A 141,885-nucleotide genomic window follows, 5' to 3' on the forward strand; every position below is an offset into this window, starting at 1 on the left:
ACTAATGGAACGTTCGTTATGGCGATGGAATTTTTAGCGGGACGGCGGGAACCGCGTTGTGACAGTTCGTGAAAGAAGACTACGGGGACAACGAGGACCAAGAAAAAGAGAAGAGAAAGAAGAGGATGGAACAGCCGCGATGCAAACTCGGGGAAACTAAACGAGTGCAGATGGAACAGCGAAGTTGCTGCTGTCCTCTGAACTCTCCAAGTACATACATATATGTAGACATATATTATGTACGTTGCGAATGAATTTTGAGCTAACGAAAAGCCGTTCGTTCGTTCGTTCGTTCGAATGATCCAGTCGTAACGTTTTAGTTTTGAACATGCACGTAAAAAAAGAAACAACGCAAAGGAAAAACAAAACAAGAACAAACAAAAAACAATCTAATACTTCCAAGTGGCCTGCTGCTGCAAAAATACTCCGGCTGATCGAGCGGAATCGTTGGAAAGCTGATTGAGTATGCGCATCGTTTTTGCGCCACCGCCGACTGTCACTTCACTTTCGCGATAGAGAGGTATACACACAGCCATACTAACCATAGTACAAAGAAAATACGTCACTGATATTAGTATATATATATCAGTGAAATACACGGTACATCATATAACACATACTGTAAACCTGTGTAAGTGTGGTGTAAAAATAATGTCAACAACTTATAAAAACGAGAAAAGCATCACAAGCTTCGCGACAACGTAACGCGGTGCCTCACGTATTATAACCTACCTATTTTTTTTTTTCTTCCATCTATTATATTATACGCGTAAATGCCGGGCGTAGGCCTGCTTTCGGAGCTTTCTAAAAGAGAAAGAAAGAAGACATTGTTTTAAACGGGAAGTAATTCTACCGAGATTAATCATTGTCACGTGTTTTTTTTTTTTTTTCATTCTCAACCAACTTGTTCGTGATGAAGAGTATAACGCAGTCACGTATTTCCGACATACACACGTATAAGGCACTCGGTTTATCAAATATTTTCGAGATTATACTTCTTGCAAGCTGAAGACATCAAAAATCTTCGCACATGTTGCACGTGACCGCAGGAACTATGTAATTATTATGTATCCAAATAACCGGCACTCCGAAATTTAGATCTTGTAGTTGCGTTGATAGTTTGTTTCTATGCTCGTTGACTCGGACACGAATCATCCATAAGCTGACATCATTTATTTGTATACTTTTCCTTTTTGCATTCATTTCCCAATTATATCCCTCGAATGATAGGTATATAACCTGTGAGCTGCTCAATTTCCGGACTTGCGAAATGCTGATTTGGCCGTATACACAGACATAGGTTGTGACAAACGATGCGCAGTTACTAATATATGAAATACTCTCTCTAAGGGTGCGTTCCGAAACTAGCTGACAGAGCTAAAATTCCCTAAGACAGAGCGCAAAGGAGATAAAAAAAAAGATTGTCGAAAGTAATTTTGACAAAATCTAATCGAAATCAATTGTTCTTCGATACGTAAAACTTTGGAACCGTATCACGAGCTCTAAACAACTATGATACTGAAGTTAGTAACGATAGCGTAACCAAACATTGGGGGGAAAAATGACTATTTTGCAATTTTCTAGTAACTGTGAAGTGACTAAGTTTTAAAATTAAGAATTATTATTACATACTGCATTTCAGACATTCGTAAAATTACAAAGTAACGAGTTTTCCGATACGTGAATCATTACAATAACGTTACCAACTTTAGCCTCACAAACAGCTGACATCCTCCGCACTGTTTTCCTTCGAGCAATTCAACTCACGGGTTATTGCACACCTGCCCAGAAATATGCAATGGCATGCATAGGTAAAGCGAGTTGGTATCAGTTATTGTAAAATTTAGTGCCGCATGCGCGTTATTTCATTTTCTTAGAATCATTTCGCTTCTCGAAGGCCGCTCGAGATTCAAACGTCACGTCGTTGTTAAATAAAACCGCGTGCTTGCACTAAAAGCCTGTCTGGTTGGCGCTTGTTTTTCCCCGATATCGCTGCACCATGCAACCTGCAACACCGCACCACGCGGCTCTAAGATAGCGAGATGTAATGATGTTTTCGTAACAGTTGATAGGTTTCTTCGTTTACAGGTGCAATGCATTTGTCGTCCACCTCCCCCTTCTCCTCCTGACTTCTTGACGAACCGTGGATGAAAACAATTAGTAACTTCCGTGAATTGCATTAATAATTAACCATAAGATTCACCGCCTTTGCTGCGATTAGCCTGCACGACGTGAATTTCAGCAAAGACGGCTTGTTTTTTTTTCAATAATATTCAGGATCTAGTAACTTCATGCTTTTCTTTATTCCATTAAACGCGACATAATTATAGTCATCAATTGTGAGGAGTAGGATAAATATAAAAGAATTTAAAAAAAGAAATATATATATATAAAAAACAACGCACTGCTGCCTTTTACTGTGCGTATATAAATATTGAACACTATTTACTACCTCGACACTGTACCTATAGTATTATTTTTTAAGTGTGTAACGCACTGCTACAGTGTACGATAATGCTATAAATATTTATCTTTATTGGCAACGTCATTGGCGATACGTATATATGCATACTCATTACACACATTTATAATAGGCATAATATAATCTATATTGAAAGATTCTTCTTCTTTTTATTACTCTTTATTATTTTCTCGCATATAATATGCAGTACGAATACCTTTTCTTCTCAATCTCACAAAACTGAAAAAATAATATGATAGTTACGGTCCGTTTGATTCATAGACATATCAAAAATTCAATACAGTTTTTCACGGGTTATATATTAGGGCATAGTGCACTGGCAAATTCGGTATTAGAATAAAATATCGATAAAAATAATCTCCGGGGCACAGGTAAAAAAACCGTGATACGATTTGTGATTGTAAATCACATGTGCGTTACGTATCTATAAATGTTGTAAAACCGTTGCATATTACGAGTACATATAAAATGACTGCGCTAAGTGAGTTACAAAGAAACACTTCGCGCTTTGTATAATAGATAATAACAATAATTATTCTTCTTCCACCGATGACCTGCTCTGGACTTTGCTAATTATCATGTCGTTTGTTGCTACCAAGTCGTTAAATTTTTTTCCCAGCGACGACGTTGCAGCGAAAGCCAGCTAGATATATCTATCCGCAATTACGCACGCGTATTTACGTATACCTATATTGTGCACGTGCCCTGCACGCACTAAATGCAGGTGTGAAACCGTCCACCGTATGCTTAACCCGCCTCGTCAAAAACATAGGAGACCTGCTTGCAGAGTTCTGACGACATCGCTTCAGCACCAGCTGCAGCCTCGCGTTTGAACGAACTCTGGCTTTAAGGGTGGTGGCGCGGAAAGTGCTTATCGGGTAAACTGTGGAAAAAAGGGAGGATGAAATAATTCAATAAATTTATGGGAGAATGTCGCAGCTCGCTGCGAGAGGACTCCGTTAGTTCAAAGTATTATTGATTTTTATTTTTTATACTGTGGTTTTATTTGTCACTTAAACGTTTCGTGCGTCACGTTGTAACGGTACGTCCTTATATACAGATTGTGTATATATATATATGTATGTGTGTGTGTGTGTATGTACTTATACATATTTGGGAGAAAAAATACTATTCGTTGATGTAAAAATTATATACACATATACATGTATATATATGTATTTAAATTTACATTTTTCTCTTGTGAATATTTTTAGTTCAAGATAACTGTGTGGCTTGTTGAATATTATTAAGAAAGTTTCGCGGTAACCGCGACAATTGAAGCGGAATTTTATTTATCTCTACTTGTATATATAACATATCGGAATTGTACTTTATAAAGTTTTCATGCAGTGTACGATATCCTTCTTCCGTCAAAAGTATGGTAGATGTAAACCTAACCTGCGTACAGTGTTTAATCTAAGACCTACAAAAAAACCTGCTGATTACTTATATTTTCATATTTCGTGAATTATGAACTATTATTAGGATCTTAACCTTCCGTCAAGGCAAACCATTCAACCGAGTTACATCTCAGAACTTTTGGTCGTAACTTTTTTGTTTATCTAAATGCCGAATATTTGTACTAAATTGCCAGGATCGAATAATTGCAAATTCTCATCCACTAACAGAAGAAGTTTATAGAGAGGGAAACTGCATTTTGGTACGTTTAACTGGAAACTTAACGACCGCCTCTGTCTTCCCGATTGGGGTTAAAATACATATCGTGGTTAAAATCTGTATACTTTGTACATAGATCGTTCGGCGACGACTCTCTTCGTCTTGCTCGAAAAATAATTTAGTAATTTGTGAAATAACAGTTCGATCGTCTAACCTACATGCTTCACCTAAAGTTCTGTACAAATGTAGGTCTCCCTTTTCGCTGTTTGTTCAATTTTTATCCATTCTTTCAAGCCATGGAGTAGCCTAATTTATAAATTGCAAATTTTCATGCTTATATATTTATGGAAAAACCTCATATTCCAGTCACGAATTTGTTCGCCCTCAAAAAAATAAGTTGGAAAATTACTCTTAATCGGTTTAAAATGTGCGCGTACGTATGGTGAGCAAATTTGCAAAAAACCCCGAAGCTACACACAGCGTGCGCAATGATTACAGCAGAAGCACAGCAGCAGCGGGATTGATTGTTGCTATTAGTAATAGGATTATTTTTACATTCTTAACTCGTGACAAACTTGCGTTGTCCTTATCATAAAACGATTACTCTTCTCTTCTCAGCGTGCATGAAAACATATAGTATATCTAACATATACTCATTACATATGTACGGATAAAGAATTGCCCATTTATTTATTTTATTTTTTTTCTATTTTTATTTATTTATTTTTATTTTTGTTTGCAGTCATCGGGTAGATGACATGGAGAGAAAAAGTAGCAAAACAACATTTTGCCTGCATCGTGTAATCTTGCTGAAATTCATAGTGAACGGGTTTTTTTTTTTTTTTTTTACACGTATTCGTGTACGTTTGTATATCTACATTCTGTAAACAAATTGAAGAGTTTTTGCGGAAAATGATTTTAACGAAATTCCGTTATATTTTCACAGTTTTTTTTTAAAATCCACTATAGTCGTCATATCCTGTGGTCTTCTTGAAACGGTGGTGAGAAATTTCTGTACACCTGACCAAAAAGAATCCGTGCGGTATCCGTTACAAAGACATAAGAAACCACCAAAGTTTGTGTAAGGCTCTACGCATGCGTATATATATATATATATATAGCATATATGTGTATGTATATATATAAACACGAGTGCAGGAAGATGGGCACGAAAACCGCAGCAGTTATTAGCTATATGAGATGAAGATTCTTGGGTCAAATTACAAACTAAAGCTCATAACGCCTCAGCGATTCCGGGTTTCGTTTTTAATTTCTTTCCAAATCAGTGTCGCCTTTTTTTTTTCAAAAGTAGGTACGCAGGTATATTAACTCAGCGCGCACCCATGCATCTTCGTGAAAAATGAGTAGAATGAGGACAAATCATGAACAGTCTTGAAATCGATTGGAAGAAAAGCAAAATTTTATCGAGAACTTGTTCGAATGAATCACAGAATGCAGGTAAACGTGTCACAGGTTTCGCAGAAATGCCAAATTGTTGCAAACTTTGTCGAGGATTTGCATTTTTTTTTTCTCTAATCTATTCATTCAACCAAGTATAAGACGAAGAACAAACACAACGTTGAGCGAGTACAGTTGGTACTACCACATATGCGTTCTCAACTGTTGCCAGATTCTTCAGATTTTTGCTATGAAAAACATAATCTATAAATCAGCGACATTGGAAATGCCGAGGAAGAGAAAATATGCAGGCTTACGCCAATTGTGAAAAATCGATCGAAGCTTATTTCTTCTTATCGTTTAGCTAGAGATTAGCGCCACCTAAATCCAGCTTAACAAATGTGGAGGAAGGAATTAAGATTCTCGCTCGCGAATGCTGTATATAGTGAATCGGGTGAGTGGATATATGAAGTTCGGTCGTAGGCCAAAGACTTGTAGCAGAATCGCTTGTACAGTTCTCTCTTCGCGAGCTTCGAGCCCCGGGCCCGGGATGTTATACAACAGTTTCCGACTATCGTTGTGTCGGTGAAATACGGTGTACTTGACAAATCTCTGCTGAATTGTGCATGCCGATTTTTTTGATTTGACTTTTTTTTGCCCCCTTTTTTCGAACAGGTTCAACTTCAGAAATCTTTTTGTTCGTTTAAGAAACTATGCTAAATATATTAGAAATCGTGAGAAATGATCTAAAATCGATGTAAAATTTATTTGTCAAGTAATATTACGTAATCACTTTATAAAATTTATAAGTAATCATGATATATTATAATTATGCAGAAACTTTTTCACTCGGTGAAACAGCCCTTACAGGATTCTTATATTTTTGTTTCGTTGGAAATAATCGAAGATATTTCTACGAATTATCGTGAAATTTACTAATACAAAAACTTATAACTGGTAGTGTGGAGTGGAAAGAAAAGGAAATTCGATACATAATGTTTCCATGATATTTATTTTTCGACTTGTGTCATTATGTGTATCGATTTGTCATCACAAAATACGTCGGATTCGAGACAAATCGTCTTTCTCAACTTTCAAATATATTATTAGTGTATTAGACGTAGTTTTGTCATTCAAATAATCATTTTCAACGGCTCGTATCGCTTCGTATACATCATATATGCCGGGTAATCACATCACATATTTGTCTTACAAACTTCGTAAACACATATATACAGGAGGTAGAAATTTGACCGTTCTTTCTTGGTACATAATTTTTAAGCAGACTTCTATACCATTGTATCATTAGTGAATGTCGTTAGTGATATTATGTACATGTATATAAAACGAATCAGTTGACGTATTTCTTACTTTCAAATAAATATCACTGAAATCATGGCAATGAAAACGAAACAATAAATTCAATAAAAAAAATCGTAACTTTTTAAGGACGTTTCCTAGACGATTTTGACGTGTATATCTCCATATATCGAAGTACGTGTATTTCAAGCGTAAAAAAGACTTGACAGCCCCATTCTATACACAATTCTGAACAAAAACACTGCAATATATTTTCATTTGACCCAGAAATAAAGAAATGGCATAAATTCTACAATTTTATTATCGCGAATTCGCAAAGTCCGTATCAATTTTTTATTTCTGCCTCAAATGAAAATGTGTTGGAGTGTTTTTCTTGAGAAATATGTATAGAATGGGTGTGTCGAGGCCTTTTTCGCGTTTGAGATACGTGGACTTCGATATTTTGAGATCCATAAGTCAACGTCGAAATCGACCAGGGCATCGCCTTAACAGAATACCTACGACAAAGAGTTTACGTTTAGAAAAGATGATACAAATAATCAGAATAAAATGTGTTCATATTTGATTTCTCCACCAGACAGATTTTCATTTCGTATTAATACAGGTTTAAGTACAATCTTCAAGATCTTTCCCGACTTGTGCAGACCGTAAATAATAACGTCTTGTTACTTTTATTTTTGTCCAGAGGCACCCCGGGACGGGCAGCCAAGGCAGGAGGAAAGAAGAGGAACCGACGCGGAGAGACGAGGATAATTATCGAAGCGGCGAAGTCGATATTTTTTTTCATCAAACTACAAGGACTCGACAGAAAAACTACATGAAGAACAAAACAACGAGGAACGAAGAAACAGAGAAAACGTTAATTAGAGTATATATATATATATAACAAACAAGTGAACGCATGAAAACTGAAATTAAAGATAAAAGGAAAGACAATTTGAAACTCGTGTGCTGATTGAAATTTAAGTAAAAAAAAAATATATATATATATATATTTTGCCAAACTTGTGTCGCAGGTATAAAAAAGCCCGACGAACGGTGTCGTCGTTTTCGCGTCGCGATAATACAAAACTCGCGAAACTACGGTAGTGCGTGTGTCGCCGGCGGTCGGGCATCCACCAAAACGTCGTAATCGTAGTGATCGTCTCGTCTGAGATAGGAGGACGTCGAAGAGTTCGACATGAGCCTGGAGACGCTCCTTGAGGCGGCGCGGTACGTCGAGTTGCAGGAGAAGAAGAGAGAACGCGTCGCAAGCTCGTCCTCGGACCACGCCAGTCCCCACTTTCACCATCTTGCATCGAGCGAGTCACGTGGTGAGTAGAACACGTTTCGTATCATATCCATCCTACCTCTGCACGAGCAACTCTGCAACAGCACCACCAACAGCACCACCACCACAACACCATCACCGACTCCCTCGTTGAACCGCTTCGAAACCCCCAACACCGTGCCGCGCCGCCGCCACTCGAGTACCTACCTACCTACCTACATACGTGCATACGTGCATACGTGCATACGTGCATACCTAGACGTAGTGCCTATAGATCTGTGCTACATACCTTATATTACGTTATAGAAAACGCCGGTCGACCCTATTTTACTAGTTTATTCACGATCTTTCGTCTCTGGACTCTCCTGTTCGCACTATAGGTGGCAAATATTTATTTATATACGAATTGTGAACAAGTATATATCGTCGTTACAGTTGCTTTCAAAAGCTTTCAAAAGCTTTAAAAACTATACTAACGTTAAGCTCGTTGTATAACTTTTCTATCTTCGTTTACCGGTTGTGTGTGTACATATTCACAATGTACCTATACGTAATGACAGTCTCGAAGTATCGGGAAGGACTTCTTTGATACTGCAGTTTGGGAACAATTTTTTTTTCACTTATGAAACAAGTGAAGTGAACGACGAAATATGAAGCTTGACGATGCCAGCAGCCAATCATCAAATTAATCCAACCCCCTATTGAGACAACTTCAACGTCAAGTTCGACTTCACCTTTTTCTATTCCTGTTTACCGAAATTCATGAATTATTTTTGTATTCGAATATTACACGTTTGGAACGTAAACATAGCTAAGCCTTGTAAATGCTGGTGAAATTATATCTATATATGTACTAGCGATAGTTTCCAATTTTTTGAATTTGTTTGTATTGAGGCTGGTGAGTGTTGAATTTTTTCATCTAAAATCTCACGGCCGCCATTAATCTGAATTATCATATAAAAAGGGCGACTACCGTGGGTTGTATCTAATCTAAAGAGAGAATTGTGTAAATCAAACGAAATTATCGTTGTATTATGTCGATTGTTTATTGATACACACGATCGTCGTCGCCACGCGGGCGTTTACGTTTTAAATGATTAGCTGTCTTGCGCACTTTTTTTTTATTTTCGTTATAGTTACACTCTTTTTTTTCCATCACCACGTGCTCAACAACGTCTGCACTCTCAGATCGTCGCGGCGTGTGAGAAAAAACGCGGCAACACCGCGACGACGTAGCGACACGATGTCAGCGAACGTCCTTATATGGTCGAGGTTCTCAGTCGTACAGGATGTTTCAGGTTAATAACAGGTCTGGTCGTGTTTTAGGGAAATAACTTTTCCTCGCTTGTCCGTGTAGTCTGACTTGTACAGCTAGTAATTAAAAAGTAAATTACCTTTTTGTACACGTACTATCATATTTTTGTAAATTACAAAATGGAAAGTTACAGTTGTTCAGGGGGTTCAGGTAGGGGAATGCTTGAAGCTGGCGGTCTTAGGTCTGGTAAACGTAGGCGTCTTCACACAGACGATGGTAATGTAACGTCAAAGAGACCGCGTATGGATTTAAGTATTGTCAATGACGAAGAGATTAACAAATTTGCCAAAAGTGTGGTTGGCAGAGAAGGAACACCTGCGTTTAATCAATTCTTAGATTTTTTAATCGAAGAAGGAAGATTGAAAGTATTGAAAAGAGAGGGAATAAAGTTAACCATTGTGTCAAGTATTTTGGATAGAGCTAGGAATAATGCTACAAAAGCCTTTGGAGATCTTTTCGATCTATGGTTCGACGAGAAAGGAAACAAAAAGCAATATTTAAAATGCCTGGAAAAAGAAGGAATAAATCTATCGAGTATGTCTAGTATGTTAAGCGGAGCAGGAATCAATGCTGCCACAGCTTTCAAAGATTTGTATGATCTTTGGTTCGACGAAGAAGGGAATAAACGAGATTATTTGAAAACTTTAGAAAAAGAAAAAGTAAATTTATCCAACATGTCGAGTGTTTTAAGCAGAGCAGGAATTAATGCTGCAAAGGCTTTCAAAGATTTATATGATCTTTGGTTTGATAAAGAAGGAAATAAAACGCAATATTTAAAAACTTTGGAAAAAGAAGGAATAAATCTATCCAATATGTCCAGTGTATTAAGCAGAGCGGGAGCTAATTCTCCAAAGGCTTTTAAAGATTTGTACGATCTTTGGTTTGATGAGAAAGGGAATAAAACACAGTATTTAAAAGCTTTGGAGAATGAAGGAGTGAATCTGTCTAGTATGTCCAGTGTCTTGAACGGGGCGAGAATTAATGCTGCAAAAGCCTTCGGAGATTTATATTATCTTTGGTTTGATGCAAAAGGGAATAAAACAAAGTATCTAAAAATTCTGGAGGAAAAGGAAATAAGTTTAACTAAAATATCCGGTATTTTAAGTAAAGCAGGAGCTAATGCCGCAAAGGCCTTCAAAGATTTGTATGATCTTTGGTTTGATGCGGAAGGGAATAAAACGCGTTATTTAGAAGCTCTGGAAAACGAGGGAATTAATTTAACCAATATGTCAAGCATTTTAAATGGCGCTGGAAGCAACGCTGCAAAAGCTTTCCAAGACTTGTATGATCTTTGGTTTGATGTAGAAGGGAATAAAACGCAATATTTAAAAAATTTAGAGAAAGAAGAAATAGATCTGGCTAGTGTGTCCAGTATTTTGAACGGAGCCGGAACTAACGCTGCAAAAGCTTTTAAAGACTTATATGATGTTTGGTTCGATACAGAAGGGAACAAAAGACAATATTTAAAAACTTTAGAGGAAAACGATATAAATTTAACTAAAATGTCGGGTATTATAAGCAAAGCAGGAGCTAACGCTGCGAAAGCTTTTAAAGATTTATATAATCTTTGGTTTGATGCGGAAGGAAATAAATCGCAATATTTGAAAAATCTAGAAAAAGAGGAAATAAACTTAACTAATATGTCGAGTATTTTGCACGGGGTAGGAGCTAATGCAGCAAAAGCTTTCAAAGATTTGTATAATCTTTGGTTTGATGTAGATGAGAATAAAACACAATATCTGAAAAATCTAAAGAGGAAACAAGTTAATCTCACCAACATGTCCAACATTTTGAGTGGAGCAGGAGGTAGTGCTGCTAAAGCATTTAAAGACTTGTATGATCTTTGGTTCGATGTTGAAGGAAATAAGACACAATATTTAAAAAATCTAGAAAAGGAGGAAATAAATCTAATCAATGTGTCCAGTATTTTGCATGGAGTAGGAGCTAATGCTGCAAAAGCTTTCAAAGATTTATATAATCTTTGGTTTGACGTAGAAGGGAATACGACACAATATTTGAAGAATCTAGAACAAGAAGAAGTAAAGCCGTCTAACGTGTCGAGTATTTTGAACGGTGCAGGAACTAATGCTGCAAAGGCTTTCAAAGATTTATACGACCTTTGGTTCGATGCGAAAGGGAATAAAACACAATATTTAAAAACTTTGAAAGAAAAAAAGATCAATCTGATTAACATGTCCAGCATGTTGAGTGGAGCAGGAGCTAATGCAGCAAAAGCATTCAAAGACTTGTATCATCTTTGGTTTGATGTAGCAGGAAATAAAACACAATATTTGATAAATCTGGCAGAAGAAGGTATAAAGTTGAAAAAAATATCTAATTTTTTGAACGGAGCAGGAGCCAATGCTGCAAAAGCATTCAAAGACTTGTACAATCTATGGTTCGATGTAGAAGGAAATAGAACGGAATATTTGAAAAATCTAGAAAAAGAGGGTATAAAACTGACCAACATGTCCAGCATATTAGGCGGAGCAGGAGCTAATGTTGTCAAAGCTTTTAAAGACTTATATGATGTTTGGTTTGATACAAAAGGTAAGAAAAAACGGCATTTAAAGAATTTTATTGGGAGGAAAGATGGGGAGAAAAGTTTCAGTATTCATAGCTTATCCGGTATGTTGAGTGGGGCAGGTGCTAATGCTAAAGATGCTTTTGAAAAATTACACGCCGTTTGTTTTTATGGTAAAGGAAAAATAACACGACTTTTAGATGATTTTTATAACGCAGGTTTCGAGCCAAGTAACTTATCATCCGCACTGTGTGGAGCAGGAGTTCGTGCTTCCTTTATTTTAAAGAAATTACACGTTCTTTGTTTCGATGAAGAAGGACGAATAACACAACTTTTAGATGATTTTTTTCAAATAGGTTTCGCGCCGGGTGATTTATGTAGTATGTTGAGTGGAGCGGTAAATAGTTTGGAGAAATTTCATGATTTTTGCTTTATTGGAGATACAAAAAAATATTTACATCATTTCGTAGATCAGAAAGAAGGTTTCAATCTTAATAACCTGGCAGAGATATTACACGGAGCAAAAGCTAATATTTGTTCCGCTTTGAAAAATTTTTACTATGTTTGCTTTGATGAGACAGGAAACAAGACAGACTTTTTAAATGATTTTCATAAGGTTGGTTTTCAGCCAGGTGATTTGTCCAAAATATTATGCATGGCAGGAAGAAATGCCTCTTCCATTTTGACAAATTTTCATAAATCTTGTTTCAGCAAAGAGAATTATTTAAATCACTTCTTAGCTGAGAAAAAACTATTCGGGCCAAAAAATTTATCCCAGATATTGGATAGGATAGGACTTAAAGTTTGTACTGCTTTTGAGAAATTGCATAATATTTGTTTTGACGAAGCAGGAAAGAAGACAAAGTATTTGAAAAGTCTTGCAAAAGATAACCCTCCCAATAAGATAATTGATATATTATATAAAAAAGTTAGAAAAGCTCCCTCTAAATTTTTTGATGACTCATCAAAATAACAGAATAGTAGTGACGTAAAAGAGAATAGAATAAGAAAACATAAGTGACCTTGTATAGTATACAGATCGATCGATTCCAAAACAAAAAGTTACTACGATCGCTGTTTTTACTGTCAGAAATAATTATGTCATTCAAATTATTGGTAGTATACATTACTCGATTAGTGATAATTTATTTGAAGATCGAGGAGACTAAGGCAAATGCAAATCAAAGAGCTCTGACTGCAGAATTTGTAGACACCCTTAATGTATCATTGGTAACACTCTGGATCCATTTGCCTTACAGTGCAAAGCCACTGTGATAACCGGAAGGTTTTTCTCATAAAAACGTAACACTATGCGAACAAAATCACTGGCATTAAAAATATTCGTTTCTAAAAAAATACATGAACAAAACTGCGAATTCTGATGTAGATAGAAGAGCTAAAGCTTATATTGAAATAGTTGAGGATCCAAAGAGACTCGTTATTAATGCTGATAAAAAAACATTCTAAAGTAGTGCGAATCGACTCAATTGCTGTATCTGCTGTCTCCGATTTAATTCAAATGAGTTTTCATTATTTCATATAGTCTGTTATTATATAGATAGGACCAGCAGTAAGCCTTTTATTCATAATAAAATTGATGTGTACTTCGATGTGTGTGGAATAAAGATTTTGTTAAAAGTGATGGAAATTTATCCAAACGTGAGAAAGAAAAATCTATTTCAATTTCATTGAAAGGTGGTTAACTTTGAAAAATGGAGCTACGTATCAATCGTAGTTAATACTCTGAAACAAATTGATATAAAAATCTAAATTTAGAAACTTGAATGAGAATTAATACTCCAATTGTAGTGTGGGAATATAGAGTAAAGGTAAGTTATACAGTAGAGTATAAAAGTAATGATACTTACTCTACAAAGTTGGCCAATGGTCAAGGACAGTTTTAGTACGTCTAAAAGTACGCCCATTTTTACGATACAAATAAAACACTTTGTCGCATTTCGAGATGGCACGAGTTTTAATGGTACTATTAAGTAAATTGTAGAACAGATTGAAACAAAAATAAATGAACCTGTTACTCTGGCTCACTTCCATGCCAATACTGATAACGTAAAGGACAAAATTAATACAGCATTAAATTGATAGAATTTCAAATGCAAACAGTTGAAAGCGATAACGCTAGAAGTATTTAGTATTAAATAGCAACAGCAACACAGTTTGGTTGTAGGTTAATTATTAAATTCATGTTTTCTCTTAAATGTGAAGAACAAAAGGAAGTTGTATCAAAGCTAGGTAGATGATATTAACTGCGAGCTTTTATTTCAAATAAATTGTCAATTCATCTGGAGAAAAAAAAGGTATCAAGTTGAGATATGCGTTTTAGGTATAGTCACAGTCCAATTTTGCTCTACCTTGTTTTGCACAGCACAATACACCTGTTTATACAAGCAGGGTGAAAATGATTATTTACAATTAGTATCAGTGAATTTTCTGTAATTTGGTAGTATACATATATCGTATACATTATCCTCTACTCGAGCAATATTTTCCTATCGTATAAGTTGATTAATAGAAATTCTTTTTTCCTATAACTTTGGATCCTTCGGACGTACAAACCATCTACCTCGTAGGTTGGATATGTTCGCGAAATCTGTCGTATGCCTCGAATTCATTCTACTCTGACGCTATTAGTTACCGATCATTTTAATAGGCTTCGTCTGACTTTTTATACTTTCGTTATTGTCTGCGTGTGCTTGTTTCTTCACTTTTATCATTCGGGATTTAATAAAATTTTTCGAATCTTCCGGGAAACTTCAACTGTCGTGAGATAGAATATGATGATGCGGTGGCGACGAGACTAGTTCCTTTACGAACGGTTCGTTCGTTCGCTTGAGAAAGCAAAAGAGAGAAGGAGAGGAATAGAAAGAAAGAGAGACGCGATGAGAGACCGGTTCAATCCGCTCGTCGTGGTGGTAGAACTGCTTCGCGGTTGCGGACGTCGCGTTCTCAACTTTTGCGTCCGTCCGTCGTCCGTTTGTGGGCTGACTGGATGGCGACTCCTGCCTTAGGTGTTACAGGTAACTCACCTTAGGTATACCTTATTGCGTGCGGTCTGCAGTCGTCCTACGCAAAAAGGTGGTGGAAAAATGTGTATAAAATATCAGGGAAATTCAGGTCAAAGGATTAAAAATATCACGGAATATCATTTTCTTTGAGGGAAGGGAATGGAAGGAGAAAAATGCTGTACTACGTGATGCATAATTGCTCGCGTGTTTGGCATCTCTTCTATTTTTTTCTCTCATATTAGTTTCGAAAAAGAAGGAAACTCCTTGATTTGAATTATCAATAATCTCGAGATAAAGTCCCAGTAACTTTGTAAAAAGAATTTTGTTCACAAGTGTTGAGAAAAAAGAATTAATTACTGTCAAATTATACATCCAAATAAGAATTCGGAATTTTACTTGCGACTCGACTGTTGCCATCTCGCTCTATTCACTCACTCATTTTACAGTAATCATCCTTCTCACCGCCAAGCAAAGGCCAAGGGTGCGTGCAGGATATAATATCAAGACGGGGAAAGCCGTCGCCGCTGGGTTATGGAATTGCAGGAGTGTCTATTGCGTGTCGCACGAACCAACCGGGGTTCCTCCGGGATCGATTCGAACTGACTGCACCAAGCAGAGGCAGCAGCAACAGCTGAACGGCTCCGACCCGGGCCACGCCGGGTTTTGCCCTAGCCTAGCCTAGTCTAGTCTAGTCTAGTCTAGTCTAGTCTAGTCTAGGCTGTCGCTTAGAGACCCCTCGCTTGGCGGGAGTTTGGATATCTTGATTCTTCATTGTCCAGGCCGCAGTCACCGTGACGGAACCGACGCACGTCTCTCGCTTCTTCTTTGACGATGCCCTGCAGGCGGTCAACGATCAACGGATATAGAAAAATTTACGAGGCTGAAGTTAGTAACGTCAACGTATCGGAAGGTTGAAAAAAAAAATAACTATTTTCAATCTTCCAAATAACTGAAGAAGTTGAATTTAGAAAATTTTTGATATTTTCATGCTTTGTTAACAATAAAGGTAATCGCAAACGTTACACAAACTTCAGCTTGATAAAAAATTTATTGGACTGGTAAAATAACTATATTCTTTTCCGTCTTTGTTTATGATATATCGCGTCGAGTAACTCTGGGTCAGTTTTCCGTTTGAAAACCGTTCCGTTTAAACTTCAATACCGACCAATTTATTGATCGTTTCGATCGATCGGTTGGACAATTGTCGATCATCGAATCTGTGCATATTCGATGCATCGCGGTTACCGCATGCCGTGTTGGAGTGTCGGGAAAGCTTGGACGATTCATGTTCACCAGGAAGAGACAGTACGATAATGTTTATCGAATTGCCCTTCAAGCTTTCGTGTTTATACTCACCCATCTCGTGCTTGAGTGTATTCTCCGAGGAGATTTGCAATTGCGGTTAGATAGTACCGTTAAAGCGGATAGCGCTGCCCACGCTTGCTCTGCATCTCTCACCGATCATCTTCTCTGTAACGGCTCGTCGAGACTCTCTATTGTGAAAGTAAGAAAATCATGTTGTAGAAAGGAGTGTTTTTCATTTCTTTTCTATACGGATATTGCGATCCATTCGTTGGCGTGTAGTAAATTTTTTATTTCAATCTTATCGAGCAGCTTGAGATCCTTGATACATACTCAAGTATAATGTTGCAAAACGTGCGGTTGAAAATATCGGTTATACCGATTGATGCATCAACGAAGAATAACTAAACTATAAAGAAAAATTGTAGGACGCCAATGTGTTTGCGGAGGCCAATTGTGGTAAACATTTTCATGTTTATACTCAAAATTGGTCCCAAAGTTGAGGGAGGACAACAGTCAAATACTGGGATCGGGGTCCTTGTGCAAACAGACTGGCTGACTCTCTTACCTATATGTACTTTGAAACTCAACGAAGCCTTGGATGTATATATCTATGTATGTACAATTTTAACAAGTTACCCAACGAGGGAAGTAAACTATTAAACAATACAACGTTATTATCATTTTATCAACGGACAGAGGTTAAACTATTCTCGATACTCTTGTATGATCGTTAATTCTTATTTATTCCTTTAGGTGAAAACTGTAATATCGTCAGTCCTTCTGACCTGACGGTGTAATAAGTCTGCATTTCAACATCTAGGTTATACTTTGCCAGTCGACGACTCGTCACGTTAGCTGTAGGTATAGATTATTAATTATATCTGCATTAAAAGTATCAAAGTAGTATCAAAGTTTGTTTGCGCTGTGATATTCCCGTTGACGAATTTCCGTGGAAACAATTGGATAGTAGAATTTTAGCGACGGAAATTACGTATAAAATTTTCTTGTAAATTGAACGATATAATATTGTCTACATCTTGCCTCTTCTCAATTGATACAGTCCATAATTGAATTAAACGAATTTCAAATTCATCCATTTTTGTATGTCATAAAAGGAACTAGAAGCCAATTATTTAGAATTTGAGGAATTAATTGTACATTTCGCCCACTGCAACCTACGGTTGACCCTGATGATGTCATTGATTTATATACCCAATAGACGAATGAATTTCTGTAAATTTGGTATACGTGATTCACGTATACCGCATGCATGATTATACGAATGCCCGAAATAATTTTTACGAAAAATTTCTTACAACGACGAGTAAAATAAATCGTTCACATTTCAAGCATGAAACCTCGCCAATCGAAATGTCAGTCTTTCATCGTACAATTCCAAGCTATGTTACCTGCTGCACCGGCACATGTACTGTGTGTAATGACGTCAAATTCATCCAGAGAAGCAACTTATCGTTCAGCGACGTGTCGGCGGAACGCGATATGCGATAGTATCGGGTTATCTGCTTATCTCGAACAGCTTGCATCAGCTGTCACCGTTAAACGTGTATCCTTATGATATACGTGCGGGTAGTTATATATACACGGTTTCATATCTAGTTCCACAACACCAGGCTTAAAGGACCCCAACTGTTCAAAAACTATATAAGAGCTGCCGTTCGACGCTATTATACTCGCCTCTTAACTTACAGCACCAGGATTAAATAAGCAGGCGTTTACCGTTTTTCGTCCCCTTCGTTATAGAAATTTGACTGATTCAGTACAACTTTTGCTCTACATATTTCGTTGTATCTGCTTTTTTTATATCCCGTAGACACTTCAATTCACGATCAGCTTACCGTTATACTTTTGCTCTGCGATTTAGCTGTGCGACAGCTCACCGACCAATTATCGTGTCTAGTACATTTCGTACCCCAGCAGTTGTACGGTAGTCGCGTTTATAGTCTAGGTACAGGGACTACTGTGCCACGTATATGTATAGACTTTGCAATCTACATACAACCTGACATTCTCTCGACGATTCCGTCGTCGTGTAGGTACGAACTGCGGCTACTCACCGGAGACGGCGGTCGTAGGCATACGCACATGTGTGTACGGAACATATGAGAGAGGGTGAGAAGTAAAGGAGGGGAAAAGTTTTACCCACAATAACCTGTGTATTATACATACACGTATATACGAGCATTTGAAAATTTTCAACAGCTGCTCCTGTTCACTGTTGTTATACGAGGCTGTTTGCTGCTGTCTGACTTTGAACGGAAATTCTTGTACGTATTTACGGCCGTTTTTTTACCCACGTCTTCGCGGTGATTCCAACGTGTACCTACTCTGGTATCGTGAATTTATATTTGCTAGTCCGGTTTTCCATGACTTCCGTCACCAGCAGCGGAATTTTTTCAACCTAAAATTCAAGGTCCAGGGTTTCTTGCCTCGAATCTCATCGCGTTACAGTCGTCTATAGTCTTTTCAACAAGCATGAAACACAGCGTGACGATGCACGACGGTAAAGCCACGTCGTTTTGCTAACAGGGTCACACATTTTCGCGAGATGATCGATTTTCGAAATTCAAGTCTCTACGAACATTCGTCAAAGTCAAAGGTCTGGAATATCATCGATCACATTTTTTTCTCATCACATATTGTTGAGTTACAAAGGATTGACGTGCGGACGTAGGTACAGTGTAACATTCAGTATGAGAAACAACTATAATCAAGAAAAGCGTCAAAAGAGAGAGCAAGAACGGGAGAAAAAAAAAAGTAAAAAGGAAAGGAAAAAGGAATGGAACTTGTACGGACGGGCAATGTCCTGGTTACTGCTATCCTTAAATAGCTGCTCGATGACCCGAGATCCACGTGTACCAGTCGTACCTACAGGTAATTTAAGAAATTGCTTACGCGGAGTTCAGGTCAGGTTAGGCTCGCCAACCCAACCCAGACCTGGTGGAGCGCGTGTTCGCGTGTCACGAGTTGCGGAAGGCGCGGAAGGTACACTAACAAGAGCTGATTTTGGAAAGAGGTTATAGAATGGCAGGGAAAGGAAGCACTCGATGAACGAGTTTACTTCGACGCGCATGCTCAATGGGCACCAACCTGTCGTATCTTCTACCCTCCTTTAGGTCGAAAAACGTCGACCTCTTTCGAAGGGATTTGAAACTTATAGTTTTTAAAACAACTTAGCTACGTCATTCTTTATTCTGGTATCACCTCAACGTTGTTCATAGCTAACTTTGAGGTTGTAAATCCCTGCGGTACAACTTGGATCGAAAGATCATGATTCGTTATTTTAGATTTTTGATTGAGGTTTTTGAATCTTACAGTTAAACTGAAGTTTGATCTTTCGGTAAAATTCATCGCGGAATATGTTACAATCGATATATTATATGTAGTACGATGCACGCTAACACCGTCTCATTAATAATACCCGACGAATGAACGTCACTTTTGTCCCGGTTTGTAGAGGAGGTTGATGACGTGTGTCGAAGTCGTTCGATATCGTTTCAACGTAACAATTTAACGCGGCAATTTCTTTCCTTCGACGGAACTAACTTGAAACCTTCTTTCCTTTTTCTACGACAAGGAAGAAGCAAATCAATCTGGAACTGAACCAGCCTCAATCGCGGTTACATTACTGACAACAGCTTCAAACAACTCGACACCCGTTTTAGCACCTACAGACTTTATTCGCTTCGCCACGACCTGAAATTGGTGAATTTGATTCATTCCCCGCACGACGTATGAATTCTGTCGGTGCGTTTCTCTTCTTTGAGTGCCAACGTACAATCCACGTAAAAATTGACACAAAAGGGGCGGGTAAAGGGTGAACCACGCTGACAATCTCGTAGACTCGACGTCCTTGGTTGCCCTTTGAATCTCATCGACGCGAATCGAAGGTTTACGAACAAGACTGTGGGCGGAAGGAGCGAGACAGAAAACGGGAGGGAAGGGATGCGACCCTGCCCGATACATTCGATGAGAAACATGTGACGACATAGTCGAGACGTCAGACCCCATCGTCCATTATCTTACCCGGTTTCAAAGTCATCCAGAAGCCGCATCGCGGCGGATTCACCGGAAGGATAATCACCGCTGAGAAAAGGAGTGTAAGAAAAAGAAAAAGAAGAAGAGAGACGATCGAAATGAGGGGTGGTGGGGGTGGGGTCGTAATCGCGTGCGACACGTTTCTTCTTGCCCTACATATAACACATGACATACACGTATACACGTACACACCTTATACAGTCATGGGACGTCGCGTATATTAGAAGAGTGGCATCGACTTGCCCGCCAATAATCTTTTTAGGAATCGGCCAATCCGCGTTTTGGAATCGCGGCTCGGTTGGTGAAACGCGCGCGAGATATATCCCCACCCCATTCCCATGGATCTGTACGCTAGTTCGAGCTTGGTTCCAGTCTCTCTGTATAGTAGAGATACCTTCAACGTAGGCAACCACCGGTGTGGGTGGAGCTCCGGAGTCAGGCGGGACTGATTCCATACCTGCGTAACGGTGTGTGTGTGTAACTTATACCTGGACGCGGATATCAATTTCCTATCCACCGACCGACACCTTCTTCGATTCAGTTTTCAGCAAAAGCGAGAGAGAGAGAGAGGGAGATGAGAGGAAACACCTCTATTTCCATCCATTCTATAACACACACACACACACGAAACACTATGAAATATCACCGCTGACAATCAGTTCTTCTTTTGCTGAAAACTAATAGGGTTGCTGCACGCTGTCGATATCTAATTATTCCATACCGTTATATCCTGCACCCACACTTTTTCTTTTCTTTTTCTTTTTTGTTACTACCAACCCACATGGGCAGCGTATAATCGCCTTGCTTGCAGTCAGGTGCGGTCGATGTCAAACTTGATCGTTGTGCTTCGGCTCTGCAGTTACATGCGGTTTAATTTACGACTCGACGCCCTACAACCTCATCGGAACTTCTATCCTCGGCTCGTGAATCAGCCTAATTTCAAAGTTGACGCGCGTTAAATCTTTGCTTCTAATCTTTCAGGGAGTGTCTGAATGGTTTGTCATTGAATGATTTCGTGATATTTCGTTTGGGTGGGAAGATATCAGCTGTTTTATTATTCCAATTATCTTGAGGTTTTCCGTCGTTGAAATCTGTCCGTGAAAAAGGATGTTCATTTCTGAGATGATCGTAATTCGTCGTGTGAACGTACTTGTGATACAGAACTTGTGGATTTTTTTTCCAACGCATCGGGTTCGATTCTTGATTACCGTTTTCTTTTAACAAAGATGTTAACGTGGTAATAGATCTGATCGATAATCTCGTCGTCTTTCCTTTTTCCAATTTATACAGCAATCTGATACGAAGTCGGAAGTTTTTTACCTTTTTCTTTTTACCTGACTTTTAAATGATATCCAAGTTTCTAGTCTGACAGTGAGCTCGTGGAATTTGACAATTCAAGTCGTCTTACTTTTGTCTATACTTACTTGCGTAAAGCTAATCCCACAGGTGTCCGTGGCACGTGCTATCTACTCGTATTTATACGTGTGTGGCGAAAGCGGATATCTGTGTCTGTATGCCTGATGCCAAATATAGAGGGTGAGGAAAAAGTATGGAAACCCTTAGAAATCTTGCGGGGTTCGGTGAAACGAAAATATAAATAAAAATAAAAAATTAACAAGGTTAAAATCTTAGGTAATTTTTAACAAGAGATTCAATTGTGACCTTTGATTTGACCATGAACAAAATAACCTTGAAGGTACGGTTCAGGGTCAAATCAAAGGCCACCATTGAATCCGTTGTTAAAAATTACTTAAGACTTGATATATTTGTTATCATTTTTTATTTTTATCAAATCACGAAATCCGTGGATCTGAATGATGTTTCTGATTTTGTGAATAACTGAAAACTGATCGGTTGCTTTTTGCTTTTTTTTTTCTTCTATAATATCTCTAACGAACTGGTTCGTGCAGAATTCATTCAACAATAATTCTGTTCTCTCGGTCCGCAGTCAACGGTAAACACTGTTTGTCGGTTCGATGAGTTTCCATTTTGACACCAGCGGGTAGATTGGTTATACTATCACAATTAGTCCATGTGTTGTTCGAAGCGAGGAACGAACTTTCGCTGTGTTACCGAAACGTTGGAAAATCTTTCCATTTACCAATTCTTCGTGGAATAACTCGCGCGCTGTTTCGTCCACGGTTTTTTGCTCATCATTATTTCTCCGAATAATAGTTACACTAAAATCTTCCGTAATTAGTTCGATTCATACTCACAAAAATTCTTGGTGATTTTCAAAAATCGAGGTTGAAAAGTCAGCAGCTTTTAGTGTCTTTCATTTCTCTGTCGTGCAGTGTAACAGATCACCTTAAATTTCTCATGCTCTTCTTATGTCTCTACGTATATAATTTTGACGCAATTCAGAAGCGAGGAATGAACAAATAAATAATAAAGGGGTCGAGAGAATTCTGTACACTTTTATGTATATTGTTGCATTATGACGCCGTCTAATTACCCTAATTACAATCCGAAGAGACTCGCTGTAACAAAGCTTGCCAGTCTTGTTTAATGACTGTGGAGGAGGGTGGACGACCGGGTCGTTTCTACTTTACTCTGCACTTCGCTTACTCTGCTTATTCCTCTCCTCTTTCGTCTCTTTATTCCGTTTTATCCGCTTTACCTTGAATTGAACAAGCGTCGGGGATGACTCGTGTCCCCGTTCTCGTCTCGGGTTATATTTCTGCAGGCTTGGTGCGCTGCCTGTCCTGGTTACGAGGGCAATTTGTGGGGGACGAGCAAACGTCAGTCCGATCGTCAGAAACGCCACGGTCCATTGCCGCGGGTGAAAGTTCGCTGCGACGTTCAGATACCGCGGCAATCGCTCCCCCGAGGAACCTGCACCAGGAAGTTGCCATCAGCCAGCTTCCTCGCCCTGAGCTCATATCGTACCTACACTACCTTGGAGAAAAACGAGCGATGAAGTCTTGGAGAAGGATTACCTTTACCTATAGTACCTATTCCGCGTCTCGTGCTCAGCTACGTTTTATACGGGGTGGAAAAATTTGAAACTGATATATTTTTATTTTTTTATAACTTTATAATGATAGTTTTGTTTTTTAAATTTTGAAATGCAATATATTGGTTTTCGTGGGTTAAAAATTGGTTCGTGTTATTGTAACCTTGGTTGAAAAAATTTGTGAGAGTTACTTATATTGTGTATAAGAGGTCGATCGATGGAAATGGATTGTAACTATTATATACTTCATCGTCACTGATTGGATATCGATAATTCACGGTTATTAGTCGCCATATTTTAGATTATTAGGTGAAAGAGTTCAATGTATGAAAAATATGCACGGTATTGTCGTGTGATGATTTTTAATCAGTCACGTTCGCCGACGCAGGAAGCGTTTATCTGCAGACGAGCAAGAGAGTATTACTTTTTTTTAATATACCGGGACGAGTTTGAGAGTTATTATAACTTTTAATTTCAGTGATAAATTCGACGTCTCGACATGCGCGATAAAGAGTTTGTTTTTTTATAGTTTAAACCGTGCGAACTTTTCACCCTGTATGCTGTAAAAAAAAAAAAAAAAAAGCTTGAACTACGGAACGACGGCGGCTATTCAACATTTAACGTTCTTCGTAGAATTTCATCCTGCAACGTTGTGCCACAGCTATGTATATACGGGTGTAGGCTATGTATGTGCGTTACGAGATTAATATATATATATATATATATGTATATATTAACCATGCGAATTTGTGTCTGACGTGGTGAGTGAGAGGTGAAAATTTGCGGTGTGACTGGAAAATTGGAAACTAACAATTATTCATACGTGTTCTATGACGTAGAAATACGCAGGCAAAAGTTCAGCGCATACCAATCAATTCCTCGTACAACGTTTCCGTTTCAATTGAAATTCAAACCCCGTGTAGGTACAAATGGAGTACGAAACAATAGAAACCTAAGCGCAGCAATTAACGGGTCAAAGGGTATAGGATAGCTTGGTGCCTCTCTTGTTAGGGTGCAGTTTTTCTTTCTTTCTTTCTTTCTTTCTTATCCGAGAAAGTTATTGGCCACGTATTAACGTGTTGTAAAATTTACCACCTCTGCTGCGTTGCGAATACTCGACGTTTCCCTCGCCGATTTCGGATTACGCAGTCTAATTAATGATTATTTGTATGATCTGAGTTTCGAGAGTTCACAAATCTATAAAATGGAATCAGTGATGCAGATAGTCGCCTCTATTTGACGAAAAAAATCGTTTGACGCTAAAAACGTACGCAAATTTAAATGTACCTGTACCGTAGACACCTACAGTGTTCTGTTTGTGGTAAGTCTTTCTTCGTTTAGAAAATAGTTGCGTCATACTACCCGCTTCCGGTGAGGGGGGATGCGGGGAGCCCTACCCGCTGCTCGTCAGCTTTTCCGGTATCTTATCTGGACCGACAACCCCTCTCGACGTAGGTATATTTGGATAAAAATTCGACGATTTTACCCTCGATGTAAATTTTCGTTGTACATGCATATAACCATGTTATACGCAACGCCTGCATTGTAACGAGTTTTCATTTATATATTCGTATAGGCCAAAGCGATGTGGGTAGGTATATGACATGTATTTCATTACACAGATACATGTATCTAGATTATATGCATTATTACATACCTACCGTCTACCGATGTTAATGTCTGTGTTTCCGCGTTGCTCTTCTGCGAATAAGCAACTATATAGTTGCTGTTTCAGTTGGCTTACGATCTAGTCTTCTTGGTTCTACACGGAACATAGAAGGTACATGGAAGGTACGTAGTCAGCGTTGGGTCTCGCTGCTCGGTTCCCGCGCTTTCTTAGGTCAGTGACTCTTGGACACGATACTGCAATTTACAGAGTCAGCTACGAAACACGTGCAAGACTGACTGACTCCTCGCGGGGCACGAAATTTCACTTCTTTTGCAGCACTCGGCACGCCAAGACTTCCTCACGATTCGATCGTCTCCTCAGGTCGGGTTGTGCTAGTTCTATTTTATTTTTTTTTTACCTTACTATTTTTTTTTTTAACCCTCGCGAATGTCGCATCCGCATAAAAACAAAAAATTAAACATTACCACCATTGTTACATCGTTCCAGTCAATACCCCAGTTGGCTCGGGGAAAGGTAGAAGGAGCAATTATTAAGATGGAAAAGGTTTGTTTGATGTCTGGAGGAAGTAACGCCGTTAAGCTTTTTTTTTTTTTTTTTATAAGATATAAACTAGAGAGAAAGAAAATTCTGGAATAAACAATCGTAGTAACAAACAATTCAGCAGATTTTTACCTACTGTACCAAAATCACGTTTCATCTGCCATTTTGTTTTAAACCAACGTCCACGTGGCGGGAGACGATTGCGATACCGGCTTGTGATATTTTTGTTATTCTTCAACGTTTTACAGTACCTAACCAGCTTGAATCTCTGTCGTATAACACTATATATATATATACATATAATAACAACAGTAATTAAAACAGCCGAGATCGATTATTTGAAATTCAATAACGGTTCGCGTGGTTGCTTGTTTATAATACCGAAACTTTTATATAATCGCGGTAAATTCATTAACGCGTCGCAGAGAGAAAGAGAGAGAGAAATAGAAATAGGAATAGGAATAAAAATAAAAATAGAGAGGAAAGCTTGACGTTGGGCGAGTGGTTAGGCGTACGCACGCAGGTAGGTAGAAAGAGATGGATAGAGAGACTGATAGAGCGGATAGTGAGAGAGAAGGACGGCGGAAGGGAGGGAGGGAGAGAAAGAGAGAGAGAAAGAGAGCGCGAGATGATATCGGTAGGTGGTGCTCGGGTGGCCGTGAATGAGACGCGGGAACGCAGTGGCTGTCCTGGTGTCAGTGACCGAATCCTTATCCCCCCTTCGCCTGGCAACGCCATCTGCCCGCGTGTTACCTCTTCTAGCCTTTCCCCACCGCCATCGACACCATGCAGCAACGGACGAGGTGGATGGATAGGACCTTGTGTACACCTACAGGCGTAGAACCACCGCGGAACCACGAAGCGATCCACACTTGACTGCATCCACGTTCTTCTCCTCCTCTTCTTGTTCTTCTTCTTCTTCTTCCTCCTCCTCCTCTTCTCGTCCTTATTTTGTTTCTCTGTACTATTCGCTGCCGTGCGCCCTTGTAAACAGCTCTGTACAAGCATTGCCTTTCCATTTCAGTGTGAAAACATGCACTCCCACGTATAGGTGTATGTATAGTGTATACATAATATATGACTCGTTCACGCTGTTCGGTGTTGCCAACTATCGACGCGAGTCCTGATAATATAAAGTCTCGCTTCGAAGGACTATAATTCGTATTATACCTATTGGTATTTTATGTATTCTAGACCGTTTCACCGTTTTTTGTACATCGTCTTGATTTCTTTTGTCAATCGTTTTCTAACCTGCCAGTTTTCACGGAAATCGTTGAGCTGTGCAGCTTTATTAACTACAATGTTTCACAGAACCCCAAGGCTTGTGCAATTATTCTGTGGTTCGCGGCGTTGTTATTCGCTTTTTTTTTTTTTATTTCGTTTCTTCGACATCGCTTGCGCCAGCACGGCTGCGCAGAGAGTGAATAGGACCAGGAATTGTTCTGTAACTCTCTAAAGTTGTCCGAATACCATAAAAATACGGGTATGCGAAATAAGAAAAAAAAAAAAAAAAAAAACATAACGTGGAAAAATCGCGTCGTGATCCAATTAGAATAATTATATAGGTATGTATGTAAGCTGTTGCGGCGGGTATAAGTTACTCGGAATCGGGAGAAAAGATCCTTAGGTTTCCAATTATTCGTTACGTCGGGATAAGAGAATATAAAAGGACATCCGAAAAGCCGACCAGATTTATTATCGTTATTATTATTATTGTTACTGATTTCTTGCTTTAATCGATGTCCCGCAAGGTATAATAAAAGTATTTACATCAACATCCCGTCAGAGTACAACATGCGATTTGTTTTTATTTCCGTCGTTACCTCCCGCGAACCTTTCACCGCTTTTCGCGTCGCAGCGAATTCAGAATAATCCATTGACCAAACGAGAGCTCCTAAAGTTAATAACAAATCGTTGGATATCAAGTATCGATGGCGGTCGGTAATTGGGAGGAAAAAAAATTAATGAATAAATAAAAATAAAAATCGTTACGGGATCCTGTTCCAATGGTCAGTGTCTAGAGATAAGATTGTCCGATGAGTATGAGATGTACGAATACGAGTTACTTAGTTGTGGGTTGTTTGTTACGGACGTACTTATACTTACACTCTTAGAGCGGTTACTTTTTACTTCAAGTTCCACAAACATCGTTGTTAAAATCGCATCTCGAATCGACTGTTATTTCCCGCAATATCGAAGGCGAGAAAGCGTCCGGATTGTTGCTCGGTCGGATTACCGATCGCCGTATAAACCGTCCTAAAAATATCGTATACTGCGCTGTTGCAATGTTTAAAACGTCCTCGCGTTTGCCTCTCTGACCAACCAACCACATACACAACGGACGATGACAGTACCGTCGGTGCTGTTTGTCGCCGTTAGCTGCTGCTGCTGCTGCTGCTGCTGTTGCTCGCTGCGCTGTACACTCTCGACGTGCACCTATTTTCGTATCATTTACCTCACGACGACGATGAGAAGGAGGAGGAGGAGGAGGAGAAGGAGTAGGAGTAGGATCGTTTAACCTTTACCGTTCGCCTCTCTCTGTACCTCTGTGGTGAACAAATCACGATATTATGCCTGAAATGTCAATATCAGAGGAAAGGTTTTACTCGCACTTCTTACCTCTTCCCGTGTTTTCGAGAATTTCTCGTTTTACCGAGATGATGGCGAGACGCCGTCGCCGTGCCGGAACAGCACGCGGAGGATCAGTCCGCGTTTCTTTTCCTTCATCTTCCTCCTCTTCTTCTTTTTCTTCTTCTTCTTCGACCTCTTCGTCATCATCTTCCTCCTCCCGACGGCTATCTCCAGGTGAAGAATGCGCCTTCGAGGGCTCGTTCGCCGCTGTAAAAGCACGGGGCCGACGGGGCGTTCACGACGGAAGACGCACGCGGACCGATCGCCTCCCGCGCATGCGCCTTGTCCCCGGGTAACCCCCGCCACTTCGACCCGGCCGCGTGGCGTCTTGATCAATCCGCGGCGTTGCCAGCTCCTCCCGGCCCCGGAATCCCCGGGAAGGACGACGGGAGGTTCCGTGGGTCGCCGGAAGGAGGGGGGAGGCACCTAGACGCGCTAGTTTTAATTTTTCAAACCCTATCGACCCCCCGCGCATTCGGTTAAACGTTGCGCTGCACTTACCGTTCTACGGTACATGCCGTTTCGCACGTATCTTCGGATGCCAATGCGATCAGGGGGGGGGGGGGGGGGGATACGGATTTTAGATTGTAGATGGGTAATTTTTTTTCTTATTTTTTTATTTTTTTTTTCTACTTAAATAAGTGACTGACTCTTTGTTTGTAAGGAAAATTCATTACGACTTTAATTCTTTTTTTTTCTTGTCAGTTTTTGCTTTCTGGTTTGTTTGGATTACGCATCGATTACACCGGTTGACAAGAATATTCAGTCTGGATTGTATATGTAAAATTTTGATTTCTTCCACGTAGGTAATTAAAGGAAATATAGTTTTAGTGAATAAAGTTTGGTTTTTATTTCAACTTGTTGCTACCTGCTGCTTATACTATAAACAGAAAATTTAAAGACTTATTTAGCAGTGTAGCGACAACGCAGATACAAAATTTATAAGTAATAAATGAAGATTTTGGTTATTATTCGATGTATAGAATCAAAATTTATTCATTTAAATATGAACATAGAAGTTTTCTTTTCTTGTGTTATACGAGACTCGGGACTTTATTTTATCCTCGTAATCCGGCGAAACGAACGCGCTTCCAGGATCTGAACCAGCGAACACGTGTCTCGGTGATTACGGGACGCGTAACGCGATGATTACGTAATTCGAGGTTCCTGGTTTAACAATTTACGCTGGCCAATCAAATCAGAGGCGGCTAGATAGGCGGTTACAGCTCGTTAATAGCGGAGAGGCCTGTGTATTGCTGTTACGGCGAGCAACCCCGGAGACGTTGAGAGATGCCAATTGAAATTGTGTTATATAATACATACAATATTTTACTATACATATACTTGCTGCTATGGGGATTTCTTCACGTTCCTATGGGACGGAATGTTCCGAACTTCGGACTTTTTTCTACTACGCTTAATTACCTGTCTTCTATATCCCTTAATAATCACCTGCTGTGTCTCACTGTTTCTTATCGATTTTTTATTTCGTATTTTCGAATAGTTGTAGCATGCAAACCGAGTGTTTTGTGAAAGGGTTAAATTATCAAAACCCTAATACTTTGAAACTATTTTAAATTATGATTCATATAGGTATGTTATAGACGTTAAGGTGGTTAATTTTGTAACTTTTTTTTTAAGGTGCCACTCGAAAAATTTGTGACAAATTTGAAAAAAAAAAAAAAAAAAAACTTGCAAAACCTGGAGGAGGTAAGAAATATTTAGAGGTCGCTAATAATCATTGTAATATTTTTTATTTATTTTTATGTGTACACCTTATGGACTTATACATTTATTAGTTTATTTTTTTCGTACGGTGGTTCAATTAACATAAAAATCAGTACTGGAAACGAAATAGCGACATTAAAATGTTGCGATACTCCTCTTTCGGCAACAAAAACTGATATCCCAAATTTCTCCGATACAATTAATTTTTCGGATAAAAGACGAGAGCAGCCAACTGCGGAATTCTTGAGCTTAGTTTGCTGTTGATTGGTGACCAATTAATTGGATGACGATACAAAAAAAAAAAAAAAAAAATTAAACTAATTATAAGTCTGTAAGTTGTTCACATAAATATAAATAAAAGATATGACAATGATTGGTAGCGTCCTCTAAATTTTTTCATACTTCCTCCAGGGTCTTGTGACAAATTTTTTTTGTCAGTATTTGCCACAAATTTTTTAAATGGCACCTTGAAGATGAAAATTTAAAAATGAACCACTCTGAGATACGTATATTCTAAGGCATCGAAAGTGTGCCAAATTTTTATTCAATTTACCTCGAATGTCTCTGGTAGATTGACATTTTTTTCTTTGTTGCTCCGGATGTTTTTTCAACATTGTTAAAATAGACACCTGCAAGTACGATCGTTTTTTCCTTCGGACGAAGCAGCTGTGCACCTCTCCTTCAGTCGCCACTTATTTCCTCCCTTTATCCCGACCCCCTTTGGCCGTCGCTTCGTCTACCATTCTCTCTCTCTCTCCGCCCTCTCTTTCTCTCTCACTTATATTCTCTGACACGGCAAAGTCTACGTTAGCTGCACTACTAATGCACGAAACGTGGTGAAACGTTTGGATCCTGTATCTGCATTATAAACGTTTCGACTTGCGTGCGACAAATAGATGGTTGCCAAAAATGCATCAAGTTTACGAAGTCGGTTCTCACAAATTAGTGAAATTTTCTTCTTATTATTCTTTTTCTAATAGTTGAAGTGCCGGTGGTCCCCTATCTCTAGTTCATTGGTTACTATTCTCTCGACGCAGCTGCTCTGCTTCTTATTCCTTGGAACGGTTCTTCGTTTAGCTTTATAAATTACGGTCTTTTCGAATTTCTTTTTTTGTTGTTTTTTTTTTTTTTTTTCGTTTATACCTAGGTATAGCTATGTAATTATACCGCATCGTGTGTGTGTGTGTGCGTGAGGTGCGCTTCCTGCTCGACCAACATGTGAATAATATATAGACATCGATGGCTCACCTTTCTGTAATCCTATTAAACCTACGATCGCACGTCAGGGTTTCTAATTCACGCTGCTTCACATCTAGATAAAAGATTAAAGGTCGCGGCAGCAGCAGTAGTAGTAGTAGCATTAGCTATATTCTTGTGTAATCGAACAGTTAGTACGTTATCGCGTGTTAGTCGACTTACTTCAATCCATCGTTGATCTGGTTCACCGAACCATTCATTGAAAAACCCTAAACTTTTTTTTTTTTTTGATAATCCACCGGCGAGTCTTTTCTAATTTCGAGATCGGAACAAAAATAGTGTTCTTCGTAGAATTCGAATACTGAATTTCTCTTGTTAGGTACAAAAAAAAAAAAACAACCAACCAATAAGGAAATAGAAAAATGTGCAAGAATGACGGTATGGAATTGTCCAAGAAGACGGCTCGTCGCCGGCTGGCGGTATCGAGCGAATCGTACAACCACGTGGTCTCTGCTTGTTATTGTGTCAGCAGAGCACGTGGCTCTTGAAGTCCCCGTGGTATTGACCCGTAGCTTCAATCTACCGTCGTTAGATGGCGACACCGTGCAGCGAACGCCCGCTGCCGCACACAGAGTGAACCATTCTTACCCACATGACGTTATGCGAGATGGCATTGCTGGTGAGAAATTCGTAAGCCGATAAGGCTGGTTACATTTTGTACTGTTTTTTTTTTTTTTTTACTTTTTTTACCCATTTTATTTACCAATTTTTATTTTATATTTATAGTTTAGTAAATGTATCGATGGACGCAACCAGGTTTATTGAATATAGAGTAATAGGGAAAGGGACATGACACGGTGAAAAGAATAGGAGATATGGATTTGGAATGAAAAAAAAAATATTCGAAACTTGATGTTTATTATCTTTGGACTGTTTTTTTTTTCTTTCTTTCTTTGTTCTGTTTCTACATTAATTTCCGCGCAATTTTGCGGCGAGATCGAAATTCGTGGTGTACAATTTTCTCATCATCGGGGGATTCTCAGCTAGGAACAACGATTTTAGTAAATTCGTTTTTATACTATACTTTGTAGGTAGGTATATAATATTTTTCCGGTGACATGGTATTTAGATTTGCACGTGAGGTATGATGAGATCCAGTATTATCCTTGTCTTAAATTTTCTAAACCACGTGAAACTTTAACGAGTAATAAAACACAGTCAATTTGATTGCTTTGATTGGCAAAAGGTATATAGTGGATATCTGTATAGTCCCCGGGGCTTTGGCCGCTTTACTGAAATTGCCCGGCTGATTTGCTGCGTAGAAGCAACGCCGGATCGTCCAATATAACCAGGGATCCACCCTCGTAGAATTTATACGAGTGTGTAGGTATATCTTCTCCTGAATGTTTGCAATGTACCTGTGCTCCTGAAAAAAAAAAAAAAAAAAAAAAAAAAAAATCAATTACGTGTCGTTCATTGATTGCGGCCAATTAAGAATTCTCTATTATGCGATCGTATAGTGGCGATGCTGACTCATAGAGAAGTCGTAAATTTTAAAATCACGTCGAATAAGTCAATCACTTTATATACTTATATACTTTGTATATATAGATATATATGTGTATGTATATCAGTCTGATCGTCGTTCATACGTGGAATTACATATTCTCGCCTCCCACAACCTTCCATGCACCACGTTTCGAGATATTTATAATCTCGCATGAGCGTTTATACCGTATGCATGTATTATTCCAGTTATTATTATGTCACATAACAATGCAGTAGAAGAAACCGTTGCTACGTGCATTATATACAAGTAAAATATTTTCATTTGCAAAGAATACAACTTTATAACTCGTCTTTAAAACTGTAACTGTATATTGTTAAAATTCACGGTTCCCTTGCTTGTAAACGTATATTCGACTATTTGAAATCAACGTTCGTTTTGACTTCATACTTCTCAAGGAGAAAACCTCGTCATGGAGCCAAATTGTTGAAAATCTACTTCTTTTTTTTTTCTCTGTATAGCTTGACCCGGACATCAAGAAACTGTAATGTTTTTACATTCTAATACGGTCGGGAATCTTCGACATCAATAATTTTGCAACGCCGTGGATGAAATAAACTGGCAGTATCTTCGCTATGTGCGATAAGTCGAAAAATGGTTTGCAATATTATACATTTATTATCGATGATGACGATGACGATGAAGAGGACGATGGACGATATTCGAACGGTCGTTTTGTAAACGCGTATTACATACTGGTTTAAAAATATCGTCACCTGTTCTCGAAATGTCGAAATACCACGGAGTGAAATAGACGGTCGCGTGCATCGCACGCGGTGCAGAGGCGATGATGTCAACCGTCGTCGTTCCTCCTTCATTTTCCGCTTTCCATGTCTTTTTCATTCATTCTTTTTCAATCTTCCTTCTCCTCGTATATCCTTGAAAAAAGAAAAAAACGTTTTTTTTTTTTTTTACATCGGCTGCAAACAATGCGGTGCACAAAACATCTTAGAAAACGGACATTGACGCCTTCAGCCCTTGTTCTTGGTCGAAATTCGTTTCTGTCAACGGTCCTCGCGTCATCGTCTGAACAAACAACATTAACGCCCCATCGCCAATCTGAATACCTACTATTTGACTTGAAAGAACAATTTCTTTTTTCTTTTATTTTGCATTCACCGTTTTTTCTTTGTATTTTTGAATAACCTGCGTATATATGTGTGGACAATTTTTTGCTTTTTTTTTTTTTTTGCTGTCGTTTTTAACACAAAACTTTGACTCTACATCACTTTTGCAATTTGCTATGAAACGCATTTTTGAAAAGTGTTTTTTTTTTTTTTTTAAATTTATTATTCTACTAAAATTAGTAGTATATTTGCTTATAAGGTATACAGGTGGAAGAGCACTGTTTATACTTTGTGTTGCATGCTGGTAAAATAACCATTTCAGGCGCGGTTCGAAGTGAAGAAAAGTTTGATGCATGATTCTTTAGAATTTTGATAAAGTATTGATCTGCAAGTTGTGTCGATTCTATGGGTTATTACTCTCTGCACTAGGAGAGAATACAATTTCTTAAAATTGACAGTACGGGATGACATGTAAGCTCCTCTTTCTTCAACGTGTGATCATCGATGATCAAGAGAGAGAGGAAAATAAAAAAAAGATAGAAAAAATCGGACATCTTTTCTATTTTTCTTTTTTTTTTTTTTGCTGTCAAGTAATCGTTTCATCCGGTTTGTAACGCTCGGCGGTGGTCCAACCGATCGTTTACTGCACAGCAACTTACTGCCTGATCGTTTTGTTTGCGATATGGTCATCGGCTATTAGAGAGCGCAATGCGAAGTTCCAATATTTGTAGAAACAACGTTCCTCGCTCGTTGCGGTACGTTTCTTTCTTCTTCTTCTTCTTCTTCTTTTCTTTTTGTTTTTTTTTTTTGAAATTTTTTTTTTCACCTCTTTTCTCTTTCATGTTCTCCGTGTTTCGACAGGTGATTCGAAGCTTTTTCGCGTGCCAATAGAAATTGACCCTGCCATGCTGGCTATATAATTTTCGGTTCGTACTTTTCGATGTTCTCTGAAATCGGAAGGCGTCGGCGCCGGTACCGAATATCTGCCACGCAAGTAACGTGCAGCAGGCCGTATAATACGAGACGACGGTGTTGTTTTGGCGACGATATCTCTCCACTTCCCTCTCCCTCTCTCCCACCCTCCGCCCCTCTCTCCTTCTCTCTCTCTCTCTCTCTTGCTCTTTTACGCACTTGGTCGAAAAACCTCTGATAACCTATAGCTCGTTAGGTTAGGTCGCGTACCTTCGTCATTCTCGGAACGTTGCGTAACATCTTGCCAGCGCCTCAATTTAACTTATTTTTATCCCTGGTTATACAACCAGTAGCAACAAGGCACCAGGCACATACTCAACATTATGTTAGTTTGTAAAGATCGAGGCGGTTTTTTTTCTAACTTTTTATTCCACTCAAAGCTACTCGTGTATACATACCTGTGCAATGTTATTACTTATATCTACTGTGCATATATATATATATATATATTTGTGTGTGTGTGTGTGTGTGTGTATGCACGTATGTATGTAAACTTATCGTCAGCGCATGGAGAACGTAATGATGTAGTATTTGTGTTTATAGAGAGGAAGGAGTGTGAGAGAAAATGGACAGTTTAAAGTATGGTAGGTACATACATACATACATACATACATACATACATACATACATACATACATACATACATACATACATACATACATACACACATACATACATATTGTACGGTATTCTTCGTTTGTTTATCTATCGCTGGGCTTTTCGATTTGTTCTTTCAGCCTCAGTGATTATAAAAGATCACGCACATTATAACATGCAATTTTTCTCTTATCTTTATTTCTTTATCTTTTTTCCTTTCTTTTCTTTTTTATTATTCACTTTTATCACGGCCTGCAGTGATCTCGACGTTTAAAGAAGCCTATCGTTCATTACATGTAATATGTATGGATCTACCTATATATATATATATATATATATATATATATATATATATATATATATATATATATATATATATATATATTTATATATTTACATATTTATTTATGTATGAAAAAAATTAATTTATTTCATGCTGTCTTATGATTTATACAGTAAATATATTCGGAGGTGAACAGCTATGTCTTTGCAAACTATAGTTTCGCTTTAAAATAGAAAAACTTTGTCTTCATTTTTTTATTTATTTATTTGTTTTATTTATGTTTTTTTTATAAGATCGGCTTTTTCCTTCCTCCAACGAAATGTAACCACAAGGTTTAACGATGCAAATCATATTATTACGTATACATATAACATATAAAATATTTGGGGCAATGCATAAATGTAGGAAAAAAGATATACGGAAATCAAAAATCACCGATATAAAGTCACGCGTTGAGCCGAAGTAGCCGAAGTCTCGATACATAAATCCAGATTTTTCCTTTGAATAAAGGCCATAACGTGGGGATTTATGGGACTGCGTTCCACACGGATGATCTAAAAGTGAAAAATCATTTCAGATCCGCATACCTTTTATATCTCTACCTACGCCTATGTGTAAATAGGTATAAGTACCTACATCGGTTATGCGGTATGTATAACATTAATGCATACATATGTGCGCAGTAGCTTACGACCATGGATTGATATCTTGCATACCTACATTCGCGATTTTTAATACCTTTTAATACCTGCGTGCTAAAGCGATACATGACGCGAATTCAACGTGAACGTGTGTGTCGGGAAGGAGGGAGGTACATATAAGCTAAATAACAATTAAACGAAAGTGGGGCAGGTCTATTTAAATTTTATACCAGAGACCCACGTGTGTTGTGTTGCGCTGTTTTATTATACGTATACATATGCACATGCGTGCCTATGTTTCTTGTTTCTATGTGTTTCGGAAAAGCCGCAAACTTTGGGTGCGTAATATTGAACATATGCTTCCGATTTGGCACGACCACGTGGCCGGCATCGGGCAATCTCGTACCTACATGCTTTGTTTCAAACTACCGATTGAAGTGGCGAAGAGGAGAGGGGCGAAGGGAGAGGGGGGAGGGGGGGGGGGCAAAAGAAGCCGATGAATCTCTTTGAAGCGATTGATCCCGCGGGGTTATTTATAATAACAGATAAACTCCGGGGAACAATGATATATCGAAATATATAAGTTTTGTACATGTTTTTTAAATTATTTACGTCTCAGGATTGCCGAGGTTAAAGATTATTCGCGAGACGCGAAGGACATGTTTTTGAACATCTTTGATTATCGCGGAAGAAAATCTTAAGTATATGGATTCAGGGCGAGGTGCGAAATCTGAAGACGCCTGCCGTTGAGAGACTCTGTAGACGAATTTTTCGAGTGAACATACTGCTAAAGCACCTTGAAAGCGATAACGTGTAAAAATTGTCCGTTAGGATATCGAAAATCGTTGGACAAATTGCTTTGTAGTAAGTGGAAACACCTTGCGACCGATCGACACTTATATATCTAAAGACAAAGTGCTTCGCATTACATACCGACACGCGTCCGACGATGGCGATTTGTTACTTCCTTGTTTTAACGCCGCCTCTTTCTCTCTCTCTCTCTCTCTCTCTCTCTTCTGCGTTTTCTTTTTCTTATACTTTTTCCTTATGTCGTTGTAGCATGCGGTAGAATATTTCATCTCGTCATTAACGTTCGGTTCACCTCGCAACGTTGTGGTGTAGAGAGTTTAATGAATGGCTTCTCGTTAAATTCGTCGAATCGTTCGTCACTCGGTCATCTCTCGATTTAGGTAATACAACTCTCGCCAGAAAAGTTATTTTTTTATATTAGGAATTGAATACCGATATAAGGTCATTCATAATTAGAGTAGAATCTTATATCAGAACTGAGAAATCAACAAAAGTAGTTTAATATTGCATCTCTGCATGATGTTCGTTTAACAAGTTATACGTAGCTTTTGAAATTATAGTTTACGGAATTGATTAAAGTGTAAAAAGACTGCTTAGGTACCTCCTACGTGTGTCTACCTCGTGTGTGTGTGTGTGTGCACTTGCTGCGTGAAAAGAGAAGTTGGCCGTTGATTCTGCATATCACATCATCTCGCTCACCGTCGTGCTTTTATACATTGTAACGTTATAGGTATGCCTCCTTCCACATGTCTTTTGGCCAGGGTACAGCTGCTTTGCACACGTCACTGCACACTTTGCATATATGTCTCTCTGTCTTTGCTGTACGTGCAATACGTTGAGCTAGAGCGAGAGAGAACGAGATAACAAGACGATGTAACGAAAAAATGCGGACTAAGATATAACAAAAAAAAAAAAAAAAGTGCGCGAGACAGAGCGAGCGATAAAGAGAGAGAGAGAGAGAGGGAGAGAGAAATAAACGAGACGGCTTGCGCGGTCTCAATCCTGCTCTCCGTCGCACGCTACAAATATTCTTATGCAATATAACGATCGTGAGGAGATTTTGCAACATACGGAAAACGTCTTTACTGTTGCGGCGAAACGCCATCGTCAACTACCATTCGGCAATCGGATATGCAGATTGTAGATTCGACTGTGGGCGAAATTAGCTAAAATAAAAATGTAACGTTATACGACCGGATGAGCTAATCAAATTGCGAATGTCAGAAGTAGAGAGTGTGTAAAAATGCCTCGTTTCACGATCCTGGAGAGGACGTAGGCGCTGTGCTGCGCTGCGCTGGAGTGGATCTGTTTTAAAATATTATACCTAGTTATATATATATATTTCATTTCGTGCCATCTCGTGCCGTTTCGTTCCACAGCAACTCTAATTGGCCTGGCCGATGAAATTGATATTTTTATACGCCTCGGGCTGCCGGTGTTCGCGTTATACATCCAGCTGTTCGAGTGCGTATGCACTCTGTCACGTGGCTCGAATGCCAACCATCGTCGAAATAAAGACGCCAACTCACAGCTATATACACGTTGCATACATGTATCGTCTGCAATACTTAACTTGTTCGCACACCGTCTTATCATCGTCCTCGGTATACATATATCCTTCGTATTATACCTATGGATATGGTAACCGCCTGAGATATGTGTTGAAAAGTAGGTATATATATATATATACGTGATACGTCCAACGCCTATGTACTTGCAGCAACCAATACAAACCACGTGGCATTGGTCAGACTGCATCGTCGACACCTTTTCGTTCAAATTGATAATGAAAGCGTAATCGAGGCTGTTGCTGTTGTTTTTACCAAATACATCAGTCGTCGCCGATGGCGTCGTGCTTTTCTTTTATACTACCAATCAGGCGATAATAACTGTGTCAAGATTTTTCAACTAATGGACGTTGATTTTTTATTCAAACGGAAATCACGATCTTGACTCGTTTCTTACCTTTCTTGAGGTAAAATTTGATACGTCGATTGTTAACTGACTACCGTTTGTTTGACATAGATGAATGATCCTTATCCTATCGAGGTATCCTCAGCTATCTGTATACATATACATATACATGTACGAACATGTATACATATTATAATAGAGGTTTTAAAGTAAGGTTGTTCAATTTCGAACGTTCTCCTTGGGTTATCTTCGCACACTTGACACTTTTATCATGTCTCTTGTACGTATCGAATTCGATACTAATTGTACAAAAGCTCTTGGTCAGATTGGTTATTCACGAAATGTGCATGATTGGAATAACTTATCCATTGTTGCACGAGCAAGAGACGCACGTTTCTGCCGCTTTAGTGATTGGACTATGACAATCGTGACGTAAACCGAGGTTAGTTATTCGTTCGATCGAAATACTGGCTAGTGGCTGCTGCATAATCTCGGTAGATTTATTCAGTAGCACCAATTTAAATATGCGTGGAAGTTGGCTCTTTTATTTTTTTTTATTTTTTATACTCTATATTCTTTCTCTTTTTTTTTTTTTTTCTTTACGTTTCATTCTCTCACTCTTACCGTTTGTCTCTCTCTCTTTCTCTATCTCCCTCTTTTTACCTTTTTTTTTTTTTCATCTATCCCACTAGCACTATACAGAGCAATACTCCGTGTACATACATACACATACGTGACGTATAATAAGCTACAGTATTCTTATACTTATCGCGCGAAGCTTATTTCATATACTCCTACACAAAATTTGTCGGACAACCGATTCTAAGCTCTCTAACAGTCGTCTGTAAGCTCGTAACTTGAGTTTTATTTTTATGAAAGATTAGAAAAGAAAAAAAAAAAAAATAATAATAAAAATTGCAAATAAAACAATAAATAAATCCAGCTGTGGTAACCGACTTTGCGGCCTTGATGGCAGTCTGGATCTACGCGAAGAAAGAAAGAAAGAAAGAAAAAGTAAGAAAGAAAAACACGAACGCAGTAGTGCAGGAAACGACGACGACGGTTTTTACCTTTGTAACGTGTAGTTGATACAAATATTATACATACTCGATCGACTTGCAGAGGTTCCTTCAGTCGAGCTGTTTTACCCTCGTTACAGCTGCAGCATAATATACAATATGTAATTTGCTCGGTAAAGTGTTTTTTTGTTTCCCTCATTTCCTCCAATACGAGTTGATAAGAGAGCGAAGTTTGACTTGCTGATGATCGTTGGCAACCGGTCGACGGTGAGGACGCGTGACATTGAGGGATCGAATGGTTACAATTGGAATGGAACGCCGTCCCCATACCTCGCGAATCGATGAATTTCATTTCTAACTTGTTGACCGGTGACTTTTGTTGACCGGAAACGCTCCTCTATCGATCTTCGCTGAATTTTTTGTCTTCACGATCATTCTATGTCAGAATGTAGTAGGGAACTGGTTCAAACCGGTTCGTCAGTCGGCAGACTTTCATTGTTACGAGCTTCATTTCATACTTTTTTCCTTTCATTTTCAGGTATCAAGGTCAAAAGAGAACGATCCGAGCTCGATGACCTCTTCTGCGAAGAAAAAATGCTCATCATCGATGGTAAGTGTTTCGATTCGGAATATATACGTAACTAAGCTAAGTTGTATTAAAATCATCGCGATCGTCGTCGTGTTTAAAATGTAATTGAGCTATACGGATCGTCAACGTCAGCGGATCTGTCCAACTGTAGGATTGATGCGAAAGCTAAGCAACTGTAAATCGTTGTAGGTATACTATATATATATATATATATATATGTATAAAATGGCGAGAAATATGGTTAATTTTCTTGACACCTTTGTGCAACTGACTCCCGTCGTTGGAGATTTATGTAACGGGTAGAGACGTTGAAGAAACTGTGCAAAAGTGTCGTTATCGTCGTCGTGGAGTGAACGTCGGTTAACAAGACGTGAGGTGGAGAATCGGACAATAAGAGAATGACGAGATAACGAGGGTGGAGCAGTCGTGCAGTCTACGCGTTGCAGCGAGTAGAGAGAGAGAGAGAGAGAGAGAGAGAGAGAGTGAGAAATTCGACTCGTCGAGACGAACGTTTGACAGTTTTCCAAGAACATATAGTGTCAGTCTCTCTGTGTGTGTGTACGCTGACTTGACTCACCTTAAGTAAACTTAGAACCGCCTGTACACAGTCTCTCTTCGTCTGACGACTGACTTTCAGACCGACCCTCCTCCGAATATATATTACGTAACGATTCGCGTCCACTGTTGTGTATGAAGTCGTTATTGCCTCAGGAATCGATATCGCTAGCGTGGATGTCTCCTGAATTCGTCCTGTTCGTTTTATCATTTCCTGATTGTACAGTGAAACTGGACCATTATTCATTACTGTGATTAATAATAATTTCTTGCGAAGAAGAAATTTTGGGATAACCGTTCTTGAGACACTGTTTGTTGTTCTACCTTGAGGTTAGAAAAGTAAATAAAAACGCGAGGCGACTGCAGTATTATAAAGGAAACGAATGAAGCATTTTCTTTGCAAGTACAATGATGATGGATTTTCGGTTACATTCAATTTAAAATAGCCAATGATATGTTACACCTGATGATACGGGGAGTTTTTTTATATTTCCTTTTGAAAAATTTCAGATAAAGGAGGGATTGATTGTATCGGTATCGTACGTATAATGTAGTTTATTTTTGGAAAATTACGGACGTGTTACGAGAGCTAACGTAACGAGAGTTTCTTCTTCAATGAGACATGCAGAATGGGTTGTAGTCGAGGAAAATTTACGTAGTTATAATATGGGTTCAAGGATATTCCTTATACCTGTATTAAACGATCGCACCTCGTCGATCGGTTTGTGAGATATCGCGAACCTAGTCATCCGTGTTATAAGGTGTGCAGAATGCAAAGCTTCGCGGTAAATGCGCTGCTCTCGCGCCTCGCGCCTCGTGTAATCGAGTATATCCAGTCTTTGATCGCTCAACGCTCTTGTTTTTTGCCAGACGATATTTGTATTAGTATATAATGTACAAAAGGATATCTCGCAAATTTTTTCTTGATACAGTAAGAAGACTAGAGAAACCCCTGGAGCCGTGAACTTAGGGGTTGAAGAAGATGATTGAAAATGAAAAAATTTCATTCAATATTTATTGATTAAAATAAAATTAATTAACCTACATTTTTACGTAACTACTTTTAGTTATTATCATTTCGTCCATCAAATTTTGAAAAGTTTTGTCTATTTATATTATCTTTGTTGAATGCCTGCACATCTGCATTCACTTTCTGGATTCATTTTTTATCTCATTGGTATTATCAACATGGGTTCGTTTATGAAATTAGCCTATACGCAATATAGAAAAAAAAAAAAAAAAAAATTAAAACTTGTGTATACATATATTATATCTATACACAGTCTCGACGTCACTTTTATACGGTGGTATAATAATTAAAATACATATATGCACGTCGAAAAAAGACGGAGAACAATGATGATGACCACTCGCTAAACGCACAGGTGAAAAAGTTTACGAGATACGTGTGTATATACATATATATATATATGTACATATATATTAACGTATACGATATGAAAAAAATCCGCCATACGTGCAAATACTCGTTGTGTATAATTACAAACGGACTGCTTGACCGTGAGGCGAGATACCAACGTTTGCGCACCTATACAATACGTATATATATATATATATATATATATATATATATACCTAAAGCCGAGAGATACATACATAGATAGGGAAAGAAAGAGAGAGAGAGAAGGATGGGTTATATATAAAACCACGTGCCATGCCATGGTTGCGGGGAGGCAAATACCTGCAACCAACGCCGAAGGTGGGTAAATAAAATAATAACCAGTGGTCAGGATCAAGAATTGGCGCGGGGGCAGAAGAGACGTCCACCTCTACCTCTTATGCCATCTACATACATACATATATATATTATTTTATATATATATATATATACACATGCATACATGCAGGAGTCAGGGAAACGTGTGTTGTCCACGCGACGGCCGTGATCGACGTCGATCACGCCGTGTGAATTAACACACCCCCCCCCCCCCCCCCCCCCCCCCGCCCCCACACACACCCGGTGGGAGTGACGAGTGCTCAAAGCTGCCGCGGTATCTCCGCCGTTGAGGCTTCTCTCAGTCGGCGTCCGCGACTCGCGCGATACGAGTGTCGATCCTTCTCACGATTCGCTCTGCATTGGCTCCTTAATTTCGCCACTTCGTCGTCGCCGATCATCTTAACTTCGACGCCCGCGTCGCGTAGTCTCTGTCCTCTGTGTGGTGCAGTGGCGAGGCAGGGAGACAGAGGCGCCTGCGTAATACCGGGAGTCCTTTGGAACCTTCGCGTTTATTACATATGTATGCATACATGCGTATTTGCATAACTGAGAATAGCTGCAGACTCGCCTTCTTATTGTATTATTAATCTATAAAGTACACCGCACCAAACAGTAAAGAAGTAAAAAAAAAAAAAAAAAGAAACGTAAATAAAAAATAGGGTTTATACCAACTTTGAAGGGTTTTTCTTCGCCTATGCGTCGTATACTTGGTCAAGGGATTTTTAGCAACAGAGCCAATGGACTGATTGTTCGATCTGTCGCTGTGTTTTATTTTCTTGTTTTTAACTTTGTTGTTGTTTTTTTTTTAACAAAGACTGTCGTATAAAAACGCGAAAATTGTATGTATATCAAGGATTTTAAATAAATCGTTGAATCTGTAACAAGAAAGAATAAATTTACACGTTTGCTCTTTGGATTCTTTATTATATACGAATGTGATACACGTGCAGCTAATGTAACGAACATTTATACCTATATCTGAGGATATTTTGCCAATACGAAGAAAACATACTTGGCATCGTATGTATTTATATACGTACACATGCCTAAAGCTTTTATCTGATATAATGATTTTCTGTAAACGAATGTGATGTATAAATAATAAATTGCATAATCGAGTTGTGCTGTTATACCAAGGAAAGGTGGATTTTTCTTAATTCTTACGTTTTATTCTGATTTTATTCTGTATCTTTATCAACCTGGTAATTTTAAACGTATAATTAAATAACTCTAAAGTAAAGAAAGTATATGAAAAAATTGAGAGACTTTCTTTATTTAGCACAGTTGACGTGCAATAGTGTGAATAACAACAAGCCGTTAAACAAATCGATAATCGATCCACCGTAAATCAGAACAACTGTTTTCCACTTTGGAAACGAAAAAACAATCGAACGAATTTTCCAGTGAAAAATTGATAAAGCAACTGTAATGTCGGAAAATGTGTAATTGTGTTGATATTGAAGAAAAGTGACGATGATTTATGCACTTGGCCAGTGAATTTTTCGCACCTTTTATAAACGACGCAGGTTAACGAGGTTTCCCTAAATTGTGTGAATTCGGGGTGGCAGTTAGTGTGTTAAGACTCTCGTGATTCCTCGGCGCGAGCCTTTTTCCTTTTTCACGAATAATCCGTCCTCTATCATAAAATCGCAGCCGATTGATCCGGACGATCAATCGAGGATTTTCTCCGGTCTAGTCTTCGTCTTTCTCTTCCTTTCCCTCTTCCTCCTCCTCCTCCTCTTCCCCTTCTCACCCCCGGCCCCGAAGGTGATCGAGCCGAAATTTCTGAGAGATATGTGACGAAGAGAATCGTGTCAACCTGGAAATATCGAGGAGATTTTTAACGAAAAATGGGCGTTTTGTTGCTCGGTGAAGGGACGCCGACTGTCCAGGCTCGCACCGGCATGAATTTGGGAAAGACGTCGACATCACCTTGCGAGGCAAACAACAACCTCGGCGGCCTACGGGACGCTAATTATAATAGTACGACGTCGACGAGCGACGTCGTCGGGATAATAAGCGTCGACGACTCTGTACGCTGGATGCCACCGCCGCCAAAGAAGAAATGGATACGGCATTACCTTTTGGGTAAGCCAGCCAGACACTGACCTTGACATTTTCGCCCGATCAGCGAAGGTCGTTCCTCCACGATCAGATTTTATTCTCTTTTTTCTCTTTCTACTTTTTACTCCTGATCACTTCCCCCTTCCTCCGGCTTCTCTTCTATTTACCACCTCGATCGTTATTCATTTCGCATACGATTATACATCCATCGCCGTGTCTTGTATTAGTATATATATATACTTGTTACTTTTTGATCTGAGAAACCTGGAGATATCAGGGAATTTAAAAGGAGTCACGGAAAACCGTGAATTGTCAGGGAATTTTTATTTCGGTCATGGAAAAAACTGAAAAACTGATTTTTTGAGGTGACAAATTTTCTTTTTAAAGTGGAGAAAAAAAAAAGTTGGCTCAGACTGACTTTTTTTTTACATTATATTTTTTCTTCCAATTCGACTTGTATTTCAACCAAATATTGAGTTTATAAGCTCAACGGTTCAGGTTTTAGTTACTTACTAGAAGTGGGGAAATGTCAAAGGAAACTGAGTCCTAGGTCCTGGAAAATCTGGAAATGTGATGCAATGTATTTCTCAAAAATTTGCTGCGAACCTGTTATTATTTGATATACATAGAGAGGTACACGGAGATTAGACTGAGGCTTGTATGGATGACTATCGTATAATGTTGTTCACTTTTTGTATAGTTTTTTTTCTCCGAAAGTTTATTTTATATCAAAGAAATCTCTAGGAAAATGTTCTATGAGACCACGACCAATGATGTCTAGGAACGGATGATACATTCGTTTTACCGATTCTAACAATAAAATCACATCATCTTTCCATTTGGATTACCGGAAACACTCGTTTAACTCTTCGTATAATTTTATATGTATAATACATCAGCTTACGGATGAAAAAACTTATTAAACTAAAATTTGTTTAACATTTAAACGATCGAATGATCTCGGCTTACGTCAGGAACAACGACGTCGAGCCAATTGCAGAGAACGAGAGAAAAGACAGTGCATCTTAATTGATTGAAATCTTTTCTTTTATCGTCAAGCCGTCGCGGCAAAGTGAGAGTTGACGTACATACACGAGATTTGATATTTTTCACTCATTTCATGCTTTGTAATTTAATACAAACAAGTTGATCGGATGTTTCAAATTGACAGCGAGTATAAGAAACAGCTTGCAAGGGTCGAGAACTTATACGTATGTATATGTATACTTGCGTTGAAGGAACAGCAGCGGGTCAATAGAATCATAGAATCGTCGGGAATTCTCAGCAACTTCCTAGACGTATACTAGAAATGAAAAAGTTGTTTGCAAAATTTCTGTATAATGTGTAACACCGAAAAACGATTTTCGCCGATTTAATTTAACTAGGTTGCATTATTGACAGAGGCAAATTGATAGCTAGCTGTACAATGGGCTGGGTATCGATTGTTGTAAAGAAAAGGAAGAGAAGAGAGAAAAAATGAAGAAACTGTATGCGCCAAGAGTATTAATTTTCCTAACACGACTCCCGTCGCTTTTGCAGAAATAATTTACAATTTTCCACCGTGGCACCGCTCAAAAAAATGTTGCTTAGGTCTGAAGAGAGATTCTGTCAACGGATAAACGTTCTACGTTATGTGTGAAGATCACGCTCAGATATTTTTTCACTTTTATAAATTGTTTTTTTTTTTCCGTTTAATTTTCGAATAATCCTGAATAAAATGCTTTTTTTTTTTTGCTTACATCAATCGTAATATCAATTTACATCATTAAGAAGACCCGAACGTATGATATTAAGGCTCTAGTTGATTTGTTGATTGATTGATTTGAGAAGTGTACCTGACGATCTTTTCATTATTAATAAAATCTCATGAAACAGTTTAATATAGAATAATTCAATATGAATTTTCAATTTAAGAGAATAAGTTTCACGGTTGATATATCGTTGTGTTATGAACCGTGATCTTTCGGTTGAATATAAATGTTAGAACATAAATAAAAATTGAAGTGAAACAACGTGTTTCTCTCGCCACTAATTCAAAAATATGTTCAATAAGAGTAGAAAATTAAACTAGCACGATCTTCCACGTAACGTAGAACGCTCATCTTTTTACAAAATATTTCTTTTGATCTAAAGAAACTTCTTAGGTGCTGCCACGTTGGAAAATCGCAAATTATATTTTTCTGAAACACCCTACATCGTAGGGGAGGGTAAGACAAATTAATTTATTTTTGTTATACATTGAAAAAAATTCATCAAAATTTTACCAAAACTCTAAAAAAAAAAACTTCTTTTTTTCATCTGGGCCACGACGGTCCACCTCTAAAAAATAGTAAAAAAAAGCAAAAGAATTTTTTTTTTGCCCAAATTTTTGACGGAGGCCGTTGTACCCCACCCTCCCCCACACGCACACATATATATACATATATAATATACATATAATATATGATACATGATGCATACATTAACGCCAATCTCGATGGCTAATGAGGATAACGATCGTCGAGCACGTGACCGTCGTGTGCATCGTGTTCTCGTAGGTAGATAGCGTGCAGCTCTCTCGTGTGGAATACACACATGCTTATCAGTCAGTGTTGCGTTGAGCACACGTGGCCATCACTAGGCCGTACCTCCTCCCCTAACCGCCTGAGCTGCCGTCCTTGTTCGTGCCAAGATGCGGTAGCGCTTACGTTTCAATAAGCTAAGGCGAACTGCACGTGCATGTCGGTCGTTGCAAATCACCGTACTGTAGTTAACAAAACAATTTTCATCTCGTCGTTACATTGCTATCTATATATAGTTTGGAGGCTGTTATAAGTTTTTCTAAACTTGTACATTTAGGTATCTGTATTGAATTACCGCAGATCGATGATTGAAAACAATGTTTGAATATTGTTTGATACGTTGAATAATATGTTTAGATATTTATTATAGAAAATGATGATATTTCTGAAATACGAAACTCGGGAATGCCGCGTGTGTAGAAGTATGATGCGTCTTACGACGGTTTGTATTAATTGGACGTTAAATTTTGCTAGTCGGAGCGGAAAGCGTGATGTGAAAATTTCGAGAAGGCAAAGAGGGAATTTCGAACATCGGGTTGGCCGTTGTATGTAAACTTGATTTAGAGGGTAGTTAAACGGGGACATTGATAGTCGGGGTAAATGTGCTTATAATATTTCGGCAACACGCCACGTGTATAATTTTCTTTTTTTACTTCTTACTTATTTTTTTTTTTTTTTTTTCTTCTCCCTTCACGTTTCATTCCCACCACATTCCGAGCTTCGTATGCGATTATAGGCAGGTTCTATCTGTAATGAAGGTACGCAGGCAAAGATCGTAGTCGCTTACACGTTTTGATCAAAGTTATCGATCCCGAGAATATATGTGGATGTGTATGTATATATATATATACGTTATACATATGCCGAAGTAACCGTGCAGGATAAACGTGGGCCGAAATAACCCCTAGCATCTCGTAAATGCTTCAACCCGAAAATATCCTGGGACGGTAGCAAAACAAAACTAATTTAAGATACGGTGCGGTTCGTCGTTTGCGAACGAACGACTTTGTGAGGATAGGATAGGATAGGATAGGAGATGAAGAGAAAAGAATGCCGCGCGATTTTTTCTTCACGATTGCGTAATCGAAATTCAAAATTCCTTATATAAGCGTATTTCATTCGCACCGTATTATTTTTTCCGTCAGGGATAATACTGTTTCCCAAAATTTTTCGCCCATTCTGTTTCTGCGTAATAATTCAATCTCTTTCAGATTGAATTTTCTCTTTAGCTTGTATATCGTTTTCCTTGATAAATCTATCGCACGTTCTTTGGTAATCCGTATATTTTATTCAATAGTTGGTAAGCTCGTTCGGTTATTTCTAGTCTTTGCGCTTCTTTCCTTGTCGGTTACTTCTTAGAGTAATATTCATTCTTGTTTGTTCGAATTTGTTAATTCTTATTGTTAATCGGAGACTCCGATCATCGAGTAATGATGAGAAATACAGATATACACAGAGTAATTCAAACTGCAGTGACTTTTTGTTAAAATTGTAAGTTTACTTTAACTGTTCGGTCAATCTTTAAAATAAACCGAATTCGCAGTGAAACTGTCAGAGTTGAAATATCTGGTAAAGTTCATTATTCCCTAAGACTAGAGTACTTTTTATTTTCGAAATAGGTACAATGAGAAAGAACCGCTGGTGGCAACAGGAAAATTATAACCAATGTTGAATGAAGTAGGTAGATGAACTTTATTAACGAATAACTAACGGTATACCTATATAGAAATTTAATTAACAATAAGTGTTGATCGTTGTAACCGACCGTGAACGTCTAAACCCGGATATCAACCTGAATAAAGTTTAGTTTGAAATATAGATTCTATAATGTAATCCGTCCACGTGATTTTTATACCTATATGTATATCTACGGGTCTTGCGTCGATCTTTAGCGATTTCAACGAAACCGCACACCGAACGAAGGTCATTAACATCTCGACGGTATTATTATATCTGTATCGTTTCGTGCATAAGATAACACATTTGCGCCAGAGTTGAAACGAGATTGGTACTTTGTTGAACAACGATCATGAAAGTAAGCCTTTACGCTATATATTTTTCGCTTTCAAAATCTAATCGACATATTTTTATCATCTCGTTGATATACATATACGTGTGTAATGTGCATTTATATATGAAATTGATTAATTTCTTTTATTAGTACTCGTTGATAGATGTAAAAAAGTTGAAATTCCGTCAGCCTACGAATTTACGACAGGTTATAATTTTACCTTTATAAACAGCGCGGTTCGTCACCGCAAAGAAAGGTGGACTGCCAAATATTAGTGTATCTACACCGTATAAATACCGAGCTATTAGTATAATTAAAAAAACTCTCCTCCTCCTCCTCCTGCTCCTCCTCCAAATCACGTTATCTGAATTAAAGCATCGCGTTTTATAATCCGGTCAATGCCAGCCTGCAGCGAAGTAGAAGGAGACGGAAGAAGAGAAGGAGCAGAAAGGCGATCTTGAAAACCATCAGTTACCTGTATCTCTGCGTAACTACGTGTGTTATTACACATACACATACACATATGTATATTACCTCAAAATATTTCTAACAAAAGTTTCGCAACACCAACAACCGTAATAACAACCTGCACGCGGAGGGATCAGATTGCGAGGATTTATAAGCTCTAGGAAATCCTGCCTCGATTTATTGTGCGACGAATGTCCGGTCGAGTGACTTTTAAATTTAAATACTTCTCTCCTCACCGCCGCGCGCCGTCCATGATCGCCGGTCTCACGTATAACCGCGACACTTGAATGATTCTCAAATCCGATAACAGCTGCCTGCCGCGTTTTTCTCTCCCATTACGTATTCTTCTTCTTCATCTTCATCTTCATCTTCTTCTTTTTCTTCTACTTCTCCTCCTCCTTCTTTTTCTTGCTCCCTCCGACTCCCGATATCTGCAGTATTTACAGACACAGATAAACGTATATCTGCCTCTTGGTACTTTAGTCTCGCGTGATTTTTATTCCATCTAATTCACGTTTTCTTCTTATGCCTTATTCTTATTCTTTTTTGAATCTACTTTGCTTTTTTCGTCATCCTTTTTCCAACGTTTATTTTTTATTTATTTATTTTTGTTATTCATTAACAAGAAAACTTCTCTCGTGGCCTTGGACTTGGATGTCGCAGGATCGTAATTCGAGAGTTCAACAGCTGCAACCAATCGCGTCGTTATGTCGTGTCGTTTATAAGCTTTTGATCCTTGAGCAAGCTACGTCGTCTGTACCTACGGATGAAATTCTAGTGGTTTTAAGATCTACGAATTTCTTCGCAAAACAAAAAAAACAGGCCGCACTTTTCAATTTTCCTTCAATTTTCTACGCGTAAACTATTCGAGCTTCAAATATTGAACATTTCTATCCATCCCATTGTCGTGCTTGGTTATATTTGCGCGTATATAATTTCTCACGAATATCCATAATAACGGAAATATAGCGATTTGTAAGGAAATGGATTTTATTTATTCATAATTTTTTTTTTCAACTTCGACTCCTCATCTTTCGCGGAGTAATAAATTCGAAGGAGAATTTTTATTTTTCTCCCAAACCTCTGGGGTAAAGATTCAATTTTCATACAACAATTATCGCACCTTGTATAATTTTCAAGGTAAAACCATACATGACGGAGAACTCGGGGAGTTCAGAATCGCATTTTTCTACGATCACCCTCTGTAATAACCGCTATTGAAACCTCTGGCGGTGTCGGGTAATAAAAAGACGGGAAAGAAGAGAAGAAAGAAACGTTTAAAAAAATAAAAAATAAAAAAAAAAAAACAAGAAAAAAAAAACAGGAAAAAAAAAGGAAAGAAAAAATGTAAAAAATCATGTTCATGCCGCCACGGCATGCGGCATGCCTGCAGGTAACGCGTCATCGTCCGCTGCTCGCTTGTAGCTTTGGAGGCTGCCGAAACTTGCGGAGGTCGCTATTTTTGGGTCAGGGCTTCACCAGTGCGCCCCCCTCCTCCCACTTGAATCATTTTGCCCCCTCCGCCCCTCTTCTTACCCGACACGCGTGTCTGTCTCGCACGCGGACTTATTACGCCCCCTTCCCTCAACGCGTTGTGTGTTTTAATGAAACCTCGTTGATTGATTTTAATGGATGATATTGTATGAAATTTTCATGGTCAACTTGACGAAACATTGGCAGAAAAATTATTACTGATTTTTAGCATTGGAACGAGGTGAAAGGATTTAGTTTGCCAAATATGAGTATTTTGCTTGATCTGGGTTTAGTCAATTTTTGATTAATCGAAAAGCTCGGTAATGATTTTTTCCCTCTGATAATGCATCGTTGCAGTCTTCTAACGTTACGAACTTCAATTTCACACGAGGTTGAAGTGAAAAAGTAACGATAGCGTTACGAAACATTGGGAAGAAATTTATTACTTTGCAAATTTTGAATGCCTTTGAAGGAGTTGGCTTTACAAAAATATCGATATGTTTGGGTCGGTATGATTTATATACTTAATTACAGATAATTCTAATGGCGTGAAGTAAAATTTTTTCTCACGAGACGCATCGTGATACAGTAACGTTACTAATTTTAATCACATAACTTCACAAAGTCGAGATATTTTATACTATCACAAACTGTAGTTGAATTTCTTTTTCTTTCTTCTACTTTTTTCCCCCTTTCTTAGAATCATTGCTTGAAACATTCAACGCTCGTTATACCTAATAAAATAAGTGCGACTTGCAAACGATTAACAATTGTTATCTGTAACTCGTGATAACATGCAGGCTGAAAAAGTACTTAACATCGTAATTTTCAAGTGTGTTATACATTATATTTATATGTAAGTAACTGCGTTTCTGTTACCTATGCGCATGCGATTTAGTAGCTTTTAAATCTAGTATATGTATTATTATTTTATACAGGATTATTTTCTTAATTTTCATTATTCTCTTTCTCTATTCCGAGAAACAATTCCTACAACTTTTACCACTTGGTCGTCAAGGTGAGATTGACGCAGATTAGAAATCTGGAGAGGCTATAATAATAACACTTGCATGTTCATTGCATGTTATATATACAGATTATACGATTTTACGGTGCATTTTTCTTTTTCTAAAATGCACCCTATCGGTCTTTTCGGAAGTAAGTTTCTTTTTCTCTTGCCTTCAATTCTGGTTTTCGAATTTCAATTTCTGATCTTGCAGCTTCTTAGATTATGGAAAAATGTGTGGAATGACACTTTTTACGGTTTTGAAGTGAATGCAAAGTTTCATCACCTATCGCAAGAGCCTATAATATTATACGTGTTCACAAACTTGATCTGTATATTCAGTATAATGGTTGTGGGAGGTGTATAGTTTCTTGAAATATTGAAATTTCGTGTCACCTATAAACCTATATAAATACTAGGATGAATTTTTCTATGTATATATGTATATATTTATAAAGTATTACCTAATATCGAGAGAGAGAGAGAGGGAGAGAGCAAAAAAGAAAAAGATAAAGAAAATAGATGAGAAAAATAATGTATCGTTGGTATATTAATAAATAAGGTATTTAAATTTACGGTCCTCGACTCTCTTTTTTCGCGTCAGTTGATAGCTTTTTTTACGAGTCTTGGCCAACGTACAAAAATCTTTTACCAATACTCGTTTCATTTCGACTTATAGTGTCATACGAATTCTCGTTCTTTTCATCTCTGTTCGACACGAATTCTCACGTTGTGAAAGAAATTTAAATTACACTTCCGGACAACGGACGATGTAAAGCTGGCGAAGAAACAAATACAAAATCAATTTATTATAGATAATGTTGGGAAAAATCGTAGAAGCAGTTAGCATAAATGATCATGTTGAAAAAAGAAAAGTAACTCATGCTGTGCAGGTATCGAAAGAAAAAAATTGATTTCTTACTTTTCTGGTACAACTTACGTAATGTAATTAACTGGAGTGAAGCCTGTTGTCGAGACTGGAAATGATTAAACGTGTACAAACAGGGCTCGTAGTCTGGCAGAATGGATTATATAATTTTGGAATCTTATACGAAACGTTGAACGTTGTTTATTCGAGAGTTTGTATGTAGATATATATGTATATATTCAATATAACAGTCGACGATAAATTCGATGTCTTGTACTAAATCGAAGCAAGCCTCTTGATCACTCACTTTTCAATTTATTACAATGACGTACGATCTTTGACATCCAGATATAGAGGAGCTCGCGGATCTTGATTAACGATTAACGATTATGGATCTCGGACGACTAAAAGCCTAGTCGAGTTGTTGCGCACCCAAAACTCACCGAGCAACCATATTCATGTTACATATATAATTCGGTCCGTGTCAAACGGCATTGCCTACCTGGAAATCATCCTTGATTTCATTTGACTTATACGTCATAAGTTTCATGGCTCTTTTTCGACGACCCATAATGAATCTTGATAAGATATTGATAATCGTTGCGTACGACGTCGAAACGACGTGTATATATTATAATATCGGTAATATGTTTGAACCTCCAGCGTTAACAATAAGACTTGAATGTTAATTCTTTGTTGCGCATTTTTATTTTCTTTTTCTCCCCCCCCCCCCCCCCCCCCCCCCCCTATGGCACTACATTGAATTGCATCGAATTCCTGCTGCGGGAAAATAAATTATATTTAAAGCACTGCAAATTCTTGGGCAACGCGGCGATACACGCTGAAAGTAGGGAAAGGCTTCGTGCTACGTTCGACATAGAAGAGAAGTTTCCTTCCTTTCTCCTTGAGGTCACTAGAGTCCGTTCGACGAGCAGCTTCACTCCGACTTCCCGGGTTCGGGTCCTTTCAGAGTAGAGAATAGAATAGAGATGCATTCGAGAGATCATAATTCACGCTCCACTTGGGCGCTTGGCTGCTGTCACAGGTTTCGAATACGTTGATATATATGCCGAATGAGTTTAAACGGTCATAACGAATCCTTCAACAAAAACCCAGAAGCCTGACTTCTGTGCAGATTCTTGCCGAGGGATATACTATTGGGTAGCATTTCGATTAGAGGAAACGAATTTAAATTATCGAATGTTAATTCACGTTGATATAACGCGATTCGACATTGAGAAATTTGTTGAACAAATTATTTTAAATTGCGTAATTAAGTACAGGACGTGAGGAAACTGGATAATTTTCGTTTGGTCATGACCTGTAGCTTGGAAATATAATAAATTCGCAAGAAAGTGCAGCGTCAGGTTTACCACCATTTTGAAGTTGGTACGGAGTAGGAGGAGGTAATTGAACCACTCGTCACCAAAGCGAAGCCAACGTCCGTTGATACGACGAGGAAGAGTTACGGCATCACGAAAAGATAATTATAACACTCGATCACACTTGATTCAGTCTTATTCTGCGATATGTAGGTACACGCGTTTGCCTCCTTGATCTTTCGCTGTGATCATTTAGCAACTGACGATGAGTCTTTCAAGTGGCGTATAAACTAAACACTGTACGTCTCGTACGCATGCCATACATTCAAATATTCAAGATTTAACACTCGTCGATAAGTGAGTATTTTATCAAGAAAATAAAGACTCAAGATTTTTTGGGGGAATTCGAGATTATATCCGACTGAGGGAATTTATCTTGAAAAAACGTTTGAGAGGGAAATTCACCAAGCTTGCTTTATTTTATATGTATACCTTTTCTGGATATAATATCGTGCGAGTTCTTCTTCTATACAATACACTCCTAGTAGATTTTTTCATCCAACAAATGTCTAGACAGTTGAAGAATCCACTTACGGGTGAACCGAGTTGTGAAAGAAGCTGCTCGAAGCAGATACACACTTGACTCGTATAGCATGTACAGAATCACCATCGAATCACCATGAATTGATTAATTATATCTGTTGGGTTTCGTGTAAGCTGGGTTGGACAGCTCAGGTGAAATAAATTCGTACAAGCTGCTGAAAATCGACTGTTGAAAAAGGCTGGAAAAACGTGGACGTATAATGCGGTAATCAATTAGTATAAAATTTCGTTACTTCGGTGCGAATGATCTCGTGATCGAAGCTATTGTAGCTAGAAATCACTTTATCGGGATTCGAGTGGGTAATAAGATTATAAAAGACGATAAAATTGTATCCCTCAGACCGGTGGAAAAACGTCCTACTTTGTAAAATTCCTTGTCTCACCGCCAGCGGTCGTTAGTTTTTCAGAATCGTTTATTACCATCTCGACAAAGTTGACTCGATACCGGAAAGATATCTTTTATTGGCACAGCCGTCGACACTTACAGTGAGTCCGGTTCACCGTTCCATCAATTTCACGTAATTGCATGCGCGGGGGAAAAAGGCGAAAAAAATATTCATGTTAACCTAAAGGCCGACTATCGATGCCACGAAACGACGGGAGTTTCAAGTAATTGATGGGAATGAAAATGGGAAGAACATCGAGTTGTGATTCAGCGAGGCGATGGGCATTTTGCCATTGATGCGAGGCTATAAACCCCTCGGAGTTTCGTTGCACAATTTCTGATGCTGCAGAGAGTCGGTACATTGCGCCAAGTAAAGTGGCTCAGTGATGTCTGCACTTATACCCATGACCTTGGCACGATTTCACCGAGTAATCTGTACTATCGTGAATTCTCTTCCGCAATTCTTCAATCGTATAAGAAGAAATCGAAGTATAAGGATGGTGTAACGAAACGAGTATACGAGTACTATCCGCGGACAAAGTTCAATTTTTTATACTCATAAACTGGATCAGGCTTTAGGTTCGTTTGGTTCAATGGTTCAAAGTTGACTTTATCACGTAACGCGGACTGTCACGATGACAGCTCGAATTAATTAGCTGTAATAGTTCAATTAGTTGTGTAGAGCTGATAATTAAAGGTTAATTGACCAACTTCACACTCGGAGTCCATTCGCGAGTCCAAACGTGCGTTACACGTGGGATGTGTAACTCGAGGTCGATCCGTTCGCCGAAAAGGCAGGCAAACCTAATGAAAGAGGTGCGTGGTTGGTTTAAATGGTCCGGAGCTTTTTGTCTTTCAGTCAAAGTGCTTCAATTGGGTGGGGGGCTAATTGTCGGTGTAATTACGGTACGTCGTAATACGATCTCATGTGTAAGGTTCATTGGTATGTAGTATTATTTTCTGCTACAAAAAATTATGATAAATTATATAAACATACAAGACTCTTAAATATTAATAAAGAAATTCAGTCGTCGAATTTTTTATCCTCACGACAACTGATTTCTTGTCGGAAAAAATGATTTCTTCTTCAAGGCTGTCAATCTTTGTGTAACGTATTCGACTGTATAAGAAAATATTGGAAGGGATAATTAGTTATGCTGTATCGTGGGGGTAAAAATGAGGAGAAATAAAAAGAAGGAAACAACATCGTCTCGGGGTAGCCGTATTGAAAATTTATTTACGGATCGGACATCGTCTGCGAATGAATCATGCGAGATAATTGGAATTCATTAGTCCGTTTCCCTCACGTTGCCGAGACACGCGTATCCTTAGTCTATATATTTAGCTGTTCCTGCGGAACATTCGATTCTACGGACACGAGACACTCTCCTTTGTATTTTGGTGAATGAAATTGGGTAGATATGGCTATTGGTTGGGTAAAATTTAGGGTAGATTCCTGGTTACATAAATTCCGTTTGCTTTCTACGCTGCGACGCGTGCAGGAAGTGCGTAACGAGAAAACGATCGCGGAACCGCAGAATTTCTCTGCAGTTACGAGGACCCTACAGTACCAGCGAGACAACGAGGCTAATTTCATCGGTTAATTTTATCGATGAATGAAACAAATGACGTCAGCTTCGGGCGTTACCCGATATTACAATTAAGGCAAGACAGAGGAGTGAAATTGCCGGTTCTCGTAACGAGGGGATGAATTCATTCTCATTCTCACCGTAAAAACGCACCACTTAGCGACAAGAAATATGGACGTTATCTGTTTCGCAACATAACGCCGGTGATCGGTTCGAATAACAATGTGGAAAGATGCGGAAAACTTGAAAATGATCTTAGCTTTCCTCATCGTCGGACTTTTTCCTTAGCGTTGAAAAAACTGTACTCACACTCTCCGGGGTGTAATATACGAGACTGTGATGATAAGTAATATTTTTTCATTCAGTATCTGTTTGTTTTTGTAATTTTCTATTTTATCTCTTGTTTCTATTCGAACTCTCTCTCTCTCTCTCTCTCTCTCTTCCTCTCTCTTACACGGTTACAAATCACCGACTGTGAAGATAAGTATACGAAAAATGAATGATCTATCGGTTAAAGCGATGATAAACAGCTAGCAGATAGTCTTGTCAACGTTTCTCGCAAGATGAGACTTGTAGAAACAAACAAGCCAATCGCGTAGAAACATGCTTTTAGGGCTTCTTTTCAATTCCTCTCAGCAAGCGGAGAGTGATTTTCACTCGTTGTAAGTTAGACGACGCGACTCGGTGATCATTGATTTGAAACAATGGATTTTGCAGGTTCTAGATTCGATGAAGAATAAAGAAGAAACTACGGCTTTGTCGTTGGATATCGGTGCGTTAATTATCCAAGTCGAGAATAGATTTAGGAAGCTACCCAGAAATGCAGCCGGTCTGCCAACTCTCTTGGTACATGAATGAGTCGGCTATATACCTATACGTGCATAGACACGTGCTCCGTGATTTATAGACAAGCCGGGAAAAGCGGACGGTGCACAGGAATCGAGAAAACGACAAACGTGCGGTGCGTTTTCTGGTAGCGATGGGTTCAAACTGACTAGCTACTCAAGATCCATACAACGGAAAAGCAAACTGCTTTCCTCCCTCCAATTGATCGATACTACGATAAACACTCGAAAATTTCACATATGTCACATTTTCCGTCTTTACATGCACGCGTCAAATGTTATTCAACATTTGGTTTATGAAAGTTGTCTGATTTTTACCATGTCTATGTACATATTGTACATACGTGCAACAAGTGGGTTCGATTTCATTCCTGGCCTCGAGTTTATTGCCGCAGAGCGGCGGTGGAGCTGAAAACTGTGTTACCTACCCCTTACATTACGCTAATCTTAGACGAGTCTCTGGCCATTCACAGAAGCATTTGTGCAACGTGGTAGCAGGTCAGAATGGAGCCGAGAGTCGAGAGCAGTGAGCTGTGCAAGAGTTCGTTGTCTCGACTATCCGGGTACGGTGATATCTATCTTTGGAATCGGAAGATAATTGCTTAGAATGAAATTCTGCCCGGTGCCAAATTGTCCTCAGTCAGCCGGGAATTTATCCGTTGGTAACAGCTGAGACTCGGTCTCCCGACCGTAAAGACTTGGACCTGCTGCTGCTGTTGTTTTTATTAATATTACGATTATTATTATTAAGAAGTTGCCAAGAAAAAATTAATAGAGGAGCCCTTATTGTTCATCCCTCGCCTCGGTATTATGATTTAAAAAACTTGCAAAACACCGTTTCTATGAATTACCTCATCGGTGATTTTTTTTTTCTTTTTTTTTTTCTATATCATGTTGCAGAGGAGGAGCCGGTGGAGAACAGCAGAACAAACGGAAACCACTATGGGATACAACGAGCTAGTCCCGTCGGCTCGAGTTCCCGGGGGACACCGCCGACCTCCGGACATCTAACGACGCTCCACACCTCACAACAGCATCACAACAATCACAACAATTCCCACAATCATTACACAGATAATCACAATTCGAATCATTCGAATCACTCGTACGGCGGGGGGCCACCACTTGTTGTTGATTTGGAAGCCAGCAACGATAGCAAACGACACCGGAACGGGTACGTGCTATTCGTAATCAGATTTTGAGTTTTTTTTTTAAATTAATTTTATTTTTTTATTTTTTCATTATACTGACATTCCCAGTATTGCAGTATTGTTGTATAGGTATGTATGATGTGTACACGCGGTTATCGAGGGATTATATGTATACCTATATTTACTTGCACGTATGTAGCCGTAACTTTCTAATCTTTCTTGATTGAAATTTCCTTCACTTATCGATAGCGTGCTTTAAATCTATTTGTCATTTCTTAAATCCCACCTCACAACGCCGATCTACTCGGAGTATGCCTACGACGTGTAGTAGTGAATATATGAAATAGTATGAAATAATTGTACCCGGATAAAAGTTGGACGAAAGAAAGTTGTTTCGAGATTGGAAAAGAAAAAAAAGAAAAAAATGAAAAAAATACATCGAATTGTTACTGATTCCCGAATTGCGATTGAAATTATACCGCGAGCTATGTAACTAATGAAACGTCGAATAATTGAGAAAACAGGAGCAAAAATAATATTATTTAGGGGAATAAGGTTTGGGGGTGTGTGAACACATTTGTATTTCTATTTTTATTCTTGTTATTGGAAATTATTTGTTTATAATCTGTACGTTGATGATTCAATGTACGTGTAAGTAAGAAGAACTAATTATAATTATAGCAGTATCACGATTATGAACTTTGTTGCAAATTTATGACTAGTCTTGTAAAATATGATGGATTTTGTTTTCGTTTCCTTTTTGTCATTATTTCTCGATTAGCCAATTGCGATTTATCGCAACTTGGAGTCTTCGAGCAGGCTGCGCAGACTTTGTACTTTAATTACATTGAACGCATATCGGGCATTCTCAGTCAAATCACGGGTTAATCGGCAAGACTCCGTCGGAGTTTGAGCTCTTAATTGTGTAAAATAATTTCATCAATTTAAAAAATGTGTAAAAATTTAATCAATACTTCCAAATATTAAAATTCATATTTTGCACAAAATAAAACAAAAAAAATTCATTCATTATCAAAATCCGACGGAATCAGATCGATGACCCCGAGATTTGAGTCAGAATACCTCATATGTATCCTTGCATTGACGGCTTGGACAGTCTACTTTGCTGAGTGAACTTTCAACAGGATAAGTGCATTAAGACGTGTATTGTTAGGTACACCAGCTCGCATATGATTAAAAAAAAATCTCATTTCATATCGCATCGCATTTTTTTTTGGGTCTCGCGAGAAATGATATTATAGATTATATAACTCGACATTTTTATTAACTCGTCTTATACCTTATCGAAAGTAATTTTTCACGAGAGTTTATTGATTATATTTTTTTATCTTCTTTGTTTGATATAATATTCAAGATATCAAAATTCACGCCAGTTTGCGTTGTGCAACTCTTATTACAATATTATTATATATTTTTCATAGGATTATATATTTTTCTTATCGTTGACTGCAATTTTAGATACTCAAGATTAATGACCACTAAAAAAAGTGAAATATTGACAAGTTTTCTCAATTATTTATTACTCTCTACAGTTGTTTACAATCAATCATGAAGATTTGAATATGTCTTACAAGTTTCTTGCTGCATGTTTTCGAAAACTTGAAGAGATCGGTTGATCCGATGATAATTCTTTATCGACAATCGTGCAATAGTTAACCGTTCACTCCGATGCGTCTATGGTATAACCCTTTGGGTCGTACATTTATACTGTGCTGAGTTAACTTTTATACCAAAATAGTATTCCGTAATTTTTGGGATCGCTCATTACGAAAACAGATTTCAAAAATTCAAGATGGCAGTTCTAATATGGTGGACGAAAATTTTAAATTTCATCGAATACGGTCATAAAACTATGCATATCTACGGAATTTTGAAAATCCGATTTCAGATTCGTAATTAGCGACCACAAAAACCTTTTGGTCAGAGATTTTCCTCCAGGTTCGATCGAATTTGAAATTTCGTCCGCCATATTGGAACCACCATCTTGATTTTTTAACTCCGGTTTCGAATTAGTAATCAGCGACCTCAAAAACTTATAATTTATGTAAAACATGTATATGTGTAAAGGGGTAACTTTCTCGGGAATAAATTATTCCTTCAATTTTCACGATATTTTTCAATCAATTTCTTTCTAACAATAATAATTTACGTTATATCGCAATTATTACTCTCGAGTATTGAAAACCTATTATTATACTATCAGAAATAGCAAAAAATGGTTATAAAATAGGCGGTAAGAATACTTGCCACTATGACTCAAAGTGATATGTGTTGAAACACGAGAGACGTAAAGAAGTCTCGTAAACCTGACCTACGCCACTTGAAACTGCTGTTCGAGCTACCGGAATAAAATATTGCGTAATCCACGAATCAACCTTTGAGATATGACGCTGTTTCTCATTACCAACTTCTTAATTCGCTTGAAATGTATATTAGATTGATTAACATGCGGCAGTGGGCTTGGAACATTGAAATTCATTGCGTTAAAATTCACGATGTAGATCAGTGCAGGGTATAAAGGAGGCACCGTATTATAAATTGAAGGAAGGAAAAAACGAAGGCAACAAAAAAAAAAAAAAAAAAAAAAATCTGCAAAGCTGAAATCACCGTCGAAAAGCCTCGACCGAATAATCTCGAGGTCGGCGTGAATAATGGCTGCATGCGAAACTTTGAACGTCGCAAACACACCGCAATTATTGCGTGTGTGATCGTGCTTGAGAGCACATGTGGCGATCGCGTAGCTTGAGCTTATAGTGGTCGATACGTCGTAAAGATTAATGTGCACGCACCGATATATCTTCATGTATATATATATCTATATAACAGCATCAATTTGCAGAGCGCACGTGTTTTACACACGTGGCGATTGTAAAGTACGGTTGCTCGATCAACTTGCTAATTCTCCACGTTTCAGCGATATATTTTATTGAGGGAAGATTTTAATCTTTCTACAATTTTTAATTGTGTACATATATACATATATATGTATATATACACATTATCTTTCAACACACGGGTGATAGGAAATCGTATTTTCACTTCGATACGATGATAATTAAATTATATGTTTTAACATTTATTTTCTCTCTTTCTCTCTCTCATACATATCTAAGTTTTTCTATAACAGTAATTCAGTTTCCTTTAGTTTTTCATACTTTTAATGACATTTCTGCGATATCATCAAAAATATAAGCGAGAGTTGTTTTTTTTTTCTCTTTTTTTTTTCCTTCTTCTTTTGCTAAATCTAAATCGAAAACTTTTTCTTATCATCGGAGTAAAAAACATTTATTTATATACCTATACTATAATGGATAAAATATATTATTACATTGTCGGCGGTCGAGTTGATAAAATGTTGGATAATATAACGAGAGGTCGCGAAGTTCAGGTCATCAGTGCTCTTCGTTTTACTCTTGGCGCGTGTACAGCGTATGAAATACATACGTATACCTATATATTTGAGCACAAAGTGCTCGATCAACAGCGTAAGCTGTGCAAGTAAGACAATGACACGCTCCGCAGGCTTTTCAGCGAAGAAATTTAATTTAAAAAATTTTTAATCACCTAGTATGGAGATTCGTCGTTTCATTTTGTTAACGGAGGAGGATCCGGAGTTAAATTGTGTGTCTTATCGGTCTAACTATACATATAACATAATTATATGTCACGAGGAGCGAGGGACAATATTTCAATAGCTGCTCGGTGTCGCACAAGTCATTCGAATATCTACTTGTACAGTCATGTATAATAAACTATATTATAAATGCGTCTCAATCGTTTACCTCAAACGGTTTCCAAGTACCAGCATCGAGACCGTATCGATTTTTTTTTTTATTCTTACACGGTTTTTTTTTTCTTTTTTTCTTTTTTTTTTTAGTCGCAAATTTGTTCTTCTCTTTACAACAAGTTATTAACTTTAACCGGTACGTGAAATTACGGTGAACTTTGCCAGAACGTGTGTGACTTTGGTATCGGAGTAATTTTTTTGTTCGTTTTTTTTTCCTTCCCTCTTGATTTTTTTTCTCTTTTCAGTTTCTTCTCCCTTTTTTTTCTTCAACACGACCGAACACAGTGAGTGGTTTGTTTATTCATGTCTGCCCCCGTTTCTTTTTCTTTATACCGCAATAATGATCGACGCGATGAGAGAATTATGGTTAGAAAAAGAGAGGAAAATTGACATAAAGTATACAATATGTATATTAGTAGCTCTTGTGTATACATCGTGGTCGAAAAACGCCGATTTTATGTGTTATAAATTGTGTGTCTACTACGTTTTTCGCGCAGTCGAGTATTGTACAGTCTTATTTCAATTCGACTCTTCAATTACGGTTATTGCGTAATGTGTCACCGGCTATATACACGTACGTGCAGCATTTAATCGAGATTACAATTCATCCTGTAGCCTCTCAGCATTCTATTCCATAAAAAAAAATATATTTAACGGTTTAATAAATATTCGGCAGAGGAAACTATCGATGGTCTGTTATTTGCGGTTAGTTTAATTAAATAAACAATCGTCTCGTCCTTCTGATTCCTGGAGAGGACAGAGGTATTTGCCTCTGCCCGTACGCCGGCAAGATAACTTTATTTCCAAACCTGAACAGTTTTAGTATTTCGTACAAAAGAACTACGACTCGACGAAGGGAATTTGTAAAACGAAAAAAAAAAAGAATAAAAAGAAAATACCTTTCAAACACTTTACTCGAGGTTTTGCCTACATGCTTGGTAAATCGAGGGTGGATGGGAATTTGCGATTCCAATTTTGGTTTCCGTTTTTTCATTCTCTTTCTTCTCTCTTCCCATCTTCGCCCCAGAACTGTAATAAATTTATAAATCTGTACAGTAAGGCGATATACATATATGGAACGGTTAATAAACTCGCAATACGTCGTCTCCTCTGGTGATATCAGAAAAGCAGAGGTAATTAATACATCGGCGTTATATACAGGATGTGTAATTTTCTGTGTAGGTATACATACACATAAGTATATACAATCGTTGTATGTTACTCGTTGTGTTTGTCGCGTTGAACACCCTGCATGCGATACACGTGCCGCTGATCTTTCAAGAGCTGTGCGTGCACGCTGATACATTACACATATGTCACCCAACGATATATTATACTCTGTCTTTTCTGATTTATATGTGGATGTATGTGTTGTGATCGCGGTTGTGCGAGCGTGTAGGCGGTTATTCAATGGCTGGATGATGTTCCACGTGGCAGACGCTTATTATTCTTTCTTGTTACCACAGGCCATGTGTGATCCGGTCTGGGACGAGAGAGGTCCACAACAAGTTGGAGAAAAACCGTAGGGCGCACCTCAAGGAGTGCTTCGAACTCCTCAAGGGACAGCTGCCCGTCCAGGATGAGAAAAAGTCCTCGAATTTGTCCATCCTTCACGCAGCCATCCGACACATACAGGTCAGTTTCACATCCCCTGCGGATCGGATAATAACGCCGATTTAAACGACGACGGTGCGACCTGTAACGCAGTAAAGACCGAAGAGCTTCGGGTTTTCGACGACCTTTTACAGACTCGCGATTACATATTTAAAAAAAATTGAAATTGGAAAAACTATCGCCTTTTGGATTGGGTGTTTGAGGATACAAAGAATACGTGTTTCAACGATTTTATAACATTTTTTTTTTTTTTTTTGTTGTGTTTTTACGTCGATCGGTCATCGAATCGCGATAATGATGATAATAATACAAAGCGTGCGGTAATGATTCATCAGAATTTCGAGAATTTAATTCACCTTCACGGTATTCAAGTACACTTTGCATATTACGAGATTCCGCGAGTGGATATTTTGATGGAAAGAAAACGAACAACGAAGTGGAACAATTGATTCGATGTATTGAATCGCAGTTCGATTCGACTTTCAATGGTAACAAAGTCATCGAAATATATAATACAATTACACGCTGACGAGACAAAATTATTGAGAACTAACTATTTCTTTCTCTGAATCTCCTAGTTTATTGTATATTTCGTCGTCGTGAATATGGAGATACACTCATTTGTTCATACGAATTTTAGTTACCGTTGTCATTTTCCTTATGTGGAATTTTGTACTTGAAGATTTGGTGCAGAAATATAATATAATCACAGTATTCACAACCGTACGATAATTACCGTAGTAAAAAATTTACAAAGGAACAATTTCTTTTACTTGAAACATTTTATTTAATATAAGTCACAAACTGGTTGTGGTGCAGCATATACTTATTCTTCATCTTCTTTTCTTTACCTTTATCTTTATCTTTATCTTTATCTTTGATGAAAGTTTTGTGTAAAGAAGTTGCCGGTTGATTTTGCTTCAAAGTTGGCGTCTAGGCGCTCCTTATTCGGTTGGAAAATTCGCGGGATAAACCAATTTCTTCGCCGAGCTTTTACCGCACGTCTTTAGACGATCGCATAATTTCGTACCAACTTTCATCGCTCTGCGAAGCTGATTTGATTTTAATATATACGAGTTTCTACAGTTATTTATTATTTTGTTTACCTATTGCCAAAAAACATTTCTCAACTCATTACCTACCGACGGATATTCACATTTTCGCCGCCCTCGATTGAGGATATTAATTTCAAGTCGACTTCCGGTCACCTGTTAGCAGTACGTCGCGACGACGTCGCTACTCGGAGATCGCTGCTTCAGCTCTGCAAGCAATTACGAATGTGGGACATGCGCAAATAACTGTAGGAATAAATAACTCGAGAGATATTCTGGGAAAAATTTCCTCAAACACTTTTCATCTTTATAATTGTATGTACGTACATTAGGCTGGTCCTTATTTAGGCTGTTGACGAATTTTTTCTGCCCCACTACCCAAATCAACTTCAAATAATTCAAAAACTTAAACTCCTAAGATATTCGGCTTTGTCATCGAAGTTTCTTATACTTTTCCCCATGTTATATCCATAAGAAACTTCGATCACAAAGCAGACTATCTTAGAGTCGAGGTAAAAATTTGGAAAAATTAAGCAATTGTTTTGAATTATTCAAAGTTGATTTTTTAGGGGATTGGGACGGAAAAAATTCGTCCACGCCCTAAATAAGGACCACCCCAATGTACATATTTATTTTCAAAGGGTATTCAGAGGGGGTTGTTACATTAAGTTGTTACAGACGTTTCGAATACTTTCTTCATAACAGGCACCCAAGCGAGATAATATTATAGATAAGTATATGATAGGTTGGAATGTTTGTAACAATTGATAATTACTGCGCTATGAAGAAACGAAGAACCAGCACTAGCCGTTGTACTGAGTAAATCAGTTCTATTTTATTAAATATATAACGTACCTGTAATGTACGTATTACATTATCATCCTGTCGTAATCGTTTAACCGTTAATTGATCAACACTTTGTCCTGAGCTGGTTGAAGCGCAATTTTAGAAACTATTAATCCGCAACAGCGAAATGAATAAGAAGAGAGGAAAAAAACGGTAATATTAAAAAAAAAAAACTTAAAAAATATCCAAATTTACTGCGCAAATTATTTTCCAACATAGTCGCGTATCCTATATCGCATATATAATACGAAATCTGTGTACATTATACTCTATATATACATATATACGAAGCGATATGACGTAAAGTATTTACACATATATGCAGTAGCATGCAATCATACAACGTATAATAAGTAGACATAATAAAAGAGAAGTAACTGTACAGGACCGCGGTGTCAACGTTACGAATCGATGTGTGTACGCCCAAAGCCTGCTGTCTGTATGTACATATATATCAAATCTATGTCTCGTCGATCAATTACTGCGAATGTCAAAGCAGGATTTCAATATGGCCGCGGTCCCGCGAGGATATAGGTTGTATATCTATACTCGATAAAATCTGGGGAGGAGCGAGCTCTCCTATCTTTCTCTCTCTCTTTTCTCTCTCTGCGTGCGTACTATACATAGTACAGTATTACATATACATACATATATACATATATACATAGTATGCGTATACCTACACAGATTATTTACACACGTGTAATAGGTGTAGGTGTGCATAATAGGTACGTACATACTCATTGTCAGTGTACAGACAGCGGTGCATGAGGTACATACGTACGTGGATGGATCTATAGATAGATGGACGGACAGATGGATGGATGGATGGATGGTTGGTTGGTTGGATGGATAGATAGCTATATAGAAAACGGGTTGAGGAAGGCTTCGAGGAGGCATCGTCATTACCGCGGCCGCGACGGCCCCTCTCGAATCTTGAAAGGCAACCGTATGGCGCGTACCACCGACGCTCTCTGATGTCAGACGGGCGTAGGTCGGCGCTCCGATCGAACCTCGCGCCTAGCTGCTCTGTGTCAGACGCTAGTCCGCGTCCCCGCGAAGGTCGTTCACTCCCCCCACCCATCCCCCCTTTCCACCATTCACCTTTCCGTTATCGCGACCACGTGATCGACTCGCGGCCATCATCGCTGCACTGAGCAGCACGCAGATGACCACGTGTTCGCATCCCCCTCTCCTTCTTCATTCGAGAACGCCTCAGGTTTTTGGCCAATTGCCGCCGCGTCGTCCGTCGGCTGTTCGCTCTTTCTTACTATACTTGTATTTATAGGACTGCAGGAGATTGGGAGGGAAAATATGATGGGATTTTTTTTTTTAATCTTGTTGCTCTTTTTGCTTTTCTTTCATAATTTTCTAAAATTATTCATTTTATACTTCTTTTATAACGTAGATCTAATCGTAAGGCATAGACGTCCTTTACTGTGCTGTTTGAGTTTCCTGTTTGCCAATATTTTTGCCAGTTTGCGGGAGGGTATTTGTTTAATCGTTAATTCTTGCGGTACTATTTAGTAATGAATCTGCGAATTAACAGATTCGATTTCTTATTTTGAAGAAGTAAAATTTTACCTGCATGTAATTGTGGATAAATATTTCTTATTTTATATTGCATTTGAAAGATTGTTGTTGGATAATTGGTGGGATGGAAATGAGCTGCTGTTATATCGAATTATTGGTATATTAATCAACTGTTCGTAGAAAAATTTCAACTAACTTTGTGAATGTTGTATTTAGTGTTACGTATAATTCGTTCGAGTATTATCTAAGGGAGGCATTGAGGAATAGAGTTGGAATTTGAACAATCTGAATAAAATATCCTGACTGGTTTGATAAATTAAAAGTCTCCCAGGAACTTATTTCACAACCGAAAAATCGACTTTGCGAGCGTGACCGTCGCCTCGTTATCAGTAGTCCCCGATCTTTTCTGGCTCGTACCGTGTTTACAATACGTGAAATATTTATAAACTATACTTGGCCCTGGGAAACGTTTGTTTATTGCAATATTGCACTGCACCTCGAGTGTTTTAGTGTTGATGGAAAATGTCTTGCAACGTACTGATTTACTTGTTTCGGTTCTATTACGATCATGGTAAAATATAATTTGAATATCAGCGGGTTATTACTCAAATCCAAGTGAAACCCTAAATCGTTTTTCGTTCTGTGAACTGTAACAAAATTCTGCACAGTTTATTTCGTACAGCCTATCTCGATTTGCGCTACCGTCGGATCGCGAATTCGCATGTATTTGAGAACCTATCGCTAATCGGATAGTTGAATCACGTTCAAACCCTTTTTCATTCGAACGAGTTATTAATCCAATTCCGCGGGATCGTTTGTAACCCGCACAGTTATCCTATGAATATAGATATGATGTACATTTGGTAGAATAATTGAATCGTCTGAAAACACAGTCCCTGTAATAAAAGGCATGGCCATTCTATGGTTTATTCGTATGTATAAAAGGGTAACTGTTCATTGTTTATATATGGGCCCCATTCATTCGTAATAAATAGCTGCAATTGATTATTTTGGATATAAGTTATGGATACAAATTATAACTCATTCAGCAAAATGCTTGTGTATATTTGCTGAGACGAAAATATATATGTTTTTTCATGGAGCGGGGTAGTAGTTCCGCCGATGCGTTTACGTAGCGCTTTGGGAAACGTTTACAAATATCATCTCGGGTTGCGGGTTTATTTTCGTTTTCGTAGGAGATGAAAAATACTATTGATTCGTCCAGTCGTTACCGAATAGCAATAATTTCGGACACACGATTATTGCCTACCTCCTTCATAAAACGAGAAATAATGGTATGTATTGTACCACGGACATATATTCTCAGCTTATATTCAATTATTGTTTTTACCGCTCCGTTTTAGATTTTAAATGTTGATTGAACTGAGGACGCGATATCAACACTTATTCATTTTTCAATGTTGAACAAATGAAAGGTCAGCAACTATTACGGAACTGAACGGAAGAATATGGTGCAGAGGTTTATAAAAACGTGATGCAAATGGTTATAGAAAAAATGTTGAGTTTCAAGTATTCAGTTGAATCCTGTAATGTTTGCTTTTTTTTAATTTAAAAACAATAAAAACTGAATCTTCATACAAGGCCTTTGAGAAAAGGAAATTATGCGAAAGTCATCTTTGTGATGGCGAGTGATTACTGTAGGTAATGAAGAATGATGAGAAGATTATCTGAATGAAATATGTACTCCGATACAATAAACGCGATGCTGACCTCTCAGACCACTAATTTGAAATATTACAGTTGAACTAGTATGCTCGACTCCGTCTAGGGAGTTTCAAGGACGCGATTGTAAAACAAGCTTCCAAAACTGCAGAATAGCAAAAACGGAGTAACACGTGTTTACAAAACTTTTCGCTTGTGGCAGATCGGAGTATATCAATGTATTCTTGGACATCGATGGAAAGCTCGAAAATGTGTCGAAACTGTAGGCAAAGATATTACATATTTTTGATTTACAAAGAAAGTCATATTATCGTTAGACCGGAACTTAATTATATTAATATATAAATATATATTGCAAAATGGGCCAAACCTTGCGTCCAATCGTATAATACAATATTATTATTTTGATCTAAATTAGAGTTCATGGAACCGTAGTGCGCGTTACGCAAGAATTGACGAAAATAATGTTGACGGAGTGAAATGATTTGACAGGTGCGGTATTTACAGCCACCAGGCATAAAGGGACCCTCTTTGTTTTCTCAGAGCTTGTATTATACCGACAGCCGTAATATTCTTGTGCCAAGATTCTTCATAGTTGAGAAAAACTCTTTTAGACAGGATGATGGCATATCACCAGTGGATAGAATACCCACGTATATATAATTTGAACCTGCTGCAGCAACACAAACTCCCGATGAATCTCCTTTTATAGTACACTGAGCGTACATGGTTAATATAGATACAAACTTTATATGCAATGCAATTTTGTCCGAAGCTTGATGAATCATGTTAAGATCTCCGATCGATATTGCAGCTCAAAATTGAAAAGAAAAATTCGCTATTCAAAATGGCACCACGATTTACAGTTGGTCAAACTTTTCATTGACACATAATTTTTCTCTTGAAATTAACATGTTTAAACTCAGAGCGAATGTAAAACGAATTTTCACCCCAACGACATGAGTTATTGTCAAATTTGGGGCGGTCAGGTTTGGCAGATAATATCGTTAGGTAATCGTATCGATACGAAATACATACTTGACGTTTTATGGACTGAATATACATATTGATTGCAATTAGACTATTAACGTATAATCCCTTTGCGTCGAGAACTGTTCGTATGAATTTCTCTTTAAAAAAATTGACAGAATTAGTATATTGCGTAAGAAGAAGGCAAACTCGATGTTTTCGGGCCGAGCGTCAGACTGCAATATGAATTGTAGGTGAAACGAAGACAAATATTGCAAATACACGAGGCGAAAAGACCGTTGCCTCCTTGTTGCACGCAATTCTTTATATAACGAGAGTACGTTCCGCGTTTCTTTGCGCAGCAAGAAATTGAGGTTAGGGTCGTGTAATGTCAAATTCGTTCGCGTCAGCGCATGCGCGCAGTACAGAAGCGACCACTTTCGACACTCCTGCGACTTAAAAGTGGTCTCATCTCACTCACAAGTGGTGGACTCACTCTACCCTCATAAAACCGGGTATTTTGTGTACGGAAACCAGACACGGAAAAACGCGTAAAACATGCGCTCGCGGTATATTATAAGCTCTGTTTTCATGCAGCCCTAATATACACGTCGTTTGACCGTGGGCAAAAATGAAATTAGTTTTGAAATATGCCGCGTGGCACACGCGGATCTCGGGGAAGATTTTAACGGGGGTGTAGTGGGAGGAGCATCGCAAAACCAGCGTGTTCCTCGCTCCTCCTCGCTCCTTCTCGCTCCTCCTCGTCATCGGCAGAGTCACGGATATTATATGGGTAGACTGTAGAGGAAGGAACGTGCGCGAAATACGTTGCGCAACGCAGCCTCGGCCCCGATTAGACCGCATCCGAAATTCTACACCGAGCCAGCTATACCCAAAAGATTCCGTTTGATCTTGTTTGTTACGTACATACCGACACCGCGGAAGAATCTTCTCCCGCTTAGCCACGCGGCCAAATTTGACATTTTGGAATCTAGATTGGCCAAACGAGCGACGCCGAATCATAAACCCGGAACTATCGCAAAGCTGCAATCAGGGATCTAACTCGATTTAGATATCTATATTCCGGGATTAAATATAAACTCGGGGCTTTCATCCCCTCGTTTTCACGTTATTTTAACTCGTTTTTTTTTTTTTTTTTTTTTTTAACATTCGTGGATACGTGAAGGTGACGGAAAAAATTGAATCGTCAATGATTGCCGAACACACACTGAAATCAAGATAAATATCTTGCCGGGATAAATATAGACACCCAGATGGGCTGGGGAGGATTATTATGAAATGTTATAATATACGGCGTGTTGTTCTTGGTGAGTCAATTCTAGCCGAAATTCAAGCTGCACGTGTGCTGCGGGATAACCGAAAATACGAGGGCGCGGAACGATTCTTAGGTGGGACAACAGATTAATCAGGAGACGGTGAGACTTTCGGTCAAGTCATTGGCGGCTTATTTCTAACCAACGACTATTATTGTAGATATTCTTTCCGTCTCTACGTTTTCTTTCTTATTAAATCACTGTCGATCTTGTTTTTCCTCAGCTAAAGTGGTTCTTTTCAAACTACTGACACATATTCTATTACACGAAAATTGTATCCATGAAATATACATTTCTTCGTGCATATTCAAAAGATGAAGTATTATGAAGATTGGTTAGCTGGCAAAAAAAAAAAAACTGTAAAAAATACGTCACCCGAGTTATCTAGCCAAAGAGAAACGTTCTGACGTTTGTTGTACGCAATCGGAATTGAATTTATTTGTTTACTGTATGGAAGTTTCACCAGCTTGTTTTAGTCAGTGGAATTTATATCCCTGAGTTCTTACTTCGACCAGAAATAGTAAATCAGCAGAGGGAATGACAATTCATTTTTATTAGGGAAGATATTCAGATTTCGTTGACAAAATTACGTCGGTTCTGTTGAGTAAATCTTATTCGCTTTATCGTTGACAACTGTGCCGGAAAATTCTTGGCATCCTCTGAATTTTTAATCCTCTATCAAGCCTCTGAAATTTCGTATACGTAATACGGTTACTGAACAGACATCAATCTCAGTGACTGAAATTATTTTTTCAGAATCGGTTATTCGAAGTAGTAAAATTGAATATCTGTTACTTGCAAGTCTGAAAAGCTTCTTTGCAATGAAATATATATATATATATATATATATATATATATATATATATATATATATATATATATATATATATATGTGTGTGTGTGTGTGTGTGTATATATATATATATGTAAAATAAAAAGAAAAAAAAACAAACTACGACATGATGAGTCGAAATTATCGTTGCTAACAATGATTGTCTGAGAGTTGAATAATCAAAGAAAAACTATTTTCAAAATTACGTCAAAGTAAAGATATCGTTTGATAATTTCTTCGGCGAGGAAATCTGTCCTATTTCAGTTATTATTTCTGTCGAATTGTGTTTTGATATCCCGTCAAAAGAAAATTCCTTTTATCGTTCTTAGGCGCTGAGGATCGCCAATTATCATAAACCACGATTTTAAAGATTCAACTTTGGTTAAAAACGGCTTTGAAGTCTTGTAAGAAGTTCTATTCTACTGTTTACTTTTTTTACTTGTACCGATTGGGCAATATTTGTGATCTTTATCGCAACGGAATAAAAGAAGCTTGTCACGCTACCGACTCCCATAGAAATCGCAAAAAAAGAAACAAATGATGTTGATGATTTCGAGAAAGAAAGGCGGATATTCCAGGTGCCCCGTCAGGATCGCGAAAGCTGCACGCGTATATACTATTATAATAGTGAAACGTACACATGGACACGCGACGCCGGATTAATTAATGCCAACAATAAATCGAGCAATTCGTATGGGCGTGGATTTTTGCCATATCTTACGTACGCTACGTGACTATAATACAGTATATCATTAAGGCAACATATACGTAATAAACGACGATAGTTGAATACGCGATAAGTGCAGGAGAGGATTTTGTTTATTAGGATTATTAATCGACAAGATTTAGGCACAAACTTCGCGCTTTAATGCAAGGAAGAAAACAAAGGGGGGAAGGGGGGAGATTCGTAAAGCGTGAAAAATTGTCAACATCCGTTAAACCTGGTCCACAAATCCAAGTGTGATTTCACACCCGACGACAACTGAAGGCAGGCGCTCTTTCTCGCTTTCATCAACAGGGTTTACACGTGTATATTAATGGGTCGAATGAAATACGTTCTATTATATTACGAAGTAGAGGAGACAGGGGCAAGGTATTTTATCCATCTTCGATAAATTATTCATTTTATTTATTTGAATGGAAAGATAAGATGAAAAATAAATTCGTTGAAAAAATATTAATTTTTTTTTTTCCTTACATTGTATATTTAGTATGTCTTTGGAATAGGAAAAAGGTTTATGAAAATTTCTTTCGTTCATGATTAGAAATACTATGATTTTCTTCTACTATTGCAGGAATGACTGTTACAACTATATCTCGATCACCCCTAATTTTATTGTGATTGTGAGTGAGCAATTGACACTAGAATTCTCTCCAGAATTCTCTCCAGAATTCTCTCCTTGCCTTCTCCTTTTAATGTTTCGCAACGATGTTTCTGGCATTAAATGCACTCTCATATGGTTCCGCGAATGAAGAGTAGGTCACTTCACCATGCAAAGCGAGCGTGATGGGAGAGGGGGATATCGGATTACAAATAATTTATAAAAAGCCCAGAGCACAAAACGCGGCGAACTTCCCGCAGAATTATACGTAAAATCAAGCTGCAGTCTGCGCAGGGGGCGTTTTAATATATTTATACCCGTGGATTAGAATTACGACATTATTAAGCGACGATCTACCGGGTTATAAAGTTTTTATTCCTTTGATAATAATTTTTATTACCATATCATTATAAATATTGTATATGTGTAACGATTTCTGCTGTATGTTAGCATTATTATATGTTGTATTGTTTATGTCTGGAACGTGTGTCCTAATACTTGGTAAAATAAAATCTTGTACTATAGAGAGTTTTGACGCGCACGTGTGTGTATATTTAATGGTATAATTATTATACGGAATCGGAATTACACAGTTTTATTTACCGCGGTTGAAAATTTTTGCCAGCGAACACTTCACGAGAGCAATGTACGATATGTGATAAACTTTTTTTTATCGCCAATCTAGCATTAACAACCGACCTTTCCGAAACTTATTTATTTTTCCAACGTACACGTCGTTGTTCTGCTTGTAAGATACAAAAGGCATATTTCAGCAATTTTTTTTTTTTTTTCAACTTTCTTGTAGTTATCTCAGCCTGTACATAGATTCAAGAAAAATAATTCAATTTAGCCTAATTCATACTAGGAGAACAGAAGAGGAAGCTTGCAAAAATTTTATAACAGAATCACCGACGTGGTAGTTGAGTCGTTACTTAGCTAAATGTTAATGCCGCGGTTTGAATTCTGTACTTTTCTTTTTAATACATTCCTGAAATTTTCTTTGAATTCAAGATTTGTGGCCACCTTGAATGTTCGTACCTGCAACGTATCTGAAACAACCCGGTAATTATTGTTACATGTATACACGTTATTGCCGTCGAGTATGCGTATTGAATTGAATTTTGTAACCCCGCGGGCCTCGGCAGTATCTCGGAAATAAACCGCGATAAAAATACGACGTTAGGCTTTTGCGCGACCGAGCGAAGAGCGGCGGAGGCTGCGACCAATAAATCTCGGGTTGGTAAACTTCTGGGAGTCCGAGAGACCCACGCGTGTAACGTCGTTGGAGGAAAAATTAAGCGAATCCAGAGGACGAGATTGTTCAGGTTTTCCGTCCAGCTGCCCTAGGTTACAGGCTCCATGAAATTCCTGAAAATTTGTTGCCTCCGTTAGACGATGATTACACCAGAAGATAATGCCTGTGGTGTCTCGACTCTTGATCTCCGAATACCGGCATATTACCACACTTTCCACCCGCTGTACCTACACTGATTTACTTATATATATCACGATCAGCTAAAAATATGCGCCAGGAATCACGTGAATTTATTAATAATTAACCACGTTATTCCGATATTTCGTAACTTCTCTTAGGACAACGTATCATTCATTGACCATATTGGATGGCACTGCTTCGAGGAGATATTGCACGTAAAACGCATCCGTTCTTCAGCTCGTGTTCTTTTGGCATGTAATCATGGTTGTACGTTGTACCTATAGTTGTATATTTCTAATATCCCGCGCGCAACCGAGGAGGAGAAAATTCACGGCGTCGTTTCGTTGATTCAGGACGACAGGTTCGCGGGAATTATTCTTTACCGTAGAAATATGGACACCTAGTTTTCGGATGGAGGATAGTGGTTTTCAACCAGTGTCTATCATAGTTTTCAAAACAATTCGTAGAAGCAACAAATTTTAGCCTACTTTCAGACGCTTGGTTGACACTGCTGGAAATTCTTGAGTCTTGTACAATTTAAAGTGTGTTGACAAATTATAAAAAAATGTATAGATTTATTTCAAAACTCACACCTCTCATTCAAAAATGTTTCTTTTTACTTCAACTACGAATATATTTGCTCGAATTCTGCTGTCTCTATCAAAGTTATTATCAAAGTTCAATTCTCTACAAAAATACGTCTGTGAATTTTCTGTACGAAGTATCGTTAGCTAGTTATAAAAATCAGAACGAGCAAAAACCGTTTTTCTCGTGTGAAAATAAAAAAGTATAATGTGCAACCTCCTAATGTTAATATTAAAATAAAATAAAAATTTCTTTAAACACCCTAATATATATACGTGTCATGAGAAACTTTGTCCGTATTAGTTTTCGTTCATTGTTAGTCTTCGTGTTACAGACGCTGAGAAGAAAAGAACGGGACTATGAGCATGAAATGGAGAGGTTGGCGAGAGAGAAAATAGCAGCTCAACAGAGGCTAGTTGGCCTTAAAAAGGAATTGGCTGCCACCTGGGATCACATCGACTTCAATACAATGCTTCCAGAATCAAGTACTAACTTAGATGTCACTGCAACTAAGAATGGTATGTATAAATGTACGTAGTGAGATTATAGTGCTAGGAGCAGTTTTAATTCCTTAGATAGTACAAATCCGTTCTATGCGTCACATACCAAGAATGGATTGCACCGTTGTTATCCTGAAATACGTTGACGCTATAGCAAACGTATATTTGCAGAGCACTTTGTTGATTCACATAAGCAATGCGCTTTGAAAATATGCAACATCTGTATTATGAAAATATGCTAAAGTATAGTTACATATCACTAATAATATTGATATTGACAAAAATGGTAAATAATTTGAACATTTTTATCACTTAAGTTTCAGAAAGTATGGACGTGGATGTCATTAGTCTAGCGAGAGGTGGCACCAGGTATAGCAGCACAAGTAGTTTGAGCAGTGCAGCAACGGCAAGTTCTCCACAGAACCTTCAAAGTACTCACTCAAATGCTACTGTTCATAATCAAGTCGCAACTGCTGCTGTTGTATCGCAGACTCAGGGTCTAAATCTTGCTCAGAGCTCTAGAGATAGTCCCCCGGCTAGTTCTAGCCCTGGAGCATCTACGCCTAGCATTCCCACTCCAGCTCAGGTGATTGGAATAACTTAATACATGTGTATTGTTGGATACTAGAAAGTTAAAAGTTATTTTTTTTTTATGGTAGGATTCCGTTTGTGAAACTTGTTTCAATCAGTCAGAGTATTGTGTATATTTCTGTGATAATGTTTAGCCACGAATTTTCCAAATTTTTTTTCGCACCATATGCCAAGGACGAATTGCATAATTACAATTCTGTAATGAAATGGTGCTAAAGCAACGCATATTAACAGAGAAGTCGATAACTGTTTGAATCGTCTGTTCTGAAAATTTGCTACAATCACACTTTCCGTTGAAGGTTCCGTTTGAACATGTTATGGCATTAGAGTTTCGACAATATATATAATGACTGAAGGCAATGTGTGCAATTAAAACGGTAATTCTAATAGTTTCTTTTTAAAAATCATGTGGCATTCACTGCACCGACACTATTGTGATAATGAAAATTCTATTCTGATTTTCAGGAGAAAGTCAATTCTCCCCCTACTATTGTACAGCAGTCGCATCAGCTGCACTTACCGATAAGTGCTCAAATGTTGAACACCAGTCAAGGCCTGGCCACGATTGTTAGTCCAACCCTTCAGCATCTTGGTCCAGGTCTGCGAGTGATTCCTGGTGACACGAGACAACTTTTGGTTACTCATACAACAGGAAACAATGAAACGCGACCTTTAACTCTGGCTGTGCAAAACTCATCTGATCAGTCACGACCATTGATTGCTGTTCAGTCAAATAATGGAAGCGAACCAAGGCCTGTTGCCTTGGTTGTTCATTCTTCGGCGGCAAATGATAACAGAGTTACATTTGTGCATTCCCATCTCTCCAATAATGACAGGCCTCTGGCAGTCGCTGTTCACTCAACAGCAAACGAAGTCAGGCCAGTTACCTTTGTTCATTCTGGAAGTGAGGGCAGACCGCTAGTTCTTGCCACACACTCTCCTGCATTGAACACTACTAGTAAGTTGTTATCAATTTATTAAACCTCTCGAGATCATGCAATCCATGCAAAACTATCAGCATATAATAATAGTTGTTTAATCTATTAGTAATTAGGCAACGGCTTGTACTAGTTTAATTTTATTTGTATGAAAAACGATCAGGTCATACAGTTTTTCGTTGTTAATTTGGTCTAATTGTTACGATAAATGAGATCAACTCATAAATGAAAATAACTGGTTGCCCTCACAGCATAAGTTGCATTAGAAATCGACGAGTTCGGAAGTAGTTGATATATTATATTCAAAGTTCATCCCGCGTAATTATATAAGTACTGAAATATGTCATACTCACTGTTTTATAAATCCGGAAGTATACGAGTTCATTATTTACAGTATGATTTGATTCTCTTAAAACTTAAACAATAGCAAAATTTCATAGTTTAATATTTCTAGTATATGTAGAAATGTATGAATAAATAGTGTATCACATAAATTTTATGAGTTTTTTTTTTCTTGTACAGATTACAGTGTGTTTACTCCTATGTTATTCGTACTGTGATGTTAATAATATAGCTTAAACATTATTCGCCGTTACAGGTGGTCAAGCAAGAATAAGAACAGGCGATCCACAGACGACACAAGCTATCCACAAGATGGTGGGTGGCGTCACCCTCGTTGGGGGTCACGGTTCAGAACTGACAAGACTCCCGGGCGGAGCAGAATTGAATATTCTACCTGCGAATGGTGTGTTTCGTTCCACCAAGGCTCACCCCCTCACTATACCAGGAGGTGACTGACCATACACTAAAGCACAGTTTCATAAACTCTGGACCACATGCTCTAGTCATTTCGCAAATTGCTTGAACAACTTGGTACAGTTTGGTCTTGTGGAGAATGTTGATAGGCTGACGGAATTACTAAAATGAAAATTTTTCACCATTACTGAAAACGTTTTTCAGCCAAACTTTTTGGTATGCATTAACCACTATTGACGTCCACTCCAAGGACAGCGGAAGCATACATTGTAGTAAAATATATATTTCAAGTTGAATTAATATTGATTACTCAGAATCACGGGTAGAGTGCAGGGACCAAAGTCTGTGACTGTGCCATAAAGTAACTCCTCCTGCTTGATAGCCTTTTCAAATTGTTCTATGTATAACGGATGTTTACGACTACTCTAATTTTTAATTTTTGGAATATCGAAAGTAGAATTATCTCATGATATGGATTATTCTCAATTAATATTCTGACACATGATATTCATTAATATCTGCAATTCTACTTATTACATCATCAAACAAGTCTGTAAACAACTAGTCTAATCGATATATTAGTTGCACATAAAAAAAACGAATAACCGAAATTAGAAATTTCTTTGATGACACTGCAAAATATTGTGACTGGAATCCGGGCAACACAAATTCCCCTCAGCCTGGCCCGTTTATCTTGGCATTTCTCCTAGTTTTTACATCATACTTTCTACTTTGCTTCAATAATGTAGTCAATGAAATAAAACTAACAATTTGACATTCGTTATGTTGATCTAGGCCTGACACTGAGTCATGCAGGGGTGTCGCTCCAAACAACAACGGCAAAACCTGGAACTACCGTAATGCAGAGCACTCCGTCCACAGAGGGTATAGCTCACATGGTTACTCCCTTGGGGAACCAGCATACCCCCTTATCTGGCTTGACGCCTCTCGTGACTCCAGTGACTGTAGTGTCGCAGGGAAATCAAGTAACTGCTCATATACTGGCGCCTTCTAATCTTGCCGGTAAAATGATCACAACCCCGATACTGAAGTCAGTTGGTCAGATGCCACTCGTAAATGCGCAATACCTCAATACGGCCACTTTGGTGAAACCGGTCGTTGTTGTTAGTTCACCGTCGACCACAGCCTCGACGACTGCTTTGAATTCGCTACCTACCTCAACAACACGCTCTAATGTCTGACAGAATAAATTTAGTAATAATATCACGTGAGGCATGGTGAATATAAATGCGATTACGTACGTTTTGTCGTATGAAGTAGAAAAACGGAAATATCAACGAACGTGCACAGACATTTCGATCATGGGGAGGTTTGGCTATCCAGGGCAGAATATTGAGATCATTTCTCAAATCGTCCTTGCATGGAATCTCTACATTCTCAAGGACAGTATTTATTCAAAATTCTGTACACCTAGCAAATAAGTGGAAGATATTGGAAGTTACAAGAACAGGTGTTGATAACAACTCTGGGATTTATGAACACTATTGACATACTTGGTATTTTGGAAGACAGGCATTGGGATATTATTTCCGTGGAATAATCCAAGCCTGAAACATCTACATTCTCAAGGGCTGTATTTATTTAGAATTTATTATTATTATGTTTTCTTCTCACTTCTTCCTAAATTTTCCTAGAACCAAGGCAGCCAACACTGCAAACTTTCGTTCAACCTATTGAAATATTAAAATATGTTGACGAGTCCATCACCATCTCTTTAAATTGTTATTTATTGAATTAATAGGCGTGCTACTGCTATGTGTAGGATTTGATATAGCCAAAGATTTTATGTAGGTGGGTTTGAGGAATTGGATTGCTAATCATGCAATCTTCTAGTTCTTACGTAACCGGGGCTTTCTACTTGTGAGTATATGGAAATCAGCATAATAATTACATAATATAAATATATAGTATCATATAAATATAAAATTGAAAATTCTCACTTTGTTTAGAGCTATAGGATTGCATGAACATGTTTGAACATGTCCTTCCTGTGCATAAAAACCAAGGATTCACAATTTATTGCTATACACAGGGGTTGAAATTACTCTTGATCAGAATAGCGGAAACAAGCAAGGTTTATTAAAACTAAGACTATCATCGCAATTGCTATAATTCATTATTTCCTATGGGGTGTATAGAGCTAATATTTGAAACGTAAATTATATGGAGATGTGCAGCACAGAGTTCAAATGCTTGAATGATAATGAAGACATACCATGACGTAGCAATGTAAATATGTACATTTGAGAAAGACTATGAATATCTATATTCTAAATTATAGTCAAAGTTCAAAGCTGCTATCAAGTGAATAAATGTGTCAATGTTTTTTTCTCGTCATATTTTTGTTGATATTGTCCTTTCTTAATGTGTAGGGCTACATATTAAAATGTTAAATTATAGGTCAATTCTCCAGACCCTCAACTCTTAACGGTTGAACACTTGACTTTAGGCGAAAAAACTTTGATTTACTTGATTGTAAATAAATAAATATATAAATATATCCTTAAATCGGTATGGTCTAAAAAGTAGGCAGATTAATGAAAAGACCTCGAGGTTTCAATCTCTGTTTATACTTGGCAGATCTTTCTGTTATCAAAGTAAAGCATGCTCGGTATTTTATTAACCTACGTAAAATCTTTGTTATGGTGAGAGAGAATCTAAATGTCTGATGGCTCATTGGTTATTCTGTGACGAATCAGTGATATGGAAATATATAGTTGGAACGTTTTGTAGTTACTAAAGAAAATACTCTTAATAAGATGTATGCAATGTAAAACATTTCACACCACTTTGGTGTCAGAATTTTTATTGAATTTGAGAGCGTTGTTCGCGCGTCAGAAGTAAATGAATGAATCCTGAAATTTTGAGAAAAGAAATGCAATGGGTATCACCTAAAATTCTCCGTATTCTTACTTCAACTAGTTATTTCTTGAAAAATATGCACGCTCTCAATTGCTGATGAATTGTATGCGTTGATCTACATACATCCCACTGGGGATGGTCTTTTACTGACAATCAACCAAATGCAGGATTGCATCTGTTAATAAGTTTCTTTCCGAGGAACTGCCTTCAACTACGTAAATAAAAGAACATGTTCCGAAATTGCAGATTCCTCGTTATTTCTGTAATAGTGTTTTTTTTGCTCTTTACCGTACTGTTGCATGAACACCCAGTGTCAACAGTTGTTAACTTAATTTGCGATTGCTATCATCTCTGTACTTGGCATAATTTATTTTTTTTTAAACACAACTGTGCTCATAACATTACCTGTTTGATGTGGCTTATGGCTACATCTATCATATCGGTATTTGGAGCATGATCAGTTTTGAATATTGTATAATGTATAGAGATTTTTCAAAAACATGGTTCATTTTTAAAAAGAATATTAACAATTATTATGATATAAATATGATTGCAAAGTATCCATGAGTTTCTGTTCATTTGGAAAAGAAAATGTTGATGTGGTTTGATTGTTAGTAAAATATTACCTGTTGCTGCAATATTTTAAAATTTGTTGCCACAAACTGGCACCACTGGTTTGATCGAGAATACAATGAGCCTATACTACATATGATAAAGTACTTTGTTGATAACTGAATGCCTAGCAACGGAAAGATGGTTTATCCATTTGTCAATTTGTATAATTTAACGAAATTTAAAATTCGAACTCGTTTGCGTACGTGAGATCAGGTCACTGTATTACATCGATTGTTTGGAAAATGAGCTGGGTTAAATAACGACTTGTTCGTCAAAAGTGTTTCTAAATATTATATCATGTATAATAATACAGAATCGTATGTAATGACCTGACTGTAGAAACTAATCGAGTTAATCACTTTCATAAAGTGTTGTAAACGGACTTTGCAATATAATTTTCGAGACAATAGCTGTGCTTATCACCGTAAGCGACCTCAAGGAATAGAAATAACAAAAAGATTCTGATTTGATTTGTGACCAATCCGATTGGTTTGTTCCTTCGAACAATAAAACTATAGGAGGTTGCTCCATGTGTTGAATGCAGCTAATACATTAAACACCAGCCGCTTGATCAAGATATTTTGTCACATTTTTATGTCAATTCATGCCTTGTGCGCTATTTTTCTTATTTACTAACGAATACGAAATCCAATATACCACTTTGGTAAATCGAATGGCTTCTGTGTATACATATCTATGCTTAGTTTTCTTTCATCATTAAATTAAACTAATTTCTTATATTCTCATTTCTTGACAAATTCAATTTCACCTTATGCTTTTTATATATACCATATATGGACTGATTTTGGCACGTTTTGAACGAAAAGGTTGTCATATTCTCGGCATGTGTGATTGTTGGCAGTTCTGCCAATGTCAACTTTCGTATACTAGTATTAAACATGCGTATTGTACCTTTTTCTTTTTTTGTTTTTCCTTTTTATTAAATTATTTTTTATTATTGTAAATCTACAGTGTGATTTTATATCTTCCAGTAAAGTCAACTTACTGGCAATTGTACAGTCTTGTCATACCGGCATTTAAAATAATCGGTGCCGCAAAATGGCTATTCGTAGTCCACCTTCACGCATATCTCATATGTACAGGGTGTCTATGATAAATAAGGACGATTTAGGGTTTGTATGGTTTACCAAATTCTCACTTGCACATTTATATAGACTGTGGATAGTATATGTCATCATTGTCTTTTACAAAGTTCGTAGTGGTTTATTTTTTCTTAGTTGTCAAATCATTTCACATCCATAATATTATTCATAAATATCCGGTTTTCTTTCGAAACGAAATGCTGTTTATCAATTTAGAAGAAACAAAAATGGCAAATAGCCTATTCTCGTTTGCTATCATTTTTTATACAGCGTATATATACGTACATATGAAATCATTGTTCATTTTATGCTAACATGTATGTAAAATTAATTGCTTTTGCTGTGCTCATGTCTGCTGCAAGCGAGAATACGCACTACGTAGTTATCTAAGATCTCAGTTTTGACAGCAATCATATGTCAAAGAAAGTCGCAAACTGATAATATCAGAATTAAATCAACATCATTATAAGCTATTATTGTTACATGCAATTAATGTTAAATTGCCTAATCATTGAAATAGGTTTAAAAATAAAGTGGTACACTATAATAACAGATGAACTGTTTAAAAAAGTGGTAAAAAACAAATAAATACGGGAAAGAAAATGAATCTTCTAAATACGCGAGGCAACCGAGATTTAATAGTGGGTTGGGTACGGGTTGAACGAGAAGGAAGGGAGAGTGTACACGAACAATGTGATATAAGTAATTAATAAAATTAATTAACAAACGTAATAATTAAGGGAAATAAAAATTGTTTCCGTTGTAGGCATCCGCCGTTAATTATATTATCCAACTAACATCTCAAAAACAAAAATAAAGTGAAAACAAAACGAAAAAAAAAACATAATTACCATAATTGTACATAGTATACAAAACAAATGAATCATGAAATATAATTATATTGAATACAAGACGAACGCCCAATTTTTACTCCACTGGACGTATATATTCCAGCGCTGTATATCCTATGCAACGAAGTTCGTAAAACATACTTTGAACGGCAAGCGTATCGGAATAAATGAAACTTAATAAATAGTGAAACATAGAATTTGTCGAAGTGTGTTTTATTAACTCGGTGGTCCTATATGTGTCAATTGTACATAGTAAAAAGAAAGTTTCTGACAAAGAGGGGAAAAAAAGATGCAATCAATATTGAACAAAATGGGTTGCACATCTCTTTTTGTCTTCTTCTTTCACTTTCACCAGCTGGAAAAACTTTATCTGTATTTGCTCATACACTGGACAGTACAAGTTAACTGACGTCCAAATCTTGCAAGTTGCACTATTTTTTTTCTTTTTTTATCATGCAAAACTCGCTTGACAAAGCATAATCAAAATTATAGCCTTGATTGATCATTTATATACTGACGAGTAAGTATATTCCGACACAGTGAGAGGAATAGGGTGTTTACTATGTACGAATAAATTCAACTTCTATGTAATTAACTCAATACAAATTGAACGGTGGAAAATTACAAATTTTTCAAAGGTAATCAATGTCCTATAAATTACGCGAACGATGTTTAACTTATTACACTTACAGGTGTTCTTTGCAATGTAAAATTTCGACTGAAAATTATTTGCTTATCTGTATGTAAACGGATATGAGAACTGTAGCATATGTAATGTTTGAGAATTGTCAGTGTAAAAGGACTACCTGTAGCGAGAATCAATAAAACTAATTTAGATAATTCTAAAGTATTTCGGTATCGTCAGTACAATGAAGTGATAAATTCTAAAGTGAACAAATTGCATTTTCATCAATCAATGCAATCAAGTTTCCAGATATGTAGTCATATAAGTTTATTTCTGTCTAGAAACGACTTTCATGTAAACGATCGTTATAGGTATATATGTTATGAAATTTGTAACAAATTTTATGGTATATTAATTACAAATCTCTTGTAATTAATACTATTATACGTATGCTGTTGTCATCTGATCGTGACTAATAATCATCTCACAAACAACTTTAAATGATATGACATATTTTTTCATCAATTATTTACTTCAACAAAATAGGATTCGCCGGTTGTTATATTTACCTGTATACATAACTCTGAACAATTCCTAATTCTGTAGTGCAGAGTTGTTACGATAAGAAACAGTAGTTGGCTTGCATATGCCTGTCATCCTTTTGATCGGAAATAAATAATAATACGTGTCTTATAATATTCTAAGTGTTACTTATGATAGGAATTAGATAGTCAGAATGTAAGGTATGTATGGTTAGTGGAACAGAGACATAAGATTTAAAATTATTTCAACTAACTGTGTATCTAGGTTAGTCGTAAATTGGTCTTCTGCTGTGTTTCGTTATATTTTTGCGATACGTATAAGTGAGAGCGAAGATAAATAAATAAACAACTACATAAATACACTTGTGTATAGTATAAGCTGAAACAAATCTCTCCAAGTCTTATGTCCAGGTCCAAAGTACGTTGACATATGTAGGTAGTCGGGGTGGCGTTGCTGATATTACATGCAGCTAGCGTATCATGATTTTCAAAATGTTTATACCAAAAGAATTTCATCCGCTAGAATCATATTATATTACTGTAATTTTTAATAAGTAAGAATTATTCACAATTTCTTGTACCACGATAATATATTTTAAAGTTATTGTCAGCTACGATATAACTATCTAGTATCATATATCATCTCTGTCGCTTTTCTTGAAAAATAGCATATTTAAGGGGGTATAATGCATTGAAAGCGCATATTTTTGTACTATCTCTGTATCTGAAATGAATTTCATAGTAACGTAGTTTTACCAGAGCATTTTTCTGTCTGTCTTGAGTAGCACCAAAAAGTGAGTTTCTTTATTCCTACGTGTGTTGAAAAAAAATCTTTGCCTTTCATCGACTTTGTGTTGAATATCCTTTTTAAATTCGAAAGATTTAAATTCACGAGAACGTTTATGCCTTATGTCCACTGATTTTACTTTTAATATTTTTCTCATTCATCTTGTAAACACTTTTATACTCTTGTCATATTATTATACGTTATGAACGAATTCTTTTGAGAAACATGAGTCTTTCAAAAATATTCCCTCTTACAATGTACATGCCTTTTCTGATTAACCGCAAGTTGCTTTGAAGAATGTAAAAATTTTGTTTATTGATTATTTACACTATTTCATGATAATTAATTGCAAACTATTGACAAACCTGTCAGTTTAAATTACTGATCCAGAGTTCTAGCTTGTTGTTTTCGTTGCACAAATTCATAGTTGAGCTGTTCCTTGTTATGGATTAGGAATATACACCCTATATCCATCCAAGTAACTTGATGTACACAATAAAAAAAATCAAGAAGTTACCATATTTTTTTACATTACATGAAATTGGTCAAAAACGTAGCGAGACTAAACGGACTGAATTTTGGATATTAAATTTCATTCTATTATGAATTGAAGTTACGACTGAATGGTCTGTAGTTAGTGGATTGGGAAAACTGAGAAGATATTTGTTCTCCTGTATATTAACTCTGTAAATTTCTGTATATAAACACCTTGATAATATTGGTAAGTTTAATGAATGTCTATGTGTTATAATTAATAATGGCAAGTGAGGTTACGATTCTATGTAAATAAAATAAATCGAGTCTTACTTGCTGTAATAAAATCAATTAAAAAAAAGAAAAAATGAAATGAATAAATCATTGATGCATCAACATCACTGTTCTCCGTCATATTACCAAGTAAAAATATCGCTTCATACATTAACTTATGCAGGCATAGCATTTGTCAGTTTGCTTTCATTTTTTATTATAAATATTCATATTACTCAAGAATCATTTCTTTTCATATTTTTATTTTAAACTCTGAACTGTGAAACATAATGAAGTAATACAAATAATTTCTACGGATAAAGGTATTTCATTTAGTTTTCTGATGTAATATGTGGAGAATATGTATATTGTGTAACAGAAGATTTATAGGAAAAACGGTAATGTTAAAAATGTACGTGAGTAATTTTTTCATCTCTTAATTAGACTGCTTTGAAGTAGAAACATATTCTTTACACTGATCCTTTAGACCACGCAACAAGTAATGGAGTTGTATATTGAACGATATATGTACTATTTTCAATTGGGCTACGATGTACAGTCATAATTATGAAAGTATTTCTTGCATATCTGTATTTCAAGTACACTTTTTATTTCAATAATTTGTTTGATTAGGCTTGTATGAATATGTGTGATTAAGTCATGTTACGTTTAATCAAAAATAGAATCATCGTTATTGTGGTCATTGGATAATTGTATGATCGGTATGAACAAGTTTCACGATGAATGTTAATAATATAATGACAATATTGTTATTTCGAAGATGAGGTTTTAGGACTATGATAAGTTCATTGACCCAAAATACCCAGGGTTTCTGCTCATTGGTGTGAAACCAACAGAAGATCCAGTCCCTGTAGACCTCAAAACCTTTTTGGTGGTCGGAATTTGAAACTCTCTGTTACTGTCTGATAGTGACATAACATACTGCCCACCTGAACGAGATGACAGACTGAATTTATTCGAGTTGGTACTCAATGGGGTAGAAAAATTGACCTTTGAATCATTTGGCTGGTATCTGTAAAGAAATTTTTAACGAGTCATTTTCTGAAAAATGTTATTCTGAGCATTTCAGAACAGCATTTCACCTCTCCTGAAATGAAGCAATCATTGGATTTGGAACTGGCATTGTACTTTCAATGTCATATGAAATACCTTTTTTTATAAGGGTATTGATTCAATGTAGAAGCACCACTACTCTGACTTTGGTTACTCAGAATATTACTGTACGGGCTATTCTGCATGTTTTGAAGAATCAACTTTAATTGGGTATTTTCGTGTTCTAATCTGCGTATCTTTTTTGTTTCTTCTTTATGCTTCACAATCTTCATCTCCATACTTGCACATATTTGTTTCACACATGTATATTTTTTTTCCTGAAAATTCAACAGTATGAACTCTGGTGAAAATGGGGAACTCTGGTGAAAATGGGATGTTGAGGGAATGCCAGAAAACGTAAATAGTTTCGAAAGGCTTGATTTGAGTTCTTGCATGCCCCATTTTTATTAGGTAAATTATCACATTATCATTACATAAAAAATCACAGATGAATTTTGGACATGAGATATAATATACTGGAACAAAATAATACATACGATTTCATAGAATCTTTTTGCCACGATCCGATTTTGCTCCTCTTGGAAAGTAGCGATATTTACTATCTGCTGTAGGGTATCTCTTAGGGATGAGAAGTATGAAGCGATATGGGGTTCCAATGGTTCTTGCAGGCGTATCGTAGCCACAGCGATTGTATTGCATATGACGCATTGCTTTTCTGCTGCATTTTGACATAACGAGACGTGTTTATGAATACGGACAGCATAGTGGAAACAGAATATTGTCATTATTGAACTGCTTCATAATTATTCAGTGGTGTGTATAAAATTTTATTCGGGCTTCAACTATAAGATGAACAGATAGACTGCAAATTGATCAAATATTTTTTTTTTCGATTCAGCCTTTACAGTGATTTACACTTTACAGAGAAATTATACCTTCTAAGTGAAACGAATGTATTACGGACGTATCTTTGCTAGTGTTAAGTACTAAGTGGTAAATGAAACTGAAATCATTTACAATGATATTGTGGAATAGACATAATTATCAAAGTATTCAGATTTGAAAAATAATAACTGCGTAATTATTAGTGATTTGCTAAGAGAAGACTTTAGTCATTCTGAATATCAAACAATCGAAGTAGCTCTCTACTATTGCAACAGATAACAATTGAAATACATATATTCTTAGTTCGTTTTGCAGATGTTTGGTGTGATTAATCTTTGCAATTTGGATTTTGTTTTCTCCAAGGTTAATTATCATTGTTGATCTAATACCGTAGTACTGTATATTTTATACCTTGGCCGATACATTTTTGGCAATAGATATGTCCACACTTAGTCAGAGTGAATGGTTCCTTCGCAACTTCAGCTCTGGCATAGCAGTTGTTACAACGAATCCACCTCATGGCTTGGAATTGGATGATCTGCTATTGCATGTATGCTCTACAAGCAAGTTTCCCAAGAAAATGTTGCAATTCTAAACAATGAATCTCACTATGAGTGCAAGAAAATCTTACGAGTATTTTTTGTAAGAATATCACTGAATTCTGTTTGACAAATTTTTATAGTACGGTGTTTGGTTTCGAAGTATACTCCCTTGAAAATGGGCTGTTATGTGAGTTGTGCGTGAATTTCAGACCGATAGTCAACTTTTTTCAGATTAATGCACCCTAAAAGTGATCCTCTTTACATTTAGCATGTAAGTTGTGCGATTTCCGGTCCCGCAATACTTCACGAGCCAACTAACGGTGCGACCGTGTTTTAAGGCGGTCAGATTCGTGATGAGAATAGTTAAGAATCGGCAATTTTCATGACAAAACGGTTTCTCAACGTAGAATTCAAAATCGAACAGCCGCGAACGTAGCTCTGAATTCCTATTCGTCGGTCGTCCTGGCTATTGATTGGCTGCTTCGTGCCACGCCTCAGCAACCCCACCCCCCCTCCTGCCTGTGTTCGGATTTTCCTCGTCGTACACACATGAGTGTATCGGATGTATCTACGCAATGTGTCTATGAAGTTGTGCACGAGTGTTCCGAATACGTGCTACAAATATTTCGGGCCAAATTGGTGCTGCGAGCCAGATATCACGATAGGCGAACGAGGCGTGCTGCCCCAGATTCAACCAATCGGGGCTACGAATCCGGGGGAAATTAGCCTAGGGAAAATATTCGCGATATAATATGGAACACGAGCTTTGTAGTCGGCGGGGTTGCTCGTACACGTTACTCATATTTTTTCATCTGTCAATTTCAGGGCTTAGATAGGCTTGGGCTTGATCACCCGGGACACCCAGAGTGCGAATAATTCTACGCGCTAGGTATCAGTGAGAAAATTGGATTGAAAGGTGTAATCATAAGTTTACGATAGATAGTTTGAACTGATCTAAGTAGGAATGTCGAGCGAAAGCGTCAAAACGGTGAGTGTATTTCATTACAGCTTAACGAAGCGCTCGTTTTGTATGCATTATCTTGCCATTTTGAGAGAGCATGCAGATTATAAACAAAGGTCTACATAATATTCTACAAGCTCTAACTAGTGTTCGGATTACCGTGTTTTTCAATGTTCCATTCGTTTTTAACCAGGATTGTACTTGACTCGAGGAAACCTCTTGATGAATTGTTTTATGAGAAACCGGACGTATAGGGAGATAACACAATATTATTGCAACTACACATATGCATTCATGCTGCACCTAACCCCTAGGTCGTGCATTCTTTTCAGATTAGTCATATCATTGAATCAATAACGCTGTTTTCAAACAGGCTTCCATGCAAGTTCAATGGAAAAACAACCTTAAGTCGTGGAGACTGGTATTAGAAAATGAGAATTTCTTTCATTTGCGATAGATAGATATTACGTCGGGTATACGAAAGTTGGTGATTGTTTACAAAACATACGACGTTTTTTGTCTCATGTTCGTGCTTTGTCGGCATATTATTTATCAGCCCCAAAATTGGATCTGGTAGTTATATTCATTTATAATTTTACTGCAGTTTGCCAGCCTTGAGACGCCTGGATATGTTGGCTTTGCTAATCTACCAAATCAGGTTCATCGGAAGTCTGTTAAAAAAGGGTTCGAATTCACTTTAATGGTCGTTGGGGAGTCAGGCCTTGGAAAATCAACGCTGGTGAATAGCCTGTTTCTCACAGATTTGTACCCGGAAAGAATTATTCCTGATGCAGTTGGTTAGTAAATACAGAAATGCCTAGTCTCAGTACAACAATCACATTTTATATTCTAATAAATCAATAGATATCTATCCCAATCAATAAATGATTCCCAGTGCATTGATATTTTACTGTATTTTATGCATTTTTTTGCAGAAAAAACGAATCAGACTGTGAAACTTGATGCTTCAACTGTAGAAATTGAGGAACGAGGTGTGAAACTTAGATTGACAGTAGTAGACACTCCTGGATATGGAGATGCTATCGACAATACAGACAGTTTCAGGGCCATTATTCAGTATATTGATGACCAATTCGAAAGATTTCTTAGAGACGAAAGTGGCCTTAATCGTAGAAATATTGTGGATAACAGAATTCATTGCTGTTTCTACTTTATATCTCCTTTTGGTCACGGGTGAGCATTAATCAAAGCTTGTTTGTACCATGGAATATGAATATGACTCACGTGTAATTTTTATACAAAGTTCCGATCACATGGATAGTCTATATTTAGACTTTCCAGCTGTCTAAGGGTTAAGAAAGAGGCGTCCGAATTATGTATCGTGAAACTTTTTGCTTACTTGCAGAATAAGTTTTTTCACAATATAATTACAACGTTACAATCTCTGCCCTTCCCCATTTGTAGAAGTTAACCAATACTGATCCTTTTTAGAAAATCAAAGTCACTAACATAGTGTGTCTTTAGGTTAAAGCCTTTGGATATTGAATTTATGAAACAACTGCACAACAAGGTCAATATTGTACCAGTCATAGCAAAGGCGGATGTTCTAACGAAAAAGGAAGTTCTTCGTTTGAAGAAACGTGTTATGGAGGAAATCGAAGGTAATGGTATCAAGATATACCCACTTCCAGACTGTGATAGCGATGAAGATGAAGATTACAAGGAGCAAGTGAGACAGTTGAAGGAAGCAGTACCATTTGCAGTTTGTGGTGCAAATACCCTCTTAGAAGTAAAAGGGAGAAAAGTTAGAGGGCGATTGTATCCGTGGGGTGTTGTGGAAGTAGAAAATCCTGATCATTGTGACTTCATAAAACTGAGGACAATGCTTATGTAAGTTTCGAACATAATTTGCACAGTTCATTCTATCGTGCTATGCAAGGCTAGCATAACTACTTATGTTTCATCAGGTTTATAATTATTCTTTTGTACACTCCATTAAACTTGAGTTGAAAAATTCACATTCTCACTTCTATTGATTGTTATAACTTTTATATCTCTTTACATTTTGCAGAACACACATGCAAGATCTTCAAGAAGTTACGCAAGAGGTTCATTACGAAAATTATCGTTCTGAAAGATTAGCCAAGGGAGCTCCCGCGCCACCGAGACGTCAAACGTATGTAACCCAATGGTTTGATTCAAAAGAAGTCCTCTACGAATTTTAGGATCAATATATTTATACACTATGGGTTTATATTTTCTTTTTGTTTTTGCACGATTGTCATATGTTAGGTAACAATAATCTAATCCTGAATTATTTTATAATTGATTGATTCATTTTCCACTCACAGGATTATAGAGTCCGAAAAGACGAATAATGTGAGTGAAAAAGACCGTATTTTACAAGAAAAGGAAGCGGAATTACGACGCATGCAGGAAATGGTGGCTCAAATGCAGGCCCAAATGCAACAACAACAACCTTAGAATTCAAAAACATTTGAATATATCTTGAGGGTAAAATCTCCATCTTGCCAGGTGCCAAAAGTCGAAAGAAACTACATTTCTGTCTTAAATTTTGATTCGCAAAAAGGAGTGGTCCAATAATTGGTATTATTTTTGGAATTTACCATTCCAAAATTCCAGATCAGAATTGATTTTATTTTACCACTAATTTGTAGGACATAGTACAATTTTTTTACTTCTCATCATAGTTTATAATTTTTTAATTGTGAATGTTTATGTGCTGTGGGACGTGCATATTGAGTGATAGAAGCTAAACCAAAAAAAAAAATAACCAAGACACATAACATTTGTTACTTACATATCTGTGTGCATTGTAAAAAGAAATATGAAGAGTGCCTTGCAGTATTTTTTTTTCTACGAAATGTGTATCCTTTTAGCCAGCTTGTTCAGCACAACCCGCACTTTTACATAATTACTTGGTGAAAATTACTTTCAGAATAAACTTTCCGAGGTAGAGTAAATATGACGATATCGAGCCGTTCCTGACAAGAAGATTAGCCAATTTCTTATCCTGAATGATACCCATTAGTTTTTGCTTGCAATCGTAATGAAAAGACCACATGTCCACATGTATGTTGAAATATGTTCCATATTGTGTGTGGGATATGAAGCTAAAAAATCTCATAATTCGTACAAATTTTCCTCATATCAAAGTTATGATTAAATATACTGCCAGTTTTAGGTAATGCAAATTCCTAAATGTTAACAAGCAATTAGAATCTTATTAGGTATTGGCGAATTTTGGAAATGAGAGAAAAGTATATATTTTCTATAAACAAAATAGGTTTAATTGTTCGTTGTGACGACGCATTTAATCTGTACTGATCTACATATAATATTTTTGTCACCTCTGTTTAAGTGGAATTTTTCGGCTTTGTACAATTGCATTTTCTAAGTGAAAGCCTTTTATTATTCCTAACCTTCATTAGGAGGCATCATTATATTACCCTAATATCATTTTTATTGGCATTGAGAAAGTGAAGTTTGACCAAGGAATTGTCAACTATTTTGCAAATCTTTAATTAGGTAGGTACTATGAGCGTGTAAGAAAATGTAATGCAAAACAAATGTATATGAACTATTTTAATACAGATTAATAGATTTTGACAACTCCTTCGTCAAGCCAAGTGATTTTAATCTAAAAATTAAGTCTTATCCTGTGTAAAATTTTGATCTTCTCTATATTTTAAATCGAAAAAAATATATATTATTGACATATAAAAATGACTTATTCAACTTTTATTACACTATTGTTGCATGTTATTTACATTTAACAAGTATTACACAATAAATAATCTATTTTTGTCTAAGGAATTCAAGATTTATGCATGTAGTAATCTATCGCTGTTGAAAATGCTGCAAAACCTGCAGCACCAACAAGACCTGCCTTGAGTCCAGCTAAAAATATTAGGTAAAATAATATATCACAAGGATTTTTAATGTTCCAAGTTTGATGATGACATTTCAATTCTTTAATATATGTATGTCAAGTTTCGCCAATTCTGTACAAATGCATGACAGATTTGTTGTACATTTTGAGAGATTTGCTTTGTAACATAAGTGTAGAGAAGTAGTTTCCTAGTATATTTTTAATTTCGAATCAGTATAAAAGAAACTTCAAGTAAGGAACCAACTCGGATTTAAGTGATTGAATTTTAATATGTAAAATTTTATTGTAGTGTAGCAAAAGCCATGACACATCACATAATCTTAAAAAATTAAAAACGAATGTGTGAGTGTGCGCAATGATTAAGGGTGTAAATTTGTTTGATTTACCTCTGAGACCGATAAGTCCACCTGTCACGCCACCAGCATAAGTACCATTTCGCCAGTCAGACTTTCCCCTGTACTGAAAAGTGAGGTGTATTGTACTATTTCCAACGGATTCATGTATGATCTTTTAATTAGAACTAGAGAGTAGATAAAATTTTGGAAAGTAATCGAGATCCCAACCAGAGGATAGGTTAAAGTATTGTTAGTGCTATAATGTAATTCTTACTGATTCTATGGTACATTCAACAGCTGAGAACACACATCCTACAACAGCAAAGTTTTTGGCATATCCAAGTGTTGTCGTCTTCATTTCTCTGAATATTTCACGTGCTGTTTGCTGTTTTTCCACGCTAGCAACGTTTGGATTTACACTGGAAGAAAACAGACCGATAGCTGCGCCAAGACCGTAGCCTATCGACATAATTCATTATAAGTTGGTGATGTGGATTCAAAGCAGTTTGGAAAAATTTCATGCGAGTGGTCATTTATGAATCAGGATCAAGATACACCTCATTTTTTAATCCTAAGTAATCTTCTATACACTACCAGGTGATATGGTTAACGCAACCATTGGAAAATAAAAACTACATACCCATAACGCAACTCATAAAGCTTTTGAAGATGCAGCTCTCCATGACAGACTCCATGAGTTTCTCATCATTTGTCTTTATCTTGACGGGGCCCATTACTCTAGGTATAATGATGTTGTCTCTGAAACGTTGTTGAGTGCCGACGAAATGTATAGCTATTTTATCCATGTCAGGATCAGTCATAAATACTCTCTTATCTCCTTCGGGCGTCGGCGGCGGCTTTGGTGGGCTGAAGGAAAACATCTCTGCGATTATTGCACACTGAAAAATGTGGAATATGACACACTTCTCTTAAAAATTGATCAATCTACGTGAGGGACACGGCAATTCGCAAATACACATTTTGGAGGTTAGGGCTGGTTAGGCCTCTGACCAGTGTTGAGTGTGGTGACTGGTGATCATGCGCCATAGACGACCGTAGACCACCCGTAGGCCTTTATGAGTGGCTCTGTGTTATGCGTACATTCTGCGCTTGCGCTGATGTCAGTTAAATCGTCCAAATTTTGCGCAAAAGTCCAATGGGGTTAGCCTTGTTTTTTGCGATTGTCAGAGCTCGGAAACCTTTCCTCTCAGAATCGTTTTGCGGGATTCATTTTTCACTAATGGGACCCTCATAAATGCGAAAAAGACATGGAAACGGGCGTGGGACCAACAGTAGAGGAATTACAAAGGAAATCAATCGTTTTTTGGCTGTAACTCTTGATCCGCTGCTCGCAGTATGTTCAAACTGCGATCAATCAAGTCCTCTTACTAAATTGCGTTAAGTAAGGTATTAATAGATCGATTTCAGCATTTTTAAAAATTCGAGAAGAATGGATTGAAAAAAATACGGAGAATATTCATACATTTCGTCTCCTGCAGAGGTGCATTGCACTTGTACTTAGGCTGAAACTTACAATTAAACTGCGCTTGAACACTAAAATCAATGTAATGCAATGTATATATATCGCAGCGATTTTTTCTTGTGTAGAAGTTAGGCTCCTTGCAAATGTTCGTTTATTATATTGCATTTTTTTGTCTTGAACTCCAAAATAATTGGAAAAATTATACCAATTATAACAGTGATGTTATTTTAGTTATTATTAGTATCTTATATCATTATCAGTATGATGTACTAGTATAAGATATTAGAATTATACTATTCGAAAACTTGGTTAAGTAGTGTACACTGGCACCCAAACACTTGTACTAGAACTAAGGCACATTGAATAAACTGGAACTTAAACGTTGAAGCCATGAGTTTGTGCGTTTCTCTTTTCACCTCTTTCAAAACTCGGTGCAAATTTGATATATTTCAGCCGTGAGTTTTGATTTGTTGTTGACAACGTATTCCATAGTGCTTGTCTATAAAGCTCTATAAGGAGCTGTTCAAGATATAAGAAAATAAACTGATTCATTCTCATTACTGAAGAATATGATTCTGAGTGGACGTAACACGTAAGTAAGCGATCACAAGTCCTCTTAAGCGAGCAGGCATGCCTTTAGACATACAGCATGGATATCACAAGCAGTCAATCAATCAGTCCCTGTTTTTGATCGACCTCCTCGGTTCAGATGTTCTCCTGATACCAGGACTAATTTTCCGCAGAAATTTCTCCGATTCGCCTTATTCTAAGCGGACGTAGCATGTAAGCAAGCGATCACAAGCCTTCTCAAGCAAGCAGGCATGCCTTTGGACACACAGCATCGATATCACACGCAATCAATCAGTCAGTCCCTGTTTTTGATCGACCTCCTCGGCTGAGATGCTCTCCTGATACCAGGAGTAATTTTACGCTGAAATTTCTCCGATTCGCCTTATTCTAAGCGGACGTAGCATGTAAGCAAGCGATCACAAGCCTTCTCAAGCAAGCAGGCATGCCTTTGGACACACAGCATCGATATCACACGCAATCAATCAGTCAGTCCCTGTTTTTGATCGACCTCCTCGGCTGAGATGCTCTCCTGATACCAGGAGTAATTTTACGCTAAAATTTCTCCGATCCGCTTAATTCTATATGGCAGTAGTATGTAAGTAAGCGATCACAAGCCCTCTCAAGCAAGCAGGCATGCCTTTGGACACACAGCATCGATATCTCATGCAATCAATCAGTCAGCCCCTGTTTTTGATCGACCTCCTCGGCTGAGATGCTCTCCTGATACCAGGAGTAATTTTACGCTAAAATTTCTCCGATCCGCTTAATTCTATATGGTAGTAGCATGTAAGTAAGCGATCACAAGCCCTCTCAAGCAAGCAGGCATGCCTTTGGACACACAGCATCGATATCTCATGCAATCAATCAGTCAGCCCCTGTTTTTGATCGACCTCCTCGGCTGAGATGCTCTCCTGATACCAGGAGTAATTTTGCGCTGAAATTTCTCCGATTCATCTTATTCTAAGCGGACGTAGCATGTAAGCAAGCAATCACAAGCCTTCTCAAGCAAGCAGGCATGCCTTTAGACACACAGCATCGATATCTCATGCAATCAATCAGTCAGTCCCTGTTTTTGATCGACCTCCTCGGCTGAGATGCTCTCCTGATACCAGGAGTAATTTTACGCTGAAATTTCTCCGATTCATCTTATTCTAAGCGGAAGTAGCATGTAAGCAAGCAATCACAAGCCTTCTCAAGCAAGCAGGCATGCCTTTAGACACACAGCATCGATATCTCATGCAATCAATCAGTCAGTCCCTGTTTTTGATCGACCTCCTCGGCTGAGATGCTCTCCTGATACCAGGAGTAATTTTACGCTGAAATTTCTCCGATTCATCTTATTCTAAGCGGAAGTAGCATGTAAGCAAGCAATCACAAGCCTTCTCAAGCAAGCAGGCATGCCTTTAGACACACAGCATCGATATCTCATGCAATCAATCAGTCAGTCCCTGTTTTTGATCGACCTCCTCGGCTGAGATGCTCTCCTGATACCAGGAGTAATTTTACGCTGAAATTTCTCCGATTCGCCTTATTCTAAGCGGACGTAGCATGTAAGCAAGCGATCACAAGCCTTCTCAAGCAAGCAGGCATGCCTTTAGACACACAGCATCGATATCTCATGCAATCAATCAGTCAGTCCCTGTTTTTGATCGACCTCCTCAGCTGAGATGCTCTCCTGATACCAGGAGTAATTTTACGCTAAAATTTCTCCGATCCGCTTAATTCTATATGGTAGTAGCATGTAAGTAAGCGATCACAAGCCCTCTCAAGCAAGCAGGCATGCCTTTGGACACACAGCATCGATATCACACGCAATCAATCAGTCAGTCCCTGTTTTTGATCGACCTCCTCGGCTGAGATGCTCTCCTGATACCAGGAGTAATTTTACGCTGAAATTTCTCCGATTCGCCTTATTCTAAGCGGATGTAGCATGTAAGCAAGCGATCACAAGCCTTCTCAAGCAAGCAGGCATGCCTTTAGACACACAGCATCGATATCTCATGCAATCAATCAGTCAGTCCCTGTTTTTGATCGACCTCCTCGGCTGAGATGCTCTCCTGATACCAGGAGTAATTTTACGCTGAAATTTCTCCGATCCGCTTAATTCTATATGGCAGTAGTATGTAAGTAAGCGATCACAAGCCCTCTCAAGCAAGCAGGCATGCCTTTGGACACACAGCATCGATATCTCATGCAATCAATCAGTCAGCCCCTGTTTTTGATCGACCTCCTCGGCTGAGATGCTCTCCTGATACCAGGAGTAATTTTACGCTAAAATTTCTCCGATCCGCTTAATTCTATATGGTAGTAGCATGTAAGTAAGCGATCACAAGCCCTCTCAAGCAAGCAGGCATGCCTTTGGACACACAGCATCGATATCTCATGCAATCAATCAGTCAGCCCCTGTTTTTGATCGACCTCCTCGGCTGAGATGCCCTCCTGATACCAGGAGTAATTTTGCGCTGAAATTTCTCCGATTCATCTTATTCTAAGCGGACGTAGCATGTAAGCAAGCAATCACAAGCCTTCTCAAGCAAGCAGGCATGCCTTTAGACACACAGCATCGATATCTCATGCAATCAATCAGTCAGTCCCTGTTTTTGATCGACCTCCTCGGCTGAGATGCTCTCCTGATACCAGGAGTAATTTTACGCTGAAATTTCTCCGATTCATCTTATTCTAAGCGGAAGTAGCATGTAAGCAAGCAATCACAAGCCTTCTCAAGCAAGCAGGCATGCCTTTAGACACACAGCATCGATATCTCATGCAATCAATCAGTCAGTCCCTGTTTTTGATCGACCTCCTCGGCTGAGATGCTCTCCTGATACCAGGAGTAATTTTACGCTGAAATTTCTCCGATTCGCCTTATTCTAAGCGGACGTAGCATGTAAGCAAGCGATCACAAGCCTTCTCAAGCAAGCAGGCATGCCTTTAGACACACAGCATCGATATCTCATGCAATCAATCAGTCAGTCCCTGTTTTTGATCGACCTCCTCAGCTGAGATGCTCTCCTGATACCAGGAGTAATTTTACGCTAAAATTTCTCCGATCCGCTTAATTCTATATGGTAGTAGCATGTAAGTAAGCGATCACAAGCCCTCTCAAGCAAGCAGGCATGCCTTTGGACACACAGCATCGATATCACACGCAATCAATCAGTCAGTCCCTGTTTTTGATCGACCTCCTCGGCTGAGATGCTCTCCTGATACCAGGAGTAATTTTACGCTGAAATTTCTCCGATTCGCCTTATTCTAAGCGGACGTAGCATGTAAGCAAGCGATCGCAAGCCCTCTCAAGCAAGCAGGCATGCCTTTGGACACACAGCATCGATATCACACGCAATCAATCAGTCAGTCCCTGTTTTTGATCGACCTCCTCGGCTGAGATGCTCTCCTGATACCAGGAGTAATTTTACGCTAAAATTTCTCCGATCCGCTTAATTCTATATGCAGTAGTATGTAAGTAAGCGATCACAAGCCCTCTCAAGCAAGCAGGCATGCCTTTGGACACACAGCATCGATATCTCATGCAATCAATCAGTCAGTCCCTGTTTTTGATCGACCTCCTCAGCTGAGATGCTCTCCTGATACCAGGAGTAATTTTACGCTAAAATTTCTCCGATCCGCTTAATTCTATATGGTAGTAGCATGTAAGTAAGCGATCACAAGCCCTCTCAAGCAAGCAGGCATGCCTTTGGACACACAGCATCGATATCACACGCAATCAATCAGTCAGTCCCTGTTTTTGATCGACCTCCTCGGCTGAGATGCTCTCCTGATACCAGGAGTAGTTTCAAGCTGAAATTTCTCCGATTTGTCTGACTCTAAGTGGAGGCAGCACGTAAGTAAGCAATGCAAAAAGAGCATACGACCAACAGTAATGAAATTACGAAGGAATGCTAACGTTTTTTCCTGTAACTCTTGATTCGTTGTACGCACTGTATTTAGACTACGTGCATTCGATTTCTCTTGCAAAATCACGCCGATGCAGCATTTTTCGAGATTGTCAAAATTTTCAGCAAAAACTACAAGCGGTTTGTTTTGCTTTCATCGTTATTTTGCGAACAAAAAACTCTTCGTCCCGGAATCGATTTGTATGACCCTGTCCAGACGAATTAGACCTTGAGCTACACGGAAAAAGAATGAAAATTAACGTAAGACCTACAGCCGAGGAAATACAAAAACAAACACACAGAAATTTTTTACATCATTTATTCTGATTTTGGTTACATAAAATAATACAATGTTATACGTTATACATATGCGGAGGTACATTGCACCTGTGCATAGGGCGGAACCTAATTACAAACTACACTAATTACTCTCTGATTTACCACTTTTCATGTGCTGCCCAAGCTAATATGTATTGTACTACTCTACCCTAATGTAATAGTCAGCGTCTTTATGGTATGTTCATTCCTTTTTATAATTTTTTGTTAATCTACTGCAATATTGCTTGTTAATTTTTTCACGTACTTCACACTGACACTCGAACATTTTCACTAGGATTAAGGCGCAATAAACATACTGAAACTGAACTGAAACGAAACTTTGTAGCTATGAATTCTTCATTTTCCCTTCCCGTCTTTTCCACAACCTGATGAAATTCACCGTTTTCGACTGTTCCTTTCAATCCGTTGTTCACAGCAAGTCCAAACTGTGTGCAATCGATTCCTTTCGTAAAATTGTGGCGATACACTGCATCGTAGAATTGATTCCAGCATTTTCCAAAATCCTCAAAATATTTGGCAAAAGTCGAAATAGGTTAGCCTTGCACTTTTGCGTTTTCCAGAGGTTGGACCCTTCTCGTCTCAGAATCGTTTTGCAGGACTCATCTTCTGCCAATCGCCTCTTCGGAATGCGGAAAAGACACCAAAAAGAGCATTGGACTTCTAATAGAACAAATTGATTTCCCATTCGGTTAGTGTTTGAATTTACATCCTTCAAAATAATAGAAAATTTATAGAAAAGTTCGCGCAGAAATCGTTTCTTGAATAAAAATATCTGGTCTGAATTAACGAATTTTAGACTCGAGGAAAAAATTGCGGATAACAGATGCGCAAGATATTCAACAGACAGTTGAAAAGCTTTGTAGAATCAAAATATCGCCTCGTAAGTTTAAACAATTCGGTTCAACGTCGGTTTTCTCACACGTCAGCTACCAAGTGGTAATTATCGCACTCGACAGAACAAACCATGTATGGTTCACTCTTAACTGCATTGGTATTAGAAATCAACAATGAAAACCATTTAACCATGCTTCTATAATGTTACCGCAAAATGTTAGAACGTCACCGTATGAATATGAACGCAATTTTCCGAAGGCTAATAGCATGCGCTGCATGTTGCGGAGGTATATTGGATTGTATTATGCGTAGAATGCAATTCCAAAAGTTCGCTTGATTCAAAATGTGGACCCAATCACGCCGGAGCTGTACATAACTTTATTCATCGATGGATTTGTCGGCGGTTTTAGTTTTAATCCCATATAAAAATTGGAAGTCCGAATGTTCCATTTATTTCAAAATTCACGTCGACTGGATTCTCGTTCCATCTGCCAGTTTAATTATTGTCCGAGAGATATCACGAGCTGGTAGGTTATACTGTAACTGCAAACGAAATTTACGAAACTGATTTCGCAGGATCGTCTCGTTGGATTGACTATGGATTAGTATTCGAGAGGTTCAATTAGTCGCCTGAAATTACTGAAAGTACCGCGTAGAGATCAGTTGGGATAATTGAACTAAAATGTCGTTTTCGAACCCTTCTTGAATGGAATTGCTTTTCTGATCTTTAGACGGCGGATTTATCGTTTCGATATTCCGAAATTTGTTGAAAAATTTAGTGTTTCGGAAATCAATGGAGTTTACTGTGCCTTTTGTGATGCAGTATCATGCGAATCTTTATTACAGTTATGCGTAAAGTAAATATCAAGTCTTTCGTTTTGTCCCGGAGATAATTGAAAATAGATCGATTTCAGCTCGAATGTATTACAATCAAAGTTGAATGAATTGCGTTCAATGGTTCTCGATTTCGCATGAAAGCCTAGCTTTTGCAATTCGTGTTTCATTTACTTTCTCGTTTCGTTACGCTTATTGGGCCTTTTACGAAATATTCATCCAGAATCGTTAGACTCTAGAAATTCAACGAATATAATGGGTGAATCGAGGTGAATTCATTCGATAATTGAATTCAATGGATTCAAATGAACTGGTTTAGAAACGTGTTGATGCGGTAATTGTTAAACAAGTATCACCCACCTGAAATCAGTTCTGAAACCTCGTGATATAAAATAAATCCTTCTATCAGATGTCAGGTTTTGATTCTATTATTATATCACCTGAGTTTTATTTTCCTAACAATATCATACCGATTTACTTCGTGGAAATACGAAAGTCTGCAATATTGGTAGATTCTACTGTATGATTTGTTATACTCTCACGTTTACTACCACCTTAAGAATCGAATTTACACCCCTCCATCTCGTCTAATGGCCGGTGAGCTGGGCGAGGTGTGCTCGAAACGTTTTCGCGAATTTAGTTTGTAGTGAAAAGCAGTTCAGCGAAAATCGTATCAGTGGTATTATTGCTGCTTTATGCTTGCGAACAATCTCGACGAATGAGGTCTTCCGCTTGTCCGCTACGGCCGTCAATTAATCGGACAATATTATAAGGGAATTTTGTTATTTGATAGCAACGAATTTCACTATAATTATGCTACGATTATTATATTTTTTGATAAATTAGCTAATATTATTGCTTAATTTAATTTATGTAAAATTTAAAAAATAAAATAAAATTTTTCATTTTATTAAGATTTGGTTAAAAGTTATAATACATATTACTTATAATTAACTACTTCCCTATAAAATGAAAACAATATATAAATTACAGTGTTATATTAATGTCATGTTTATTATATGAACTCCGGCTGGCTTTCAAGAAATAAAATTCCCTGTCATGAGAACAGAAAATTGTGGACGAAATTTGTATTTTGATGTACCTTAATCGATTAAAAATTTGAACAAGAAAATTGAGTAATTGAAAAGTAATTGTATAATAATTCAAAATTTCCTACCTAAATATCGTATAAATCTTTGATTACGTTACATCAAACGTGTGAGGATAATTTGAAATCTCAGAACAGGTGCTGATAAGTAATTTGACATGATTTCAAATTAACTCGGATCAAGAACTTTCAACTCTTAATTAGATGAAATTATACTACGACCCTGCATTGGATTATTTAGTTAAAGCTTCCACAACTGTTGGTCATATTGAATTGATCAGCAGTCGTGCGTATTATACGATAACGTTCAAAAGAAAGATAACGATAAAAGTGAGAAGACAAACAGGGTATGAACATAAATCAAGGAACAATTTAGAGCGAGCGCGAATGATCTATAATTCGAAAAGTTTTGGCAGAAAATTACGAGTTAAGCGCTGCTGAAGAACAAATATAGTAGGAGTGCACTATTACTATAGCTTCACCTTGTCTATGATTGCTTTCGTTACTTTTTTGCGACTTTCTAAGTTTTAGCCGTGTGCAGTAATCCCTCGAGGCTTCCTTTATATCGAAGTCGTAATTTTTATTTGCTGTTTTTGCGTTCGCGATGTATACTGCTACTTTTGTTTCGTCAAAAATATCAACAGAGAAAATGAAACTTATATTTGCACGCGAATAGTGTTCAAATTATATTCTTTGATGTACATGATGCCTTGGCTGCAGTAAAATAACGGCTCAGACACTTTAGCTAATTGACCTTTCCTGGCACGTTCAGGATTTTTTTTTTTTTTGAAAAAAGGAGAAATGAAAATATATCACTCCTGTCTTTTGAAGTTTGCGAAGCAGTATACAAAGTTTAAGACGGTCCCCAAACTTTGAGGACCTTGCATCGCAGACACGTATCGATCAATCTTAGAAAAATATTATCGCCTTAAGCTCAGATTACCGGTTGACAAATTTGTTCGGTTTTTCATCCCCGTCGATTATTATTAATGGTCAGCACAGACAAACCCGCAGAGTTTTTCATTGTAACAAAGTGATTAGAGGCGGACGATTTTGCGTAATGAAAATCTAAGGGCATTTACGAGAAACAAGAAATAGGGAGTTTGGAATTGAATTGTAAGCTCATGCAAGGATCAGAATTTCCAGCGACTGAAGTTTAACTCGGACGGAGAATAGAACCCGAGTAAATAAGTTTCTCTGTTGGATTACAATACAACTTTTCTACTTCGGACATGCTTGGATCGTCGCAATCGCGGTTCTACGTCTTTAGGTGAGACTGTAATTGCAATGAATTGCGGCTGTAGTGAAAAGTTGATACAAATGTGGCCCATTTATCTAACAGAATACATCCGAATAAATAGCGAAATCTTGTAATTTTAGAAAACCGATAAAATAATGACCTTTCACTTTGTCTTGTGAATTGCGAAAAAATTTTCATCCAATATTACACCCATTTTTGTTTCAGGAGGGGGAAAAACTTACCCTGGCTTAGAGCTTGCAGGCTCATAAATAATCTTGACGTAACTTAATACTCGAAAAAATAGGCGGAGGGTCTGTCATAAAAACCTGTGCTCATACACATCTGGGTATTAAAGGAAACCAAATTCGCATGGAATTTCCCTCCTTAAGGGGATAAAAAAGTGTAGATTGTAGTCAAAACCCTTGAAAAGAAGCGTAAGTTATACTTATCTGCTGTTATAGTAGAATTTCTTATTTGATGCGGATATTGATGAAACACGGATAAGTCGGATTTAGAAAAAAAAAAAATGCGAACATTTGCCAATAATCAGGCGTTTAATCGCCAGTAAAACTTGTCGATGCTGAGGATTGCTCTAAGGACCAGCATCACGTGCCCACACATATTGCTAAAAGCTTGGATTGACCAGTTTCAAACTCCAGCTATAGCTTTTCTGTACTTCAGAAAATTCTTCGTGGCTAATACGTTATTTGAGCTCTGAAAATCACGTAGAATTTTAGAAGTCTCCTGTCACGTTGAGAAATATTTGCAAACTTTTTTGCCACTCGAAAACGTTTATTCAAAATATTTGTCATGCATTCCAAAACTTGATGCAATCTTGTTAAATCATGTAATAACTTCGAAATTTAACGTGTATGCAGTTTGGCGATTCATCAAAATTTTAAGGAGTCTTGCATCGTTTGAAATATCTTAACGTTCTCAACTATTTGATAAAGAATATCGGATTTACCTTAAATCTTTGGAGATTTGCGAATACAAATACAAAAACATCTATCATTATGTCGGCACTCGCTGGTAGCTTCTATATTGATGCATAAAACAGCTTTCGAAGAGGGTATCATTCTTGGTTTTGGCATGGATTGATCTCTTCGTTGAAACGGCTTACGACCAGGCTTTAATCCGTCTGCACCTGGGTGCCCCGATCTTCACTCTCGTCCAAAAAGGACTTGCGTTTTTCTCCGGATACCTTCACCTTTCACACCATGGACATAAAATTAATTAGTTGGTTTCCGGAAAGCCCTTGTTGGGAGCTTTAAGCACTGTTTTTACCCGTAACTTCGGGGCATGTTTTTGCTCAAGAAAATATCAGCGATATAAAATTGGGTGATTTAAAGGACTGACGTAGATTTTAATTGAATATTATTAGATTGAAAAAGGCACCTGTACGAAGATTTGAGATCATTTTAATAATTTACAATACTTACAAATTAATATTGTATATCATCGATGCGGTCAATCGTTGAGCGATACATGTAAATTGTAGGTTTGATTTTTTTTTTATCACTAGGTACATAATTAGTGGTATACGTTTAGCGCTAGCGAGGGCAAAATATTGTACAAAAATTGACAGACAGATTAAAGCAAGATTCTAATATCAATATCACATTGAAACAACCGTATAAATATTCGTTTAGGAATGGAATATTTGAGCTCAACCCAAGCTGCCTCCAAGATGTTCGTGGCTGATTTTTATCCGAGTAAATGAAGTTCCGGATGCCTAGATTCTCTACGAAAGCAACATGATTCTAGTCAAATTCTAAACTTTTTTTTAGCAGCTAGTTGAGCTCGTATAATAACACCCGACATTTATCCACTTATTTGCTGATCCGTTATACACCGATTGCATACAGCTCAAGAATCTGATTTGATAAAAATTTCGCGCACAGATATAAAAATTCTTGATGTATATATAATAGAAACGAAGCGTTGTTTACATTATTTTTTTACAACGTACACGTCATAACTGCAAATTAATTCAATCTTTCTTCCATCGATCATCGATGAAATCTGCATCATCTCTGTATGGATAGCTTTAATCTTGTCACATAACAACGCCGCGATTTCTCTCTTGAATGTTAACCGTAAGCAGGTTGACATATTATATATGTCAATGTATATATTTATAGAATATAAGCTTAAGTATGCTTTTCCACCATTTTTCGTTTATCCTTGTTTCTATTACTTATAATTAATTATTAAAAAATAACGTCTCTTCTTAACAATTACTATTTTCTGGTCATTGTTTTACGTGTACTAACAGAGACAGCAATTACTCTGTGTGCTGGATTTTTTTTTCTTCCATAGAATCATCAGCAACTAGATATCAATACTAATTATAAAATATGTATTCTATTCATCACTCTATACGAAGATTGAAAAGATTAGACCCACCAATATTGTTACAAGTAATTATTTAGTCTATTCAATATGAAAGATCGTAACACTGAACTTACGCGTAAAAACAATTATAATCACAAACACCAAATCTTACGTCATCTCCGCAGTAGAATTATAGTCGATGTTGCAGTAAATACAAAATTATCATTTCATAATTCAAGGATTCAATATCAGAACCATATTCCTAGGTAAAGTATAAAATCATATTTACAATTGGAATACTTGCGAGTAGTCTCAGACGTCACCCACGTCGTCGCGTAACTCGTTAGGGGTCAGATTACCCACCGGCGAGGTGACTACCACTTGAACTGATCGATCTCTCTCCAGCCTGTTGAAAGGAAGACAAAATTCTCGATCTTAACTAAGGGTAGCGCGAGTTCTGGACGACGCTCTGAATTACGCTATCATATTTTTGCACTTTGATACTCGCTTAGCGACGAACATTTTCGTTACAATGGACGCTATCGAATAGAAGACGTCTCCCTTTTTTCTACGAAGATCAAATCTTCATCTAACGCGTGCCAAATATAGGGGAGAAACAGATGATGGTTCAAAAAAAAAAAACAAACAAACAAAAATTGCTAAGAAATTCAAACTTCAATTGCGAATAGTAGCTACTAATATGGTACAAAATTTGTAAATCAACCCTTTGATCATAGGACATCTTTTTCAAATCTGATGCCGAAACAAGAATTATAAGTTCCAACCCTTGCCAGAGGTTACTTTCGAATTTTACTTCCAACTTTTATGCTTATCTTTCGCCGCGTAAGGGTTGTTGAAATTGACTCACCTGGAAGCTATGAAGGGTGTGCTTTCCTCGAGTCGGCGTGATTGGGAGTTTCTGGGTCTGTCGGATGCTCTCGTCGATGACAGGCTCAGCGAAGAAATGGATCGTATACTTCCAAGCTTGCTGCAGGTGCTTCCGTTGTACTGTAATCATTTAATTAATCATCTAACAGCATTGTGACGTCGGCTGTGATGCGAACTCGGTATGATCTCTGTTGATTTATTATACCCTCCGCTGTTTAAGTGATATAAATTGTTAAAATTATGTTACATTGGTGGTTAATTCGCGAAGCAGAGGTATTTATCAAAAATGGGTGTACAGATGTTGCACAATCTATTACATCAAGAGTTTTTTCCACTTCCCCCTTCTAAGGAAATTTCTTTGAGAAATACCGCTTGCGTGTCCAGAGCGAGGTGATCGATAGGACCGCGAGCAGAGTGAGGATGTGGAGGTTCAATATAGCACATCGAGGGAATAACCAGACGGATAAATATGGGAAATAAAATCAAGAGTCGTTAACTAGTTCCGGGCGTGACGTAACCTTGGCAACTCTGAATTATAGCTCAGGTTATCTGGCTTCTCACTGTCGCAGGTTTCGGTTACGAAAGAGACCGGGCATTGACCCATGTGATTTGGCTTTGGGGGGAAACAGTGCTTCCTGATAATTTCCCGAGAAGCGAGGCCAAGGCTTATATGTATATCTATATCGATGGTGTTTGGTAACAGGTGTTGAAATTGTTTTCCCGCGGTTCTGTGTATTTGTCATCGATCCGAATTTTGATTGGCCGTATGTTGACGGCCGCTGTATCAAACCAGCTGTTAATCTATCTTTGATCTCTCTCACTTTGAGATCCATTTTCCGCGAACACCTAATACGCAATCGAAAAATTGGATTCGTTACGTCCTGCAGTATTTCCCACGAGAAACCACCGCGTATTCCGTTAGCTGCGTAATTTTTGTCTCGAGTTACTGGTCCACAAGATCGAATCAACTAAATTGAAAAAGGCAGTCTCTAATCGTCAGTCCAGGTCCTAACAACACCCATTTTCATATAACGCTTTAACAGTCAGAGCAGCTGATCACACATTTATAATATTAATTTTGGAATTCAATGATTTCTGCAATCTGAGTTAACCGGAAGCTCGTTCCAAAGAGGAAAATACGCATGTCGCAGTTTCCCCCGTCCTCAGCGAGCATCCATTCCGTATAATCGAGTCAATAATTATCGAAATCGTCCCTCAATGCTCACCCTGTTCCGCACCAGCCGCCGTTTGTTGTCTGCCGAGTACAAGGCTCGAGCAGACGAAGACCTGTGTCGATGGGGAAGAACGCCGAGGCTGTAGGACAGGGCGCTTTCGCTGTGTCCGTTCCGGAAGGTGGAGCGACGCCGACGACGATGACTTTCCCGGTAGACGCGAGCCCTTACCGTCGCGAGTACTCCAGACACCTGCAACCATTCCGTCGTAAGCCGATCCATTTTTGGCGAGAACAAAACTACGCATAATCGTATTTCCCAGCTGCACAGCATCATCAGGGATGCACGACCTCGCCTGGCACAGTTATAGATCAGCCCCACGAAACCAGCCATATTTATCGTTGGGCCTTTATTTTTTACTGCGTTCAGGATGTATGGGTCGCAATATAGTCAGGTCGAAAATTTACCGAAGCAACATGAGAACATGAGAAACAAGGGTGCCTGTAAAAGTTTGACTGAAGCTATAATCCTGAATTAAATCGAATTTCAAAAGTTCCTGTGATCAAGGAAAATAATTTTTGAGTATCTAGACCCTCAGATCGCAAAGGAAGGTTTTTGAGACACTGTATCAGCCCGAATACGATTTTGGATTTACTTTAGGTTTCACATCTGAGTTTCGGAAAGTGAAAGGCCTGGTTGAGCTTGCTGCTATAGCTACGGATATGTGAGCGGCGAAAAGTTGAAAGATTCGAAGAACACGTGCTTTATTTCCACGGTCTCTGAAAATTCTATTTGAGAGAAGCGTTTTCTCGTCACTTTTACCAGGATGTGATCGAACTTTTATGGAACTTTATAGCTGGTTCAGAACCATGTCTCCGCCTTGAGAGGGATCCACTTTTTGAGCTGTTCATTGAGATAAGCGTTATACATGAGAAAGCGTACCTGTCGTTTGAACATGCTGGTTGTGAGGGTGTAGAGCACTGGGTTCAGGGCTGAATTGATGGGCAAAACAAGCACTGCCAACCAAGCGTAGAGGGCCTCGTCCACGTGCAGTCCTACACGCGAGTTGTAACTCGTATTTAAAATTATAATGAGGGAGGAAAAAGCATTTTTTCACGCTGTTTTTGAAAATATTAGAAATTTCATTTACAAAGAAAAGTTAAGGTATCGGTTCTTCGACAAGCCTTGATTGTTAGAGACAACGAACTTTTGTCTGAAATATCGTGGAAAAAGGATTTGTTCGAGAAACTCAAGCCTGTCAAAGCTTGTGCTTTCCTTTGCGGTTGAAAAATTAATCGTGTACCCCCATTACACACACGGACTGACATTTAGTGGTTGGAAAATTTATTCTTCGGGACAGAGATCGTGGATAAGTGAGTGTTTTCAGCTTCACTCAATTTTAGAGAGTTTCCGATGAACTACCCATACACAGGAGCACGTGACGTTGGGAAGAAATGTTACTCGAGCTTTAAAATTCTTGTTAACAATCTCTCTGAGAACTGGATCCTTAAATTCGTATTAAATTTAATCCTTCTATAATTCATTCGACGCAGCGATAGAGGGGTTGAAGCGAATCTCCAACTCGAGACGATTCGCTTTCCAAGTGGGGACTGTCGTTAAAGATAAGAGTTGAATAATTACAGACGTAGTATTTGAAGTCCTAGTGGTGGTTGAACTGATTACTTGCTGCAGCTACTTTCGCTTTTACTGCTGCTCACTATTAACCTCTCACTCTTACGTCCTCGCCGTTAAACGTGAGATTGTACAAAATATGAAAATTCATCAAAAGACTCTTAACATTGAATTTTAACCTAATAACCGCGATTATGATTAGAATGATTTACAGAACTCCAGGGTTTCAAATGCTTGAATAAAAGAAAAAAAAAAAGAAAGAATTGTGACGTGTGAGCGTGCATTTATCTTCTTTTCCATTCTTCAGTACGATGGTAAATCGGAAGAAACTTGTAAATTGAGAATGCAGCGCGTGTTCGACGATTTCAAGATTCCAGCATATCTCGAGGCGATTTAGTCTGCAGGATTTTCTTGGCTAAAGCTTGGATTCCAACATATATTGTATCATCGCCGACTTGCTAATGGGGATACTTTTTCCGGTCGTCGAATGCCTGTGATCATGTCTTACGTGACTTGACATTATTCTTTCATTCTGCGATGATATAGGGATACGCGGGTTAGATTTCAATCGCCGACTGATAGCTGCGAAACGAATCTTTTTCACCTTCCAAATGAGATTGATAAAAAGAAGAGTCACACTTCTGCACAACTTGGTGAAAGCGATCTCTTTGCCTGCAGACGCCGCGGCAGGTGGCGGTTTAAATTGAGAGAAAGACAGATAAAGGGACTCACCAGTCAGGGCGACCAATTTCACGGCGATAATGGGCACCCAACAGAGGCAATCGGTCGCCACTATCACCCCGAAACGCTGGGCAACCGCACGCTCCTGACTTTCCTGGGTGGAGCGAAGTGCGACGCTGCTGATTTTTATCTCCCTCAGCATCCGAACGTACGCGTAAATAATGAAGACCAGGGCGACTGTGTTCACCAGGATAAACATCACCGCGCTGTACTCCCAGCCCTGCATGTGTACGATTTAATCATAAGCAATTCATTGGATGACGAATTGGTATGAATCAGATTCTCCTCGATTATATACCTTCAAACTTCCCAAAATTAGGGAATCGCGCTTAATGTCGGTGTTCGCTTTAGAGGATTCTGGCATTGATGTTAATTTATCGCGAGAAAAGAAGTCTCAATCAATGTGTCTTTCAAATGATTTCATAATTCTGTCCGTCAAGCACATTTTATTTTCAAGGGTCATAAAGTTCATGTACTCGTTTCTTTGAACGAGAAAACAATTTATTCGTTGTTTACATTTGGATGAGAAAATTACAGTCTCGAATTATGCCGCATTAGGTGATTAATTCGCGAATACGAAAAGTTCAATGTCCGTAAAATCGGGAATATATTATTCTACCTAGACTTTCCGGATTTCGAGAGAACGTGTCTATTTATTGTCTCTATATTTAGCCTGAGGTTCGGACTGCCTACGTATTTCAAAAGAAAAGGTCAATTTGCCGAAGAGTTCATTTCCTTCCAAAATGCGTGAAAACAGTGCAGACTCCTACGCATATACGTATGAATGCACATACGTTTACCGATCGTATTGAATGGAAAATCTCCGAGTCTCGTTTGTCTTTGGAAGGATCAATACAACCCTCTTTCCTTTAATTCTTGGAAATCGAGCTACCGTCCTTGAGTAAATCAAAGTTTAGTCTGCATTTCGGTTGCGACTATAGACAGAAGATAAACACAGACTAAAACAGTCTGCGGGTCAAGTTTCAGCGACTAAAGCCGACCGCAAGAATCATCCCTTTGCATTCTCCGCTCTTCTCACGTCAGTAAAATAATCACTCAAATTGGAGAAAAAGAAGCAGAAGATATCAATCCTCGGCAATAGAGTTGTAATCAACGTCTATAATTGTCACGTACCTTGGCAAATGGATCGTGGATGTGGAGACTGAGGCAGACGCCGTTACTTCCGTAAAATTCATCCCCAAAATATGGAGCCCCTGTCAATGGTAGCGCGGCCACGATACCCGAGGCCAACCAAAGGATGATCAAGTGAAGTGTCGCTCGCCTTGGCGATGGCTGTCTTCTGGCCAGTGGCTGTGTCACTGACACGAACCGGTCCCAAGTCACCAGAGACAAGATTAAAGCAGAACTTTCGCAGCTGAGGGTGCTGAGAAATCCTAACACGGGCAAAGTACGAAAAACAGACAAAGTCATTTGCAGACAAATCGATATTTCTGTAGATGCGGAAATACAAGGATTCCTTCAGTGGAAAACTTCCATGGATCGAATTTTTTTCACTCGACTTGTGGATCCCTTATCCTCATTGCCAACTCACCGCAAAGGTTGCATCTGAAACTGTGTCTCCAGGCTTCTTCATGATCGATGTAACAGCCTCTGTACATTATATCGGCTGCAGCGATTAGGATTAAGTAGAGTCCCATTAACAGATCGGATAGGGCCAAATTTCTAAGGGAATAATGAAATTTGTTTACGTAAGGATTCAGAGCTCATCGTCCTGACAAGTCGCCACTTACTATGCGTAGTTAATTTACCTGATGTACAAACTATGGACCGCGTTGCTTTCCCTGGCCAGGAGGCGGCCTAAAAGTACCAGGATATTTCCAGTGCAAGCGCAGATCGCCATCATCCAGACGCTTAAAGAAGAGCGATGAGTATTCGTGAGAAGTTCTCTCGTCGTGACGTTACTCGATGGATTGTGTCATTATTGACGAAGGAAAAGTCCTTTCGAAGTACGCGAAATTCTGTCCGGAACGGGCAGGTTCGTATAACATACGGATGATATATTGCAAGAAATATCATTGGGGATTTGTAGGCTGATTTTTACAATTTTACTGAAAGGAATTGTCCAATTTTTTTACTGACATACACGATTCAGCATAGAATCCGTCTTATATTGAATGGAGCGCGCATGAAAGACGAAGAAAAATTGGTATATTCATCTTCAGAAGGAAGAAGAAGAATTACAATCGGGCAAGAATATAAAACAGTCTAACTTACAGCAGAGAACCAAGAGAAGGATTTGCAGTCAAGAAAAAAAAAAAAAAAAAAAATTCCGGCCGGGGGGTCAGACCATGATTATTACATATTTTTTGGGTCACTGAAACCGAATTCGAAGTCCATTTTATTTTATCGCTTCAAGTTTTTAATATAACCTTAGAAAAACTTGTCCCAGACTGGCTTAGATTATGAGATTTTTTAAAGCTTCTTGAAGACCTGACGTGATGGGTTAAAAGGACTTCAGATGCGGTTTCAGCAATCCAAGAAACATATAATAATCATGGTCTGACCCCTCGTCCAAAATTTTTTTTTTTTGCGTGGCTGTGTTGTCAATTGTGTTCGCAGCCTTGTGTATTATACAATATAGGCGCGAATAATGAATGCTTGCCTTTATTGCCAGGGGGATCGTCATAAATGAAAAATATCAAAGAGAAAAGTTGATGAAAAATCGCGCAATTCGGTCTGTTGGTATCACCTCACTTTGGTCCTGAAAGAGTTCAATTTTCACGTCACGTTTACATACCTAGCTCGTAGAATCGGATTATCCAGTAGATGCTGCAGAGACGAAATTCCATCACCTTTTGGTTCACAGACTCGGACCCATTGGGCGGCTTGACACATTGCAAACTCGTCAAAGTACCTGAGATTCGGATTTGCGGGTGATTGAGATTCCAAAAAGAAGTAAGAAAGTAGGAGAAAAGCATTGTTGGACAATTCGAACACGTTTTTCACCGTTCCCGTGAATTTCACATCACGACGTCACAAAATCATCTTTCGCTGATATTAGACCCGAAATTGTCTTGTGGGCGTCTCTTCAAGTCGTCTTTGGGCTCAATGTCAGCCGAAGATGATTTTGTGCTGGGTGGATGGATGGATATGGGGTGTCGAGTGATAAAATGTGTTCGACATTCTTCGCCTTTTACGTTTGAAACCAATCTTTTCTGTGATCTATGGTAGCTTTAAAAATACTGACACATATTCCAGCCTTCCAAGCCACTTCAGTACCGTTTCCCTTGGCTTTCGAAGTTTGTTTCCTTTAAGGTACCTAAATAAAAGATTATGCAGATTAGGTGTCGCTGCTTCTCTTCTTATTCTGTGCGATGAAGGATTGCGGGAGTAATAATTAATCCGTATAACATAAATAATACAGTTGGAATCGTATTAGAGATGTAAGGATTGTTTTTATTTGTCTGAAATTTCCAGCAAACTTCTGAGGTTTACTTCTATCTAGATAAGTTGAATTGTATATGAAAAGAAATTTGCCCTTCTGTCAAGAACAAGAAACGTATTGATTTATCACCAGTTTCGATTCCGTATGAGAACTTACAGTGAAGTCAAGTTGCCCAAGGGAGAGAACGCTTCAATCTCAATTTCCTCGATAGCATTCTCGTTCAAATTTCTGAATAATGAAAAAAGTTATTCCCTTCTGATATCGATATTGTTGAGGCAAAACGGTGGAAGTGATAATTATTTTTCTTCAATATTCTATGTTCTAAAGTTGATTAATTGTTATTTTCACTCACAGCGCGAGTAATTGGTCCAGATTGTTGAAGCTGCCTGCCCGAAGTTTGACCAATCGATTTCCAGATAAAAACCTAAAATTATACGTGTTATGATTCCTGATACATGAAATTGCAGTTGAGACGAAAGAATTCGATGCTACTTTTTGCTAGATAATTTGTATTTATGATATCACTGGAGGAATAGAATGTCCAAAGCGATATACGTAAGTCAATTATGATTTGGAGTATGCCAATTCCATACTACTTACAGGTACAGTAAACTGGGTAGATTGGCGAAGGCGTCTATCGGGATATCCCGGAGTTGATTGTCGGCCAGAGATAACGTCTCAATATTCTTTAGATAAGGGAAGGTTCGAGCTATGTTGGTTAATCGGTTTCCATTCAAATATCTGTAAAGTTATTCGTAAAATTTTACCTCGGAGTTCCTCCGTAGATTTGGGAATATCGGGATACTATTGGTGTAAGCTTGGTTCTATTAAATTCCGTCAGTTTATTGGCTCACAGATGGATGTTTCGCAACATAATAATAATAATAAATCGAAAAAAAATAATGGGCAAAATTGAGTAATGACGAGGGAAACTTTTGAAGTCTTACGATACGGAAAACTTTGACTCCTCTTGATTGAAGAGCTCGATTCTCTGATTATTATAAAATGAAAAAGATTGTTACTGGTAATATTTGATTGAAAAGAGAGAGAGTATGGATTTTTTTCTTCGATATATAGGATATCTGAGATTACTTGAGTGTCTATAAATATGAATGACGTAAATACTCTATAATTGAAGTAAGAAAATTTCTTTCAATAAAGTAAAATCTGTTCTAGAATTGCGCGATGATTGACGCTACAACTGAAATAACGAGCAGTTATAGAATTGTATACAAGCTTCCAATTTACTCAGTACATTGCGTAACATTTGCATGTTGCTGCATACGTGCAAATTTGCAATCACCAATATTGCCACGGTCTCTGAAAGACACCACTTACTCGACTCGCGGGTTCCGAGCTGTTTCAATTTACCCTTTCCAATATTCCAATTTATTCAAAGGTGTAATGCATGATATGAAGGCATAGCGTATCGACTCTAACAATATAAAATAACATTATTTATATGCACGAAAAGGTATATTTTCGGTGCAGATTTGGACTAAAAATTATATTTTTGCGTGAATTTGAGCAATTAATCACGTGCCGATTTCTTACGATTGTGACACCAAAAAATTTTCCCTCTCTTCTTGGTTCTTTATAAGTAAATCTATTTTTATCCACTGTAAAAATAAACTCTTGCAACTATTTGTCGACTAAGGGATTTTTGTGATGACTTGGAATGTGAGCCGTTCGTCCTTAAGTATGAAAATAGAAAAAAACGTGGTATAATTGATCGAATAAAATAAATATATGATCAATTTCATCCTAATGTTAAGCTGCACATTTATTCCGAGAATAAAAATCGATGCTTCACATTTTCGTTAATTGTCAACTTACAGGATTTGAAGGTTGACCAAGGGTTTAAGGGTATCATCTCTCACTTCCGTCAACAAATTTAATCGCAAGTCCCTGGAAGTGAATATAAGGAGTGAAGAATTAGCTTTGAAATAGCTTTATGTAAGAGCCAGAGAAAAAGATGGACTTTAATCACCGGATAACTCACAATTCGCGAAGTTTTCCGAGGTTCGTGAAAACCTTTTCTCCCAATGATGTCAGTCTGTTGCTGCTGAGCACCCTGCGATAATGGTTCGTTAAGGTTCGAAAGTAATTACAAGCAGTTGCAATAACCGTTTCAGTTTATCGTTCAACAGTTTATTAACGATGCAAATATTCAATTTTAATGCGGAAGAATTAAAGCCTGTCCCTTTTATTCAGCTGTATTCTAAATCGTTATTATATTCTCAAGAAATTTTTTCATCTCTCGTAGAATTTTAATGCGAACAGTGTTTTAAAGTAAATAATGCATAAATTACTTACAATATTTCCAGTTCGTTTTTAGGCGGAAAAAGTTCTTCCTCGAGTTCAGTAATTTCGTTGTGATCCAAGTATCTGAAAAAATTGTGGAATGCAAAATACGGGCGTATTATATGATTCAAATTTTCAAAACAACGTTTTTTATCTCTGCTGATTTTTCACTTTGTGTTACAGAGACTAGTGAAGAATAATCATCGCAGCAAACGATGTACGATTTCAAACTCTACCACGATGCGCCTGAGTCGGGCATATGACAAAATTTTTATTCGCATCAATTGTCACCACGTGATTCATTATTTGTTGGAATGTTGCGTCTGCAGTCTCGTCCTCGATAGATCTGACGGTTGAAATTAATCTCCATCCCCCCGATTCCAATACCATTTTCAGATTTCAGGGTTATAATTGAACTGTCATGGGGCCAATTCACGAAGGAAAAAACTTTTCAAAGCAGTAATAAAACAAGCCAAAAAATGTTATTTTTCATTACCTTACAAACCAATTCAATTTTCATGCTTCTCGTTCGAATTCTCTTCAAGTATAAACGTCTCAAAATTCAAATTATCGAATCGATAACACAATTAGTCCGGTTTTTCTTTCGGACTTTCACTGACAACCAACATAATATCGTGCCATAGTTAATCACCTCCTACATAACTGTGGCTCATATGAACGACATTGCGAGTGCAATTAGCATACTACAACATGGTCATAGGTTTTGGGATTAAAATTTGACTAATGACTTACAATTCATGATATTCTAAGATATTTCACTGTCTAGGAGGTAATTCATGGAATGATCTATATCCACCATCTTATCACCTGGCACAAGGTAGCTTCACAATTTGCTGTAATTAGGCGTGGACCCGTTTCGCTGTGCAACACTATTAACCATTGTAGAATATCTACTAGAATAGGCATTGTCTTCACTCGAGGTATTATCTTTTCACAAATGTCATCTTGAACGGACGTCATCTTGAACTATTCACATTAACGTGTTCCGGGGTCCTTCCCGAATGAATGGTGCGTCACTGGCGGGTTTGAGACAGTTCATTCGTCATTCTATGTATATCATCGCATCAGCATTGCATAATTTTAAAATTACATAACTCATACAGCGGGTAAATTTTGATTCTGAAGTGATATTTCAAGGATATTAATTTGAGAGATATGACCTTTACGTAATAATCTTGTACAAGGTGTGATATAATATAAGAATTTTCCGAGCAAACTGCAGGACCTCAATTGGTTTCGTACCTCATTGAAATACAATATGAAAGCGCAGTTCTTTATCTTACGGATATACCTCAGTGAAAAGAATCAGTGAAAACCTTTCAGGCGCTAAGATGAAATATGAAATTTCATAGGGTTGTTGAGGCCGTGACGTGCATTCTCAGAAGAAAGCCCAGAATTCCTTTGAATTTCTTCAAGTATTTTGACTGGTAAAATTCGAGAGTAAAATTCACCACCGCTTTTTTAGAATCTTCTAAATAATGCATAGCAATACGTGTAGAATCTGCAGTTCAATATGTGGTAAACTTCTTTGCAAAAGTGTTGCAAAAAAGTTATTGATCGATTGTTGTAATAAACATGGATGTGCTGTAGCAAAACAATCAAGTTTCAGAATAATACTGGAATGAAGTAAAAAAAAAAAAAAAAAAAAAAAAAAAAAAAATGGTTTCATTTCTGGGAGGATCAGTTTAACAACTAGTTTAAATAATTACGCAGCGAAAATTTAATTATTGGTTTACAAATGCTTTTTACTTAAAGTCGCTTTACGCAGACTGGTGGTCGAATCAGATTGATAGGGATTATGCAGTAGTGACGATTAATATAATACTCCCTGCCCTTCCACGCCATAGCCGATACCTAATATCCTCCGATTTGCTACTCAGTGATAAGCTTACTAATGTCAACAGTTAGTAATCTGAAGTTTGGATGCTCCGAATAACTAAATATCTGAGTCAGGGCGCGGCTTCATCGCAGTTAATTACGAAAACCCGGAAATGATATGTGACAGGGGTTCCTTCAACAACTGCGCTGCGAGTGTTCGAAAGTGAAGTGAAGTATCCCTGGTACCGTGTCACAGAGTTTAATTCGGTTCAAGTAGTCTCTGAACCTTCGTCAAAGAGGAAGAGAATACCTGCATTTTCAGATTTTTGCATCCTGTGGGAGTTTAGCGTTAGTGCGGACTCTAACAATCCTCATAAATCACGAGTAAAAGTTCATTTTGATAGTTGGGATGGTAAAGAAATCTGTGACTTGAGTCTGACTGTGCGTCCTGAGTTTGAAATCCTCTATTCACATTCTTGGCAAATCTTGCGATCATCGAGTGTGTACGAGTTCCGAAGTATGTAAACGTGTTCTCTGTTGCGACCTATCAAAAAGTGGTTAGTCTCTTGGTATTTTACCCCGAAAGAATTGGAAGCAAATCTATTGACCATTGAAATTTTCAAATAGCACGGGCTACGAAAAGACATTCGAAGAGTTCAAGGAAGTAATGTGCTTGCTAGCATTATCCTTGTTTTCGACAACTTTGCCGGGGATGGATGTAAAAATGGCGAGCAAGTTTGACTATTTGACGGTACAGAGCAGGCAAGTCGGTGCTTAAGAAAAGTTGTCGAATTACACGCGCAAACTTTCTTACTTGTGGAAGAATTCACGGTTGATGGCAGGATACGAAATATGTGGGAGTCTTGCCGCAAATGTTCGAAGGAAACATTTTTCAATTACGACAGACATGGGTGGTTGAAAGCATGGAATCGCCTCTTTAAGCCTCATTCCAATGCCGTAGATAATTTTATGCGTAGGTACCGCAATCGAAAAGAGATTATTTACGAAAAGTCAGTCAGTCTACTGTGGTTACTCGGATTCATGCAACCCTCTGCGAAGTATCGTAACATCTTTACATAAAGATCTGTGGCTAGTCGACTGTCAGTTTCTTGACTATACGAAATGACACTCATTATTCAGCGCATGACGTAAACTAGCCTTAATTACTCCACAAAATATCGCTGTTTACGAAAGCAGCACGTAGATTATCTTAAAGAATTCTATTACGGTCAACTAGCGGTTACTTTGGATAATAGTAACTTGAATGTAAACCATATTCTCCATCTGAGCGGTTTACTCAAGATTTGTGAGTTCCATCACTATTACCATACGCCCCAGGAATTCATGTGGCAGGACTTTTGCTGTCAGTCAATCACGACTAATGAGAAAACGCCGAACGAATACCTTCGCCGGTTTCCATTCCAGACTGACATCTTCGATGAGGTCAATGGCAAAGAAAAACCGTTGATGGACTGTGTGATTGCATTCGAAGGGATTCGTGACGTTCACTTTCCCGCCATTTCGTGATCAGATATACTATAAATTTTCAAGGACTTTAAGGTCAATGATAAATGTATTCTTATACTTGCGCTAATAAACAAAGGTGTAAGTTTGTCGTTGAACCCTGATCTTTTTTCTCCTTTTCTATAAATTCGCTAATTACATAGTCCGTATACCCTCGGAAGTTGATAGCACTTGACGCTATACGCTAAGGTGTAAAAGTACTTAGCACTTCCAGTTTACTTTAGTATCTCCCTTCGCTTTCCTGGCTATAAGACGATCGACCCCCCAGAGTAGTGTCGCGAGGTAGGGCAAAATCGCGTGTGGGACAAATGATTTATATTGTCACGAAGTCTTATAGCTGACCAACACGTGGCGGCTTTATCGGAATCCTTGAACGTTTTTTTTTTTTAGTATTGGTGTGTGGCAAGGTCTGAGAGCTAATTTTGTCAAAGCGACTCAGCGGCAATTCTTAGAGTTAAATTTCTTCCCGGAAGGAAGATTATTATTCCCGTCTCATTTCGCCTCACCTTGACTTAACGCCATTACAGAGATAACCATGTGCAGGTAATCATAATATCCTTACTCACAGTGTGCTGGTAGAAGTAAGATGGTCGAATGTAGTTTTAGCGATCCGTTTTATGGCGCAGTGTCTGAGCACCCTGAAATAAAACATCAATTAAACGCCATGCACTTCCGCTTTGGCACGGCTGACCCATATACTATTTGAGGAGTCAATTGCATTCCGATAAAATCATTGTTTTACTTACAACGTAGTCACCTCTGGAAGTCGTCCGAGATTAAACTCGTTCAGCGTTGTAAATGAATTTCCGGAAAGATCTCTGAAACAATTTTCATTGCTCGAATTCATCCATCGTCGCGTTGTCCTGTTTACGCTTCGTTTCATGAGCGTTAAGTACAATAACAATGAAAACAAACAACCGCCGTAAAATCAACTATTGATTTGTCCAGAGTGTGACAAATACTTTTTACGAGCAGATCCTTGTGTATTTTGATATCAAGCTCTGACGTTGAGTTCAAGTTCTCTGTAGACTGGATCAGCTTTATCTAATTAAAAGTATCACACGCGTTATCCTTGTTATGAGTAACATTCAGCCAAATAGGCAAGAGCACTTCGTTTATGGCTCGTCGAATTTCGAAAACGGAATATTTTATCTCGCAGGGGAAGAAATTTTACCACGTAATTACATTACAGCTGTAAAAATATAATCAGTAATATAATAATAAATAAAGTGGATCGCAAGCAGGATTAAGGGATGACGGCTGAGCGCTTGATCACAATTTCATGGTAAATAAATTCTTAATTCAATTTTACATCTCTCGGTGAGAAACATAACTATTCTAACGGTTTACATGGAAAATGGTCGGCTATTTTTTATCGACCAGACAATGCTCTGTCTGCTGCATAAAAATAGGTTTTAATTACGTTTTCCCTGGCTTTCATACTACACTGGCCATCGTGCGTGTAATCGACTTGACCAAAGCCGCGACGCTCTCAAAACTGGTTCAAACTTTGTGAAATATTTTTGTTAATCGATGAAAAGTTGAGCACAAAAAAGTTTCAGCTTTCCGTAAATTTTAAAGTTGTAATGTAGAAAAAATGCAAAAGACCCACAAAGTTGATTTAAGAAAACATTAAAAAAAAACCTTAGTTCTTAGATTTCTCAAAAACCACATTTTCTCCGCACTGTAAAATGGAAGATTTTATGAAGTGAAGCCGAACCCGCTTGGAATTGTGACCTGTTAAATGCGAGAAAAATCAAGTGATGGAGGTAAAAAATGTCACTACCAACCGTTAGGTGAGTTCTTAGTATTTAATATTGTCGTATAAAGCCTTCACGCGGTATTCGCAAGATCTCAAGGTCCAGATCCAATTAGAATCAATGGAACCAATTAAGTATAGCTCTCAGAGATTTACATTTGAATCGTACACTCGACACCCTGCTGTACATCCAGATCTAAGCATTTGGCTCGCTGGATTCGTGCCGCGCATTGCTGATTCTTCAAAAGTCCGGAACGAACCGCGACGTACGTTGCGTAATGAGGGTAAATTATCATTGGCGTCGTGTCAGCTGTACTTGTTTAATGAAATTTCAATCGAATTTCTTAATAAGAAATAGTTTGAAATAAGGATTGTGACCGACTCGCAATGCACTCGCTTATCTCAGACACATTTCACGGCGAAGAAGGAAAATGAAAAAATAAACATCCCCGGAGTTTCTTACCATGAATTATTATACTCACAGAAGCATCACGTTACGAAAAGGAAGCACGGGGACTCCTGAGAGGTTTTTATACTGGCAGAGAATATCGTTGCCTTTGCAGACACAGATTGACGTGAATCGCCTCCAAGCTGTGTGGCAGAAAAATAATGAAATGATAATTTGACCGAATCAACGGAATTCGAGATGAATATCATTCCGTAATCACTTTTAATTACACGTCGTCGCGATCACAGTGTAGAGGGAAAAAATTTCGGGTCTCAATTGTTGGTGTATAACGGCTTTAATTACGCACCGTAGGAGTTGACTAACAAATTATTTTGGAATTGCTAGCGGCGTCTAGCCGCACCTTTGACAATGTCACAATCAGTCTGCAACACTCGCCACGGTAATTGCTACCAATTTTTTTCCTCGTTATTATAGCGCAACGAACTCACCGCAATCAGCGCGGCCATTTTCGTCTCGTTCTGCGGCTGGTCGTTTCCGAAATAGATGGTCCCAAAATCTCGCCCCAGGCAAATCGACTGTAAAAGTGTAAATCTCTATATTTGATCAGCATCTTTTCGTAAACATGGATTGAAAAAGCTCGGAAAAGGGGCAGAGTGTCAAATCTCGCTCAAATCATGAATTCATGTTTTATAGCTTCCACGCTTTTTTGATTCTCCACCAATTTTCGACCCTGCTTTAAACGAATTTGTGGGAAATGGAAAAGATCCAATTCAAGTACCTACAACTGGATTTCCGCGACGGGTTGAAAGCAGATTTATTATTGGAGCAGATTTATTACTTCCGGGCAGATTTTTTACTACAGACAGTAGCGACGAAAAGATTCCTGGAAGGTTTTAGCATGCTTGGCAACAGATGGGGATTGGATTTGGAAATTGGGGTATTAAAGAGGCCGATTATAAACCTGACATTCGCGGTCCCGTTGTTCCTACCGAATGTCACGACCAAAAACTACGATTTTGGTGTAAAACCAAACGGGATTACAGATTGACGAACTCACCGCAGTTCCACTCGTCCGATCCATCTGGACAGTCGAACTTAGCATCGCAATTTTGCCGTTGAGGGACGCACATCGCGCTTCCATTGCATTTGAAGTGACCCTCGTCGCAGATTGTCGAGTCTGCGATTAACGAGGTGCTTAAGCAGCCTGAAAAAGAAAGGACGGAACAATGAATGGGGCGGGGGCGAATATTAAACCTCCCAAAGCACCGCGGTTATACCGAAATAGCTTTTGTCTTCTGCGGGGACGTTCGACTACAGAAATCACCTTGGAACTAAATTAAGTGAGACCAATCGTTCAAGATGAATATATCGATACTAGTTTTTTAGTTTTGCCAATTTAAATTTCAATTCACATTATTCAATATTGCAAATAAGTGATTAATTATTTTCGCTAAGAACGGGAAAAGCGGGAAATTCTTGGAATGATTATATCGGGAAAATCTTTCCTTTTTCATCGTGTGTTTCGGAAAAAGCTCGATGCTCAACTCTGTAAATGAACCACGCACAGAAGTCGATTCTAAGACAAAAATTTATCTTCTGAATCTGGCCATGACGTCATTTCAAACTCAATTTTGCAATTGTGAATCAAATGCCTGTAGGGCAAAGTTAATTTTCCATGCTTGGGCCGACCATAATAACTTCTTTCTTTTCTCTAGATACACAGAAGCGGGAATTTCACAAAGAACAACGTGAAATACGTGGGTTTCGTACAGTGAACAGATTATTTTTTCACGCAGTGTTATAACTTCTGGAATTGCGCACTAGTTCATTAACTTCTGACCATGTTACGCGGCTGTAAATTTGGATTGCTATGACCAACTTTGATTCGTTACTGTTTATAATTTTCCCGGATCACGAAACAGAGACGGGGATGAAAATTGAAATTAGTTTTCTTGACCCTTGTAGAGAAAGCGGTATAGAAGCAACCTGTTGAATGGAAGTTAACAATTTCCCACAACAGTTCGGGGAATTATGAAGGGACGAAGTTTTCGAGAACATTGCGCTCACCTTCACGCAGACGATTTTCTTTCCTAGAGGCGATATAAACGAAAATCGCCAACAATGTCGGGTGATAAAGGCAATGTTTATTTCATAATAACAAGGAGCCGAATATAATGGGCTGGTTTCATCGTGAACAAGCAATTTCCATCAGGGAATTCAGCTATCTGACAGACAAGTTTTAGTGGTGCTTTTACTCGGGCAAAAACGAATCACGTTTATAGCGATAATCGCGAATTCCGTTGAAAATCTCATTTTGATGTATCTTTTAACAGGGCATTGATTCGTTTTTCAGAATAAAAACTCGCGCTTTGGTATATATTTTTCGGAATATACGAAGCCGCAGATGAAGCGAATTCATTTTTTCTGGACAGGTTAATTCAGTCAAGTTCAGGAAAAAGACACTCGTTTTTTTTTTTTTGAAGAAGAAGAAGAAGAAAATATGAGTAACTGATGATTTTTCAAATAAGCGAACCAAGGAGTTAAACATTTGGCAATTTTCGAAAGTGACTTTATCGTAACCATTTTCGTCACCCCCTAATATTGCGAATAGTCAATATGAAATAGTATAACAATTCCTTCTTCTGTTGGATGAATACGTCCGTTGCTACGGGTAAGTTTGCCTCTGAGATGTCGATCCGATACGTTGAGCAAAGACCCGTAATAATGGAAGCAGTAACGCGAGTATTGCAATTGGTGAGACGATATTCTCCTGGGAATAATGCAGCTTGCAATTCTGATTGCTTTTTCTTCATGGAAAGCATTATACGTTGCCAATTATAAATAAAATAACGTGGGTTTATAAAATGTGGATTTACTGGTATTTTATGATCTTTTCAGTTCCGGTGAAAGTGAACTTAGAATGTCAGCGCGATCATATCTCGAACGTAGGATCTCGGAGTTGAACTTGTATCTATTATTTTTGAAAAATATCCATTCGCGTGGCAAATGATGATTGAAGACCTAATACAGGCACTTATTTACTCTCCTTATCTTCCAGGTGCAACTGACTTGTCTCTCGCGACATTTCTCCTCATTACATATCGCGTGTCCAGTAAATTTTTCGCTTCTTTCGTTTCTTCAAAGGCACTGCTGCCGGGCGTGAGAAATATTATTGGCAGTGCTACTATTGGGTGAAAAGGTGGATTTTGAAATAAAAATAACGAATGTGAAAAATTGATCCATCTCAGTGGTTGAGTTTACACAACATCACTGTTGACTCGCGCGTAAAAAGGGATGATCTCGCACAGAGACGCTCTCCCCTTCAGAAGGTGAAACTCGGAGGGAAAAACCGGATCCAATTTCACCCTCGTACCCCACAGTGAATCATTCTGACACAATTTCAATTTTTCCCTCAATTTCTTTTCAAGTGTGGAAAAATATTTGACCTACTTTAAGACCAACTGCACGCTGAATTAGCTATTCGCAACGCAATTTTTTCAAACTTAATGTGATTTGAAAATGGGAAACCGAGGTTAATCAGAGTCGAAGAACAAGCGTAGCTTCGATATGGCAGTTCTGCCATTAATCAGTCAGAAGTCATTATGACTTAATTAAATTTGATATCTTCCCACAAGATGCTATTCACACAAAGCTCTGAAAAATAGTTGAATAAACTTTTCGAGATCGAAAGAAATGCCGGATCACTGTCTTCCGTCACAGACACGAGTAGTCCAAGTCGTGGAGTAGTCAGACACTATACATCCGCTGTTCCGAATCCTTCGTAATTGCTTTCGTTTCGATGCATTTGAGTATCACTCGGGACCACGTTATCCTTATTATAAGTATTTCTACGTTATTTACTTGGTCTTATCAGCTCACCTGTTATCAGCAGGTCCAGAAGTATCGCCAGAACTCCCATCGCTGACATCTTTCGATGTGATTTCTCGTTGTCTTCTAGATGATTGGTGAAAACAAGGTGCTCACAACACTTTCGATATCATCACTATTTGATTGAATAAAATTTGTTAAAACTTCGCCAAACTCGCCGGATTGTGCGAAACAACATTGACCTGTTCAACACGTTCTGTAAAAATCGATCTTGAACGTAGCATAAAATGTTTCTGAACACGATGCGAGATAAGAATTCATTTTAATTCCGCACTCTCAATAAGTCACGATGCACGAAACGCACTCGATGTAAATTTATTCATTTTAAATACCAGGGCCTAACTTTTATTCCGATATTCTCGTTCCACCTTTCTTATCGCTCAATTCTATAATCAGTAACTGGGAGAATGGAATGTGATTCAATTGCAGAACAAAAAGTATACAGATAGGTTTAGGTTAATTGTCTTTATACCCACACACAACCGGAAATTGGTAATCGAATTTCTCGGAACATTGATAACGATTCACGGATTACGAATCAAGGATGTTTTATCAATTTTCATATTTGCGCAATGTCTGGAAACGAATGTTGATTACAGGGCCGCTAATTATGAATAATCGAACAGTTGAACTGGTTTCCGGTGTCTTTTCGCCAACGTGTTTGCGGGCTCCGCTAGTTGAGCCTTCTGACAAAGCGCGCCCTTGCCGAGAACCTCGAGCATGCAATGAGCGTGTGTCGTAGCGTCGCGACGCAAGGCGCCCATTCACATTCCGGCGCAAGCGTCGTTTTCACGACGTTTAATCGCTCTAGAATCTAGATGAAAGATTTTTGCCGAACTGATCTGGAACGACCTCGACTGATTTTTGATACGATAAAAGATCGATGTCAGATGTCGTTTGATGCCTGTAACATAGACCCATGGATTGCATCTAATATGAACCTATATTTTATGGGGGGATCAGACTTTCCCATTTCCGTGCAAGATCTTTGGCTTTTCTTGTAAGCGATAGCGGCAGACGGTGAAGGCGATTTTTCATCATTTTTACGCATTTGGCTAATTCCACCTCGAATTTTTCATCAATTCTGTATCGTATAACAAAGTGTTCTAAAATGAATTCGAAATGAATCTGCAGCCATGATGAAGAGACGCTGGTAAATCGAGACGAAGAATTTCAAACATTTCGTGGCAGAATATAATAAAACATTTTCCGATATGATTTCATTCATCATTTATAGAAATCAAAGCGAAGTTTCCTTTGACCGAAGTTCGTTAGCGTATTACTTGGAAGCGGCAATCGTCTCTAAGGCGGAGCTTTTTCACAGCATACAACAAAATATTGGAATAAAAATCGACACCCTCCAATCATATTGACGAAAACATGTATTGGTCTGCTTTTTCCTCGGCAAGAAACTCTGTCGTCCAATTAATTCACCTCAGTAATTAGTTGAAAGTCGTGCCAGGGCTACACTATGGCACTTAATTGTAGCGCGACTACCCAACTTTTTTCAACTTTTCACTCTAGGTTGGCGGCTTGTTGGCTACGAAAATGACGTGGAAATACCATCGTATCCACCGTATCAAACTTTACTAGCACTTGATACTCTACTATAATTATACTATACGCTTTTAATCCAATAATCTTTATCAAGCTGCAGGTGCCGCAACAATATATTCAACAAATGTTTTCTCTTAACCTCATATCCGAGTTTTCAACACGTGTGGATCATTAACTTTTCCTGGATATATAATAAATCATCATCCATCTACCATATCCGCTTCAGTATTAGCTCTTTGATTTTGCGGAATAAAAGCCTCAGAATACTTCCCTAGGGATCAACTGGGCCGGTATTTGCCAAGTCGCAATTACTGGGTTCAATGGCTACATCGTTGATAGGCTGTTGACTTCTGCGAAACCAATTTATCGAGTACTTCCGCTCAAAGAGATTTTCCACTAAGTATCTTCTATACTTTCGTATTACCTGAGGTAATGCAATTCTTTTGACGTGAGGACTCAATTCGTCGGGTACCAACTGCATGGTGATATTTAATTATATTACGCACAAGCATGACAAAGTTTAGATTAACTTTTTGAATAATCTGCGATCACTTCATTGTACTCGAAAATGGAATAGATTGCGTAATCGTAAACACGTGTAAACACATTTCAGTTATCCACGTGGGCTGTGATAATGAAGACGATTTGTAGGTGAATCGAAGTTTCATTTTCTCTATGGTGAAGTTGTAAAATAAAGTACATTTCCGTTTGCAAATTGCAACCTCATGAAAAGAAGTAAAATTGATTGAATGTAAGAAGATCATTCGTCGAAGGCTCAAGGATGTGATGCTTGACGGAAGTGTAATGAAGAATTCCGATTTCTCCGGTTCATAATATTGTTTCTGTTCAGTCATCGCATCTCCAGCTTTCAAAGCGGTGAACTCTAAACAAGAATTTGTACAGCTGGAAAAAGTTGACACCAATGCTGTATATTTTACTGATGGACTCTTATTTGGACTAGTTCTGGACAATTCAGTTCACGCAATCAACCAACATTGATTGAAGATCTTTGGGAACTATCGACGACACGCTGTTTACGCGGTGCTCAATTATTCATTTTCAAGCCTTTCTGTAAAGTTAGACTCCGAGCTGTACCTACAGAACTAGGCCACTTACTCAGACTTATAAGCTCTAGGCTGTCTAAGCTTCTATAATAATTCCGACGCGTCAGGAGTCAGAAATATTCATATGCCGTGTTGGCGCGTCTTGCCGGACTCGAAGAAACGCGACTCCGCGTTTTAATTACGACGAAGATGTATAATTAGTTTGGCTTTCCGACTCCGAAGCTTCCCAGCTGCACTCCGATATTTTGATTGGTTGTACCCTCGTTACACGAACTTCGTACTTGAGGGTGACTGAAGACTGCCGAATTTTCTTACTCATATTTGAATCTGGAATTGCCATGTATTTAGCAGTCCAAGCCATAAAATATTTACACAATTTCGGTGTATATCGATGTCTCGACCTATGCGCATAGTGTGCAGAATAGAAACTTGCTCGATTTCATTCTTACGCCTTCAAAGCGAGTTATTTATTTACGTGGAAGGATGTATGTCCTCGTTTGGGTATCGATCGGAATTCGCGACAGTAGCTATAATTCATGTTCGTAGAATTTTGTCATTTTTTACGTAAAAAAAACACGGAGAGAATCGGGCTCGTTCGAAATGTAGACGTGGAGGAAGTGCCGTTGGGTCGGTGAAAAATTTTCCTACGGCTGAATAAGTCGATTCTTCTGGGATTGTTGACTGAGATTTCACTGAGGCATGAATTTAAGCCTGCTGTAAACTCCGAGGTATTTGGAAGTAGATATAGGATCTTGATAGTTTCTAGATCCATTGATCCCTCACGGTTGAAGCTTTCGAAAAAGTCGTCACTGATCGTAAAGGACGTAGATTTGACGCGTGTCGGTTCGACGCTTTTCCCAATTCCTCTTGGTTCTTCAAGTGGTCAGTATACTTTACCTGACTTGCGTTCCTGAAAGCTTTCGAAAATGAAAATCCGCAGTACTGTGAACAGGCGGTTCACACGAAGAATAAAAGCTGCCATTCAAATCCGTCGAAATTCATCTAAAGCTCCGCATTCACCCGTACGTCAGAAATTTCGTTTGAGCCGATTGCTCATTATTCCTTGTCAAGTGTACGATGAAGTCAGACTTGATGATATTCACGAGCGGAAGATCTTGTTTCGCCTAAAGTCACCACCAACGGAAATAGGATAGTGTTGATACTCTGTCCGCATCATCGTTCCAGTTTCATCCGCGTGAATTCGACCAAAGTTTTTAACCAACAGAGTGCACATAAATGATGTAGGTAACGATATTTACATTGCGTTAAAAACCGAGACCATGGTTGTGAAATGAGTAATAAATACGTTCGGAAATTTATTTGATCAAAACTCCCGGGAGATGCTTATTTAGTCAGGACTGTGAGAGCAGAGCAAATTGCTTCCGAATGGTTTCGGAGTGTTGCGGCGGGAGGAAAAATGACGCAACGGAAGGTTTTTGTGGTTTCCACGCTGGTTAGACGGCGACAACGTTTTGTTGAAGCTGCGATGTAGTTTGTTTGGCAAAAATGCGAAACTCGGAACTCGGGTTACCAAGCAATAGTTGTCCAGCGGAGAATCTCAGCGAGTTTCACGACTAGCGAGGGCGTCGGTTAAATCCGTAACAACGCCTCTCAGCCCCGCTGCCGCTTCTGTTCGAGCCAAAGTCTATTTCCAAAATGCTTGTACGGTTAGTTGGTCGGAGTTTGCGTGTCCATCCCTCCCCTCTTCGCCCCGCGTCCACCCCCCCATTCTCGGTTCCGTCATATTTCCGAGCGTTTGAAAATCCCGCAAGCCGTTGCTGCAGTCGTTTTTCCTTCCCGCGGTGCGGCCGTTGCTGCGCGATGTCCACGCAGCGTTGTTTATCATTACCGTATGTGTGAAAATTACCCCCATCACACCCCCGCCCCATCAACTTTCGCCCCCTTTTTTCTCAAATGTAACATCCGTCAGTTGTGGTTTTAGCCCGTTTGCAACGACGGAGTTAAGAGGGTGTCGAAAAGGCGCGAAACGGACATGTGCGATGCGGAATTTGGTCCTCGAGTGATTTCGAAAAACACGATCGGTGGCTGTAGCCGGTGTGATTCGCGAGGAAAGATCCAATCCGCGGGTTCCGAGTCATAAGTGGTTGATCTACACTTCGATCTACGTTATAAATGCGACACTCTTCACCAACGTCTCGACGTATGAATAATCACGTGACGTTCTATGGATTAGACGGGAAAAGTGAGGGGGAAAATATTCAGTTTGGTTTTTAGTGACAAACTTTAACGTGCTTATGTGATAAAGATACCACGTAATGGAAAGACGACGTTGAACGATTGACAGTTGCTTCTACAAGATTTCATTCTTGTCTCATGTCGATGTGAATACAAGGTGGATTGTGAAATTGTCACGCTTTTTCATTCGTCCTTAAAATAGACAAAGAGTCGTATGAACGGGCTGATACACAAATCAAGAAGAACTAATATTAACGAGAGACTAAAATTACACACTTAAACGTAAGCATGGAGAAACTTCCACATCTTAACTTGAGAACTACGTGTTCTTAACGAGATCCCCAAAGATCCGAGATGTTTGAACCCACTTCCTCCCTTCACTGAAATTTACTCGGGCTTGCGCCGAGGATTGAGTTTATTGTGAACCTTCGTTTCAACGTGCTTTTCATATTCTTTTCTTAAGCCAGAATGGAAAAGGTCGACATCCCTTGAAATTAAACCGACTGTGGAACTTCAGAAAATTTTATTAGATCAGCTTGCGATTCAACAAGAAAGCTTATTCCACGTAAAAGTAATCATTTATTTTTATCCGCTCGTTCTGAGTTGACTCGAGACTTTGATGTAGATTGGACAAAAATGATGTTAGATGTCAACGTTGAATATCTGCAGCTGTGAAACGTTATTTAGAGTTGCTTTCAAGCTTCCTTTGTGATTTGGTGATGGATACGACTCCGATGTTCGTATTCACGATACTATTTTGAAGTGCCAACACGTTTTGCTGTAATTCTGAACTCTTTACACGGTGATTCTTCGATGTTGCGATTAATCTACAATAAACAGTAATGAATACAACCATCCACGCAAACTTTGGAAAATTTCGTTCAAAATAGACGCACTAATTCACGCAACCTAATATTATCGTGGTTGAATAGTCGGTATTCCTGAAAAAGAATCAAACTGAAAATGGTTAGATGATGACAACGTGACACCCAAGAGACATATACAGTTTGTGTAAATACTCGAGGCAAAATGTCATCGAGGATGGAGATGCAAATGATGAACGAAGTTCAGGAGACCTCGAAGTGCGTCAAGGTACTCTACATGATATGGAAGTTCTTCGCGTGTGTCTTCAGTCACGTGACGTTAGTCAGCCTTGTTGTGGCTTACTGTCTCCTCGGAGGCCTGGCATTCCAGGCTTTGGAAGCAAAGAATGAAAAGGAGGTAAGCTGGTCAGTAAGACTGCTTAATACATCGAGAATTTCGAAAGTTGTACAGCAGCCCCGGAGATTCTTATACCGCGAGTAGCAGTTTATGACGCAAACACCTGTTCACTGGGTACGAAATCGATCAGCTGAATTTGCAAGTAGACGTCACGGCCTAAATCATCGCAAGCTTTTTCGTGTTTTGCTTAACGTCAAATATTTATTCGTGACGGGATCGAAGCTGGAAGAAGTCCAGCAGAGAAAACGCGTCAGGTGACGATCGAGCCATTAACTCTAATCCATCTTCTACCTATACTTAGTCGTTTTTGGCAAGACTGAGTCGAGATGAAAAATTGACAGTAATCTAAGGCGGGCCCCAGCTTATGAAAATTTATGATACTTTCAAATTTTCAATTCAATATACCGTGCGATTTATAATCTTGGTTTGCTTTAGCCCGCCGAACGTTACACTTTACATCACTGTTGAAGATAATGACTCAAGCATAAGTACGTCGAGTGTAACGTATACCTAATCAACCTATTACCCACTGTAATATTTCAGGCTGATATTATTCTTTCAAAATTGGAACTTATTGTTGTATAAATATTCGCACAATGCATGCATTAGCTGTTTCTCACGGCCAAAGTGCCGTCAAATTTCAACATCAATGGTTAAAATTGGCGGCATATTTTCGATAACACTTAACCATGTAAAATTTTTTATCTCATGGTGGATTTCCTACTACAAGGTCAGGAACAGCATAAGTGGGCTGCGGACGAACGTGACGAGTGAATTGTGGAAAATGACACTCGAGTGTGACGTTCTGGATCAGGAAAATTGGACGAGGGAAGCCAGGGACCGATTACTAGTGGGTATCAACACCACATGAAATTAGGTAGCTATAGTTACAGATTTACCATGCCTAACGATGCTAATTTTTCTCTAGTCCTTTGAGAATCACTTACTGACAAAGATGGAACGTGAAGGGTGGGATGGTTCCGAGCCGGGAGCAGAACTGCAATGGACTTTCCCCGGCGCTCTCTTTTATTCAATCATCGTTATTACCACCATCGGTGAGTATTTTTTCTCTTATAATTCACCCCAATAATTCGACGTTATAACGTCCTAAAGTTCAGAGAAATCGATTATCAATATTTTATGCATTTCGCAGTATCGCAACGAATAATCGAATGTACTGGAAAGTGACTATGTAATTGGCGATTCATTAATCATTACCTTCGGGATCGTCTAGTATAAAACAGTTTTCCGTATATGAATATAACAAAACATTATATTTCATTATTACAGCAATAAGTTATAGTAGTAAAAATTGATAGCTTTACTAGGGAAGAAGAAGAAGACACATCATTAATGTACGATAACGATTCAGATAGGGTTGATATACATATATGAATGTACTTTGGTATGGTAAGACACGTGGTCGGACGAACGCTTCCACGTGTTACGTGAAATCGTATAAATTGGTGAAATAACATTGAATCACGACGACGCTGAGACGTGAAAAGTATTGCGACGGTTCACGGAGAATAATTATCCACGAATCAGGAGAAATTTCGGCAACAGTATTTCTCTGATGAACCATAATAATAATAATATTGGCCTTTCAATTGCGAGTGATTGAACCTGGACCCCAGCAAAAGTCTCTTTCAAGTTCATACGCCTCTTCGGCGAGGATTAATCAATTATCCTTGTTCGTTTCACTGTCAGTGCTGGGACTTGTTGGCACGTCATTGGCGGTTTTGTCGTTTTTACTTTTAGATTTCCCAGCCGTCCTCGCGTAGTCATCAAAGTCGTAGGGTCTGGGCCTGTTGTAAGGGTTTTGCCAGTTGAAGCCACCCTGATAGTAGGGGCTGTTGTTGCCCGCGTAGCTGGGGGCATATGGCCCCCGATAAGGCCTCTCGTAGAAGCCGTTCTGTCCGTTTCCATAATTATTATAGGGCCTGTTGTAGTTGTTGGACGGCCTGTCGTAGCCGCCGTTTTGATACTGTCCGTAATAATCGCCGTCGTAATCACCCCCGTAATTGTTCCCGTTTTCATAGTACTCAGGAGGAATCGCGTTGAAGGGTCTGAACGGCAGGTTGCCCTGAGGAAGTAAATTTTTAACAAGTAAGTCGAATTTTCTCTATCTCACTTGACGACTACGGTTCACTGATACAGATTTCAATTTGTTTTCTAATTATATAACTTTCTTGTTGACGTTATCGTGTGATATAATCTCGCGGTTCGCGCTACAGCATACTGTAATTACGACAACTTCAACCCGAATGAAATTAGCAATTACGTGAAATGTAGCTCTTCGTTTCTAACGGTAACGGATGGATATGATTATTAATAACAATTGCACATGCGCCCTCGTGGTATTGGAGCCCTGTTGATACCCCGGTTATTATATAAAAATTGTCTGTGTTTAGGGGTTCAATTTCCGCAGATTCTCTTTTACCTTGATAATTAGGTATCCAAAATATCATAACGTCATTTTTCGATATATGAATGAACCTCTCGCAACGTGTGAAAGTATTTAATCCATAGTAAGTTAAGTAAGAAATCTTGGAGGGCGGGGGTAAAAAGTATAACAATAATCGTTAGAATTGGTCAGGAACACACAAATCTCTCGCGAAAAGGGAGAACAGAACGTTAATTGTCAGTCATGAATCTTATTTTTATTGGAATACGGTGGATCCTTCGTAAAGTACTCGACCGCAGCAGTAAGTGTGTTAGATGCAAGTGCAGCGACGTTATCAACAGATCAGGTAAAGTAGAAAGCTGTTGCACTATCAGTTAGTCAGTCAGACAGAATTCTGGGATCAATATCGTAGGCTGAAACTGGTCTGCTCACCGGGTACTGCGGCCTGTTGGGGTAGTTTCCGTTGAACTGCTGATATCCGTTCCCGCTACCGCCGTATTTCCGGCTGCTGAAGCAGCAATACTGTTTGCCCCTGGAGCAGGAGCCCTGTAATATCGTTCGTCGTGAGCCAAAAATGTTTCGCGATTCTCGCTCAATCGATAAGCGGTTTGAAGCCGAACTTGTCGAGCAAAAATTGAAAGGCAAGGGATGAACATTGGCACTCACGAATTTCACGCCAGGGCAGTTGAATCCGCGGCTGCACTTGCAGGTGTCGAATTCCTGGTACCGGGGGTCGTTTCTTATCCACGAAGGCACCGGACCAGTCAGTATCGGGTCCACGTTTACGCCCGGTAAAACCGGCCCGGAATTGTAGTCGAATCCATCACCGCCAGGCCTGAAGGGTCTGTTGTTGTCCGGTCTAAAAAGAAGGTCCGAAAAAAGCTCTATCAGAAAGCGTTGAGCCCTGAAATTACCGTTATAGGAACTTGATGTACGCACTAAGGGGTGCTTTCAGGCAGGTACTTCCATTCCGACCTTTCACCCCTTTTATCTCCGGCTAAGAATAAAGGCGCTGCTTGGCCCGAGATTGAACCTCCTCAAATCTGAGCACCGACTTGAGTAACCAAAACGTTCATATTTAGCGAGCATGCTTCATGCAATCAAAGGGGTGCAAGGTACTCGAAACGGTGAAAATACATACTCTTATATACATATTATATATATTGGGGTGGTTGTTAAATGGTGTTTTTGGGAATATTAATATTGATTTTTATTTCGAGCCTTGAGTCTCCCTGCGAGCTTTGTTTCTGTACTTAATTCTTGAGCACTAGAATGGATTCGTCCCATACAATTGAAAATAAGGACGTTTCGAAATTCAACGAAGATTAAAAGAAGAATAAAACGCGACTTTACGTAGCTTGAAAGATGATTGAAAAATAATATACTCAATTAAAACACCTACGACTCGTGTGGAATATACGATCTACAAGGAGACTAAGAGCTGAGAATAAAAATTTGAAAAAATTAGAGAGCAGTTTTTTTCTACATTTGGAGCTGATTTATGACCACGTAATCGTCGAGTCCAAGGGAGTCGAAACAATATTGTCGATTCAACGGTTCGAATTACCTGCCAATAATTCCACTCGGTCCATCCGGTCCGACGAGAACTTGGTTACCATCTCCGGGTCTGATAGGTCTGCTGTTCGGTCCATACGGTCCAGGATATTGGGGTCTAAATTGATTCTGCGACGCGAACCCGCCGTCGGAATTATCCGGGTACTCGTGTACGTTGTATCTGTATATTTAACAGAATTGCTAAGGCATTATTGTTCAACCCATTATGTAATAGCACGGGGTGTTCCCGTGCTCCTCGATTCACCTCTCCTCGATTATTACAAGGGGTTAACCATTATCGGGGTCAGGTGTGGCACGCGTCGGGAAAAGGCAGATTTCAAGTCACGCGGTCTAGACTGGAGTAGTTTAACTTAATTGAGTCATATGGCCACTTGACGTCACTCGAAAATTCATTTGAAATGAAGTCAGTACACAGATCCTGACATTTTAAGTGATTTTGATCAAATGAAATGACTTGAATCGATCAAGTAGGCTCGATCTCAGAATTGTCAGCCACTTTAAAAGCTCTATACTAATCTTGGTTGATCACATGACCCCATTTTTCCGACAATATTCCGTAAGGATAATGCGATGCGTGCACACACAATCTCGTTCACAGGATATTCCCAGCGTCGCGTCAGTACGTATTCCGTTATGTATAAAATCCAACCCATGTTTGATTTTCGTTCGAGCCTTGCCTCGAGAGCAAACGTAATCCCGTCTTCAATAAGGTGTTTGGGCGAAAAGCAAATTTATCCGGAAGTATAGGTGGAGCGGACGAGTTGCGGGGATGTTTAGGGCGAGGGGGACGAGGGCGGGGAGACAATTCTAGGGAGTGGGAGACACCCTTCAAAGTTTAAACGCCGTGAGAAATTGCATTTCAATTTTCCGAGCCACTTTATTCTTGGCACTCGGCACAGCCCGGCCCGTTTCCTGTCTAATCGACGCGTCGACGCCTTCGACGCTCCGCGTCGCGCACCCGTTTTCTTCGATTCCTCGTATAACTAAATTTCCTCAAATCACAGCGCGACATTCGCGTTCTTCCTCGAACTGCCTTGCCTGCCTTGTCTCTCTTTGCCTAGGGAGTAGAATTTCCTCCCGTTGATCGATAAGCGGGTTTCGGCTACAGGAGGTTTCATCTTCGCGGAGGCTTCGCCTATCTATTACTATATACGAATCGGGTATTGGTTCGCTGTGCCCCGGGAGAATAAAGGGCGACGGAGACTAAATAGAGATAAGGTGTCCGCCTTATACCTATCCGACTCGGGATGACGGGAGAAAGGGTGGGAAGGAATGGGAGGTGAGGGGGGGGGGGAGGGAGAATAGCCAACTAACGAAGTAAGAATAGCTTTGGTATCGTAGCTTCGGGCTGATAAGACGGTTGTGCTCACCTGATATTTCTATTATCGCCGGCTTTTGCCTTTTCCTCGGCCTTTTCTTCGTCGCCCCAGATCCACTTGCTGTCTTCGGCCGCAACGGCGACCGTCAGTATCAAGATCAAAAGCTTCATTTTCTCTGGAAGAACGAAAATACCGACGTCAACAAACGAATACCTTGTTCAATTTCCACCCCTCTGCATCATTGGGGTGAATCTCAGACCTGTTTCCTTCGCAAAATTGATACGAATTTTCCCCGCTCAGTCGAGCGTGTAAATATCATCGTTGGCAATCCTAGCCTTGTCATTTAGAATATCCTTACATGAACTTTATTCTCGCTAAATATTTTCAACGTTTTGTTAATTATAAGTGCGTACTGAGATGGCTGATTATTTTTTATCCCGGTTTGTTTGTTCAGATTTTCCTTCAGAGGTGAAAATATTTACGGTTCCGTTTTCCCTCAAATTGAATCATTCTTTCTTTGCTACGTTACTTGGAATAAAGTTTTTATTTTTTTTTTTGCTGCAATCTGATAATTATTTGTGAAGAAAGATTTCAGCGAAGAAGGCCGGCCGCTTTTTGTTTTCCACCTTTTCTTCATCCACTCAAAGCCTGAAGCTCAAAGCAAAAATATCGCGAGAGACAAGCCCGCATTTGTCACTTTCGCTGTACAAGAATGTTGCGATAATTCCGGTTCATCAGAAAGAGCGAGCGTTTAATCTCGGCGAAGGATCAAATTTTCAGTGTTTGGAGAGGAAAAAAACCCTCTCAGTTTCTTTACCTCAAATCTGCAGGAATGAATTTATCTCACCTTCGTTGTGGCAAGCCTCATTCAAGTTTTGTCGCGTATTATCCTGCCGTCTTGTGGAAATATAAAAAGGAACACGTTTGTCCTTTGAACTCGATTTGAAATGCCGCAACACCTAGTTCTGTCATTTTAAACTCGATCCCGCTCGCGACTTTGATCCATCAACGATTTCATCGCGGTAACTACAGCCGAGCAGCAAGCACTTCGAGCTGCTGATTGGATAGGAAAGTTTTGTAATCTAACTTGAAGTAATAAGGTATACGCGGTAGATCCAATCATTACCACCTAGCTATTATTTTTCTCTTTCATTCCTCCACGCGTTCTTGATCATCTCAACTTCCTACAACATCGCTCTTGTCATATAAACGTTGGCAAAATTGAAACAGAATTTTCGTTCACAATGGTTCGTGCGCGTGTGATTCAATTTGAATTATCAATAATATTGCAAATTTGCAACTTTACACGCGTACGAAGTTTGCGGAACATGTATGACACGCAGCAAAATCATACTTATATAAATTGTCCTCTGCGAAAAGAAAGAACCAAGAGAATTTTAATCCACTTAGTTCGTCTCGCGTTTTAAAACACCGTGCATTAATCAAATCACCATCTGTTTGGCAGCTTTCGAGAATTTATGTAAATCAATAAATTCTCGCACAACAGTGTCTCGTTTATTTTTACAGCATGTCCAGCTGATCGGAGGTTTCAATCCATGCGATGGGGTAAATTCGAATACATAACTGCGGCATTTATTCGCGGAAATAATTCGTCAAACGTGTAACCACACCGACGTTTATTGGAGAATCCAAATGTCCGCTACTCGGCAATGAAATTTTATTACACGATGTTGCAGGTATCCTAGCATTCAATGTCACAACAATTACGAACCAATGTGTTACGGTTAAAATCACTCGACAGCTGCGAATCGGTTCATTTACGGGTGTGAAAAAAAGTGTCAAGTCAATTACAGTCTCCGGCCATTTTCTTTTTTCAAACTTCTACCACCCTTCCATTCTCGGTATGAAATCGTAATGATCCGAAATCTTATTTCGAATTCTTCTCTTGATCGAAGTCCTTTCGGTTAGACAGATGCCAGGCGAGGTTCATATTGACACAGGTATCTCTTACTTAGTTTGCAACAAACGGAACGCCGCTTTGACAAACAGAAACGGGGAGATGGAATCGACACCGTCTCTATTCCATCCGAAGAGAAACCCGATTACTCGTGACCCCTTCGCGGCAAGGAAGATCTATATTTCTGCCTTTATCGCTGACGTTCGCGAATTGAACGGCAAACGGAAACCATGGATGAAGAGATAGGAGAACGGGACGCGTAGACAAGAGAAGAAAATTCAATAGATATGGAGTCTTCTCTCGCCTCGGCAGAACCTAGGATGATGCATATATTTCGCACGAAGCCGTGACGGTTTCGCTTTAAAACTTTCGCCAGGAAGACTTTCGCACATTTCGTTTTTCACATTCTTACATTACGTTATAGCGGAGCTGAAAAGCGCGCGTATGTCTGGCTAATCCATATTATGAACACGAGATATAATGTGACGCAGAGTTTATACCCCCAGGTAACACTGCAGTCGACTGTCACGAACTTTGCTAAGCCCTTTTATGGGTCGTAGAAATCCGGTGCGTCGTTGAGCACAGCTTTCAAACAACTCGGCAAACGGCTAATTATCATGATCTTCCAATTCGAGATGTATCCTAAAATCCCTGTGACTCTGAGATCTTCGAATCTTCGATGAAAGCTGAATGAGTTTGTTTCGGAACGTGAAACTATCCCCTGGCTTAAATCTTGTTCGCGAAATTTATTAGTTGACTTTGGTTTATCGCAATTAGAAACGTTTCGAATTTGAGCTTTTTTTGTTCGTTTAACCCCTCCTCGTAATTCTACTGTTCTAAAAACGTAATTCTAAAAGGGTATTTCGATGACTGCGCTCGAATTCTCCAAATTCTCCGTAGTTCAATGGCACAGTTAGAAGGGAATAAGAATAATCAACGAGACTAATACGATACGTCAGACGCAGAGGCGAGTAGCCGCGGGTGAATCGGACAGTATTAGCGGAAAATCAGAGAATGGGGATTTTCGACGCGTAATTCCGTATATAGTTTGTTTTCAACTCTATTTTTTATTCTTGTTTTTCGACTCGTTTTCCGCAGCATCGGCTTCTCGTCGAATGAATAGAAGAACCGCACCGACATCAGCAAGCTTTTTAGATCAGGTTCTTCTTTTTTTACATTTGCAGAAATTCGAAGAAAAGTTGCTTGCGATTTTACAATGCACCTGAATCAAAGTTCAGTTGAAAACAAACTCTTGAGGGCGTTGATCGGTCCTTTAAAATCTTTTCGTACACCATTGCAATTGCCTAACGGAATTGTGCAATTTCACGGAGGTGAGCGCGTTTGAAAAGTTCACGCAGAAACGAAATAGTTTGACGTTGATTAATTTCCTTGGAGATTCCATTAATTAGAAAATGCATAATTTGGCATAATATTTATTTGCATACCGCGTTACGTTACATCACCTCGAGTCTGAGAGGTGATAAAATTAAATACCGCGTTCTTCGAGGTTCTTCGATCTCCGACACGAATCGAAATTCCCATGACTATATAAAATAACATGGTTATGTGACTTTTGAGGGAAACAGCTACGTCTAAACATGCACGAGTTGGTTAATGAACAGCAATTTTTTTCAATATAAATCCACACTATTTTGTCAATGAAATCGCGGCAGACCGTCGAATGGCTTGTGGTTTTTAGACGATTCGGATTCTACT

The 141,885-nt window shown here is 38.3% G+C and overlaps 8 protein-coding genes across 15 annotated transcripts in view; 4 read left to right on the forward strand and 4 right to left on the reverse strand.

Annotated features, from left to right (window-relative positions):
- Nucleotides 1–7,843: 7,843 nt before the first annotated feature.
- On the forward strand, nucleotides 7,844–84,392 carry LOC124407732 (mucin-5AC-like). Of its 4 annotated transcripts, XM_046884168.1 has the most exons (11): nucleotides 7,844–8,130; nucleotides 40,401–40,472; nucleotides 43,011–43,018; nucleotides 44,637–44,832; nucleotides 58,840–59,113; nucleotides 64,365–64,533; nucleotides 76,438–76,621; nucleotides 76,921–77,189; nucleotides 77,660–78,152; nucleotides 78,731–78,877; nucleotides 79,684–84,392. In XM_046884168.1, exons 1-11 carry the CDS (start codon nucleotides 7,998–8,000, stop codon nucleotides 80,088–80,090), a joined length of 2,352 nt encoding a protein of 783 aa, XP_046740124.1. In that variant the 5' UTR covers nucleotides 7,844–7,997; the 3' UTR covers nucleotides 80,091–84,392. The 4 variants fall into 4 exon arrangements, with proteins under 4 accessions (XP_046740124.1, XP_046740122.1, XP_046740123.1 ...); XM_046884166.1 differs by lacking the exons at nucleotides 43,011–43,018; nucleotides 44,637–44,832 and having other exon boundaries at nucleotides 7,846–8,130; nucleotides 78,731–78,922; XM_046884167.1 differs by lacking the exons at nucleotides 40,401–40,472; nucleotides 43,011–43,018; nucleotides 44,637–44,832 and having other exon boundaries at nucleotides 7,846–8,130; nucleotides 78,731–78,922.
- On the forward strand, nucleotides 9,223–12,913 carry LOC124407731. The gene has a single exon (XM_046884164.1). It carries the CDS (start codon nucleotides 9,522–9,524, stop codon nucleotides 12,897–12,899), a length of 3,378 nt encoding a protein of 1,125 aa, XP_046740120.1. The 5' UTR covers nucleotides 9,223–9,521; the 3' UTR covers nucleotides 12,900–12,913.
- Nucleotides 84,393–87,746: 3,354 nt separating the features above from the next.
- LOC124406791 (zip homologous protein 2-like) lies at nucleotides 87,747–89,968 on the reverse strand. 2 transcript variants are annotated; one of them, XM_046882386.1, is made up of 5 exons: nucleotides 89,784–89,968; nucleotides 89,412–89,557; nucleotides 88,652–88,833; nucleotides 88,212–88,432; nucleotides 87,747–88,074 (listed from the first exon to the last, which is right to left on the reverse strand). In XM_046882386.1, the coding sequence occupies exons 2-5, from the start codon at nucleotides 89,518–89,520 to the stop codon at nucleotides 87,837–87,839; spliced, it is 750 nt and encodes a 249-aa protein (XP_046738342.1). In that variant the 5' UTR covers nucleotides 89,521–89,557; nucleotides 89,784–89,968; the 3' UTR covers nucleotides 87,747–87,836. The 2 variants fall into 2 exon arrangements, with proteins under 2 accessions (XP_046738342.1, XP_046738341.1); XM_046882385.1 differs by lacking the exon at nucleotides 89,784–89,968 and having other exon boundaries at nucleotides 89,412–89,624.
- Nucleotides 89,969–90,141: 173 nt separating this feature from the next.
- LOC124406790 (septin-1) lies at nucleotides 90,142–93,268 on the forward strand. 2 transcript variants are annotated; one of them, XM_046882383.1, is made up of 6 exons: nucleotides 90,142–90,530; nucleotides 91,108–91,300; nucleotides 91,439–91,697; nucleotides 91,989–92,354; nucleotides 92,536–92,640; nucleotides 92,816–93,268. In XM_046882383.1, exons 1-6 carry the CDS (start codon nucleotides 90,507–90,509, stop codon nucleotides 92,946–92,948), a joined length of 1,080 nt encoding a protein of 359 aa, XP_046738339.1. In that variant the 5' UTR covers nucleotides 90,142–90,506; the 3' UTR covers nucleotides 92,949–93,268. The 2 variants fall into 2 exon arrangements, with proteins under 2 accessions (XP_046738339.1, XP_046738340.1); XM_046882384.1 differs by lacking the exon at nucleotides 90,142–90,530 and adding an exon at nucleotides 90,544–90,817.
- LOC124406792 (mitochondrial import inner membrane translocase subunit Tim22) lies at nucleotides 93,198–95,723 on the reverse strand. The gene is made up of 5 exons (XM_046882387.1): nucleotides 95,693–95,723; nucleotides 95,353–95,611; nucleotides 94,987–95,171; nucleotides 94,764–94,836; nucleotides 93,198–94,385 (listed from the first exon to the last, which is right to left on the reverse strand). Exons 2-5 carry the CDS (start codon nucleotides 95,591–95,593, stop codon nucleotides 94,303–94,305), a joined length of 582 nt encoding a protein of 193 aa, XP_046738343.1. The 5' UTR covers nucleotides 95,594–95,611; nucleotides 95,693–95,723; the 3' UTR covers nucleotides 93,198–94,302.
- Nucleotides 95,724–107,107: 11,384 nt separating this feature from the next.
- Nucleotides 107,108–127,171, reverse strand: LOC124406793 (relaxin receptor 2-like). The gene is made up of 22 exons (XM_046882388.1): nucleotides 126,904–127,171; nucleotides 124,082–124,228; nucleotides 123,513–123,599; nucleotides 123,098–123,206; nucleotides 121,603–121,674; nucleotides 121,423–121,494; nucleotides 117,506–117,577; nucleotides 117,192–117,263; nucleotides 117,026–117,097; nucleotides 115,790–115,930; nucleotides 115,542–115,613; nucleotides 115,346–115,417; nucleotides 114,992–115,063; nucleotides 114,542–114,658; nucleotides 113,553–113,654; nucleotides 113,336–113,466; nucleotides 112,918–113,177; nucleotides 111,775–112,003; nucleotides 110,353–110,465; nucleotides 109,465–109,662; nucleotides 108,219–108,358; nucleotides 107,108–107,756 (listed from the first exon to the last, which is right to left on the reverse strand). Exons 1-22 carry the CDS (start codon nucleotides 126,950–126,952, stop codon nucleotides 107,663–107,665), a joined length of 2,493 nt encoding a protein of 830 aa, XP_046738344.1. The 5' UTR covers nucleotides 126,953–127,171; the 3' UTR covers nucleotides 107,108–107,662.
- A 4,870-nt stretch (nucleotides 127,172–132,041) lies between these two features.
- The window catches only part of LOC124407016, a 26,318-nt gene continuing 16,474 nt past the window's right edge, over nucleotides 132,042–141,885 (forward strand). Inside the window, exons 1-4 of one of the 2 annotated variants that reach the window (XM_046882791.1) lie at nucleotides 132,042–132,437; nucleotides 132,493–132,950; nucleotides 133,681–133,798; nucleotides 133,877–134,005. In XM_046882791.1, coding sequence (XP_046738747.1) covers nucleotides 132,759–132,950; nucleotides 133,681–133,798; nucleotides 133,877–134,005 — 439 coding nt within the window. In that variant the 5' untranslated portion in view covers nucleotides 132,042–132,437; nucleotides 132,493–132,758. Of the gene's footprint in view, nucleotides 132,438–132,492; nucleotides 132,951–133,680; nucleotides 133,799–133,875; nucleotides 134,006–141,885 lie in introns of those variants that run through there. The other variant, XM_046882792.1, reaches the window with a different exon arrangement.
- Nucleotides 134,204–141,885, reverse strand: part of LOC124407017 — a 10,553-nt gene continuing 2,871 nt past the window's right edge. Inside the window, exons 2-6 of one of the 2 annotated variants that reach the window (XM_046882793.1) lie at nucleotides 138,303–138,426; nucleotides 136,925–137,092; nucleotides 136,024–136,261; nucleotides 135,790–135,903; nucleotides 134,204–135,036 (exon numbers count right to left, since the gene is read on the reverse strand). In XM_046882793.1, the coding sequence (XP_046738749.1) occupies nucleotides 134,632–135,036; nucleotides 135,790–135,903; nucleotides 136,024–136,261; nucleotides 136,925–137,092; nucleotides 138,303–138,421 (1,044 nt within the window). In that variant the 5' untranslated portion in view covers nucleotides 138,422–138,426 and the 3' untranslated portion in view covers nucleotides 134,204–134,631. The remainder of the gene's footprint in view (nucleotides 135,037–135,789; nucleotides 135,904–136,023; nucleotides 136,262–136,924; nucleotides 137,093–138,302; nucleotides 138,427–141,885) is intronic. The other variant, XM_046882794.1, reaches the window with a different exon arrangement.

Source organism: Diprion similis, chromosome 6 (assembly GCF_021155765.1).
Source record: "Diprion similis isolate iyDipSimi1 chromosome 6, iyDipSimi1.1, whole genome shotgun sequence".
Taxonomy (NCBI): domain Eukaryota; kingdom Metazoa; phylum Arthropoda; class Insecta; order Hymenoptera; family Diprionidae; genus Diprion; species Diprion similis.

Excerpts from the sequence above, each read along its gene's own strand:
- LOC124407732 (XM_046884168.1), top strand. The coding sequence starts at position 7,998 with ATGAGCCTGGAGACGCTCCTTGAGGCGGCGCGGTACGTCGAGTTGCAG. Across the intron at positions 44,833-58,839 it reads GATACGGCATTACCTTTTGG|AGGAGGAGCCGGTGGAGAAC; the intron begins GTAAGCCAGCCA and ends ATCATGTTGCAG. Across the intron at positions 77,190-77,659 it reads GCATTCCCACTCCAGCTCAG|GAGAAAGTCAATTCTCCCCC; the intron begins GTGATTGGAATA and ends TCTGATTTTCAG.
- LOC124407731 (XM_046884164.1), top strand. The coding sequence starts at position 9,522 with ATGGAAAGTTACAGTTGTTCAGGGGGTTCAGGTAGGGGAATGCTTGAA.
- LOC124406791 (XM_046882386.1), bottom strand. The coding sequence starts at position 89,520 with ATGAGGTGGATTCGTTGTAACAACTGCTATGCCAGAGCTGAAGTTGCG. Across the intron at positions 88,834-89,411 it reads CCAAAAATGTATCGGCCAAG|CAGAAAAGCAATGCGTCATA; the intron begins GTATAAAATATA and ends GTCAAAATGCAG. Across the intron at positions 88,075-88,211 it reads CAATACCCTTATAAAAAAAG|ATACCAGCCAAATGATTCAA; the intron begins GTATTTCATATG and ends ATTTCTTTACAG.
- LOC124406790 (XM_046882383.1), top strand. The coding sequence starts at position 90,507 with ATGTCGAGCGAAAGCGTCAAAACG. Across the intron at positions 90,531-91,107 it reads CGAGCGAAAGCGTCAAAACG|TTTGCCAGCCTTGAGACGCC; the intron begins GTGAGTGTATTT and ends ATTTTACTGCAG. Across the intron at positions 92,641-92,815 it reads GCGCCACCGAGACGTCAAAC|GATTATAGAGTCCGAAAAGA; the intron begins GTATGTAACCCA and ends TTCCACTCACAG.
- LOC124406792 (XM_046882387.1), bottom strand. The coding sequence starts at position 95,593 with ATGTTTTCCTTCAGCCCACCAAAGCCGCCGCCGACGCCCGAAGGAGAT. Across the intron at positions 95,172-95,352 it reads CTTTATGAGTTGCGTTATGG|GCTACGGTCTTGGCGCAGCT; the intron begins GTATGTAGTTTT and ends TTATGTCGATAG. Across the intron at positions 94,837-94,986 it reads TTGAATGTACCATAGAATCA|TACAGGGGAAAGTCTGACTG; the intron begins GTAAGAATTACA and ends CTCACTTTTCAG.
- LOC124406793 (XM_046882388.1), bottom strand. The coding sequence starts at position 126,952 with ATGTCAGCGATGGGAGTTCTGGCGATACTTCTGGACCTGCTGATAACA. Across the intron at positions 123,600-124,081 it reads ATCGGACGAGTGGAACTGCG|TCGATTTGCCTGGGGCGAGA; the intron begins GTGAGTTCGTCA and ends ACACTTTTACAG. Across the intron at positions 115,931-117,025 it reads TTGGTCAACCTTCAAATCCT|ATATTTGAATGGAAACCGAT; the intron begins GTAAGTTGACAA and ends ATAACTTTACAG.